At 42.1% G+C, this 121896-nt stretch overlaps 1 protein-coding gene across 3 annotated transcripts; it reads left to right on the top strand.

The window, feature by feature from the left end:
- Positions 1–1688: 1688 nt before the first annotated feature.
- Positions 1689–85360, top strand: TRPA1 (transient receptor potential cation channel subfamily A member 1). 3 transcript variants are annotated; one of them, XM_053249379.1, is made up of 28 exons: positions 1689–1750; positions 7259–7424; positions 22322–22484; positions 27651–27826; positions 29544–29651; positions 35933–36041; positions 36887–37032; positions 37931–38067; positions 38964–39012; positions 43044–43143; positions 43274–43374; positions 46122–46291; positions 46391–46555; positions 54917–55031; positions 56131–56297; positions 57594–57687; positions 59826–59885; positions 60910–61008; positions 67458–67528; positions 69881–70022; positions 73053–73142; positions 73285–73454; positions 74859–74988; positions 75669–75851; positions 78341–78409; positions 80647–80757; positions 80961–81058; positions 83005–85360. In XM_053249379.1, exons 2-28 carry the CDS (start codon positions 7308–7310, stop codon positions 83201–83203), a joined length of 3339 nt encoding a protein of 1112 aa, XP_053105354.1. In that variant the 5' UTR covers positions 1689–1750; positions 7259–7307; the 3' UTR covers positions 83204–85360. The 3 variants fall into 3 exon arrangements, with proteins under 3 accessions (XP_053105354.1, XP_053105353.1, XP_053105352.1); XM_053249378.1 differs by lacking the exon at positions 1689–1750 and adding an exon at positions 6815–6856; XM_053249377.1 differs by lacking the exon at positions 1689–1750 and adding an exon at positions 6830–7075.
- The last annotated feature ends 36536 nt before the right edge of the window (positions 85361–121896 follow it).

Raw genomic sequence — 121896 nt, 5'->3', positions numbered from 1 at the left:
CAAGTCTATCAGTGGCTACTAGTCTGGTGGCTAAAGGCCACCACCAGTCTCAGAGGCAAGATGCCTCTAAATACCAGTTGCAGGGGGGCAACAGCAAGAAAAAGGGCATGCCCTCAGCTCTTGCCTGTGGGCTTCTCAGAGGCATCTGAGGGCCATAGTGTGAAACAAGATGCAGGAATGGATAAGCCTTGGACCTGGACCAGTAGGGTTGTTCTTATGTTCTGACATCCTAAGTGAATAATTTGGGTCTTGACATTGTGAGTGAATAATTTGGGCTGGATTGTTCTTTTATTCATTGTACTTCTATCCTGCTATGCGTTGAAACATTCAGAACATGTTACATGGGGCTTCCAGTAATCTATCATGCCTTACATTCAAGCTCATGTTCATATTTGGGCAATTGCATTAATTTTGCAAATGCTGTTAGAATTTGATTTCACCAATGACATGGTTGAAATCAAGGCTAGGCTAGACTTCAGTCATGCTAAGCCTGCAAATGCCATTATTCACATTATACAAATGTGCATAATTCTCCTAATGAATGAAATGGGACCATTAACTTGACTGGATTGTGCCCTTACTGTATATGAAGTTTTGTTATTAAACAGTCATATTTTCAAGGAAGGTTTGCACTCTGGTTAACTTTAGTGAATCTTGCTTATCTTAATGGGGCCATTGTTTACCATTAGCAAGATCATATCTAGAATAAAGTGTACAAAAGTGTTTTCAATCCACTCAGGAGAAAATAATACAGTCTACATTTTGCCGACTTATTTGAATTAGTTTTTTATGTGAATACATTATGTGGAAATATGAAACTGTGGTCAGTAGGCTTATGATTCCATTTTATTCCCCCTAGGAATCAAGCTTTTTTCTGTATTCTTTCACATTCTCGGCATTTCCTCTGAAAACTACTTTAAGCTTCTAAACAGACACTGATTCAAAAAGAAAGAAATACAGTCATGCCAACAAGGAACTTTCAAATTCTGTAGTGATGTTCCTTTTCTTCACTGGGGGTGGGGCACTCGCTTTTATATCAGACAAGTGATCAGTTAACCTAAATTGGTAACAATATGTAAAACCTTGGAATTAATACCTATTAAATAACAGTAATCATCTTATGTTTACAAATACTACTAGTAAAGTACAACTGCTTCAACAGCATATGTTGTTGGACAATGCAAACTAAATTTCTTTGCAGCAATGTACATAATGTTTCCTTTAAACTTTCCCATTCTAATAGCTTGGAATAGGTAACAATGAGTTAAAACATGCTCAACAAACACTTCTAAACAATATATTACAAGTGATTATTTTACTTTATGCTAGTATTACTAGGAATTGAATCTTGCATTCTACAAGCAAGCTACCACTATAATACTAGTGAAATACAACTACTTGGCTGCTATGGCTTCCTTCAAGGCTTATTCGGGTGACTGAAGGAACTCCCATAGTCCAGTGAAAAGCTTATTATTAATATTGATCTTTTATGCCACCTTTCAGTGTGAATTTTCAAAAGAATCTATCACATCGAACATCATAAAATGTCATAAATAACAGATACAAACAAAACCAATAAATAAGCAGAGGAGGAAAAAGGCATGGTAATAAGACTGAACTAGAACACACAACAGATTATTAAGGTCTTATTCTACTTCTAGAAGGATTATAGAGAGAGTGACCCATGGGCATTCCAGATTTCCAAGGCTATAACAGGAAAGGTTTTGCATCTGGACATAAGACAGAAAAGGTCCTGTATCTACACATTTTGGATAGGGCCCTACTAGGCACTCTTAAATTTGTGGAGTAGGGGCATAGAAGGGGCATACAGGAAGAAACATTCCTTGAGACAATCAAGGTCCAGATCATTTCCGGCTTTATAGCTCAAACCAGCAACCTTTTATTGAGGAAACAAGAAACCACCTCAAAGTAGGTATAATACAAGTATGAGAAGTCAAAGAAGTTTGACTAGGTGCAGGAGACAGTTTAAAAGGGGTAAAGTCAACCACAGTCTCAACGTGTTCTCATCTTGTAATACAAGAATGCCAACCTCTATCTGTTGACAGTTGGTGGCAACATTTTGCACTAGCTGTAGTTTCTGGACTGTCTTCAGTTTCTGGACTGTCTACAATCTAATCTAGAAATCACCAAAGCATGAATGGCAGTGGCCAGGTCTCTGTCTTCCAGTAGTGGGCATAGCTAGCATATATAGCTGATTAACAAGTATGTAAGGCCGCAGATCTCACCTGGGATTCCAGGAGTTCTGTCAGGCCTATTAGTTCTCCCAAGCTACAACCTTGATCCTTTAGGGAGACTATGACCATGTCCAAAGCAGGTATTTCCCAGCCAACTGGTCAATTGGGTCCCATCACAAGCAGTACCTTATCTGGCTTGAGTTTAAGTTTACTGTATTTACCTGCACCCAATCCAACACTAATCCCAGACCCACATACAGAGATGGCACCATTTCATCTGCATCTGATGAAAAGGAGACAGAACTCTCTACCTCTGTCAATATAACTGTGACACTCATACCTCCAAATGAGATTACTTCTCTTCATGGATGACCTTTCCCCATTTTCACACAAATGTCCCATATGTAGTTTTAATTCCTCTGTGATAAGAATGTTACTTGTCCTCTTTTCTGAGGTAACTTCATGCCTTGAGTTTTTATGTTAGATGTAAAAATGTAATTAGGTATAAACAAAAGTCTCTAGGTATTTCAAGAAATCAGAATGCCTTTGAACAGTTTAAGTGTCAGTTTAAGTGTAGAAGTACCTTAAGCATTTGGAGTACTGGAGGACAGGCAGTACTTGGGGTACACTCTGAGGAAGAGGAGTGCAGGAATGCATATCAACGGTGTTGACCTTTCTGAGTGGTATGGGACTACTTTCAATATTTTGGAGTACATTTCTAATCCCTTATTTTGAAGGATAGGTGAACAAATTTCCTATTTGGGCTGTTAATCATGCCACAGATATTCTGGTAGCATCAAAATGTGTAAAGAAATACTAGTGATTTATCTTATACATCTCTTATCAAAACTAGAACCCCAGCTGCTTTAAAGTAAAAAGAAGTCAGGAGTCCCAGTCACAGATTGCCATACCTGTTCAGTTCCCACTCCCTTGACCTCAGATGTCTAGGAACCATCTGTGATTATGCAGCGGTGTCTTTTTTTAAAAAAAACCTAACAACTAGCATACAAAGAAATTGTAGATAACTACAAAGAACTGAAGTCCTTTGTGGGCAACACTAGAATATAGCTTTTAAAACAGTTTTTCGAGCATGCACAGACTCCACTTGTGGCAATGGGGTTGCTTTGGAAATTAGTTTTAAGATTACACTGTAAAAGTACTTGTAACAGAACTCTAAAATCGCATCCGACTATCTTCAGATTTTAGAATATGTGCTCTCCATACTATGAGTCTTGCGAGCAACACCAATTGGAGCACTAAATTTACAAAAAGCTCATATGCTAAAATCTGAAGATAGTCGGATGTGATTTCAGTGTTTTGTTGCATAAGTGCTTTTAGAGTGCAATCTTAAGACTACATTCCAAAGCAGCCCCATTGCCTCAAATGGGGTCTGTGTATGCTCGAAAAACTGGTTTAAAGAGTATATTCTAGTAGCCACCTAATGGCACAGCGGGGAAGTAATTTGCCTAGGGAGTAAGAGGTTGCTGGTTTGAATCCCCGCTGGTATGTTTCCCAGACTATGGGAAACACCTATCTCGGGCAGTAGCGATATAGGAAGATGCTGAAAGGCATCATCTCATACTATGTGGGAGATGGCAATGGTAAACCCCTCCTGTATTCTACCAAAGAAAACCACATGGCTCTGTGGTCGCCAGGAGTCAACACCGACTCAATGGCACAACTTTAAAAAAAAGTGTCAAAGCCTGCCTGGAATTTAATCAGCATCCATTGAAGAGGCAGGATAAAGTAGTTGCCTTTGACATGGGTGCAAAGGGAGGTGCAAGGGGCAGCAGGCACCAATTCCTCACTGCACAGGCACCACTCCACTTCTGTGCTGCTCAAGGCAATCACCCCTCCTCACTGCCTCTCCCCCCCCGGGGGCATGCATGGATATTCCTTCCCCGCCCCCTTGTTGCCATGCTACAGTATGCCTCTTCTTTGCCTCAGATAGGAACCTGCCTGGCTACTGCTACTGCCTGGCTTGGTGGCAAAGCCAGAGAGTGCCCGTGTGCCACAGCTGCCTTTCCAACAGGGTCTGAGAATGCAGAGCACCCACTCACAGATGGAGAGGTTGTCTTTAGGGTCTGGCTGTTGTAGATGGATCCTTCCCCTCAGTGGACCCTATTTCCCTTCACCACAGAGTTTCTGGCTACAGACCCTGGGTGATTTGTTTATAACTGGAAGGAGAATAAAAACCACACACACACACACCAAATCTGGGCAAGCAGAATTTTTTAAAAGAAAATTTAGAACTGCACAATGGTAAAGGTAAAGTGTGCCATCGAGTCGAATCGACTCCTGGCAACCACAGAGCCCTGTGTTTGTCTTTGGTAGAATACAGGAGGGATTTACCATTGCCAACTCCTGCGCAGTATGAGATGATGCCTTTTAGCATCTTCCTATATTGTTGCTGCCTGATATAGGTGTTTCCCACTGTCTGGGAAACATACCAGCGGGGATTCAGACTGGCAACCTCTGGCTTGCTAATCAAGTCATTTTCCCACTGCGCCATTATGTGGCTGTATGTGGGTGTAATTTTTGCACATGTTGCATGCACTGAGACAACACACACCTTTGAATTTTCCTTGTCTGTGCACACATACGTTGTTGCCAGGGTCTGCCCAGGCACTAGGCAGACCTAGGAAGTCACGTAGGTGCCAATTCTTAGGGGGCACCAGTGTAATGTAATTTTTACCTGTCCTGTCAGATTTAATTATCCAGTAACATTTTCCACTGGACAAGAATGTAATTTTCCTTTACTCTGTCAGATTTCAATACTGGAGTAAGCTTTTTCTGATGGGTAATGGTTTATGATGGACTCCACCATAATGTTTCATTACTCTGGCACACTTCAGTACTGAGGTAAGCCTTTCTGATGGATAATGCTTTATGATCCAACAGATTGAAATTTTTCAGTACCTGTTCACATTCCAATACCGGCATAAGTTTCTCTGATGTCTTCTTGTCTCCAACTCCTGCTCATTTCCTGAGGCTTTCTAAAGTCCCTCCATTCCTCAGAGTCCCTCAGACACCAGAGAGAGATTAATTGTCCTTGAACTGAGTAAAATTAATAGATAGGAACATAGGAAGACATCATATACTGAGTCATACCATAGGTCCATCTAGCCCAGTTGCAGGCAGGAATGCAGGGAGGATTCCTGCATTCCTTGGAGATGCCAGGGAGGGAACTTGGAACCTTCTGCGCTTCCCAGAGTGGCTCCATCCCAAGAGGAATATCTTCCAGTGCTTACACATCAAGTCTCCCATTCATATGCAAGCAGGGTGGACCCTGCTTAGCTAAGGGGATAAGTCATGCTTGCTACCACAGGACCAGCTCTTCTCTCCAGATGAGTGGATGTGTTTAAGAGAAACCTTGCTCCAGTGTGACACTTGCAATCCAGGAATGTTTCTTTAAATCGACCTCAAGCCATCTTCCGATCCTCCTCAGCCCCAATGACTTGAAACCCATGGCCTTAACCTGATGCAGTAGCATTCACTTTAATATAATAATCTTCCGAGGTCGGTAAAATGAGTACCCAGAATGTTGGGGGCAATATGCTAAATCATTGTAAACCGCTTAGAGAGCTTCGGCTATAGAGCGGTATATAAATGTAAGTGCTATTGCTAATATCTTGATCACGTATGTTTATTTGGGACTTTCTGGGCACTGTTCTGTATATTTAGGCTTGCAAGCCTGAAGATCAATCCTATGCATGTTTACTTGAAAAGAAGTCCCGCTAAATTCAATAAGACTTACTCCCAACTAAGCATGCAGCCTACATTGGGTCAGGACTTGAGGGCTGGGGAAGAGCAGGAGTTTCCGCCCCCCACTCTCGTGCAAGTGCATCGTTCCTGGCTGCCAGGAATACCCTGCATGTCTCAGCAGGGGTTGGGGTTCAAAGCATACTTTGCCTAGGATGCCAAAAAAAACATGAGAAAATCTTAGCTTGTTAATGAAATCTTACAGGGTGAGAATACATGGCCAGCATAGTGTGATTTTTTTCCCTTGTGGACAGGGACATATTTTTTCAGCACCCTTGAAAGATTTCAGTACCAAGATAAGATTTTAGGAACAGAGGATGCTGCCTTATACCGAGTCAGATCATTGGTCCAGCCAGCCCAATATTGTCTACAGAGACTGGTAGCGGCTTTTCCAAGGTTGCAGGCAGGAGTCTCTCAAGTTGGAGATGTTGCCAGGGAAGGCACTTGGAACCTTCTGCATGCAGATGCTCTTCCCAGAGCGGCTCATCCCCTAAAGGGAATAACTTGTGGTGCTCTCTCTCTCTCTCTCTCTCACACACACACACGTAGTCGCCCATTCAAATGCAAACCAGGGTGGACTCTGCTTTTCTCATTCATTTTCTCATGGGTGCTGTGTTCTCATGGACAAGCACATTATTTTTTTTATTATTTCGAAAGGTTTTGAGTTCCAGTGCTGCCTTTTCCCACTCCATCTGTAATGGGCAGGACAATATAATAATACAAAAAAAAGCAAACCTGCTGGATGGATAAGACAATGGGTTCTTCAGTGTACTCTCTTTACTTTGGGAAGCTCCCCCGCCCCTCCCGTCATGAAGAGTTAAGTCCTGTCCAGCTCCGATCCTGAATTGCAGCAAGGAGCACGCTACGTCCTGCGCAGTAGCAGAGTGGGCGCCTTCCAGGTGGGCCTCGGCAGCAAGCTCCTTCTCTGACACGCTGCCTGCCAGACACCCTTCCCAGGACAATATCCCGAAGCTCGCTGCTGCTGCTGCTGCTCTCCCTGACAAACCAGCGAGGCGGGAATGCTTTTTTTAAAGCACGCCGCTGCTGGCCCGCAGCCTCCCCTGGCCTCCTTCGTCTTTCGCAGACTGCTCGACGCCACAGAGGATTAGCAAAGCCAGGTCCTTCGTTCGCGCCTCCCCCAACCCCCCCCCCCTTTGTGGAGCGCCCCGCCCAGCACGCTCGAGGCAGGGGGTTTAACCCGCATAGTGGGAAGCCTCAAATCTTCTCCGCCCCCGCTGTTGCTTGGATCTTGCAGTCGCTGGGTGACTGACTTGTGGCTTCTTGTTACTACTCTCTCGCAGGAGGTTCCCAGAGGCGGAGAGAGATCCGGGAGCAAGGTGCTTCCCTACCATGAAGCGCTCCCTTGCAAAGTTGTTCCAGTCCGGGGAAAAGAAGCGGCGCACCGCCTACGAGGGGGTCGTTTGCGATGCCGACGCAGCCTCAGTTGCCTCGCAGGATGTTTTTAAGGTAAAGCCCCTTGATGGATATTGGGGAAAGGTATGAGCTCCTTTCAGAAATGGGCATGGCAAAAAAGACTAGGGGGCCAATTCATGCGTATGGAAGTTTGTGTGTATGGTGAGGGCGGTCTTTCTTTCTTTCTTTCTTTCTTTCTTTGTCTGTCTTCAGGACTGTCGTACTCTTAATAGCTGCATGCCAGCTAGGCAGAAAATGCAGCCCTGAGAAGATTTTAGGGTTATAAACTGCCCTGAGATCTTCTAAATGTACTAAATAATGAGCAAACCGGCAAAGTTTCCTCTTCACTGAACTTCTAAGTTGGGAGAATCTGCACTTTTTGGCACTCTGCAAAACAGAGGTTAGTTTAGTGCATAGGAGTCTTGCTAGGAAAGACAGTGACAATTCAAAGAAGAACTCTAAAGCCCTGTCCAGGCATTATGTTGTAGCAGCATTAAGATATCTGTACACTCATACAATTTTTGGGGGTGAATGACTGCATCTGCGTTCATTTAAAAAGCGAACCTAGGTACAGGTCCTTCATGTGCATAGGGCAGATAGGAAATGTTCTGCTTTATCTTTGATCGACATAACGAGAATAAATTTACCTGTGCATAGAAGCATAGGAAGCTACCTTATGCTGAGTCAGACCATTGGTTCATCAGGCTCAGGATTGTATGCACAGACTGGCAGCAGCTTCTCCAAGGTTGCAGGCAGGAGTCTCTCTCAGCCCTGTCTTGGAGATGCAAGGGAGGGAACTTAGAACCTCCTGCATGCAAGCATGCAGATGCTCTTCCCAGAGCTTCCCATCAGGGATATCTTACAGTGATCACAAGTAGCCTTCTATTCAAATGCAAACCAGGACAGATCATGCTTAGCAGTGGGGGCAATTCATGCTTGTTACCACAAGACCAGCTTGTATAGAAATGTATCTGTGCATAGATCTTTACCTATGTATGCTGTACTCAGGTTGTATGAGTGTTGAACATAATGTTCAAGGGCTCCTAAGCATTGGGTGTTGTTGTTTTTTTAAAAAAACTTTTTACAGTGTTTCTTATATACATACAGTAAGCCAAACAACAGATGGTGCAAAATTATTTATTTTAAAACAAGCCCTTCTGCGTTTTGAGAAATGATTAGGGTCTTGTTCTACAATAAATAGTTTTGCACCAGTTGTTCTTCAGCTTATTGTTCATGCTGGTTTGGTACTTTCCCTCTTTGTGGACCTGACATACATACATACAACATGTGTACCCTTTTCTTTAGAATGTCTTTTTATTTGCTAAAATGCTAATATTATAATGCCCTTAATACAAATCTATGGTGCGGTCTCACCATATTTTAAGAAGGATATTGTAGAACTGGAAAAGGTGCAGAAGAGAGCAACCAAAATGATCAGGGGCCTGGAGCACCTTGCTTATGAGGCTAGGCTACAGCATCTGGGGCTCTTTACCTTGGAAAAGAGGCAACTAAGGTGAGACATGATCGAAGTGTATAAAATTATGCATGGAGTGGAGAGACTAGACAGAGAGAAATTTTTCTCCCTCTCTCACAGTTTATCTGCAGGTAGAAAAATAAGCTAAATTTGCCTCTCTGAGCTTTTGAGTGACTGGAAATGACCCAGAAACTATAAACTCTCTGCATCAGAGAGCTATTTTATGGCTCTTAAAAAAGTTTTTTATTTTTGGGGGGGTGAATATTCAACTGTTTTGGGGGGTTTGAGGGCATTGCTGGAAAGCTGCAGAACTGAAGAATAGGGATGTGTGAGCAGGTTTAATGTAGAATTTGTTTGACTGTTTGGAGTTGAACTGAACCACTCCCTGTTCCGTTTGATCCGAGACCGAACACCCCCCCCCGGGGTTTTGCGAGTTCTTAAATTGTTTTTTTTTACTTGCCCCTTCCAGCGGAGTTGTCCACGGAGGTTCCCCCTCCCCCCACCGGCTTCGCTGCCATTCTTCTGCCTTTCCCCCTTGGCACAATGGCCATTTTGGAGGCTGCCACACCTGCACAATAGGCCTTTGTGTGGCCTGGGTCATACAAGGCTATGCAGAGGCCTAATGTGCAGGTGTGTGGGCCTCCAAAATGGCCACCGTGCCAATTTATGCTGAGTTATGACATAAGGGAGGCTGGTGGGGGGAGGGGGGACTTCCGCAGACACCCCTCCTGTCTCTTACAACTCCCCCGGAGCGGGTATTCTTTTAAAAAATTAAATTTGAAAAACAACAACTTGTGAAATCCCCTGAACTGAACCGGAGGGGGGTGGGTCAAGGGGATGCTGGACCCAACTTGCCCAGTCTGGTTTTGGTCCAGTTTGGACTCAAACTGAACCGGACCAGCCAGTTCCATGCACACCCCTACTGAAGGATAAGGTACAGTGACTTTCTTCTCTTATTTCTGCCTACCTTGCTTTTTTTGTTGGCCCTTTTTTGTGTGTTAGGAACCTAAACCCTAGATTCGCATAGTGGTAAGTTTTTGTTATTCGTGATTTCCATATTCATGCCTATAGGCAGAAATGGAACCTCTGTAAATAACGAGGGCCACTTGTATGGCAACCCTAGGATCAGATCATCCTTTCACCTGCATTGTGCGTGTCTGGTGTCTGATTTGAAAATTGCAGCAGTCTTGAAGCCTTAGGAGGATGAATTATGTTTTTCCCCACCCCATCAATCAAGTTCTGTAAAGACTGTTTTCAGTATTACCTTTTAAGGGAAAATGTTGCAGAGGAAAATTTTGAATGTTCTTTCTTTTCTCATCAAGGATGTATATTCTGCAAAATTCTGTAAGCCTTACTATAGAGTTTATATCTTTGCTGATAAACCGTTGTGTGTGACTTATTCTTTGTGATGCTGGCCTGCTGTGTGACCATTTTCAGTTTTCACAATTCCCACATCTAAAATTACGATGTAAAACCTACATTGGCTCAAATGTACACTTGATCTGAAATGGATATTCTGTTTTTTATCCCTCATTAACAACATTTGCACAATGCCTTCAGGATTAAAAAGCATTCTTAGTGCCACTTACAAAAACTCTGAACATCTTCGAAAAATGACATTTGAAGCAGTGTGTTCATCAAAATACAGAATAAATACTTAGATCAAAAAATTTATTTATTTATTTAACATATTTTAATACCACCCAAAACTTACATCCCTGGGCGGTTTACAACAAAATAAAAACAGAAAAAGTAAAACATTAGTTAAAGCAAAAACAAAAAGTTCAAAACATTACAACAATTTAAAAATTTTTAAACAATATTTTAAAACAACTTAAAAACTAGGGTTGTGCGTTTTGGTTTTTTTCCTGTTTTGGTTTTGGCCCGAATCCGAAACACTCCCATTTTGTTCTTTATTCGAAATCAGCCAATCCGAAACACTCAAATTTTATTCTTTGTTTGAAATTGCAAAATCCAAATCCGAAATGTTTTGGATTTTTAAAAATGGCCCCGGGGAAAAACTAGTGGGTGGGGGTGGTAGTGCCCAATGGGTGGAAACTACCACCCAAATTTCAGAGGAATTGGGCAAAGGGCTATTTTTTGGTGAATTTTCGAAGTATAGGATTCTTCCCATAGGGAAGAATGGAGGTTTCAGCAAAAGTATAGCTTCATGTTGGGGGGAAAGGAGTGGCCCAGAGCAGAGTAGGGTGGGTGGTAGTGCCCAGTGAGGCCAAGGAAGCTGCCAGAATTATTTCAAAGGAATTGGGCAGAGGGCTGATTTTTAAAGATGTAATGGAGTTTGCGTGTCTGTAAAGTTCTTCCCCATAGGGAATGATGGACCTCCATAATTCCTGTCCCATAACTGTACTTGGGGGGGCACCAGGGTGGCCCAGAGTGAGTGGTAGTGTAGAGTAGGGATGTGCACGGACCGGTCCGGAGGCCATGTTAGAGGCCTCCGGACTGGTCCGGATCCAGACTGGTCTGGCGGTCCGGCACCGAGGGGGGGGTCTCCCTTTAAGGGCGGGGGGGGGTAGAACTTTCCCCTCCCGCTGCTCTTCCCCCTCTGGCGCTGTCGTTTAGAATGAAGATTTTGGGGCGGCAGAGTTCTTCGCTGCCACCCTTGCCCCCGTCGTTGTTAGTAAAGCCTTCGTAAGAGATCTTAGAGCAGCACGCATGCGTGCGCGGTGGTGTGCGCGCCGCCTACGTCACACGCATGCTGCATGTGATGTAGGCGGCGCGTGCATTTGTACTGCTCTAAGATCTCTTACGAAGGCTTTACTAACAACGACGGGGGCAGGTGCGGCAGCGAAGAATGCTGCCGCCCCAAAAACTTCGTTCTAAATGACAGCGCCGGAGGGGGAAGAGCAGCGGGAGGGGTAAGTTCTACCCCCCGCCCTTAAAGGGAGACCCCCCTCGGTGCCGGTCTGGACCGGTCCGGACCATGCACATCCCCTAGTGTAGAGCACATAGGGTGCCAACCACCCCCATGGGTTGCTGACCCATGGGGTACTGGGTTCTGTTGTTTCTGAGATGTTTTGTGTGTAGATTCAGATTCTCTGGTAGCATATGAGAGTGGATTCATGGTTTGTCGTTGAAAATCTCATATGCTACCAGAGAATCTATACTCAGAACACCTCAGAAACAACAGAACCCAGCACCCCATGGGTTAGCAACCCATGGGGGTGGTTGGCACCCTATGTGCACTACACCACCACTCACTCCCGGCCACTCCAGTGCCCCCCAGGTGGACTTATGGGTTTGCTGAAACCTCCATTATTCCCTGGGGGGGGGAGACACCTTAAAGAAGCGTAAACTTCAACAATTCCTAAGAAATCAACCCTTTGCCCTATTCCTTTGGGATCTGGGTTGTGGCAGGCACCCCTTGGGACACTGCCACCCCACCCACTGTTTTGCCCCCCAGGCCCCCTTTCTGCCCCGAGTCTGCCCCAAAGACATGTCAACTTCAGAAATTCTTTAAAAATCAGCCCTTTCCCCAATTCCTTTGGAATCTGGGTGGCAGCAGGCACCCATTGGGGCACTACCACCTGAACCACTCTTCTGCCCCCAAAGCCCCCTTTCTGCCCCAAATAACATCAACATCACACATCAACAACAGCAGAGCTTTGGAAAAAATCAGGCAGATTTCCAAAGGTCATGCACATCCACATACCCCCCACCCGAAATGCAATTGATCTACACACAACAGTGTGAAACAACAACAATGAAATGCACACTGCCCCACTAGCCAGTGAGGGTAAAATTGACCCTTAAATTTGCTTAAAAGGAATAAGGAGGCAATTGCCAGCAGATAAGCCCATGCTTTCGCTGGCCAATCTGCGAGCTGGAAGGGCTGGAAATTCAAACAGATGTCAAAACTCAAAATGGAGACTGAAGGAGAAAGACTTTTTGAGATTGCAAAATGGAGTTCCAAAACAGCCAAAACAACAAAAGGTTTTGTATCCAAAACAGGGGCGTTTAGTTTTGGCTACAGAATTTTCTGTTTTGAGCATTGGGTGTTTTGTTTTGGCTACAAAACAGCCGAAATGGCCTGTTTTGTGCACAAAACGTTTTGTATCCGAAATGAAATGCACATCCCTATTAAAAACCATTAAATCAATATTAATTAAAAGCCTGGGGGAAAAAACCTTAAAGAAGCGTAAACTTCAACAATTCGTAAGAAATTGTAAGAAAGAACAGATGTGTCTTTAAAGACTTTTTTAAAGCTCTCAGAGATTGGGAGGCTCTTATTTCACTAGGGAGCACATTCCAAAGCCTCGGGGCAGCAGCGGAGAAGTCCCGTCCCTGAGTAGCCACTAGACGAGCTGGTGGCAACTGAAGACAGACCTCTCCTGATTATCTCAATGGGAAGTGGGGTTCATTATGAAGAAGACATTCTCTTAAATACCCAGGGCCCAAGCTGTTTAGGGCCTTATAGGTTATAACCAACACCTTGTATTTTGCCTGGAAATATATCGGCAGAGAATATCGCTCCTTCAATATGGGAGTAATATGGTCTCTCCCTAACCCTAACCCTAACCCAGAGACCAACCTGGTTGCTGCATTCTGGACCAACTATAGCTTCTGGACTACATATAAGGGCAGCCCAACATAGAGTGCATTGCAGTAATCCAGTCTGGCGGTTACCAGCAGATGTACCACTCTTTTGAGGTCATTCATCTCAAGAAATGGATGCAGCTGGCATATCAGGTGAAGCTGATAGAAGGCACTTCTGGCTGCTGCCTCAAACTGGGACACCAGGGAGAGGCTTGGATCCAGAAGCACTCCTAGACTGCATCAGGGTGGATTTGATTTAAATCAAACTGATTTAATTCACAATTTAAATCACGATTTAAATCACTAGTCAGTAAGGCTTGATTTAAATCATAGTTTTCTACATAAAGACTAATTCTTGCTGGTATAACTTTAATATGCAAGTAGATGAAGATTTTTAGAATAACAACTTTTCATATTAGTTTTTTTATCCCCAGTTTAATAGGTTAATCATTCATATTTGGACAACTTTTCTGTTGTACTTAGGAAGGAGAAAAATAATCATTACCTTAATAATAACAATTTAAATAGATTTATTCAACTGAAACAATAACATTACAGCATATGTTATTTGCTTAAACAAACATCCATGTTTGTTAACTAATTTAGCTAAACAAAATATATATATTTTAAGAAACTTAGACTGTCAGCCCAGCCTACACATGAAAAACTTAAATACTGTCCTCTGTAGCTCACTCGTCATCTTCATCTTCTTCTTTGTTCATAATCTAGAAAAGAAAAACAAGCTTTCCTGCTTTATCGGGTCCCAAACGATTTCTCAATTTAGAATGAATGAGTCCAAAGGAAGAGAATATTCTTTCAACGCCTGCAGAAGAAGCTACTGCTGTTAAAAGTGAAATCATTACTTGAACAGTCTCTAAATCCAAGTGTGCTTAAGTGACTTCCACCAGTTCACTGGTGTGACTTTCTTTAAAATATCTTCAGCCAACATATATTTCTTGAATGGTTCCCCCTTAGCTTTGAAGTTTATTATAGTTGGCATTATAGATGGATGATTGCTGGATACCCATGTTATAGCTAACTCCTCTTCCTCAGCACTTAAGTTTTGACCCTGGTACTGGATATTGACAATATTTGCCAAAAAATGAGCTGGAGACAGTACTTGTCCCATTCGTTTTTTTAATGCTTGTAATTTAATTCTGTCCATGTGTAGTTCTGTTTTTAAGTGTTCACTCAGTTCCTTCCAAATTTCAACAGCATCAGCAATAAACAGCTATTTTTCTGTATTTTGTTTAAAGATTCAGAGATGGGTTTCAGGATGCTCAGCATATGTCCAACATTTCTCTTAAGCCCAATGTTGAGGATTTTGGCCGTGACAGTGCCATCTATTTTATCTCGATTTTGTTCACAAACTGTCATCAGAATAGGCCAGTTCTTGATATACTGCTCAAAACAGTCCACCACAGAGTTCCATCTAACATCTTGTGGGAGCGTTAGCTTGGTTCCACCCATCCTTTTCAGAGCTGCTGCAGCAAAGTGATTGTTACGGAAGTATTTAGCAATTTCAACAATATTAGTCTTTATTTCTGGAACACTTAAGTCTTTGGCTAAGAGGTGCAGCAAATGAGCACTGCAACCATATGTTATTAGCTTTGTATTCCCTTCCTGCTCTTCTGAATTTCTTCTCATCTTGGATACATTTGCAGCATTGTCTGTGACCAAACTGCGTACTAGACATTTGAATTTTTGTTCACATGTTATTATAGCTTTTACTGCCACTTCTTGTAAGTATTCTGCTGTGTGTGCATTTCCTGACGTATCAATTGTTTGTGCAAGGAAGACTTTCTCTTCTTCTGTTGTTATACAAGCACATACAATAGGATCATTGTGGGCATTACTCCACCCATCAATACTTAGGTTAACAGTTCTACCCTCCAGAGCTGTTGCACATTGCTCCATTTCTCTGTCATACACTTTATCCAGCAGTTTCCCTGCAACATCTGCTCTGCTGGGTGGACTGTATCCTGGTCTCAGTGACTGAACCATATTAATGAAATGTGGGTTCTCAGTCAGACGGAAAGAAGAGTTCGTTGCATAAACAAACTGGGCAATTTTTTCATCAATTAACTCTTTTTCTAATCTGCTAGTTTTTATCACAAACTTATCTATGGTGGTTCCAGGAGGGAAGGATTTTTTCTTTCTTTTAGGTGATAGTGATATGTGGCTGTGGGTGTCTGATGCTGCTGCTAATGAAGCACTATCCTGGATGGATAACTCTGAAACTGTAGAACAGGAGGATGGTGATCTTGAAGGTGGATAGTTTCCAGAATCCATGAATTCCCCTAAACAAAAAAGTCAATGCTGTTATTTTATTGTTTATACAATTTCTGCTTATTGTACACAGCACTACCCCAAAAGGAATATTTGCTTTTCTTCATAACTGTACCAAATGACAGTAACATGCAGTAATAATAAGAAATATAATTTTGCTCAAACATGACAGTTCAAGGCAGTCTTTAGAAATATTATATGATTCAATAAAAATGTTTACCAACCTGAAGATCCTGCCTGTTCAAATGTGTTTCTTTGGTCATCTTCATCACAGCACTTCTCATGATGTTGCCTCATTCGGGCCACCAGGCCTTGCATTTCTTTGTTGCAGTGTTTACATTTTGCACGCATGCCTGCCTTACCGATAGGTAAAGGAACTTCATTAAAATATTGCCAAACTGGGTCTCTTTTACGGCCTGCTGCCATTATAGGTTTTTTCCTCCAAGGAAAGAATGTGATAAACCTCAGGTCATACACACAAAAAGATCCAAAGACTTGTCTGTCTGTGGCTATGCAGTATTGTGCTCAGAAAGTTTCACTTTTATTTTGTACTGCTTGTCTGCTTGCCCCTCCCTCCTCACACTTAGTTTCACTTTCTTCTTGTGCAGATCTATTCCACTCCAAACAATCAGAAAAATATTGTTTCTATTCTATTTCACTGAACTTCTTGAAACTTAGCACTGAAGGGGTTGATTCTGTATTCATAGGTTTGTAGAACAATAGGATTAAGGTCTTTTTCTCAACTCTGTTCATGTCATAATATTTTTGCTGTGAAGAAGAGGCATGTGATCTCTGCTGAGTCAAATTCAGTTTTGAGAACTGCAAAAGTAAACCAAGCATCTGTGATAATATCTTGTAGGCAGAGAAACTGCCCAATAATCTTACAAAAACCTCTGGAAGAGCATGACATTGTGAATGGATTAATGGAATTTATTTACAAAAAAAATTAAACATATATAGCCTTATTCTACATAATTAAAAAACTAATCTTTATTTCATGATGGAATAACCTTTGGATGGTAATATATTTTCCTCAAAAAGCATTTTATTAAAAAAAATCCGATTTAAATCAAAAAAATCTGATTTAAATTTTAAAAAAATCTGATTTTTTTGATTTTTTAAAAAAAATCATTGATTTTTATCCACCCTGGACTGCATACCTATTCCTTCTGGGGAAGTGTGACCCCATCCAGAACAGGCAGATCAAAATTGTCTTTCGAGTTTTGACCCCACACAGTGAGTACCTCCGTCTTATCTGGATTCAATCTCAGTTTGTTATCCCTCATCCAGCTCATCACCGATTCCAGGCAGGCATTTAGGAAGGTTATGCCCTCTCCTGATGATGCTGACATGGAGAAATAGATTCGAGTGTCATCAGGATACTGATAACACCCTGCACCAAATCTCCTGATGATCTCTCCCAGTGGTTTCATGTAGATGTTAAACAACATTGGAGGCAATATGGAGCTCTGAGGGACATCATACAAAAGTTCAGATTTTGAAGAACAACAGTCTCCAAGGGACACCATCTGAAACCTGCCTGAGAGGTAGGAGCAGAACCACTGCAAAGCAGTGCCTCCCACTCCCAACCCCCTCATACGCTCCAGAAGGATACTGTGGTTGATAGTATTGAAAGCCGCCAAGAGGTTCAAAAGGACCAACAGAGTCACACTTCCTCTGTTTATTCCCAGTTGGAGATCATCCATCAGGCTGACCAAGGGAGTCTCCACCCCATAGCCAGCCCGAAAGCCAGTTTCAAATGGGTCAATATAATCAGTTTCTTCCAAGACTGTCTGGAGCTGGGAGGTCACCACCCTCTCAATTACCTTGCCTAGCCACGGACGATTGGAGACAGGCCTGAAGTTGTTCAACTCTAAGGGATCCAAGGTAGGCTTCTTTAGAAGCGGTCTAATAATTGCCTTCTTAAGACAAAGAGGCATCCTACCTTCCCGCAGAGATGCATTTATAATCTCTACCAGGCCTTCTAAAACAACCCCCCTGCCAGATAGTATAAGCCATGTTGGGCAAGGTTCAAGAGAACAGGTGATAGGCTGCACCGTTGCAATCAGCTTGTCCACATCCTCAGGAGTCACTGGAACTGATCCAACCTAATCACATAAGAGGAGTTGCTGGACACCTCCACATCAGACACTGAAGTAACTGTGGTAAAAATTGAGATAAAACAATATAATGGTGATGAAATGCGCATGACAAAACTTAACAAAAAACTTCAAAATGATCTCTTTAATGTGCAAAAACAGGATGTTAAAATAAATTTCCAAACATGTAAGCAAAGCAAACATTTTGGTGTAAAACACCATCATCAGTGCTCTTTCCAGCATACCAAATGGTAACACTTAAGCCTTAAATATCGAGTAACCAAACCGAAAGCAGAAACAGCTGAGATGGGAAATGGGCAAACCTCTTGACCGTTCAGTGACCAATATATCGCATGACGTCTTTCATCTCATCCTTTACATTAATATTGTAATTACTCTATAAACATTGCTTCTTTCATCTCACGTCTCATTAAATTCCCTTCAGCTGTCAGTATTGACACTTTTGTTCGTGTTACTTCTGCTTGAAGTTTCTCTCTCACGTGCATTGCCCATGGTTTTGTTTGATTTTTATTATAACAAATGCTCTTTGTAACTTTCTGTTAGTGACCTTCCTGTTTCCCCAGGATCTTTGCACATTCCACATATTCTATCTTATATACTGTCCACTTCACATTACACCATCCCTCATCCTCCTCACAGATGGAACAATCTTTCCCCTCACATTTATTATCATATAGTTGGGATTTAACTAGATGTTGTTTTAATGTTTTGGTGCTGTGCATACAGCATTAGCCCTAACACCATATCTATTAAAAAAATGTCCTGTGCCTGCCATGTAAATGTTACAAATGGAATTTTTAAAACCAGCAACCCTTTCTCAAACATTATCTTCCTATTCCTACAGAATGGAAGTTTATAACTATTGATCTGAATAAACTTTTCAGGCTTTTCTGCAGACGTCTTAATATGCTCCCTATATGACATTCCTATAAACCTCTGAATTACATTCTTAACATTGTGCTCCTTTACTATCCAAGGGTGTGATGAATTTCTGTTCATTAAGATCTCCTTTTTCATGGGCTTTCTATACCACCTGGTTTCTACTGAGTCCCCCACTAATCTGGATTTCTGTTCATACGGAATCACCCCTGTTCATTCAGTTGTTCCATCATTAATCTTATACTCCCCATTCTGTTAAGTTCCTCAAACTTCATCAGCTTGATCTTTAGTCCTCGTAATAATCAGGATATCATCAATATGCCTCCTGTACAGTACTATATCCTGATCAATACACCCCCTCTCTATAAAGTTCATATAAGAAATCACAAGCAAAGGTGCAAGCCAAGTTCCCATAGCCAAACCCTGCTTCCGTGAAAAGAACTTTCCATTAAATCTGAATACATTACACCAGGGATTCTCAAACTTGGGTCCTCAGGTGTTATTGGACTTCAACTCCCATAATCCCCAGCCTCAGTGGCCTTTGGTTGGGGATTATGGGAGTTGAAGTCCAATAACATCTGAGGACCCAAGTTTGAGATCACTGCATTACACTATAAACAAACTGCAGTCAAACCATCAATATCCTTGATTGATAAACCATAGCAATGGTTTGATCCATTGCTTGTTTTCCTGTAATAATTGTATTACACTTTTCCTAGCTCCTTCATTATCCACATTAGTATATAACACCTCCACATCATCAATACTTTCCAAATACACTTCCCCTTATTATCAATATTTTGTATAGCAACACCTGTTTGGTATTTTGTAAGTGTCTTGGGACATAATTCAATAAAGGTGACAATATTTTAGTCAGCAACCAGCTTAAATGATCTGCCAGGCCATCACACCCCGAAATAAAAGGTCTTACTTAAATTGTTGTTTACATTTCCACATCCATTTCCATCCATTTTATATGTTTTAACTAATAAATACATCATAGGACTACAGAGATGATTATTATCCAGACATTCCTGTAATCTAATGCTAATGTTCTGTCTCTTACAAATACTTTGCCAAGCAATCTTAATAGCAATACAATTAGCCTGGAATTCTGATCTAAGCGACTCCTTATATGTATTACCTTCCGATAAATGCAACTGAGCAATCTTCTGATCCATTTGTTGACTCATGACAACAAAATCTCCCCCTTCACCAATCACAGAAACCCTCAATATTCCCTCTTCCCATTTCCTCTTCTTCCTATTTGCAAGTGTTTCAATGCCTTGGTCAGGATAATGGAAAGTCAGGTCTTTAAAATGACACCTATATCATGTGTGAAATTTTATGCTGAATAATTAGTGTGTCTGACTATGTGTTAAAACTTGGATTTGCTGTATAAATGTCATAATTTCTAAATTTTGAATGTAATACAACAATAATTAGCCTTGTTGGAACGTCCAGTGGTTCCTAATGTCTCCCAAACCTCAGCAGATTAAGCCTACTGGATCTTGTAAAAGTATGATTTCCTAATATTTTCATTATCTCCATTGGTCTTCTTTCTGCCTGATGTTTGCATCTGTGCTCTCAAACTGGCTGTCTATGACTTTCTCTAAAACTTACTTTGGTGTAAGAGGTTAGCGTAGATAATGTTTTGATTCTTTCCAGGTTTATGATCCCAAACAATCTAAAATAGAAAATAAATGTATACCCAAATGTCTACAAATATTTAAAGCAGAAAAAAGTGTTTACTCTGAGAATGGCATGTATTCATAGAAAATTAGAGCACATCATATGTTATTTAAAATCCAGTTACTGGTTTACATGCAGAGCAAGGATGCGCCAGTTTAGCAAGAGAGCAGTCTAAAAGAACTTCCCAGTTAACTGCACCAGTGCAGCAGGGAAGTGGCAGTTTTGGACACCCTCCTCTTTCCTAGGAAGTCCTCTGTGCCACCCAAAGATATTTATTTATTCATTCATTCGTTCATTCATTCGATTTCTATACTGCCCTTCCAAAAATGGCTCAGAGCAGTTTACACAGAGAAATAATAAGTAAATAAGATGACTCCCTGTCCCCAAAGTGCTCACAATCTAAAAAGAAACAGAAGGTAGACACCAGCAACAGTCACGGGAGGTACTGTGCTGGGGGTGGATAGGTCCCCTGCTAAATAAAAGAGAATCACCATGTTAAAAGGTGTCTCTTTGCCAAGTTAGCAGGGCTTATTCAATGCTTGTGCATCCCTCAGGGAACTTATTTTCAAGTGTCACAGAGGGCTTCCTGGGGAAACGGAAGACACAAAACATTCTCACTTTCCACTGTACTGGTGTATTTAATTGGGAAGTTCTGTTAGGCTGCTTTCTCTACATGGGTACATCCTTGCTCTGTGTGTCAGCCGCTTGTTTCTGATTTGGTTTGAGTTTCCTTTACTAATGATATCAGATGTAGCTTATCAGAATAACTTTAGTAATTTCCTATGAGTCACTGAGAGCAGATAAACAGTAATCAGAAACAGAGTATGGCCTCTTTATTAAAGGTCTAAGGCATTTCTGGAGGATTAAAAAAGGAAAAAAAACAAACCCAGATTTGTTTGGTGCACTTTGCATAATAATCAGTACCCGTGTAATAAATTGGTTTAGCCTTGCCACAGAGATAATGGCTTGGATTCTAACTTCTGTAAATGGAAATTCCATTCCAAGCATGGAGTTCCTGCCTTTCTCTTACTGCAGTCCCTTTATCCCTAAAACCCTTTCCTGATATTGAGGGGCAGAATGGCATGAGCATGCAGGGGCTGGAAAGAGCTGGTGAAAATAGCACTTTCCTCTGTGCAGGAAGTGCTGTCTATTAATTCAAAAACAGCTTAGGATCCAAAGTAATAGCTCTATTTCTCTGTGCTGCATTTAAAACAAAACAATCTGTTATGAAGTAGAACAGAGATGCATTGCACTGTGCTGCTTTCTTTCTTCTTTTTTTGCTTGCCCACTTATGAATTTCCAAGTCTTTTGGTAGTAGCTTGCCATTGTTTTTTGTGGTAGTGTTACGGCCTTTTTATTTATTTAATGTTGTGCCTCTGTGGGGAGTGGCAGCTTCAGCAGCACTCAAATTGCTAATAATGTTTCTGGTGGCCAGCTCTTGCTAATCACTGTTTTTTCCTCTAGAATGCATCAGAAAGTTCCCCTTCATCACACTATAGTGTCACTTCCTAGTACATTTTAGAGGGAGGAAATGGCGATTGGAAGAAGCCAGCCACCAGGAATGTGGAGCAACGCAGTGGGTGGGGCTATAGTTCAGTGGTAGAGTATCTGCTCTGCACACAGAAGTCTCTGACATCTCCAGGTAGGGCTGGAAGGGACTCCTGCCTGACACCTTGGAGAGCTGCTGCCAGTCAGTGTAGACAGTAGTGAGCTAGATGGACCAATGGTCTGACTTGATAGAAGGCAAATTCCTAAGTTCCTATTGGCATGTTATTAAAAATGCCACTGAAGCTGCCACTGCCCACTAAGATGTGAAATGTGAAAGAAGAAAGAAAGAAAGAAAGACCCAAGCCCTGATGGCCTTGGCTGACCAGATTTAAAGAAAAGACTTTCTGTCCTTTGTTACGTTTGAAAATAAAGAATGTGTTAAAAAAAATAATTAGGTGATCTCAGATGGAAGTGCTTGCAGACTTCGGAGCTTCATTAAGAAGAATCGTGATGGACTTAGCAAACTGGATGATCTAAATGCCACTCCATTGCATCATGCTGCAGAAGGAGGTCAACTTGAATTAATGCAAATGATTATAGATGATTCTTCAGCTGAAGGTAAACAATGACATAAGATTTATATATCAGTAAATTAGAGCATGTATCTACACACACATACACTTTCATTAGAGAAACTTTGGGCTGGATGAATGCTGTTTATTTTCCTGGTACTTTCATTTGTTTGCTGTGTCCACAAAGACTGAGCTTTCAAAATACTTACATGGGATAAAGACATAGGGCTGTTTCATGTATAATAGCAAATGTGGTTTTACGCTCATTGTGTTCACACACCTTACCCTCCCTCCTTCCCTTGCATGCTTTAATCCTCTCCCTGACTGATTATGACAAACACTGAGCCCTTTCTCATGATTGCATGAGAGGGCTTGAGAGTGGGCAGCAGTGAAGGCAGCAGAAACTTGCCTTCCCTGCAGATGATCCAGCTGCTGGGTCTGGGTGGGATAGGATAGGATGTGCGGATTGTGCATCCAGACGGTCTGCTGCTACCCCAGGCGGCGTGGGGGTTGGGACGCATAACCCCAACACCCAGAAAGCCCACAGTGCACCACACGAGTGTGTGGTGCATTGTGGGGATCCCCCCGGCTGGGAGTCTGCTCCTGTGCCAGCACCAGCTAGGAGCAGCCAGCAGTTGAACAAGAGCAGATAGCCCGAGTTAAGTGCACACTTGCACCCTTAACCTTGGCTAACTGGCAGGCTCCATAGGCAGGTATAGCGAGTTACAGCCTTTGTCTCAGAGCTAGTTCATGTGGGGGACAAGAAGTGCCAAGTCATCCCCGGTGAACTGCCTGGCTGGGCTTCTCCTAAAACCTTTCTATATTTCCGGTAGATTTAAAATGCTGCCACCAAGCACCCCAAAGCTTGCAGAAAACCAGACCAGTGGATTGGGTTCTTTTTAATCCAAGGTCCCTCTGTAACTAGGTATTGGGCAAATACAAAAAAACCTTCCACGTGTAAGCTTACACGGGATGAGAAAAACTGTTAGCTGCTGAGCGCTTGAGGACGCTTTTGCACCAGAGAAATCCCCCTTCTGCCCCCCTTTCCCCTGAGTTAAAAACCAACTCTGAGAGGCTTGTAAAAAGAAAAGAACAAAACAACAACAACACCCCAACCCAGTTTTATTCATTTACTACAGACTGCTTCCATCTGAGGCTTTCAGGTTTAAACATACTCACAAATACTTAGTAGGTTACAAAAATAGGTTGTCCTTAAGTTTCAGTTCAGGTTGCGTTTATTTAGGCACACTTAAAAGTTTACAGAGTCTTTTGTAACACCTGAGTTGCGTTGAGCGTAGGCTATTGTATCTTATTTCAACTATGTTGCAGGTAAACAATAATAGAACAGTATCAGAAATATGCAAAGCACACGCACAAAGAAATATAAGTTTCTAACACAAAATCTGACTAACAAACTGTTCCCTATGCTGAATCCCCTTTTCCTTGAAAACTCACCCAACACCTGATGGGAATCAAGTTTCCTGCAATCCTGTCTCTCAAGGATCTGCAGTTATTCCATGACCTCCATGCTGGCTTTGACCATGAGGGAGCAATATGTCCCTCAATAAGCCTTTCTGCACACACTTCTCTCCAACAAAGACCGCCATTCCTGTTCCCAGAATTCCCAGCAACTACTCTCTAGGTCCCACTCACCAGTTGTACAGATTGGCTGCCCTGGAGTTTACCAGCCTGTCAGTCAAGGCAAGGGTTCACTCCCTGTTAACTCTTTAGAGGGAGGGGAGCCTGCTCTCTAGAGCAGGTTTGCTGCTGTGGCAGCGGCAGGAGCCACTTGACTCCCGCTGGTTCTAAGCCAAGCCTGGGCTTAGCTGCCTTAGCCCAGTCTTGGCTGCTCGTGAGGATGTCTTCATAGTTTGCTGTCAGATGTGAAGTGGGCAAACCATAGCTTGCCTGCAAACCAGAACTGGAAGTGCACGTCAAACTGTGATTTCTAATTTTGCTTTTCAGACGAACTGTAGTTTGCCCAAATAATAGTTTGGCTTGGATTAAGAAACATACTTGCTTGCCATGAGCTAGGAAGTCAGTTCTCAATGTACAAGAGCAAGAAAAAGCACACAAACCTGGGAATGGTCAAACCACAGTTTGGGAATTTGTTCCATTTATGCGGGCACAGGAGCCAGTGGATTTGGACGTATGGGCTGGCAAGCAAGCAAGCAAGCAAGCAAGCAAGGAAGGGAGGGAACTACCTGGGAAGGGAAGGAAGACAAATACTGGATCCAGGCTGTAAGATCTGTTTGCTGAACTTGTAAGGAAACAGCTGCAATGCAGCTCTAGCAGAGAGCTGAGCCATACAGCTGTTGTGCCAGTCAGTCAGGCACAGAGGATTCTAATAACAGTCCTTGCAAACCTAGCCTTCTTTATATCTAAGTAAAAGTCAAGTTCCTTCAAGCACTCTGAAGGATCTCATCTTCAGGAGCAGAGCTTGTGAAAGGGAGGCCCTGAGCTATGAGGAGAGGACTGAGCTTTCTAGTGTAGGCTTCTGTCCTTGTTCCTGGAGCAGATCACGAGTCATGACTCCAGATCCTGGCCTCTTCCCACAATTGGGACATAAGGTGGAAGTTCAGGATATGAAGAACAACCTAAGATCCAGACTCAGGGTAACCTCTTGCTATCTACTGAGACCTGCCCCCCACCCAATACCTGAAGAACATCAGGTTCAGTCCAAGACCTATCTAGTCCAGCATCCTGTTTCACACAGTGGCCCACCAGATGCCTGTGAGAAGCCCACAGGCAAAGGTGAGGGCATGTCCTTTCTCCTGCTGTTGTTCCCCTGCAACTGGTATTTACCTCTGTGGCTGGAGGTGGCCCACAGCCACCAGACTAGTAGCCATTGATAGACCTGTTCTCCATGAATTTGTCTAAGCCACTTTTAAAGCCATCCAAGCTAGTGGCCATCGTTGTGTCCCATGGCAGAGAATTCATAAGAATATAAGAACCAGGGGTATCCAAGCCTACACCTCCAACAGAGGACACAGCCCTGCCTTTGCCTTTTGACTTGGAGGATTCTCCTGAGTACCTATTAATTTTAGCGGAGGCCTTCCAGTATTATCAGAACCAGTTCTCAAGAAATTGGAAAAGGCCGCTGTAGGAAACAGGCCCTTTTGAAGAGAGAAGGGGTGGGCTATATCATCCTGCCTGGGTAGTAGCTATAAAAACAAGCACTGCTATAAGAAATTGCTGAATTAACATTCTATTCTGTGCTGCAGTACCCAAATTGTGAGCTGCGGAAGCTCAGCGCTGACTGGGGGCATAACTCTTGCCCTCAGAGCCCTGCCTTAGTGTAGAGCCCACAACAGGATGTTGTACATATATAGCCACCATGACGTACTTTATGTGGTGTATATCTGATCCTTTGCATTCTGCAGTCTCCAAGTTGTGCTCCTTAGCTGCTGTTCTAGGGTCCTACTAAGTGCACTGGGATCTGTGCTCTCTCTCAGCTTCCAAGGAGATCCTATTTGAGCAACTTTGGGAAACAGCAGGTCCTGACAGAACTGTGCCACAGAATGCCATAAAAATGCTAGTTCCATTCAATAGGGATTGCAAGATTTATTACAATTCGTGAGACTGTACAGCAGCTGTTTGTTTATTGTACTTATATGATACAATATTTCTGCATGAAGACACTCTTAGACATGGCTTTTTGAACACTGGCCAGGATCTAAGAACTATACAAACTGTTGTTTTATAGGATTGAGGTTTTGTATTTCTTAAATAGTAGTCACCATGCTACATGGAAAATATAAATATTATATTTAATTTAAATGTTATATATACTTTTAATAAAATTAAATAAATAACATTTTTGGGACTTTTTGGTTTGGAAAAATGGTGTCTAAGGGGACATGATAGAGCTATAAGATTATGCATGGTGTAGAGACAGGGATATAGAGAAGTTCCTCTCCCATAATACTGGAACCCAGGGTCATCCTATGAAAATGATTAGCTGGAGATTCAAAATAGAAAAAGGTAGCACTTCTTTAAACAGTGCATAATTATTTTATGCCACAATTATTTCACTGCCACAAGATATGGTGATGGTCACTAGCCTAGAAGTCTTTAGAAGAGATATAGACACATAAATGTCTATCAGTGCCTACAAGTCATTGTAGTCAGTGTGGTCTAGTGATTAGAGTATTGAACCAGGACCAGGGAGATCCACGTTCAAATCCCTGTTCAGCCAGGAAACATACTGGGTGACTCGGGACCAGTCACTTCTCTCTCAGCCTAGCTGATCTCATAGGGCTGTTGTGAGAATAAATATAACCATGAACACCTCTCCGGGCTTCTTGAAGGAAGAATGGAAATGTAGTAAATAAATAAAATAATGATTGCACCTGGTGCAGAGGCGGCATGTCTCTGAATACCAGGTGCAGGTGAGCAACAATGGCAGAGGTCTATTTTCCTACTTTACTGCCTTCTGAGAACTTCATATGGCTCAGAAAGATATCTGTGGAGATTAATACCTGGGACTTGAGAATGCATGACCACTTCACAGTCAAACACAGCCCACATGCCTTCAACCATTCTGCATGTTTCCCAAATTATGTGACTTGGCCATTGGAGTGATGCCATTTTCCTTTCTGCTTAACTTATCTCTCCTCTTTTTCATTTCTGTACTTATTCGGCAAAGCTTCCATCTTAGAGTCTAGGCTTTTAGATTTAGAACTGTATTTATCTTGGAAAAGATAGCATTTAGGAAATGACTTACAGAGGCGGAAATTGTCTATGGAGAAGTCAGCGCCTGTGTGTTAGTTCTCTGTTTGTAAATGTACTCTTCTTCCTGTTGGTAGCCATCCAGGGGAGGTGCTCTCTTTTTCATTCACCAGGAGGCAGGGTCTTAGAAAAAAGAAAGTTTTGGTTACTAAACATTTCAAATGGTTCTGGCACACATTTGCAGCATAAAAATGAATCAAAGATGACATTTTACAGGTCTGCCGTTAGAGTTCATCCACAGGTACAGATAATCATGCCTCAAAGTCCCATGTATCACACCTGCAGGTATGCTTGATGTACAGTTCAAATTATACACAATAAAATCTCTGTAGAAAAGATGCCATTTGATTATTTAGTACCCTCTGCATTTTCAGTGTTCTTACAGTTATTATTTTTATAACGATATCATCAGCATCTGTAATCGTATGCGAAGCGCAAGAGTGTTATAACATCTGCTCTGTTTCCCTACCCTTTGACCTAGTACTAAATGTGACTGACTCCTCTGGAAATACACCACTTCACTGGGCCACGAAAAAAAAGCAGGCTGAGAGTGTTAAATTGCTTCTCAGCAGAGGAGCTAACCCAAATGTTTTTAACTCCAGTATGATGGCTCCACTTCATTTGGCTGTGCAGTGCCTTCACAATGAAATAGTTAAGGTAAAGTTGAATTCAGAGCTTATATGTTTGGAAATGAATCAAGTCAGCAAAAGCAATCTCGTGATGGTTATTTACCAAATAGTAATTGGACACTTGTGAAAGCTTTTTACTGGCATATTAGTGGTTGAAATAATTTCATCTAGATAATACAAGATGCAGTACTACATCATGGACACAGGATGCTACATCGTGTTGACTGGATTCCCAGCATATTTAGTAGAGAGTAAATTGCCAAGTGTTTCACCAGGCCCTGAGTTGTGTCAAATAGGAGCTTGATGTTAGTAGCAGAAGCCTTTTGGCGATAAACCTAGTTGCTTGTTAATGCTTGCAAATCATGCTGCTTTTAAAAGACTCAGCACAGAAACAGCTCAAAACATAGGTGGTATATTGGATTGAATTTATAGATGAGCTCCAGTATGGTATTTGGGATATGGAAGTGGGTGACCCAGGATTCAGAGCGGTAAAGATCCAGGTTGGATAGCCAATTAACACTTGGCAACGGTTACCTATGCCTTTGTCACCTCTAGGATCAACTAATGCAATGTACTGCACATGGCAAACTCCAGCTCTTGAAATATGCAGTGGCCTGCTTGTGAATAGGGTAAAGTAAAAGTAAAGTTGTGCCATCGACAGTATGGATTAAGCCTTTTGCTGCCCGTAGGCGGCCAAGGATTTTCCTCCCTCACTGCAGCGAGGAGGGTAGGGGTGGCGAGGATAAAGCCCCCTTTTGTACTTCTAAATGCCTGCTTTGGGGCATGCCACTCATTTGAGAGAGACGGCAGGGGGAGGGGGAGCTGGAAGAAGCTCTCCCTCGCTCCAATGTCTACATGCTGCAGAAGTTGCCTTCCTTAAGGTAAAATGGGGAAACTTCCTCCCCCCACCACCACAACCCTCCCAGTTGCCCCATTCTAAGCAGGGGCATTTTAATATGAAGTGGGGGACTTGCCTCTCATTCCCCAGCGCTCCCCGCAGCCGCCGCTGTGCAGCCTTCATTGGTGGCATTTAGAAGTAAAAAGGTGGGGTTCATCCTCGCCACCCCTACCCTCCTCGCTGTGGTGGCAAGAGGCTTAATCTCTTGCCGCCGCCACCACCACCAGTTTTAAAAGTAAAAATAAAATAAAAGTTTAAATCAAAAGAAAAAACTTCTCCCTCTTCCCAAGATCTGCCGCTCCTCCAGGATTCGCTGCCATAGGCAATTGCCTCCATAGCCTCTGCAGTAATCTGCCATAGGGCGACATGTTGGTGTCGATTCCTGGCAACCACAGAGCCCTGTGGTTTTCTTTGGTAGAATACAGGAGGGGTTTACCATTGCCATCTCCCATGCAGTATGAGATGATGCCTTTCAGCATCTTCCTATATAGCTGCTGCCCAATATAGGAGTATCCCATAGTCTGGGTAGAGAGAGCAAATCTTGGCAATCTTTTTTGACAACGGAATTTGTTGCAAATTGAATTGAAAGCCTGGGTCAAGAACCAGGGTCAATATGTTGTCTCATAGTTACCCATAAAAACTGTATTTACTCTTTGTATTACTATCATAACATAAAGGGTACCATTTACTCTTTATCTTTCCTCTTTATGTTATGCCATCGTTGCCCATAATTTTGCCAAAATTATAACGTGGATGTTCAGGAGCAGATGTACCCTATTGTTCTGAGACTAGTACAGCAATTATGTGGCAGAAAGGTCCAACTTTTTAAATTTATTTTAATACGCAGATTTTTGTTGAGAACAGCTCCACAGATGTAAACTTGGAAGGAGAAAGTGGGAATACACCTATCTTAGTAGCATGTTATAAAGATAATCATGAAGCACTAAAACTTCTGGTATGTACAGCACTGCTATTTATCTGCTCAACCGTTAATTAATATTTGTATCTGCCTTTTCATATTTACACATAGTAAGAATGCAAAAAAATGCATAAGGCTGATGTAAGAAAAAGATGTGTAAGATGACAATCTGTTGCACAACCTATCAGAATTAACAGCTTTGTTGATATAGGTTTTTAAAATGTTTTTAAAGAGGGTTAATACTTGTTTTGATAAGCATGTGACAAAATAGGTGAAAGAATCCAAAATTTGCCTGAAATTTTAAATTGAAATCAATTGAAATCAAGGGCCGTATGAATGAAGTCTTTTAGGATTATATATCTGCTAGGAAATGCACATTAGTGCTAAACCCAAGTTTGATTGTGTTGCTTTTGATAAAGAGAAGAAAACATTGTACATTTTAATCCTGCCCAGTGTGCAAAAGCAGATGAGGGTAGCTAAGGCATAGTACTATCCTTGGCCTGTTCAATACTTGGTACAAAAAGCTAACACAACTTTAAATATAGGAACATAGAACGCTGCGTTAGACCAAGTCAGACCATTGGTCCATCTAGCTCAGTATTGTCTACTCAGAGCCTGTTCACACAACTGGAGGCTAGGTGGGTAGGCGGGCAGAGGATAAGGCTGAACTGAACTTATCTCCCCCCCAGACAATCTCTGTGCCCTTTCCGCCGCCTCCTTGCCATGTGGCTTGGCCACACACACAAGCAGTGCTTCTGGGAGCCACACAGCTTTCTGGAGGCCATCCTGGTCACTTGGAATCCCAAAATGCACCATGCAATGAGTGTGGTGCATTGGGAGATTCCCCCATCACATGGATGCTCTAGGCTCCGGTCTCTATGTCTCAGGCTGCATGCAGCCTGAGGAGACACATGATCCATGCAGCCAACTTAAGGGCGTGCTTGCGCCCTTAACTTAGCTAAGAGCTGAGCTTCAGAGTAGGGTTAGGCTGGGCAGCCGTGCCAGGATCTGTGCAGATCCCGGTGCTCCACATGAGCAGTTTAACCCAGGCTGGTTTGCCCTAGCCTAGGTTAGGCTGCTTGGGAGAACAGCCTTGTGGTCTCCGATTCAAATGCAAACCAGGGTGGACGCTGCTTTGCAAAGGGGACAATTCATGCCTACTACCACAAGACCAGCTCCCGTTGCTCATTATGATATGCAAGGACAAAGCTAATTTGACCCCCTGCTAACTTGGCAAAGAGTCACCTTTTACCCTGGTGATTCTCTTTATTTAGCAGGGGGAGAGTAACTGGCCCTATCGACCCCCAGCACAGTACTTCCAGTGACTGTTGCTGGTGTCTATCTTATGTTTTTTTTAGATTGTGAGCCCTTTGGGGACAGGGATCCATCTTATTTATTTATTATTTCTCTATGTAAACTGCCCGGAGCCATTTTTGGAAGGGTGGTATAGAAATCAAATTATTATTTCTTGTTTACACAGTCAGACAGGTGTTATTGACTGGTTTGTTTTATCCAGATATCGAGTCCTTCCCAAGGACCTGGGATGCCAGAATTTTATCATCAATACTGTTGGTTATTATAGATATCGTCGCAAAATATAGGCTGTTCCCAGTAAAGCTGCTTTTTGTAATTGGCTGATGGTGATTTCTGTGGCCCCTATGGTGTTGAGGTGCTCTTCAAGGTCTTTTGGGACTGCACCCAGGGCACCAATTACCACTGGGATTATTAGGGTCTTTTTATGCCACAGCCTTTCAATTTCAATTTGTAGATATTTGTATTTGGTGATTTTTTTCTATTTCTTTTTCTTCTATTCCGCTATCCCCTGGTATTGCTATGTCGATTATTTTCACTTGTTTTTCTTTCTTCTTGACTACAGTTATATCTGGTGTATTGTGTGGCAGATGTTTGTCTGTTTGTAGTCGGAAGTCCCATAATATTTTTATATCTTCATTTTCGACAACTTTTTCAATTTTATGGTCCCACCAATGTTTGGCTACAGGTAGCTTGTATTTTTTGCAGATGTTCCAGTGTATCATCCCTGCTACCTTGTCATGCCTTTGTTTGTAGTCAGTCTGTGCGATCTTCTTACAACAGCTGATCAGGTGGTCCACTGTTTCATCTGCTTCTTTACAAAGGCGACACTTGCTGTGTGTTGTGGATTTTTCTACTTTTGCTCTTATTGCATTTGTTCTTAGTGCCTGTTGTTGTGCAGCCAGTATTAAACCCTCTGTTTCTTTCTTCAAGTTGCCATTCTTAAGCCATTGGCAGGTCTTGGTGATGTCTGATTTTCCACTTATATTGTGCAAATATTGACCATGCAGGGGCTTATTTCTCCATTTTTCTGCTCGGTTCTTGACTGGTTCTTTCTTGTAGGCCTGCTTTGTTTCATTGGTGTTGAATAGTTTCTCGTGCTTGACCATTTTAAGTGCATCTTCTTCACTGTCCTTGATATATTCTTCAAGGCCTCTTTTCTCCTCCTCTACTGTTTGATGGACTTGCAGCATTCCTCTTCCACCTGAGCTGTGAGGGAGGTATAGCCTATCTACTTCACTGCAGGGGTGCAGAGCATGATTGATGGTCATGATTTTCCTGGTCTTACGATCTAGCGTCTCTAGCTCTGCCTGGGTCCAGTCTATTATTCCTGCAGTGTATCTGATAACAGGTATAGCCCAGGTGTTTATGGCTTGTATGGTGTTCCTGCCATTGAGTTTGGACTTGAGGATTTTTCTAACTCTCCTGATGTATTCACTTCCAATTTTTCTTTTAACTTCAGTGTGTGACATGTTATCAGCCTGGAGAATGCCCAAGTATTTGTAACATTCTTTCTCTTCCAGGTTCTTGATCTTGCTTCCATTGGGCAGTTCTATTCCTTCTGTTTTTTTTATTTTTCCTCTTTTCATTATTAATGCAGCACACTTGTCTAGTCCAAACTCCATTGCTAAATCACTACTGAATATACGGACAGTGTTTAGCAGTGATTCGATTTCTGTCTGGGACTTTCCATACAACTTCAGATCGTCCATGTACAGCAGATTGTTGATTTTACTTGATGTTTTAGATGTTTGGTATCCGAGGCCTGTTTTGTTGAGTATTTGTGAAAGTGGGGTCATGGCGATTACAAACAACAGAGGGGATAGTGAGTCCCCTTGGAAAATGCCTCTTCTAATGCTAACCTGTCCAAGTGCCTCGCCATTGATTTTTAACTGTGTACTCCACATGCTCATTGCTTTTTTAATAAATATCTGAATGTTTTTGCTGACACCAGTTGTTTCTAAACATTTTAGTATCCATGTGTGAGGCAATGAATCGAAGGCTTTCTTGTAGTCAATCCATGCAACACTTAGATTTGTTTTTCTTCTCTTGCAGTTTTCTAAAATCAATTTGTCAATCAGCAGCTGGTCTTTTGCGCCTCTGGTGTTTGGGCAACTTCCTTTCTGTTCAACTGGAAGCTGTTTGTTAGTTAATAAGTGTTGCATCACTTCATCTGCTATTATTCCAGTTAATAATTTGAACATGGTTGGCAGGCAGGTGATCGGTCTATAATTACTTGGAACTGCACCTTTTGCTGGGTCTTTCATGATGAGATGAGTTTTCCCAGTTGTTAGCCATTGTTCAATATCTCCTCCTTGCAAAATGTGATTGAACTGTTTTGATAGTTGTTTATGAAGGCTTGTTAGGTGTTTAAGCCAAAAGCCATGAAGTTCATCGTCGCCTGGCGCAGTCCAATTTTTAATTTTCTTTGCTCTTTCACTTATTAATTCTGGTGTTATTATTAGATCTAGCATTTGTTGGTTACATTTTTGACCGCTTTCATCCAGCCTGCTTTTTTATTATAATCTATTGGATTGTCCCATAATGTCCGCCAGAATTGCACTGTTTCTTCTTTATTTGGTGTTTCTAGGTTTCTTGCAGTTTCTCCTTCTGTGCTTTGGTAGAAACGTCTCTGATTCGACTGGAATTGGAGATCTGCTTGTGTTGTGTAATTCTGGCTTCATATCTGCTAATCTTCTTTGACACTGCTGTTATTTGCTGCTTTATTATTTCCAGGGCTTCTCTAATTTTCCTTGAATCTAGATGGTATTTTTGGATCAGATACTGTTGGGTGTTTTCATTCTTCAGCTTCTTGTCTTTCATATATTTCAGTTTACTAGCATCTGATCTAAGCCTGGAGATTTTATTTTCTAATCTAATCTTCCATTTAGGTGATGTACTGCTTTCTTTTTTTACAGGTCCACTGATCTTATATCCGAGCTCTTGTGTTGTTATTGTTGCTGCACTGTACATTAGTTGGCTTGTTTCTTGCAAATTATTGGTTGTTATTTCTGCAAGTGCAGCATTGACGTCTTTTAATGCCTGAGCAAGTTGTTTTTTGGCAACTGTTTTTAGAGCTGGAAGTCGAACCCTGGTGGTTGTTTGGTTCATGTGCTCAGTTATTTTTTGCTTTAGTTCTTGTTGCTTTTCTGTTAAATGGCATTCGGGTTTGTGAGGTGAAGGCAAAAGGGAGGTTGCCTGGTTTTGATTTTGAAACAGTTCAGCAACAGTGGCATCCTCGATTTCCAACACCTCCTCCACCTGTGCCTGAGCAACTTCTTCAATTGGTGATAATTCTTCTTCCATATCTTGAGCCTGTGTTGCTCTTTGCAGTTCTTCCAGCTCAACTCCTGTGAATACTTTATTTCTTATTATGAATCTTCTCTGGTCTGCTAGCCTTTGTTCTGTTATTTCTGTGTCTGGATGCTTCTCCTTCCAAATTTGGTACATTCTTTTTAAATAACCTCTTCTAGTTGGACTAGACTTGTAATAGCAGATCATTATTTCCTTGTTGGCATTTTTCGTATATTTTTTCCGGTTAAGCGACGTTTCTTCCAGTAACTTTGCTGTCTTCAGCCCTGGTTGCTCAACTGAAGATCCTGAGTCCTGTTGCCCACTTGCCACCAGATATCCAGGGACTATAGCATCTGGCGCGGTCCTTGTTGACCCGGGCAATGACCGATCCGGTATAGATTTATTAAAGTTATGTCTCACCATATTGTTGATGGGAGAGGCACTCTTTGTCTGGCTCCTCTGGTGAGACCTGTCCAGTATGGTTGGACCTCTGGCATAGCTCTCACCTTCATCAGAGCACACAAGCCCCACAACCACGCCAAGGTAGTGCCTCACTGGGGGCACATTATTATTATTATTATTATTATTATTATTATTATTATTATTATTAACTATGCTCCATCAAAACAGTTTAAGATATGAGCTGAAATGGATGAAGTATTTTCTGGTCAAATACCTCACATGTAAATTATGGCAGTTGGTTTTAAAAACATAAGAACAGCCCTGCTCGGTCAGGCCCAAAGCCTATTTAGTCTAGCATCCTGTTTCTCACAGTGGCCCACCAGCTGCCTCGGAGACGGCCACATCCAAGAGGTTAGGGCATGTCCTCCCTCTTGCTGTTTCTCCCCTGCAACTGGTATTCAGAGGCATATTTTGAGGCTGGAGGTGGCCTATAGCCACCAAACAATAATCTTCAGTAAGGTTATGACCAGTTGATATTGTAAACACGTAGGACCCAATTCAGAACAGACTTAGATTCCTGTTTCAGGCAGTCTTGTGGAAGAGACACTTTTACTCCCCCATTCATACTGTTGTGGTAGTGGTTGATGACAGTGGTTGCTCCTGTCTTTTCTTTGTGAAGAAACTTGGTTGGCTGCTGGCAGGCTACAAAGCTCAGACTACTGTAGTAGCCTGGCACCCCTGCCAGTGAAGAATTGGGGGTTGTCCCTGCAATCTGGTGCCATTTTTCGTTTCCCTCTGATGCAGTTTCTTATTTCCCAGTGAGAGATGCACCATGGATGCAGAGGAAGCAGAGCACAACTCTTTCATTCTCCTTGTGGTCCTTCCAGCACTGGCCTTCTTGTCAGTGCTGACAGGACCAAAAGGGTGTGAAAAAATCACACTCTGGGGCCAACTGGCTAGCAGGGTTGGCGCACCCTCTCCTTGCCATGTTCATATGGCAAGTCTGTGGGACATAGCATCTGCCCAACCATGCCAACTGCTGATGGTAGATTTGAGCCAGACAAACCTATTATGGATTATAATGTGGATTTAATTATGGATGTCTAAGACCCATTTGAACTAAGTTACATGCAAGCATTTAACTATGCACTTGTTTCAGTCAGATTTAGATGTGTTTGATATTTTTTGAACTGCATCCATTGACCAGAATCCAGAGATGTGCTGCAGTGGGAATGTGTCCAGTGGGTTCTATATTTTTGATAAAGTGTTAGAAATGTGTCATCTAATTATGTCTGATCACTGTCTTTCAGTTAGAAAATGGTGGTAAAGTTTGTAAAGGAAACAATTTGGGCTGCATGCCAATCCATGCAGCTGCATTTTCTGGTTCAAAATTATGCATGGAGATGATTATTAAAAAAGGTAAATATATTTCAAAAATCTTCTATTAATATTTATTATGACCAAACCAGCACTCATTCAGACCTTAAAAATATAGGCTGTATTCAGCTAACACTTTTTTGGTGCAACTCATATGATACAATTTATACAATACAATTCATGTTGTATCGTATTCTCACTTGCCTCTGATTAACAAGGCATGGTAACATCTTAAGAGCATCTTCCATAGCCAACTAATAGCAGTTGGCTATGGAAGATCCTCTTCAGATGTTACCATGCCTTGTTAATCAGAGGCAAGTGGGAATACGATACAACATAAATGTATTACTCATTATTCAAACTGTTTATTTTAGTCTATATCAGGCCTGTTCAACTTAGGCCCTCCAGCTGTTTTTGGACTACAACTCCCATAATCCACAGTCACCGTGGCCAATAGACAGGGATTATGGGAGTTGTAGGCCAACATCTGCTGGAGGGCTGAAGTTGAGCAGCCCTGGTCTATATGCAAGAATAACCTTGCTTTGAAGCTCAGTCCTGAATTTCTTTTAATAATTGTAATTAGAAACACCTGTGATTTGATCACCTTTCTGAGTTGAATGAAATTTGGTCATGTAAAGAAAGTTCTTCATGTATTTGAATGTCCTAGATATTACATCATTTTATTGATAATAATTGTTACTTTATTCATTCTTAAATGCATTTGCACAAATCATTTAGTATTAACGATTTGATACTGAACCATTTTTGGAACGGCAGTAGTCCAAAAGTTGGGAATACTTTTAAAAATATAATATAGTATTACAAAATATCTGTATAGTATTATATTATGTACTTGTGAACTAGTTTGTATCTTTTTTATTCTTAAGGTGAAGAGCTAGGCTATTCTGCTAAAAATCATATTAATTTTCTTAATCATGGAAGGTGTAGTCCTCTCCACCTGGCAGTTCAAAGTGGAGACTTGGAAATGATTAAAATGTGCATTGAATATGGAGCACAAATTGATCTAAAACAGGTAACAGCTAACTTAAAAAACTTAAATATATTTTGACCAAAGTTAAGCTTTTATTTCAGTGTGCTTAAATTTTCGGTGTATCTTCTCATTCATTCCCCTACTCCCATTGTGTTCCATGCATTTCAGAACTAATATATAATGACTAAAATGATAATGGAAAGAGCAACTTCATTTAGGAGGGGATACATTTTAGAGAATGAAGAATCAAAATCCTAGAAATGGCTATAACAGTGGAGAAAGAGTAAATATATTAGTGTGGTAATGTGGTAGAGCAGGGCTACACAACTTTGGCCCTCCAGCTGTTTTATGGACTACAGTTCCCATCATCCCCAGTCATAGTGGCCAATAGTCAGGGATGATGGGAGTTGTCATCCAACATCTGCAGAAGAGCCAAAGTTGTGCAGCCCTGTGGAAGAGAAACTACTGTATTAGGGAAGAGAGACTGTAGAAGCTGAGAGTTATGTGGGGGACAAAACGGTAAAAGATACAGGAGCCTCATTAAGGTTAAATTTTTGTGCAGGGTTATGGACATTATTCTATCAGTGATCATTGTCATGACAGCAATCATAGGTGCTGCATCACAGTCAATCTCTGCCTGAAGGTTGGATGCTACTGCATGCAATGTATTTATTACATGGACATATTATATGGTATATAGTTTCTCTCTCATCATCAGGAACAATATTCTGCTTATGTGGCTGTAGCAGGAAATGTTAATGTATGAATTAACCTTAAGCAAGAAAAAAATCATGTAATATTTAGAATCTCTGATTTGGATTTTAAGTCTTAATTTCAAGTCTATAGAATTTAGGTCCCAGCTAAGTATGGATGCACAAAACATTTTGGTCTAGGAATAGAAATGATTATTTTTCTTGTGCTTTAAATTTCCTGGTTACAGAGTGACAAATGTACAGCTCTTCATTTTGCTGCTACCCAAGGAGCAACTGAAATTCTTAAATTAATGATGTCATCTTATTCCGGTGATGAACCTATTGTTGATGCATTAGATGGAAATAAGGAAACATTGCTTCACAGGTGAGATCTTTGCGTAGCCCCACATAATTTGATTTGTTACTATCTTTCTCTTTTAGTTCTAAGACTATTTCAAGTCACTTTTAAACAGGGAGGGAAAACTCTTGGGATGCATTCTCATATCTGTTCATGTGCACTAATTTGACCATTAGGCACACAGATGTTGGTGGCTTTAAAGTATCACTAACTGACATCCAGTTCAGCATTAGGAGGGCGGAGTTGGAGCTGCATCCTCACAGAGAGGCTGCTTTGGCATTCAGCCAGCATGTTGCTGAGCAGTGGAACACATGTACAGGGAAAAGAGGAGTAAGTTTTGCTGCTCTTCCCTCTCTCCAAAAGTACTTATTGGCTTCCTGGCATATGACCTGAGAGCTGCACAATCCTCAGGGACATAGCCCTTGAAGCTAAAAAGGACTTTTGGAAGGAGACAGCAGAAATTGGCCCCTCTTCCCCTGCATGGGCTCTGCTGCTCAGCAATACGTTGCCTGAGCTGCGAAGCAGCTCCTCTGCCAGGGTGCAGCTCCTGCTCTGCCTTCCTAATTCTGCACTGGATGTCAGCCACTATTTGGATACTTAGAAGTAAACCACATATTAATTACAGTCATGATCCAAAACCATGTGCATGCAGGGTGTTTTCATTTTCCTGAAGAAAAAGATATTGAATGGGGATTCCCTTGTCATAAAGTAGAACAGGAAACATCATCATAATTGGAAGTTCATGTGTACTCAGGAGGCCCTGGATTGTGACCAAAGTCTGCATATAACATAATGATCTTCTCAGGGCATTAAACTAACATCTCAAATATAAATAAAAGTATAATGTTTTCTTCCAAACACAATTGTATCCTAAATGTCATTGTGTTTTCTTACATTTTGTTTGTTTTTCATTTTTCCCATAGGACTGCATTGTTTGATCACTATGAGCTAGCAGAGTATCTGATATCAATGGTAAATATTTAATTTAATTTCTAATAGCAATAAAGGTTGTGGTAATTGCTCCTTCAGGTTTCATGGTAACATACTCAAAGACACACTGGGGAAAAAAATTAATTTCCTGTTTAGCAAGTACAGGAAACTGGCACAGAAACATGTGAGTAGTACAGGTAAGTCTGGTGATGCTAAATAATACACCCTTGCAAATTACAGTGTTGATACTGGCCGGAATACAAAGAAGGTCATATAAGTGGAGGAAGGAAGGGTGAGAAGAATAAAGAAAGCATCTAGCATGAGCATGCGGCTCCTTCTTTCACAGTGATGTCTCCTGTCTTGTGACTGTAGATCATCACACCACATTTTCTGAAGTGACCAACCAGGACTGACCGAGAAAATACTGGTTGACATCCAGAGTAATAACACTGCACATACTACAGAAAAATGGCGATTTTTTCTGACCTCTTCTTTCCTCTGAAGTCCACTGCGCTTCCTAAAAATATATTCCTGAGTGTATTCCACGTGCTAAACTGCTCTTTCTCCCACACATCTTATAGAACACTAGTCAGATCTTACGCTTGCAAGTGAAATTTCCCCTTCAGGAAATATTGACAGCTGTTAAAGAAACATTACGGTTCTTTTGTCAAATCCTTGGCTCCAGTGAGGCAATGCTTTAGGAAGAACAGTAGCGATAGGCCAGCTCACAACAATCAAACAGCCAGAATCCAACCAAATGGCAGTCATTTCAGAACTTTAGTTGAATCAGAGAGTTTCAGGTTGTAGCAAACATCTATCTAGCTGGCTTCTTGATTTCTTGAAAAGAGAGCCAGCGTGGTGTAGTGGTTAGAGTGCTGGACTAGGACCGGGGAGAGCCAAGTTCAAATCCCCATTCAGCCATGTTACTAGCTGGGTGACTCTGGGCCAGTCACTTCTCTCTCAGCCTAACCTACTTCACAGGGTTGTTGTGAGGAGAAACCTTAGTACACCGCTCTGGGCTCCTTGGAGGAAGAGAGGAATATAAAATGTAAAATAATAATAATTATAAATATAATTATAATAATAATTATTATTTTACACAGTCAGACAGGTGTTATTGACTGGTTTGTTTTATCCAGACATCGAGTCCTTCCCAAGGACCTGGGATGCCAGAATTTTATTGTCAATGTTGTTGCTGCTGTTATAGATATCGTCGCAGAATATAGGCTGTTCCCAGTAAAGCTGCTTTTTGTAATTGGCTGATGGTGATTTCTGTGGCCCCTATGGTGTTGAGGTGCTCCTCAAGGTCTTTTGGAACTGCACCCAGGGCGCCAATTACCACTGGGATTCTTTTGGTCTTTTTCTGCCACAGCCTTTCAATTTCAATTTGTAGATCTTTGTATTTGGTGATTTTTTCTATTTCTTTTTCTTCTATTCTGCTCTCCCCTGGTATTGCTATGTCAATTATTTTGACTTGTTTTTCTTTCTTCTCGACTACAGTTATATCTGGTGTATTGTGTGGCAGATGTTTGTCTGTTTGTAGTCGGAAGTCCCATAATATTTTTACATCTTCATTTTCTACCACTTTTTCAATTTTATGGTCCCACCAATTTTTGGCTACAGGTAGCTTGTATTTTTTGCAGATGTTCCAGTGTATCATCCCTGCTACTTTGTCATGCCTTTGTTTGTAGTCAGTCTGTGCAATCTTTTTACAACAGCTGATTAGGTGGTCCACTGTTTCATCTGCTTCTTTACAATGGTGGCACTTGCTGTTTGTTGTGGATTTTTTGACTTTGTCTCTTATTGCATTTGTTCTTAGTGCCTGTTCTTGTGCAGCCAGTATTAAACCCTCTGTTTCTTTCTTCAAGTTGCCATTCTTAAGCCATTGCCATCTTGGTAATGTCTGATATTCCACTTATATTGTGCAAATATTGACCATGCAGGGGCTTATTTCTCCATTTTTCTGCTCGGTTCTTGACTGGTTCTTTCTTGTAGGCCTGCTTTGTTTCATTGGTGTTGAATAGTTTCTCGTGCTTGACCATTTTAAGTGCATCTTCACTGTCCTTGATATATTCTTCAAGGCCTCTTTTCTCCTCCTCTGCTGTTTGATGGACTTGCAGCATTCCTCTTCCACCTGAGCTGCGAGGGAGGTATAGCCTATCGACATCACTGCGGGTGTGTAGAGCATGTTTGATGGTCATGATTTTCCTGGTCTTACGATCTAGCGTCTCTAGCTCTGCCTGGGTCCAGTCTATTATTCCTGCAGTGTATCTGATAACAGGTATAGCCCAGGTGTTTATGGCTTGTATGGTGTCCCCGCCATTGAGTTTGGACTTGAGGATTTTTCTAACTCTCCTGATGTATTCACTTCCAATTTTTCTTTTAACTTCAGTGTGTGCAGTGTTATCAGCCTGGAGAATGCCCAAGTATTTGTAATGTTCTTTCTCTTCTAGGTTCTTGATCTTGCTTCCATTGGGCAGTTCTATTCCTTCTGTTTTTGTTATTTTCCCTCTGTTCATTATTAATGCAGCACACTTGTCTAGTCCAAACTCCATTGCTATATCGCTACTGAATATACGGACAGTGCTTAGCAGTGATTCGATTTCTGTCTGGGACTTTCCATACAACTTCAGATCGTCCATGTACAGCAGATGGTTTATTTTACTTGATGTTTTAGATGTTTGGTATCCGAGGCCTGTTTTGTTGAGTATTTTTGAAAGTGGGCTCATGGCGATTACAAACAACAGAGGGGATAGTGAGTCCCCTTGGAAAATGCCTCTTCTAATGCTAACCTGTCCAAGTGTCTCGCCATTGATTGTTAACTGTGTACTCCACATGCTCATTGCTTTTTTTTATAAATATCTGAATGTTTTTGCTGATACCAGTTGTTTCTAAACATTTTAGTATCCATGTGTGAGGCAATGAATCAAAGGCTTTCCTGTAGTCAATCCATGCAACACTTAGATTGGTTTTTCTTCTCTTGCATTTTGTCAATCAGCAGCTGGTCTTTTGTGCCTCTGGTGTTCGGGCAATTTCCTTTCTGTTCAACTGGAAGCTGTTTGTTAGTTAATAAGTGTTGCATCACTTCATCTGCTATTATTCCAGTTAATAATTTGAACATGGTTGGCAGACAGTTTATCGGTCGATAATTACTTGGAACTGCACCTTTTGCTGGGTCTTTCATTATGAGATGAATTTTCCCAGTTGTTAGCCATTGTTGTTGTTGTTGTTGTTATTATTATTTCATTTCTTTAAAAATTGCATCACATTATAGTCTTCCCACGTCCTGAGAAAATTAACTGAGATTATTCTACACATATTTACTTGAAAGCAAGTTCCATTGATTTAGTGGTACATCACGTCTCAATAGGTGACTACTGCATTAATGGCTGCAGTGTGTGAGCATGAACTTGGAAAGTGTTCTTTTAAGCAGATGCCCATTGTTTTCTTTCTTTGTTTGTTTATTACATTTTATCCTGCCTGAGATCCCCCATTGAGCTACATGGCTGAGTGGAATTTGAACTTGGGTTTCCACGTCCTAGTTCGACATTTTAATCACTAGGCCACTTTATTTTTCTGCTATTGTTATTAACTTAAATGCAAATATTAATGTTTAACATTAAAAAGCTTGCATTCTGCTACCTATCCAGTTTTGATGTTGAAAGCCTTCCCATCATGTCTGCTCATCTGCCTTTCTTTCCAGAATACTTTGACTTTTTATATTGATGAAAACTGGCGCCTGGTGGTAGGGGGCTGTGGTATCACCAGTGTATCAGTGCCAAATCACTGTGTTCTACTGGCCCAGCATCCTGAGTTAGTTGCCTCTGCTGATGTGTTACATTGTGCTGGTAAAGTGTTTCCTGCGTATGTACCTATGTATACCATTGTTAGTGTAGCTCCTTGTACAGCTGAGCCAGAAATGTGATCTTAAAGGCCCAGTTAAATTAAGAGGAAAATGGTTTGTGACATCTGAAAACTAAACAGGTGTTTTTTTTTAATTAAACTTATATAATAGATTTTATTTCCCACATTCTCATTACATTGTTCATAATTTCTGATGGATTTAATTACAGGGAGCAAAGCTTGATAGTGTTGACATTGAGAGTCGAACTCCATTACTTCTTGCTACTTCTTGTGCATCATGGAAAATTGTGAATTTGTTACTTTCAAAAGGTACAACATGAGAAAAATAATATAATCAATTTTTATGTTAGTGAATAGAACAATATCATGATTTGGGTCGCCTTTGTTATTTCTCATGTCTCCTTTGAAATATTTGTTACTTCTCTCTGTGTTTATTTAGGAGCCAATGTGGATTTAAAAGATCACCTTGGGCGTAATTTTCTACATCTAACAGTATTGCATCCTGGAGGGTTACAACATCTGAATAATAAATTTTTTGAGGTACAAAGAACATCTGTTTTTGAATGTTAATAATTGGTGTATAGGTTCATTTTGAAAATGATTAGTGGCTAATATCTGGACTAAGAAGCACTTGCATAACGAACAAAGTTGCACAAACCCAAGAACGTTGCATAATTGCACTAAAAATGGGACAAATGGGAATTTGTCTAATTGTGCACTTGCACTATTATGGTATGGTACTCTTGTGCAAAGGTCCCCATTAAAACAAATGAGGTGTGCTGCAGTGTTGCAACTGAGCAACATGAGCGTGAAACACAAACTCCAGACATAGCATATCTGGTTAGCACAACAGTTTTAGTGCAACATTCTTTTGCAACTGCTTTGTTAGGATGTCAGCCATTGTCATTTTCTCTAGCATATGCTTATGGAAGTCTGTTTATATTGTAATGAGATCATGGTACTCAGTGCGGCCATTTAAGAGATATATACTATAAAATATTACATTTTAAAATGAATTTTATCAGTCAATTTCTCGTTCACCTTTCATCCAAAAGATCCTAAGGGGCTAACAACATAAGATAAAAACAATGCAATAACAGTTTTTTTTTTTAAAAACCACCAATAGGTTCACTATAAAACAGCACCAAAGATAGTAAAACTAAAAAGTCATAAATTGTCAGACAGCACTCAGCATACCAGCAGGATAACCTCTTCACCAAGGGCCTAGTAGACCAAATGAGTCTGCACATCTGCTAATGTCACTGGCTGACATGCAGATTAAATGACAGCTGAGTGGTCCTGTTGAAATTAAGGAATCCTTTAACAGTAATAGTATTGAGTAACATAGTCTGGATGTGAGCTACTGTTACCAGGAAAGAGGGTAATAAAGAGGATGGTAATTAATCAACACAAACACAGTTCATACTTCTAGACAAGAGTGTTTACAAATATACCACATTCAACGTAGCATGTGTTAAAGCGGTAGCATGTGACTATGGAGTCATGGTAGGGCTAAATTCAATGAGATGGTTTTGAAAGTTACATGCTATAAGCTATAAATTGCTTCAGTTCTAAAATCTGTTCAAAAAAAGGAGTAAATAATAAATAAACAGAAATTATAAAAACAGTATGGCTGAATGATTCTAAACTCTAAACTCAGCACCTCAGAAACTAAACTCAACACCTCAGAAACAACAAAGCTCAGTACCCCAATGGGTTAGCAATCCATGGGGGTGGTTGGCACCTTCTGTGCACTACACCACCACTTGCTTCGGGCATCTCAGTGCCCCCCAGGTGGAGTTACAGAGCTGCTGACACCTTCATTATTTCCTATGGGGAAAATCTTTAAGACGCATAGACCTAAAAAATTCCTAAGAAATCAGCCCTATTTGGAATCTGGGTGCACCACCCTTGGGGCACTGCCACCCAACCCACTGTTTTGCCCCTGAAGCCCCACATAAACAAGTTGAAAGAGTGAAAAGAATGATGAACAACAATGACACTTAATTTTTTGGGTGGGAGCCTGTCCCTGTGGCACTAGCACAGCAGCACAACCCATTTGTGGATTCAAGCAATCTTTCAATAAAAATACTCCCTCCCCATGGAACAGTGACCACAGGTCATTTGAGATAGCAAGATAGACCAATGAACTGCCTTGGTATTATGGAAGAGCTTCAAGTGTTCATTTAACTGAAGTGGAGTGAGCTGTAGCCCAAACAAATCAGCCTACTGTTCAGAAATGTTGAGATTTATCATCACTGCATTTAAGAAAGTGCAAAACCATGGATCATGGTTACAAGAAAGAGAGAAGCAACTAAGATTCCTGGGGATGTCACTAGATTGACAGGGGTATTCCACACACCCCTCCTTCTGTAGTCCCATGTGGGTGACCTGTCCCTGCAATGGCAAAAGTTGTGAACCACTGGCTTAGACATCATGTCCCACCAAATTACATTGTGGCCTAAATTACATTAGACTGCTCAACTTGGGCAACAAAATTTAGACACCACTATAACTCATAAAAATCAGAAGAAAAACAAAATAGCTTTTCAAAAGACCCCTGAACAAGTCAAGAGATTCTTTCTAAACCTTTAGAAAGAAAAACCTGTGTAATTTCAGAACTACACAGTCTCTCTGTTCCAGGGTTATTTCTGAGCTGGAGTTCTTAGATAGCTAAGGAGATGCCTGATGTAATGCACTGTCACTTGTAGCAGACTCTTGAGGTGTGGGTGAGGGAGGGTTCTCTGTGCCCAGGGCAGTAAATTTGTTCTTGGTAGGAAGTGTGGAGGCTCCATTTGTCGGATGTTAGGAGTCACTCATCATCTGCTTCCTTGCCTTGGCTGATAGGTTGTTAGGGCCGTTCCTCTCTCCCCCCCCCCCATCGTCTTGCTTTTATTTGTCATGGCTGAGGTTTGTGTAGTTTTGCTAGAGAATTTCAGCTCCAATGAAGAGAAGTCCAATTTTAAGGAAGGAACTCATGAACAGTGCTGCCATCTTGGCCCCTTCACCATTCAAAGCTTATAGAAAATTACTGTATTTATGGAGCACTGAAAGCTTAGCTCTTTAAAGATGCTTTCATTGCCTTCTCAGGGAGAACACTAATAACCTATTGGTATGTTGGTCTACTCTGAAACATCCAACAAATTCTATAAAATGTTTTTCTAATCATATTTAACTATAAGAGTCACTCTTCAGTTAGAATTCAATAAGAACTTAAATATCACATTGTTTTTGTAAAAAGACAATTTACAAATCATGGTTTTTAATTTAATTTCTGTATATTACAGATGAAGCATATTAAAGATCTTATAACTGATGAAGATAATGAAGGGTGCACCCCAATGCATTATGCATGCAGGCAAGGGGTTCCTCTTTCAGTGAACATCCTCCTTGGCTTGAATGTTTCCATCTGTTCTAAAAGCAGAGACAAGAAGTCTCCATTGCATTTTGCAGCCAGGTAAGCCTGTGTACTGCCTCATCGACCACTTCACCTTCCAGACAGGGTCATTAGTAATTTAGGGTCATTGGTAAATTTGCACCTAAATCTTTTATATAGCTATGGGCGTATCAACACCTGTCAACGCCTTCTACAAGATATGGAAGACACCAGACTCTTGAACGAAGGAGACAAGAAGGGGATGACTCCTCTACATTTGGCTGCTCAAAATGGTCATGAAAAGGTTGTGCAGTTTCTCCTGAAGAAAGGTTCCCTCTTCCTCAGGTAGATGCATCATCATCTTCTTCTTCATTGGTTTGTACTCAAAAAGTGGTTACAGAAAATGAATAAAACTGCCCAAATTACTATATAAAATTACAGAACATTAACTAAAGAATGTTAAAGTTGCATCAGTAAAATGATATAAAAGCAAGTCATTTTCTAAGAGATAGACAATTTATTTTTTCATTCTTTGAGGCTATTCTCATGATGGGAGAAAAATGGGGTAAAGGAGCCCAGCCTGGTTTTCTCCCATCATAAGAACCACCGGGCTTGTGGGCAAGCCTGGTGGTTCTCTGGTGGCTAGCCCGCCAAAGAAGCCCTCCCTTCCACTAACCCCATTTTCCCGATCGTGAGTTGCGACTCGTGAGGAGACCCTGGCTGGGAGGCTAAAACGAGCCTCCTGGGCTCGGGGGTCTCCCCAGGATGCCCTGCACACTCTCACGGGGCATCCTGGGACTTCCGGGGGCCAGGCAGCCCCCTATCCCTGCAGCCCCTACCGGCTCAGTGATGGAGCCAGTAGTCATGTGGGTGGCCAATCCAGCTGCCCAACAACGAGTGGCTGCTTGCTCTCCCCGCAGAACCCTCCCAGCCTCTACACACAGATCTTGCGTAGAGCCTCTTTGAGATAAGGAAAGAAATTTACAGTAATTGCACCATTTTATACATATCATCTTTAATATGATATAAAATGCTTTTAAGGTGCAACTTTATATTACATTTGATACTAAATATATGATTCTTCTTAAGCAAAGTATTTTCTTTGATAAATTATTTCCAAGAAAAATTCCTTGCTGAAAGGAGTATATATGTGATGTAATATTGCACTTTAAAACTCCTGTTTATCTTATTGGCAATGATGCAGGTGCAGAGATAGTTGTGTAAGTTAAAAAAGTAAGCAGTGGCCACAGATAGGAATGTGCAGTCCCATCTACATTACAAAATAGATAGGAAGTTGCATGGCCATCCACACTGCCACTCAGTTTTCACTTGAACAAGAGTGATGGGCAAGGAAGCCCACACAAACACACATATCACACTAGCAGGTAGGGATGTGCATGAATCGATGATTCACAAGTTGTGGTGATGAACCTTTAAGAGCGAGGAGAGCAGGTCTGTACCTGCTCCTCCACCACTTGCTGCAGCAGGAAACTGCAGCGTTGTGCTTCCCAGCAACCCATGTGCACTCCCCAGCACCCCTCGCACGGTGGCGGCATGCACATGGCTGCCATGCATGCATGGAGGCCATGTGCGTTCAACCGCTGTACTGCTACTGCTGCACGAGGAGTGCTGGGGAGCACGATGCCACAGCTTCCTGCTGCAGCGAGTGACAGAAGAGCGGGTACAACTGCTCTCCTCATTCTTAAAGGTTCCCTACCGCACCTTTCGAATCATTGATTTGTGCACATCCCTACTAACAGGATGAGAATGATCTGATATAGGTATTCAGAAATTTCAGTGGTCTCAATTTAAATGTTTTAAATAGAAAAAGGAATTGTGTTTTGCCTTAAAGGTTTCAGAAATTTTAAATCCCCATGTCTGAGATATCATTATTTCTCTATGTTTGTCCTGATGTACCATTAAGTGATTTTGTAAAAATAGTTTTAAAAAAAATAAGTTTATTAATTATTAAAAATATACATTAATGTTACAACAAGATGGTACAGCAGAATAAAGAAACATTTGCAATATATACAGTACAGTTGGTATAGATCTTATTAGACTGGTATATCGGTCATACTCATATATTCAATCCATCGTCGTCTTAACCGTTTCAACCGAGATCTTACTCGGATTATAATAAACCCTGTTTGTCTCCAGTGTATCTATAACTGGTTTCCATACTTGCTTAAAGTCATATCTATTTAGCTTTTGTTGCATATTATTACATTGAGCTAAAATAAGTTCTTCAAGCATATATTCCCATATTATTTTATACCAGTTACTAATATTAAGATTTTCAGCAGTTTTCCAATTATGAGCAATTAATGCTTGAGCTCCTAATATAAGAAACCTTAACAAAACATTGTTATCCAATTTCATATTATTTCTAGTAAACAAAAGCTGTAGTCCCAATTCTACAAGAAATTCTTTAAGAAATCCAGCTGGAAATTACACTGGTACAAAAAGATTAATTGTATTGGGAAAGTACAGTGCTACACATTCAGAAACTACTTATGTCATCATTTTTAGATTTTGTCTTTTTAAAAATCAATGGCTGATATCCTAACTCACTCAGCAGTGGCAATTGTGCAGAGGGGGCAAATTTCAGTGACCCCACCTTCTGCTTGTGAGTAGCACTGTTACCCAAATATATGTCCCTGAGGATTGAGCATATTTTCCCCGTCTGGAGACGATCAGTATGGGGATCAGGCACTGAGCATGCTCAAGACAAGACCGGATATTGAAGTTGTAGATCCTCCCACCATCTGGAGGCTTCCCCAGTTCTGGTCTTGTCTGCTCAAGGCTTGGTCGCATACAAATTGCTCTGCATAGGAATCTTCTTTTGCTGTATTTTCCACTCTGTGCAAGGTGGGAAGGAGACTGCTTAGTGTTTTTCTTACTTTACCAAATTTCCAAAGCTGTTTTTTCTTTTGATAATCTGGCTAATTGGTACTTTCGTTTTCCTTTGCTGTTTATTTGTTTGGCGGTTCCTTCCCTCTCTAATGGAGGTAGCTCACGCAGAAGAGCTTTTGCAGGGCTCTTTATCTGAGGGCCAGTCACGAACCCTCTGCCCGACTTGGGCAACTCCGCTACCTCGGGGACGGCCTACCCCGCTCTGGCGGTGGCCCCTCCCCCACTCCAACGGCTTTCTCCAAAGAAAGCCAAGAAGAAGACCGACAAGGAGAACAGGGAGAAAGCAAAAAAGGCTAAAAAGTTATCGGGGTCGGTCAGACTTAGCGAACGCCTTCTGCTTCAGGCGGTCTGCAAACGCTCCCGACGCCAGCGGGACCCAAAAACCAAAAAGAACAAGGGAGACGCCGCTCCTCTGGGTGAGTCCTTTCCCCCCAGCACCTCACCAGTTCTCCCCTCCGGCAGCGGCGTGCCCATTCCGCCGCTTCTCCCAGCAGCGCCAACTCAAACCACGCCAGATATCCCTCTGCCCGCTCCCGCCAAGGGCAATTCGGAGCCGCTGCCTGCTCTCCCTGCTCCGGTCCCGGGCTCTACAGCTGCCATCTCTGGAGCCACCGTGCCTCAACTACCCCCCGATGTGGCTAGCTGGCTGAAAGAGTTTTTTGTGAAGGAGTGCCTCCCGCTTCTACCGGGCCAGCCGGCTTCCATTCAGGGTGTTTCGCTGCCTGCCCTCGCCGCGCCGATATCGGCCATTCCGGCGCCCAGTTTCCACCACCCCAGAACCTGGGGACGCCTCTCGTCTTCCTCCCCTGCCTCCAGTCCCCGCAGGGACGCTATCCCCCTTTTTGAGCGGGGCCGTTTCGCCCCTATTGGGCTACATAAACGCAAAAGACGCAGGCTTTCTTCTTCTTCCTCTACCTCTGATCCTGACCGCCCCCTGCCCAAACTCCCTAGGAGAGGCGGGAATCGTCATCCCCCAGCCCCAACTGGAACCCCCCTGCTTCCTGACGGTCCCCCCCCCTCTGAACCCAACCCTATCTTCCCCTCTCTCCCAGTGTTACCAGCTCAGCCCCCATCTGAAGGGGAAGTTCCTATCACTCCTGATGTAAACCCTGATAAGGAGGAGGGGGAATTGTCTGAAGAGGAGGCAGCACCTGCTCCTTCAGTCTCTCCGCGCCTGTTTTCCTCACTAGATTTTGAGGTGATTTTGTCTAAGGCTAAAAGGGCTATTAAAGATGTTTCCTCAGCTGATGTGGTTCCCCCCTCAGAATTTGATCAGGAGGTCTTCCCTTCCACCTCAGGGCCCCCGGCATCAGTCCCTTTTCCTACTCTTTTTAAACAGGTTATGCTGGCAGAATGGCAAAATCCGGCTTCATGCAGACCTATAGGCACTCTCCCTAAGAAACGCTATAATCTTTCTAATGAGGTGTCAGCTCTCTTGGCTACCCCAAAAGTGGATTCCCCGGTCGTTCAAATGGTCTCGGGATCCCTTTTGAATATGGAGGGCCAAGAACAGCTTAAATCCACAGAGGACAAAAAGAACGATTCTATCCTAAAGAAGTCTCATGAGGCAACAGCCACGGTTATTAAAATGGCTACCACTAATTCGATTTTTGCACGGGCCTCCATTTTGTGGATCAAACAGCTTATGACCCTGGTCCCTCCTGGTCATACTCAACTCCGCCAGGGCTTAAATAAGCTAGCTAAAGCTTCCGCCCTTATGGCGGACTCTAGTCTGGATTGTGTACAGTACGTGTCACGGGCACTAGCTTCTGGGGTTGCCCTCCGTAGGTCCCTGTGGCTTAAGGGGTGGCAAGTAGATTCAAAATCAAAAATGGCCTTACAGACCACACCTTACTCTGGCAATAATCTCTTCGGACCCCCACTGGAGTCAGTACTAGTAGATTCTAAAGACAAAAAGAAAGTTATGCCCTCTGGTAGACGGGATTTCCGCAAGGGCCCGCGAGGTCAGAACTATTCCTTTCGGAGTTACAGGCAATCTCAGTATTGTTCCTCCTCCAGATCAGATAACCGACAGCCCCCAGGCAGAGGCTTTTTCAGGTCACAGTGGAGATCCAGGAGCAGAGGTACCTTCAGATACCAAGGCTCTAAGCCCTCTACCCCTCCGCAATTCGGCAAGCGCCAATGACTATCTTCCCATAGGGGGCAGACTTCAACTGTTCGCCCTTACATGGCAATCCACCTCTCAAGACTCATGGGTCCTAGACACCGTTACTCAAGGCTACGTCATAAACTTTACACACGCCCCGCCAGACTTTTTCCTAGCCACCCCCCTATCCCGGAGATCGGAGAAGCGTCATCTGATGCGAGCGGCAATACAGCATCTTCTCGACATTCAGGCGATCGAGATGGTTCCCTCCACTGAAGAATGTTCAGGTGTCTACTCGCTGCTCTTCTTGGTCCCAAAGAAGGATGGATCCAGTCAGGCGGTCCTGAACCTCAGGCATCTCAATCGCTTTGTACAGAAGCAGAAATTCCTCATGGAATCAGTTCGATCCATCAAACAATCTAGCCTTCCAAACGAATTCCTCGCATCCATAGATCTCATGGAAGCATACCAACATGTGCCTATTCATCTGTCTCACAGGAGATATCTCAGGTTCTTTTACGACAACCAACACTTCCAATATCGTGCCCTCCTGTTTGGCCTCTCAATGGCCCCTCGGGTGTTCACGAAGCTCATGGCGGCGATGTCTGCTCACCTGCGCCTTCAGGGCATTCGGATCCATCCGTACCTCGACGATTTACTCGTGAGAGCACCTTCGTTCGAGACGGCCTCTCAACACCTGCAGTCCACCTTGATATGTCTCAGGGACCATGGCTTCGTGGTAAATCAAGAAAAGAGCCACCTCATTCCCTCACAATCCCTTCAACATTTGGGGGTTGTGTTTCATACCATCCCAGCCCTGGTGACTTTCCCAGAAGACAGACGGGCCAAATTGGTAGACATCCTCCACCCCCTCCTACATTCCATCAAAGCGGATGTCATGCTGTTGGCCCAAATCCTCGGGATGATGACGGCGGCCATGGAATGTGTCCCTTGGGCCAGGTGGCACTCCTGACCGCTTCAGTGGCTCCTTCTGCATCACCAGGACCTGATTTCATCGGGCTCCCACGCAGAGGTGCCCCTTCCCCCCAAGGTGCGCCAGTCCTTTGCATGGTGGATTTCCCTGGCTCTGCAGACGGGTCTCCACTTCACGGAACCAGACAGGATCCAGATCACCTCGGATGCCAGCCGATCCGGCTGGGGGGCCGTGTATCTGAACTATCCGGTGCAGGGCCTCTGGAGCTCAGAGGAGACAGCCTGGAGCATCAGTCGTCTGGAACTTCGTGCCGCGAGACTGGCCCTATTAGGCTTCCAGGATCTCATTCAGGGATCCCATGTTTTACTCAGGACCGACAATACCACCACCAAGGCGCACATCAACCGACCGGGAGGCACCCGCTCCAAGGCTCTGATGTCAGAAACAAACCTCCTCTTCAAATGGGCAGAGAATCACATCCTCTCAATCAGGGCGGAACACCTCAGCGGGGTAAACAACACAGTAGCGGACTGGCTAAGCAGACGCTCGGTCGATCCATCCGAATGGAGCCTCCATCCCCGTGTCTTTCTTCAGATTACCCAACGGTTCGGCAATCCCGCCATCGACCTGTTCGCATCCCACCTCAACACCCAACTGCCCAACTTCTTCTCAAGGTTCCTCACTCCCTCAGCCATGGGGACAGACGCCCTCGCCCTCCCATGGCCAAAAGCCCTTCTGTATGCCTTTCCTCCCATCCCGATTCTCAATCAAGTGGTCAGGAAAGTCTGGTCGGAAGAGGCGGAAGTAATCCTGATTGCCCCGTACTGGCCTCGTCGGACATGGTTCGCGGAACTAGTCAGCATCAGCACGGCTCCTCCGTGGCGTCTTCCTCCATGCCGAGACCTTCTGCGCCAGGGACCGATCCTTCATCCGGATCCTGCCTGGCTTCAGCTATGCGCGTGGAAATTGAACGAACCTCCTAGAGTCCCAGGGCTACTCTCCTCAGGTTCTGCACACTATCTTGGCGTCCAAACGCCCTTCCACCCAGCGCATTTACCAGACTACGTGGACAGCTTTTTCCGGTTGGGCACGCAAAAAGCGCCTAGACCCCCTATCGGCAGGCGTTCCAGAAGTCCTAGAGTTCTTACAAGCCGGTTTGACGCTGCAGCTCAAACCCTCCACCTTATGGAGACAAGTTTCCACCTTAGCTTCAGTCCTAAGAATTTCTGACCTGGGTACTCATTCCCTCCACCCTCACATATCTCGCTTCCTCAAGGAGGCTTCCAACCTACCCCCCCCCTGCCGATACCCCGTTTTCCATCCTGGAATCTCAACAAGGTGCTGAACGCTCTGACTGCTCCCCCCTTTGAACCAGTGAGCTCCATTCCGCTGAAGCTGCTCTCTTATAAGACTCTGTTTCTCATAGCTATTCTTCAGCTAGAAGAGTTTCAGAATTGGGAGCTCTTTCCTCTAGAAAGGAATTTTGTGTTTTTCTCCAGGACGAAGTATGCCTCACTTTGGACTCTACCTTTCTACCCAAAGTCAATTCAATCTTCCACCGAGCCCAGGAGGTCATCCTTCCTTCCTTTTGTCCCAATCCTTCGCACCCCTCGGAACAGCGTTGGCACAAACTGGATGTAAGACGTGCCCTGCGATTTTACGTTAGACGTACCAGGGACATTAGGAAGTCAGACGCACTGTTCATGTCCTTTTCTCCACACAACCTCGGCCAACGGTCCTCCAAAGCATCCCTAGCAGCCTGGATTAAGGCTTGTATCAAGCTAGCGTATGAGAGCCTCGGCCTCTCTCCTCTTTTGGGCATTACAGCTCACTCTACCCATAGTGCGGCAGTGCAGCCTTCTCAGCCAATACCCCTCTCGCGGATATCTGCAAGGCAGCAACCTGGAGTTCGGTCTCCCCCTTTATTCATCATTATAAGATTCCGTCTTTCTTGGAATCTCAGGCGGCCCTTGGCCGTAGAGTCTTACAGCAGGTGGTATGACATCCTTCCCTCCCAGGGACATTGTCTATTCCGGCTTGGGTATGTCCCATACTGATGGTCTCCAGACAGGGGGGAAAGGAACATTGGGTCCTACCTTGTGAAGGGTCCTTTTTCCCTCGTCTGGAGACCATCAGGCCCTCCCGGATGTATCTCAAGTCTGGGGGTGTTTTGTTTTTGGGTGGAGGCAGTTCTCCAGGGATCTAGTTGGTCTGTTCTCTCCGCCTTTTCTCTATTTTCTATGTGTGTTCTTTGCTGTTTTGGCTTTAACGACATGTTTGTAGTCTGTTCTGGTGTACATCCTCACTTACTTAATGCAGAGCATTTTAGGTCCTCTTCACCTTTCGCTACAATCCCGGAACTGGGGAAGCCTCCAGATGGTGGGAACACCTACAACTTCAATATCCGGTCTTGTCTTGAGCATGCTCAGTGCCTGATCCCCATACTGATGGTCTCCAGACGAGGGAAAAAGGACCCTTCACAAGGTAGGACCCAATGTTCCTTTTTGGGTGACCCAGAGTGCTTCCCCCACCACAAGAAATTTCCCTTCCCAGCACAAGTACTGGTGCCACATTAGTCAGGAACTCATATGCAGCACTGGCACATACATAAAGCATCAGTGCTTCGTTAGGAAGTCAGCTCATGTTGCTTACAATCTCAGTGTGGATGACATAAAATTTATGATCAGTGGGTCATGGTGATATATAGTAATAAAATGACAGTACCTTGTTCTGATTTGTTTTTCCAAAGTGATTATAAAGGCTGGACAGCTTTGCATCATGCTGGCTTTGGAGGATATACTCGTACAATGCGGATGATTTTGGATACTAACGTAAAGTGCACAGATAAAGTGGATGAAGAAGGGGTGAGTCTGTTACTTCAGCAATAACATTGCAAAAGTACAGTGGAGCAGCTACACTGTAGTATACCATGGATTCAGTTTCTGATCTACTGGTGAGCTGGGTTCCTGTTCCTATGAGCAATTTTCAGAGGGAAATAGCATCATGAAGTGAAGAATTCCTGTAGTTCCAATTTTACAAAAAAGAAAAATATCTGGCATGGTAGAAGAAAGAAACAGCTGCTTAACTTACAAAGCCATGATGCTTATAAGTTTTGTATTATCTTACTCAGACGATAAGTTGGTCTAAAAAGCATCTGAGTCAGTCAGAGAAACATTGTGCATCTGGTGTTCACTGCTGAGGATAATAGGATTGCATTAATATCCATCTTGGAGACTCAATAGTGCTTAGTCATGATTAGCTTGCTTTAGATATACAACCCATTGTGTTTAGTAGGGCTTACATTCAATTAAGTGTGCACTGGATTGCAGCTGTGTTTACTTTGGCTGGATCATGTCCAAAGATTTTGAGAAGAATTTCGAGATTACATTTTAAAACAAAATAAATTTCTGTGGGTAAACTGGACTCTCTACCAAGAGTTTGTCATATCCTATGTTAACGTCCCAATCATGAACAGAATATTCCAGGCTGGAAATAAATGTGCAGACCTAACTGAATTTTCTATTTCTAATATGTTGCTTATTTCTTTCAGCATTACAAGGCAGTGCTTTGATAATGTTGTGCTTGGGGATGTTTTATTTTGTGCCATTTACATATTGATTCTGTAGATTAATATTTCCATACATTTAAATACTGTGCCTTGGCATGGTAAGCAACTGGCATATAATAAGGTAATATAGTTTCCCCGTTATATAGGCTCCCCCCCACCCCCGCTTCTATATTTATTTCTGAAATTTGAGGAAAGACCAAAGAAAACAAGCAGCAGTACAAGGGTTGCATCTGATCCGCCACTAAAATTATGCATGACTACCACCACCAATCTGATCGAACGCTGAAACTCGCAATGTTGTTGAAATCTAATGGAAAGGTTAATAGATCTTTTCTCTGTGTGATAAACATCTAATTATAATGTCTAATATTTGATGCATTTTCCTTGGGGCACAGAACACAGCTCTTCATCTTGCTGCCAGAGAAGGCCATGCAAATGCAGTTAAACAGCTTCTTGATGACAGTGCCAAAATACTCCTGAACAAAGCAGATGCTTCTTTTCTTCATGAAGCCATACACAATGGGCGGAAAGAAGTTGTAAATGCTGTCATCTTGCATAAAAGGTAGTAAATATATAATACGTAGTGATATATAGTGGCAGGACCATTCTTATCTTCCTCCACATGACTGTCCGTCAATTCCCCTCTCGCTACAGCAAGCAGCACAGCGAGAGAGAGGCTGGGGGATGGCCACCTGGCCACCAAGAATACCACAATGCACTGCACTATTGATGCAGTTGTGGCCATTTTAGAGGCCTCTATGGTTGGACGGGCTGCCAGCAGCTTGAACGGGTAAACACAAAAAGGGAGTGGTACTCACAATAAAGCTGAGAAAAAGGAAGAAAAATTTCATATAGTCATGAAATCTATAATAAATATAACAATCATGAGAATACTAATATACAACTTTCATGAAAAAATGAATTATATAATATTGAATAAGAACCATACAATTTTCATGAAAAATGAATTATATAATTTTAAATAAGAACAATTGAATGTGTAGTGCTAAAGAACATTTTTTGAATTCTTCATCAGTATGGTTGGTATTAAATAGAGAAAAATTCAAAGTGAACAAGTCTCAAGAGAAATCTTAAGAAGAGCAATCACCTTCATTTACAACAGTAAATGTAGTTTATAGAGAAAGAAACCGATCTTGCATAAAGGTGGCTCTAATAATTCCTGAAAAATTTAGTGAAAACGAAACATAGCCCTCAATCCTTGATGTAACATATTCGCTTGCCTCTTACAAACTGAAGGTTTTATCTTCAGTTTCTCATTGTCCTGAACATCTGCAAAATTCTAGAGGCCGCAGCTACAAGACACATTTTCTGTTAGAGTCAAGGGAAGGCTCATTTTTGCTGCAGATAGTAACAAGGCTATGCTCCAGTTGAAGCTTGTAACATGATATCATAGTTTATGAGGTTGTGGCACAGTTCTTAACATGGCCTAGCCTAATCATTCATTTGCTGGTGTGTCAAGTCTCACCACTCAGTTATATATATTTTTTTAAAGTTGTAAAAAAGCACTTGAAAACCCACCTCTTCACCCAAGCTTTTTCAGCTTTTTAAATGTTTAAGTTTTAATCTGTTTTTAATTTTCAGACTGCCTAAATTGTTTTAAGATTTTTGTGTATGTTTTAACTTGTTTTATGTTGTTATTAGCCGCCCAGAGATGAAAGTTTGTACAGATCTGATTGATAAATAAATAAATAAATATAAAATAAAATAAGTAATTCAAGTGCTCCTGAGCATTTTTATACAGACCTTTTGTAATTCTTAAGATGTGTTATACAGTATATGCTTATTTATTATGAGCACAGTAGCTGTTTTGAACCCTTTCAACTTTCCCCCCCACCAGATGGGAAGAATCTGTAGCAGCCTTTTCACACAGTTCATCTACCAATAAATGTCCTATACTGGAGATGGTTGAATATCTTCCTGAAAGTTTGAAAGTAAGACTGAACATATAATGAACAGTGTAAATCATTTTTTAAAGTTTGAATTTAAAAGTGTCCTTCTGCATGTACAAGGTCCCTTCTGATCACAGAAGGGCTGTTTTATCAAGCATTGCTCAAACATTACATGAGGGGGGGAAATCAAAATATTTTCTTCTGCTTGCATAATTTCTTGCACAAATGGAAACACTCTGGAGTCTTCCTATTTTAGCACTATGTGATAGGGGTGTGCATGGAACCAAAATGGGTGTTTCGATTAGAGTTTAACCAAACTTGAACCGAGTTGCCTGGTCTGCGGGCCAGTTCATTAGAACAGGCTGTGGTTTGTTTTGAGCTGTCGAATCAGGTTGAACTGGTTCGATGGCCCTGCTTGTAAAGGGTAATCTGGTAAGGATTCCCCTTTACAAGCAAAGGGGACCAAAAGGGTTCCCTGTCTAAAAATGGGTTGGGGAACGGGCAAGAGGGCATCTTGCTGGCTCTCTTGGTGCCGGCTCCCTGCTGGTTCTCCCTGCTGGTTCTCTGCAGGCCATCAGGTGGCTTGGTTGGTAGACCGGGCCTCTGGCGTCGGGGAGACGTGAAGCTTGCGCGCGATGTGCACGTGCGCAAAAGGCTTGCCGGAGCCTTTTGCATTGCAGAGGGGCAAGGGGCAGCAGGGAGGTATCCTGCCACCCCAATTTCTACAGTAAATACGAGCGCTGGAGGGGGCAAAGCGGCGGGAAGGGTAAGTAAACCCTCCCCGCCCTTAAAGGAACCCCCTCCACCCGGACCGGACCGGCCAGGTCCGAACCAGTCCGGACGGTCCGGAGGCCTTTATAATGGCCTCCGGACCGGTCCGGACCCATCCCTGCTGAGGGGCCGCTGGGGAGCTACTGCTGCCACGAGCTGGTAAGGTGCCCTCTTACCTGCCCCCAACCTATTTTTAGATAGAGAATTGACCCCAGCCCCCTTTGCTTGTAAAGGAGAATCCTTTACAAGCAGGGCCATCAAGCCAGTTCTGTGGCGAACCAGTTCAATCTGAACCAGGCCTGGTTTGAACCCGGTCCCACCCACTCATTTTGCTGGTTCGATTTGAACTCCAGCTGGTCAAACCGGGCCGGTTTGAATCGAACAGGTTTGGTTTGCACACCTTTACCATGTGAGCTTTCTGTCGAACAATGCTAGCAGCTATTTCCTTTACACTCATGGTTGTTTGGATCCATCCCTTATACACTTCTTTCAGTTACTAGATGGTATTTGTTATAACACCACTTCAACAATTCAAATAATATTCAGTATACATCTAATATATATCTTGAATATATTCACTCATACAGATGGCTGTTTTCTCTTCAAGGTACGTCATTGCATTTAGGAAGCTTAGAGTCAACTGTATAAAATATACTTTTGCCTTTGGCATAATATAGCCAGCTGCCACTGTGCCGTAAAACCCTTAATCTTCCTACCTGCCTATCATCGTTTTTGCTGTTATTGTTACCATCATCATGCATTGAAATGTAATCCATTACGTACATTAATACAAAACCACTGTATGAGATCAAAATATGATCTCATACATAGAGCATACATTACAAGTACTGTAATCTTTTTTTTAAAAAAGGATTAAGTGTAACATTTATGTAGTATTTTTGGCGCAGTTAAATAAATGGTCAGTTGATCTGTGTTGGGTTTCCAACCTTGACACCTCAGATGTTTTTGGTCTACAAATCCCATGACCATCGGCCAGGCTTGTTTTTAATTTTTGTGTGAACCGCCTTGGGATTGTTTTAATGATAGGCAGTATATAAATTTAACGATAAATAAAAATAAAAATAAATTGTGGTTGGAGGTGATAGGATTTGTAGTCCAACAACATCTGGGGACCCAAGGTTTGGATTCCCTCATCTCTGCAAATTGTCTTGTGACATTTTGGAAAAGAATATTTTTATATTTCTGAAGATAACATACATCTGAAGAAGAAACTTCCAAATGAACACAGTCCACATTACAACAACTGAGTGACGAATAGCTTCATTTGGAGTCATTGTCCTGTTCTGTTCCTAAGTGAGGAAACAGATCTTTACATTCCATAACACTGTTATTAACTGTGCTCAACTATTCTCTTATAATACTGAAATGCATCTCTTTGTCTCTACAAGTTAGTTTTAGACAACTGCATTATTGAATCTTCGGATGAAAGATCATGCAGAGATTTCAGTGTAAGTTAAAAGAAAAGCTTGATATAATGAGATATATTAAGTTGCTAAAGCAGTTGATAGGATACATCAGAATAAGGCATGATAGCTGGTTTTGTATCACTAGGTGACTTCATTAAATTTTGTCTGTGATAAATGTATTGTTTTTTATTTGTGAACACATCTCCTTCATATTAACTCAAACCCCTAAGTCAAATCTGATCATACCATTAGACAATAGTATTTAAACTATTGAACTGGAATTAAGAGGATATTTAAGAGAGCATCTTCTTCATGAACCTCACCACGTATTAAAATCATTAGGGAAGGTCTGGTGGTGGTTGCCAAGGCTTGTTTTGTTGTGACCCAAAGGTTGCAACCTCAGGTTGCCCTGAGGTTCTTGAACACACTCCCAAATGAAATCAGAATCTCCTCGTCTCTGATTGTTTTAAACAATTTTTGAAAATACACCTGCTTTATCAGGCTTTTAGTTTATTATGTTTTAAAGCTTTCTTGACAGTAATTTTAATCTGTTTATATGATTTTTAGGTTTTGGTTGTTGTTTGATTGGATTGTAAACTGCCCAGAGATTTTATATAGGGTGGTATATAAATGCAATCAATCAATCAATAACCAGAGTTATTGACAAATAGAGTTAGACAAATATATCTAAAAACTACTTAAACTGGTCATCCTAAAGTCAGGGTTTGGAAGAAGTTGAATAGTTTTGACTAAATATGAAATGGTAGGTGGAAAGAGATAATGGAGAGGAATGTGAGAGTTAGAAACAAAAAAAGAAGCTGTAGGCAACATTGGATGTTGATATGGAAGCATGAAGACTGTCAGAAGTCCTATTACCTGATCACTGGGAAACAGATATATGCACCTTTTTGTTTCTAATATTTTAATAGACAGGCGCTTTCTCAGAGTTTGCTGTAGAGTCATAAGGATCATGCTGTTGTTAGGTGTCTAAAAAAAAAACGATGCTAAGATTTTCTTGGTGTGTGTGTGTGTGTGTGTGTGTGTGTGTGTGTGTGTGTGTGTATAGGTTGAATATAACTTTAGGTATCTTCAGTGTCCATTGAAGCTTACCAAGAAATTAAAGGAGGATCAAGAAACAATATATGAACCACTTATCACTCTAAATGTAAGTTATGTTGAATGTGATTTTAAACCTGTCCTTTGCATGTTATTTTGAGCTTGTGTTATATCTTACTGACATGGTTGCTGCCAGTCACTCAAACAAGATGTGTGCCTCTCAGTGCAGCTAGCTCTGGTGGTTTGAGGCAATATTATCCATGCCAGAAAAACTCCTAATTTTGGTTTTGGTTTTCCTGGTATGGTTAAAAAAAAAAGTGACATAGGTGCACCTTAAAAACGGCCTTCAATATGATCAGAAAGGTGCTACTTTTCTAAATATCTATATATCTATATGTACAGGCATACCTGTTACCTGCGGATCCAGCATCTGCGGTTTTGCATATCCATGGTCAGGGAACTGACACCCAACCTTGGCACATGTGGGTGGAAAGGGTTAAATTTGTGTATCCGTGGGTTGGGAGGTGGCCAGAAATGACCTCAGAGGTAATTTCCAGCCACCATTTTGAGCGTGGAAGCCATTTGGTGAAAAAACCCTTCCCTCCATAAATAATTTTGAGTGTGGAAGCCATTTCGTGGGGAAAAACCCTTTCCCCCATAATGAAGCGTGTAATAATGGCAAAATGCAGACTCCTGGGGGACATTGCTGGACTGTATGTTAGGGCATTTTACTTTATTTGCCCATTTCTCCCCATTTTTGGAAGATTTTCAGGCCTCCAGGAACCTAACCCCTGTGATCTCATAGACCTTAATGCCTCAGCATCTGCAGTTTCCATCTGTGGTATTATTGTTGAATGGAACCACCATGGATACTGATGTTCTTTGACGTGGTCTCTGTACTTTACACAAATGGGCTTTGCACCTGCACAGAGACCACATCGGAGCTTCCAAGCTAGAGTTCTAACTTTTGGTGGTAACCCCGCCCCCTCGGTATATAGGTGGCTGCGTGGGCTTCCCTCTCCAGTCTTTCTTCGTCTGCGATCGAAGACACATTGCTGAGCTGCTCCTTGCTAGTCCTTTTTGCAAGTACTGTATTTCTCCTTCCCTTTTCCTCCTTATTTTAGTTCAGTACTTCCCTTCCTTAGAGTTTTTATTTTGTCCCCGGTCACCCCCTTGGATATCTCCTTAGTTTCATTTTCCACCCCGTCATGACCTTTGGGCCCGGCGTGCTGCAGATCCTTCGCCTCCGCTTTCTCCGATACCTTCTTCGGCCTATGGCAAAGACTACAAAATTTAAGCAGTGTGGTCGCTGCAAATCCAAGATCCCTTCGACCGACGGCCACAAGCTCTGCCTTTTTTGCCTGGGTGAGTCCCATAAAGTTGGTTCTTGTCTGCACTGTGCGGCCTTTACCAAACAGGCGTGCAAAAATCGGGCCTCTCGACTTTGTTCTTGGCTTTGGGAACAGGCGTTCCAGACTACGGGCTCGGACAAATTGTCCACCATGTAGGCTTCGTCCAATACCTCTCCTGCAGCCCAGGGCTTACAGCCTGTTTCATCCCCTCCGGGAGTCTCGGTGACTACTCCTGAGGTGAATATACCCGTCGATCCCGTGGCTCAGGCTTCACCGTCGATACCGAGGAGTTCAATAGCAGTGTCGATTTCGACGGCAGCATTGATTGAACCACGTTCTGTCCAACCAGCCAAAAAGAAAAAGAGAAAGAAGGACCGCCGCCCTCCTTCTGAACCACCAACAAAGAAGCAGAAGTCGACACATGATACCGAACGTTGATCCCGAACTCTTCATACTGAAACTGTCCTTGATACCGAGGTCGCCTATGGCTCTAGCCCACACGATCCTGTGTACGAGTCCGAGCACAACTTTGAACCTGAGGAGCTCCCTCCAGAGCAACCATGCTGCTGGGCCAACCGAGACTTGGAAGCTGCTCTGGATGAGTTCTACGCCAGACAAGTTGACGAAGAAGCGGACTATTTCTACACACATCAAGAGGTTCGCCAACGCCATTGGGCCTCCACTGCCGTGGAGGCACCCCTTCGATGTTTGGCCTCTCCTCACCCTTCTATACCGCTTTACCCAGCCTCGACCTCGATTCCAAACCTGCCTTCGGTACCGGCAATGTTGCCTCCTCCTCCACCCCGGACTACATCTCTTCTACCTCCACGGGTTCCACCCAGAAACTCGCCTGTACAGGAACTATGGGTACTGTTGCCCCCGACTCCAGACAGCTCTGGATTCGACTGCTTCGACCCTCGTTGAATTCGTCCTCGGATGAAGAAGGCCCAGAATCCTCCCTATCCGATAGGATATCTTTGTGCTCTTTGCCTCCCTCTTTATTGCTGGATCCTAGGTCCAGCTCCCCATCGAATGATTTCCGTATTTATACAGACTTTGTCTCGCGTATGGCAGCTTCGTTGGGAGTCCAGCTTTCTCAAGGGGACAAATCTGAGCCTGACTCCCTTTTTCAATTAATCGAGGAAGATGCCCGTTCATCGGTATCGCTACCATTAAACCCATTGATTCTCAAAGTGGCCAAGACCTCTTAGATCAAACCTTCCTCTCTTCCACAGACATCTAAATGAGGAGAGCTGGTCTTGTGGTAGCAAGCATGACTTGTCCCCATAGCTAAGCAGGGTCTGCCCTGGTTGCATATGAATGGGAGACTTGATGTGTGAGCACTGCAAGATATTCCCCTCAGGGGATGAAGCCGCTCTGGGAAGAGCTGAAGGTTTCAAGTTCCCTCCTTGGCTTCTCCAAGATAGGGCTGAGACAGATTCCTGCCTGCAACCTTGGAGAAGCTGCTGCCAGTCTGTGAAGACAATACTGAGCTAGATAGACCAATGGTCTGACTCAGTATATGGCAGCTTCCTATGTTCCTATGTTGACTTGACTCCTTTTACAAGGTTCATGCCTCCACCGATCAGGATGATTCCTTTCTGAAGCAACATCTATCTATGGATTCGATTGTGGTTGAATCTTCCTTCTCTAAATTCAGGGGATATTCCTCCTCAACCCCACCCGACAAAGAGTGAAAGAAACTGGACGCATTTGGAAGGCGTTTATACTCCATTGCTTCTTTATTGACAAGAATTACAAACTACTAGGCATACTATGCCAAATACCAGTCCTTTCTTTGGGACCATATTGCCCCATTCTTGGACCACTTCCTTGAAGAACAGCAGGGCCCGGCCAAGGTCTTCCTCCGGGAGGCCATGCAGGTCTCTAAGCAGGAACTACATGCAATTCGCCACTCCACAGAGGGAGCCACTAAATTAATGGCAACTTCCGTCGCCCTCCGTCGCCATGCCTGGCTCAGGTCTTCCGGTCTCACGCCCGATGTTAGATCCAGAGTGGAGGATCTTCCCTTCAATGGCTCCTCTCTATTCGGAGAGAAAACAGATGACACTCTTCAAAAAGTGCAGAAACTATATAACACAGCCCGCTCCATGGGTCTTCAACACTCCACAACCCACCATTACAAACCACAAAAATGGCAACGCCAACCGTATTCTTCTAAACAGCAATACTATCAATCCCAGGACAAGTCCTTTCGCTCCAACAGATACTAGCCTTACAGAAAGTGCTCCAACTTCACCGGATCCAAGATGCAGCACTGATCCAAGGGATCTCAGCCTCCAGCCAAAGGACAATGACTTACACCCTCCTTCCCGCTGGGGCACCAGGCTGTCCCCTTTCATCTCCATTTGGGAGAATATCACCACGGACTTCTGGGCCCTGACCATAGTGAGGATCGGTTATGCTATAGAGTTTGCATCCACCCATCCATACAACCCTCCATTATCCACTCCACCCACCCCGGCTCTCCTGGAGGAGGTTGACTCCCTACTCTCCAAATTCGCAATAGAATTGGTTCACAATCCACAATCCCCAGATTTCCACTCCCGATACTTCACTGTTCCCAAGCCAGACGGCTCCCTTCGCCTCATCCTAGATCTCTGGGAACTCAACTCCTACATCAACTACCACAGGTTTCGTATGGTCACGATTCCTACCATCATCTCCTTCCTACAAAAGAACCAGTGGTTTGTCTCCATCGACCTCAAGGATGCGTATTATCACATCACCATCAGACCCTAGCACCATCGTTTCCTCTGCTTTCAAATAGCAAACAACACTTACTAATTCCGTGCCCTCCCCTTTGGACTGGCATCCACACCCCAGGTGTTCACCAAATGCATGGCCCCGGTGGTGGCAGCCCTACAACAACAAAATATCCAGATTTTTCCGTACCTTGACGATTGGCTCGTGGTGGCCCACAACCCCTTCTCAGAGACCTCCACACGGTCATCACCCTTCTCTCCATCCTGGGCCTTCAGGTGAACTACCAAAAATCAAAGCTCACCCCTTCCAGAACGATAGAATTTCTGGGAATCCTCTTTGACTCAGTTCAATCCAAAATCTTCCTGCCTCAGCGCAGAACTCAGGCCATCCTGTATTTGTCAGCCCACCTACTCTACCACCCTATCCAGTCAGCACGAACAGTTCAGTGCCTGTTAGGACATATGGCTTCCACCACCCACGTCCTCCCTCTTGCCATTCTATAGGCCAGGACGCTCCAGCACCGGTTCCTTTCAGTGTTCTCTCCACACAAGGACTCCCTCGCTACCACCCTAATGCTTCCGCCTCGGGTTATGCACTCCCTCCTGTGGTGGACAGACCCAATCAACCTTACCATCAGCTCCCCCTTCCACCCTCTTCGTCCCGCCCTTCTACTCACCACAGATGCACTCATGGATGGTTGGGGTGCTCACGCCAACAATCACAACATCCACGGCATCTGGACCTCAACCGAAGCTGCCCACCACATCAATTTTCTCAAACTATTAGCCATATTCAAAGCCTTGAGAGCCTGCCTTCCCCTGATACAAGGCTCCCACGTCCTCATTCAGACAGACAATACTACCAACAAAGCTTACCTGGACACACAGGGCGGCACCACTTCCAGCTCCCTCCTGTTCCTGTCCATGGAACTATGGCTCTGGTGCATTCACCACAGCATCACGGCCCTGGCGGTCCATATACAGGGACAAGCCAACGTCACAGCGGACAGGCTAAGCAGGACTCTAACAACATCACACAAATGGCAACTACATCCCCCCACACTCCGCTCCCTCTTCCACCGCTGGTTCCTCCCAGAAATAGACCTCTTCGCGTCAGAGGCAAATGCGCAATGCAACCAGTATTGCTCCAGGTCCGGGATCAGACCCAATTCTCTGGTGGATGCATTTTCCCTACCTTGGATGGAACGCCTAGTCTACACCTTCCCTCCAATTCCTCTACTTCCTCGAGTCCTTCAGAAGATCTCCCAGGACTGCCCGCAATGCATCCTCATTGCCCCATGGTGGCCCAGGAGGCCCTGGTTTCCTCAACTCCTTTGTCTATCCAACCATTGCTATCACCGCTTCCTGCACATCCCTCACCTCCTCTCCCTGCAGAACGGTCGCCTTCTCCACCCAGGCCTACAGCGTCTCCACCTCACAGCCTGGCACATAATCCCAACCTCCCAGCAGAGTCTTTTCGTCTCAAATGGGCTTTTCTTTTAGTCAACTGTTGAGAAATATAAAACTTGTTTCTGCATTTTTTTTCTTTTCATGAAGAATATACTTTTTCTTTTAATGTCAATACATGTGCTTTCTGATTGTGTTTCATATTTTTAAACATGTTGAGAATGTAAAAGGTTGGAATATATCACAGTGTAATATACTCAGATGTTTTCTTTTACTCAGGGTGGCTTGGGGGTGGGTGCTCATGAGACCAGGTGAGGGGACAGCCTCGGGCAGCTAGGGTGCCAGTGTCCCACAGTCCACCACAGGTGTCAGCTCACCTGCCTGCTGCCACTGATTCAATTCTGCTTCTACCAACCCATTTCTGGACTTCCCCCATCTAGATATCTTCCTGTCTCTCTGGCCCCACCCCACAGGCTTTTTTGCTGTTCTGTCTCTCACCTTGCTGGACCATACTCTTCTGGGGCACCGTGCTGACTTTGCATGGCACGAGGTAGCATGGAGCATGCCTCCAGCAGTATTATCGGGCTTCTTATTGCCACTGTGCTAGTTCTCTCCCTCTCTCTCCCTCGTCTCCTCCCTGTGGCAGCAGATGTGTCCAGAAATGTGGACAGGTTTGGTGCTGGAGGGAAGAGACAGTGGGGGAGGGGGAGGGAGAGAACAAAGTTGGCACAGCAGTGAGTAGAGGCCAACTGGCACTGCAAGAGATAGACTCCACACTCTCTTGCGCCATGCAAATAGCCAGCCCCAGTGACACACCCCAGCAGTGACACACCCCAGACACTTGGCAAATGGCCAAGTGGTAAGAGGGCTGGTGCTTGAGCTGGTTGTGGTAGTGGGACAGGACGGGTGGCCGGGCAGGTTGGTTTGTTGCCAATCACCTCAAGTGGTGTACGACAATGAGCCAGTACTGCTTTTATTCATTTGACATATAGTTAACAAATAGCCCTGAGCTGTAGTGTAAATTTGCAAAAGATTTTCTATGTAAATTGACATATCCTGATCTTGTTTTCTAGTCCATGGTACGTCATAATCGTGTTGAACTACTCAGTCATCCTGTCTGCAGAGAATATTTATATATGAAATGGTAGGTAGTTTTAATTAATTATGTCTCCAAAATTCCCAATTTTTAAAAATTATTTTCTAATTAGGATGGATTTACAGTTTATAGAAAGGGTACACAATGTGTTTACAGGAAGTCTGTAGCTGCTATATCAAATTGCAAGCAGAATCTTAAACATTAATTATTTTAAAATTGCATGAATTTCAGTGACACCCGTTTCCATGTAACTCCATTTAAGGTCCACATAGCTTTAAAATAAGTCTTATTTAGATCAATGGAACACTCTTCTAGTTAAATTTGTTTGATAGTGGGGATCTTGGTTGTAATTATTAGCACACTTACGACTCTCAACCTACATACACTGTTATATATGAATATTTTGCATATGATGTAAAACACCAAGAGGTTTATTTAATAAATATGTGCTATAGAAATATAATAGATAGATAAATCAAAAATATATTTTGTTGTACGTATATGTGCTGGGAATCTGTAACTGCCAGTGCTTCAGCACCAGGCATAGAAAAATGTTTGCTGTCTCTCTCACAAGAGAGGGAGAGAAAGGGAGAGTAGATGCTTTCAGGCAGCAAGTGCTGCCTGAAATGACAGGGAAGGGCTCGCTCGGAGCTCGAGGCCATGCCCCCTTTGCACGTGATGTCACACGCAAAGGGGGCGTGACCTCGAACTCCGAAGAGCCCAAGTGAGCCATTCCCTATCATTTCAGGCAGCACTTGCTGCCTGAAAGCATTTATTCTCCATTTCTCTCCTCGAGGGAGAGAAAGGGGAATAGATGCTTTCAGGCAGCAAACGCTGCTTGAAAAGGATGGGCAAACAATTGCTCCTGGGCAGGGAGGGGATTTCTCTCAGCGCACGTCCCGTGCACGTGACATCACGCACAAGAGACGTTGTCAGAGGGGCCGCCGCGTGGGACTAGACCCAGGCTGCTGCTTGGCTGGCTCCGCACCTGCTTTCAGATAAGCAATAACTGGGCAGCATCCAGACTAAGTCGCATTGAAATCAACATCATCATCATCATCATCATCATCAACAACAACAACAAATATTTATATACCGCTTTTAAACTAAAGTTTCCAAAGAAGTTTACACAGAGAAATAATAAATGAATAAGATGGATCCCTGTCCCCAAAGGGCTCACAATCTAAAAAGAAACATAAGATAAACACCAGCAACAGTTACTGGAGGTACTGTGCTGGGGTGAATAGGGGCAGTTACTCTCCCCCTGCTAAATAAAGAGAATCACCACATTTAAAAGGTGCCTCTTTTCAGTGGGACTAAAGTAGTTCATGATTAACTTGTCTCACTGATGCTTAGTCATAATAATAGTCTAGATGCTGACCACTTTATGTATGCCCTTTCTGAGAGCCAGATTATCAGGTAAGTGGAAAAATTGAAATAACAATCATCATCATCTCATTTTATTATTATTATTTATTTACACAGTCAGACAGGTGTTATTGACTGGTTTGTTTTATACAGACATCGAGTCCTTCCCAAGGACCTGGGATGGCTGAATTTTATTGTCAATGTTGTTGCTGTTATAGATATCGTCGCAGAATATAGGCTGTTCCCATTTACTGGGAACAGCTGTTACTGGGAACAGCTGCTTTTTGTAATTGGCTGATGGTGATTTCTGTGGCCCCTATGGTGTTGAGGTGCTCTTCAAGGTCTTTTGGAACTGCACACAGGGCGCTAATTACCACTGGGATTATTTTGGCCTTTATTATTATTATTATTATTATTATTATTATTATTATTATTATTATTTTGTTTACATAGTCAGACAGGTGTTATTGACTGGTTTGTTTTATCCAGACATTGAGTCCTTCGCAAGGACCTGGGATGGCTGAATTTTATTATTAATAACAACAATATTGATAATAAAATTCAGCCCTTGGGAAGGACTCGATGTCTGGATAAAACAAACCAGTCAATAACACCTGTCTCTTTGTAAACAAGATAATAATAGTAATGATGATGATGAAGAAGAAGCGGAAATGAAAACTTTGTTAGCCGCCCCATAACAAAATTTGTTCTCTGAGCGGCTCACAACAGAGGATTAAAACATACAATAAAAATACTGTAATAATGTTGTCTGTCATTAAATCATAACAGACAAAAAAGAAGAAAATAAAATACAAAATACAATACAAAGCAGCTTAAAAACTCATTTTAAAATGCTGAACACATATTACTAATATATATATATTTTTTAAGGGTTGTAGCTGTTAAATTTTATCTGGGGGGAAACCCTATAAATGGTGAAAACAGAAAACCCTATAAATCCATGTGAAAACAGAAAATGGAATTGTTGTATAGTATTGTGAAAGTGCTACTTAATGACATATTGCTTTGTAGGATGGCCTATGGGTTCCGAGCACATCTTCTGAATCTAGCTGTGTATTCTCTTGGCCTAATACCTCTAACCCTGCTGATCACCCGCTTAGGGCCAGAAGGGTCTTTCAATGGAACTCATCTATTAGGACCTTTTGAGAAAAAGGTATTTCTTTTTAAATTACATTGGGTTGAAATGAAGAATGAATCTACCAGTGTGTCTTAGCCATCGAAGTTACAGTTGTAAACCTCTGAATACCAGATGCTGGAGCATATAGTGCAGGAGAGCATGGTCTGCTTTTGGACTTCAGGATGAAGTAATACTGGATGACCACTGTTGGAAACAGAATTTTGGATTAGATCAAAAAGCCAGCAAAGTGGTTCTTATGGGGCTAGCAAAGATTTCTACAAAATTGGCACATACAATAATCTGACGTTATTTGCAAGTGTGTAATTCTTTTTATCTTAAAGTGATGATGATGATGATGATACATTTTTATGTTCTTTTTTCTTTATCATCCTTATATTTTTACTACCTGCCTAGAGAGCAGGAGGCTGTTGGTTCAAATCCCTGCTGGTGTGTTTCACAGGATATGGGAAACTCCTATATTGGGCAGCAGCAATATAGAAAGGTGCTGAAAGGCATCACCTCATACTGCATTGGAGACGGCAATGGTAAACCACTCCTGAATTCTACCAAGGAAACCACATGGCTCTGTGGTTGCCAGGTGTCGAAACTGACTCGATGGCACAATCTTTAATCATGGGCATGACCCATTAGATTTGGTGCATTGATGCAGAAGGCTACACGACATTATGGTGTCTTAATAACCATAATCATAATCAACTTTATTTGTTAGCCACCACATAACAAATTGTTCTCTGGGTGGCTCACAACATAGCATTAAAACATCAAGTAAAAACACATAACACAAGAAATCACAACACAAGAAAAAAACCAATACAAAACAATTAACTTTTAAAAAATCAGTTTTAAAAAATCAATTTTAAAAATCAAAATTTAAAAGGCCTGAGTAAACAAAAAGGTCTTTAGCTGGCATCTAAAAAAAACAACAAAGTGATGAAGCCAGGCAAACCTCACTGGGGAGGCTATTCCATAAAAGGGATACAACCACCAAAGTGTCTTAAATGTCACCACGCGGAAGTGGTAGAGCTGATGTATATTATTTATTCCTGTATGTAAGATAACATTTCTACCTCTGTTCCTTTGAGGCTATTTGTATACATAAAAGTGGTATACAAATACACTTGATGGCTTTAGGGTCAGTATCTTCACATGCTGTGGAGAGAATTCAGGGTAAATCTGTTACACAGATTCATTGGCTGACAATGAGAAAAATTACTGAAAGTAGTCCTATTGAAATTAAAAGTACAAGTTACATAGTGCTCTAACTTGTGTTCACAACAATGGTGCCCCTTCTACATTGAGTTCTTTATGCAAGTCATGTGCCATATAGCAAAGTGAAGTGCTCTGTGTAATTACCCCAACCTACATTTATAAACAGGCCTCTTAGGCATGAAAACATTCTTGTGTTATGTGATTCATATGAATGGTTTACTTCAAAGCAGGAGCCTTTTCACAAGAAAATGTTAAGCTGTTGCCATTTCTGTACGAGCTGTCAGGAGTCCCCAGAGGGTGTCGGGGCAAGCAAGCAAGCCTCTGAGCCAAGATGGGTAGCTGGAGTGCTTGGTTGCTAATGAAAACATAGAGATAGTGGGCATAATGGAAATCTGGTGGAACGGTGAGAACCATTGGGTACAAACTATACAGAAAGGACAGGGAGGGGAGGATTGGGGGTGGAGTAGCACTGTATATTAAAGAAGGGATAGAATCCAACCAGCTAGAAAATCTTGGCAGGCCAGAGTCCTCCACAGAATCATTATGGATGACAATATGAGGACTGAAAGGAAATGTGTTACTAGGGATGTGCTTTCACCCTCTGGATCAAAATGCTGAGAGTGACTTGGAGTTGGAGAAGAAAATCAGAGAGGCATCAAAAAGAGCTGTAATAATGGGTAACTTCAATTACCCTCACATAGACTGGGCAAATTCACATGCGGGTATTGACAGAGAAGCTAAATTGTTAGACATGCTAAATGACTGTGCCTCAGAACAGTTGGTCGTGGAACCAATCAGAGAGAAGGAGACCTTGGATTTAATCCTGAGCGGTGCCCAGGACCTGGTGCGAGATATTAGAGTTGTAAAACCATTGGGAAATAGTGACCATAGGGTGATCCAATTCAGCTTATATGTGAGAGGAGTACTGCCAAGAAAGTCCTACACAGATGTGTTGGACAGATGTGTTGGACTTCAGAAGAAGAAACTTCTCAGAAATGAGGAGACAGGTAAAAAGGAAGTTGAAAGGAAAAGTCAGGAGCGTCAAATCATTCCAGAAAGCATAGAACTGATTCAAAACCACAATAATAGAAGCTCAGTTGGAATGTATACCAAGAAGGTATAAATTTTATTGTATTTTGTCAGCCTCACTGACTCCCAGTCCATTTCTGGGTCCAATTTTTAACCTGTGCTGGTTTTAACCTTTAAAGCTCTAAATTGCTTTGGACTGGGTTACCTGAGAGAGCACCTTGCCCCATATGTACTGACTTGGACCTTAAGATCTTCTTTGGAGGCCCTGCTCCAAGTGTCCCGGCCAAACAAGGTGAGGTGGGTGGCTACAGGGAGCGGGCCTTTTCGGTGGTTGCACCCCATTTCTGGATCAACCTCTCCAGTGAGGTTTGCCTGGCACCATCACTTTGTTGGAACCAGGTGGAACCAGGTTCTTTATGAAACAAAAAGTCATGGTAAGTGCAACAAGTACATGGCAAAACGAAACCGTATCTCCTTTCAGGCTGGAGACTTTAGGGAGATTCTCAGCCTCCTACTGCCTTTCTGTTCTAGGGTGACAACGGTTTTTAGGAGCACAGTGAGGAGGGAGATATTGGACTGAAGCATCCCAAGTGTAGGCACCACTTGATCTCATTGAGCACTCCTTGACACTCACAGCACTTGGTAGGGAGAAAATGAGATAATGTTCCGCTTTGGTGAGTGGGGCTTGGAGTACTAGAGTTCCCCACCTTATATAGAATTGTGCAGAGTTCATACTATTAAATAGTATTAAATAATATTTTGTCACATTTACCTATTTATAATATTCTTCTTTTTTTTTAATTTCAGGATTCATACTTCATAAAAGTGTGTATGTGCTTGGTTTTTATCATGAGCTTATTTGGAATCTGCAAAGAAATGATACAGCTTTTCCAGCAGGTTTGTGTGTGTATGTTGTGATCTTGTTTTCATATTTCTTGAAGATGTTTTCAATGTGTTATTTCTACATCACAATATTTATATGACACAGTCATGTTTTTTGTTTTAGTCAGTATTAATAGTTATTTTTCTTATACTCTAGAAACTTAGGTATTTGTTGGATTACTCCAATCTCCTTGACTGGACAATATATACTACAAGCATCATATTTGTATCATCTTTAGTTAGTACTATTCCAGCTCGCTTACAATGGGAGTGTGGTGCAATTGCTATATTCTTGTCTTGGATGAACTTCTTGCTGTATCTTCAAAGGTAAAAATGCATACTAATCCTGGAAGAATGAATTAAAAATTTTTTTTGAATTCGCATTAGATCCATATTATGTAATAGGACAGAATTATTAAATTTGTTGGACACCATCCAGATTCAGTCATGACTAATTATGTAAATAGGGGTGTCTGTAATGGACTCTAAATCAGTGTGTCCTGTATTCACAGAACAATAGCTCTCTGCAGCCTTAGGAGGGTGGAACAAAACCCCGCCCTAGCAAGGAGCAGCTGCGCAGCCCTCAGGGATGTATTTCAATGAATGAACAAGACTTTTTCAGGGAGAGAAGAAAAGCGAAAATCATGACACCATTCATTTGCTGTCCTGCTAGACAGGGCTGCAGTATATCTAGTTTACCCATCCCTTGCAGAAGTGGAGCTGATCAATGTCAGCCAATGTTCATAATGGAATTCTACCAAAATGTCAGGGTTTAAACACACACACAGTGTCTGATCACTATAAATAACTAAACAATAATCAAAGAAATAAGACGACCAAGAGCCACTATTAAATCAGTTGTCTTTTAAGTTATATGAAATATAGAAGACCCTTGAATCACTAATAGAAGACCCTTGAAACACTAATAAGAATTAGTGAATCACATATTGTTAACAGATTTGAAATATCTAAATGAAAAACTAATGTTTTATCCACTGAGGATTAATTTAGAAAAGGATAGAGTACTCATTTAATTGGGTTTAGAGAAGAAGGAGAAACCAGACACCTATTTATTGATAACTGGAACTTATTTTTAACTTTTTGGAACCAGTAATTTGAATAATATGTAACCATTAAGATTACTATATTGACCTTTGTTGAGATCTCATATATAGATTCAGATACAGTGCAGATATAGATAGGTCCCTTTTCTTGAGGGATGATAAACTATTTTTCCCTTATTTGCTCCCTTATTTTATCACAAAGGGAAATTGTAAAAGACCTTGAATGTTTCTGAAAGGCATCAAAGTGAGGGGTAGCCATACATGGTTTGTGGGAAGATACAGTATTTTTTCCACTGACAAGGGGTCTGTTCATTCATTCATTCATTCATTCATTCTTCAAGGACTATCATAGTTGCCCAAGAGGTCATGCTCTTTCAGGAACTCAAGATTCAAAAGGGTAGAAGGTACAGTCAGATGGACTCAAGAGAGCTTGCTGCTGCTGCTGGATGAAATGCTGTTTCCGATATGAAATGCCTAGCTTTCTATTACTGAGGCAATCATAAATAAGAGGGGGGAAATATATATCCATCACTTTTTAAAATGTAGAAGTTCTTCACAGAACTATAATGTTATTTCCACTAATGGAAGAACAATTGTACCTCTACCTGTTATTGTTTTCCTCATATGGAAAGATTGTTAGCCATGCTTTCTCCATATATTTTCCTAGGTTTGAAAATTGTGGAATCTATATTGTGATGTTTTGGGAAATCTTGAGAACTTTGATCCGGATCACGTTTGTCTTCTTCTTCTTGATGTTAGCTTTTGGGCTCAGCTTCCATGTTCTTCTTGGTACACAGGTTGGAAATGTCACCATTGTGTGATTTTAAAATAAATATAAATAAATAAATAAATATTAATAAAATAGAAACAAAACTATTTTTCAACAAACAACAAAATAAACCCAATACATCATTTTAATAAATCTTGTATGTGTTTAGTTTCTTATTCATAAATTTTGGGAGTAGGATTTAATTTTACTTCTATCATGGTACCTTTGCTTTCTTAAATTATCTTGGCTGCATTTTCACAATCATAGCAATCCTGGTTAAATAATTAAGTGGTTAAATGCAGTTTAACCACAGTGGCTGGACCAGGATTGCCCAGGAAGTCTGCATTCTCACAACCAGCTCTGTGAGGCTCAGCAGTCCTGGTTAAACAGTTAACTGTTTTACCAGGATCACCATGATTATGGGAATACAGCCCCTGTAACTCATGTACATAATTCCAACAACAGTCAATGGGATTGTCTCTTAATTCTGTTAAGAGTAGTTTAATAGCTATGGAAGACAAGTTTCTGTCTAGGAGGAAAAGGAAAAGGAATGACAATTCAGCTGGAAAATGGTGTTTTGTTTCTATTGATCTGAAGGAGGAGCAGAGGTTCCTATGAGAATGCCTGCAAACAGAAGTACAATATTGCCTCAAGGTGCTGTGATGGATGTCTTTCATCTTTCTCTTTTCATCTTTTGTTCCTTTCTAGCAAACATACAAGACTCCATACCTTTCTGTAATGCAAACATTTGCCATGATGTTAGGAGATATCAATTACCATGAAGGCTTCCTTGAACCATTACTCGCCAACACACTGCCTTATCCATTCCTGAGTTTTTTTATTCTCATTATCTTCACTCTACTAATTCCAGTTCTTCTTATGAACCTGTTGGTAAGAATTAAATACATTAAATATAGAGCCTGGTGACATGACCACATATTGCTTGTATAGATTTTAATTTTCTTTTATAATTTAATGTAATGGAGAAACAGTTACTGAGCCCTTTCTCATGAGCAGTGAGAAAAGGCTATCCAGTTTGTGGGGAGGAAGCCTGAAAGTACTTACCTTCCCACAGATGATCATTATGCCATCCCTGGGTGGGCAAATTGGCTGCTGCCGGTAGCTCTGAGGGTCAACGTGACAGGACGGGCTGCCCCGCATCGCTCCGCCCCCGGATCTCTAATAATGCACCATGCAAGTGTCCGGTGGATTATGGGGACCCCCCTCCCTGAGTCTGACAGCCGCAACTGCCTGCAGCCACTGCTGACACACGATTAAAAAAAACCAGGGTTAGGAAAGTGCTCACTCTTCTAACCACGTTTTGAAGGGTGGCTCCAAAGGCGCGTTTGCTACTGTGATGCCGCTGGGATTGGACCCAATCCCGGAAGTTCACACGTGTGCAAAACCGACCTGGGCTCCTGTGCAAAACTGGGCTAGGCTCCCTTAGCCCAGTTTTGTACGTGCATATCAATAGCCTCACTGTGTTTATGGATGGAGCAGATTACTGTGTATATTTAGTCAAAGACAACATTTTCCTTTTAGTTTGGTGTAGACAGACAAATCGGCAATCTTACATTTCTTCTTGTATTTATTGTTCTTACGAACCGCTGCAATGTTGCATCAAAAACAGTACAAGACATTGCAACTGCAATGCAATCCTAACTATTTTGAAATCAAGGGGGGTGATATTCAAGAAGATGGTTACAATCGTGAATGTGCATCCACCACAATTGGCTCCTGCCGCCCCTAGCTTTCTGCATAGCAGCAGTCAACACTGAGCTACTAGGCTACTTTTATAGAGCCAAACTGCACATGAAGCTGGGAGGTGTGTGGCTGATTTCCAGTGGTTTCCCCCCCTCTCTTTAAAAGGGAATTGCAGGCTTGGAGGGGCAGGGGCTTGGAATGTGATTGCAGCAGCCGTGCTCAGGGAGGAGGTACTTAACCTTTTCTCTGTGGGCTATTTTTGCAGTCAAAATCACTGTCACAATTGCCTTTCCACATACAAGCAGGAAAACATAAAATAAGAGTCGGCTTATGCGAAATAGTGACAGTCACCTGGGCATATTTTTAATACGCTGGCCTAAGTTATAGCCGCTATTTCCGTGAATTGCCCCTGAAAGGCAACAAGAGTACAATCCGCACCATGGCCAGGCCCTTTTAGGTTGGCTTGCTTTTCAGATTATCAAGAGTTATGAAAACTAAACCTGTATTAGAAAACTTTGTGATATCTTATAGTTTACAGGCTTATAGATGATAAAAATGTACGGGAGATTTTATGTTACATTTGCTTAGAGCTCAGGTTAATCAACCTTAAAAAACCCCAAAAGCGGTATTTTGGTCTTGGTCCAAAATCTGCTGGCTGACACGATGAGGGAAATTAGTCAAAATAGTCCCACTGAAATTAACAGAACATGTTAGGCAATGCCTTTGACTATTTTTTCTGAAAGGGAGACTAGAAGTGTGAGCACTGTAAGATGTTCCCCTTAGGGAATGGAGCCGCTCTGGGAAGAGCAGAAGGTTCCAAGATCCCTCTCTGGCTTCTTCAAGATAGGGCTGAGAGAGATTCCTGCCTGCAACCTTCGAGAAGCCGCTGCCAGTCTCTGAAGACAATACTGAGCTGGATAGACCAATGGTCTGACTCAGTATGTGGCAGCTTCCTATGCTCCAATGTCAGCTACTTATTTTTTAAATCAAGTTAGTCCATTCAAAACCACAGAAATAAGATACTGTTAATGACATTTTATTTCATTTATTTCCAGTCCTCTTTAAAGGAGCCAGCATACATAATTGCTGACAGAATGAGGAATATTATTATTATAGTAATAAAGTAGTATAATAAAGTAAGCATTGCCTAACTTGTTCTTTGATTTCATTGGGACTACTTTGAGTAATTTTACTTCTGTCAGCCAGTGTCCCTCCTTTCTTCCTCACAATCACTCTGTGAGTAAATCAGCCTGGAAAAAGTGATTGGTCTGAGGTCATCCAGTGACATTCACGCAGGGACTGGAACAGGTTTCCTGGTCTGATTCTAACCATTATTACAGTAACCACACTGCACCAGCTCTTACTAAAAGATGGTTCCTACAACTGTAAGAATACATAACTAAACTAATTAATTGACATGCTATGAGCATAATTAGATAATATAGATATGGTATTGTTTTAAATACTTCGTTGATTTATGTGTGAACAAATCCTTTACTTTAGTAGACATAAGTGTGTGTAGAGGTGTGCAGTATGGTGGCTTTTCAGTTTAATGATCCAGTACTTATATTTAGGAATAATTAATCTAATTGATAAGCAATATTTATAAGAAATAGAACTGAAATGTTTAAAATGCATGAAAATTGACCTGGTTATTCTGCTTTGCCTTTTTATAGATTGGTTTGGCTGTTGGGGACATTGCAGAGGTACAAAAATTTGCTGCACTGAAAAGAATAGCAATGCAGGTGAGTGGCACATGTTTGTTTATTTATAATTCAATTTCTATACTACCTTTCATAACTCTCCCAAGGTGACTTACTAACATTAAAATACAATAAACAATAAAAATCACATCAAAACATTAAAATCAGTTAAAAACTATATAAACCATTGTTTGATAGACTTGATCGCCATTAAGAGTAATGATGTGGCACCCCCATCCCCAGTTAATTCAATTCATCCCCCACCCCCATCCCCAGTTAATTCAAACTGATATGGAACAAGCTATTTCTCCCTCAAATCAAGAAATAGTTTGATTTACTCCATACAAATACGAGATACATTGAGGCTGAAGTTATAGTTTCAAAGCTTTATTCAAAGTAAAATAAGATATCTAGAGAAGGCAAAGGGAGTTTGGGTTAGGAACTTCAATAAATTGGCTAGCATTTTACAGAAAGTAATGGAGAGCTTAGTTAAGGGTCTTTACCAAAAGTGCCTGGAAAGAGGAGCAAGGAGAGGGGCAGAAAGGCCAGGGAGCCCAGAAGATAGATGGCTGAAGTGGAAGTGAAGTGAAGATAGATGGTCTATCATTCCTAGCGTATTTGGTGCATGATGTCCGGCCCAGCGCCTCCTCAAGAGCAGGGTGCAGGACAAGGCAAGAAATGGGGAAGAGGCAAGGGGCAGCAACCACAGCTTGCCTTGTGAGAGTCTCTAGTAGAGCGGATTCTGATTCCATGTGGCTTGTTCAAGGTAGCTGTACTCGCAGACATGCAATGAGGCAGTTTTTGAGTCAATCAAGCAGTTTTTCCACGCTGGAGGGTGAGTTAAGTGGAGCATAACAAAAGTGTCCATTGTTAAAGTGGACTAGATCAGTCCAGGTGTGTCCTTTGGGCAAAAACAAGTTCAGGCTAGGCATATGTTTGTTATGAAAATGGCTTTATGTTTGTCTATCATCTCAAAACTAGTGTCCCAGGTGCAAGGAATGCAAATCTGTTGTTTGCTGATGAGCATTTCTCCCTTATCTTTACCATTCACTTGATCGGGCTAATGGGGTGGCTTGGGGAATGGCAGTGTTTGTACGTCTTTACTGAGCACTTATACTTTATCACTTGGACAGGAGTGTCGCGCCCAAGACAGCTTTTTCTTTTGATGGGTCTACCAGCCAGTTTGACTCCAGAGGGAGCGGTCAGCAACACTCTCATTCAGCCTTTTTGATTCTTTGGCCTGGAGGCATATTGCCAAACTCTGCCTGTGCTAATTACCTGCTCGTGCCAACAGTCTGGACCCTGTATAGCATTTGTGCATTGAGTGAAAGATATTTAGTGAAACATCTTTGGACAACTTCCAGAGTATATTTTTGAGACAACTAGATGAGACAAATGAACCATTTCATTTTTCTTTATTTATATCTATGTAAACTGCTTTGGAACTTTTTGCTGAAAAGTGGTATATAAATATTTGCCTCATATTCATCATAAATGTTTGCTGAAATGTTTGCTTGTTAGCTTGGTGTGTCTGCTATATCATACAGAGGGGTGCTTTTTGCGTGACACACACTCCAACTCCTCCAGTACTGATTCTGGCAGCACTGTAGCAGTGGCAAGTAGGGATGTGCCCGAAACGTTTCGGAGGCCATTGTAAAGACCTCCGAAACGTTTTGGTGCTGGGGCGGGATTCGGTGCTTCGGCACCAGCGGGGCTAGCACTTTAAGGGCGGGGGAAGAGTGTACTCATCCCCCCCCCGCCGCGTTTCCCCCACTGGTGCTCTTCAATGTCCAAGCCCCTCGGGGCGGCAGCATTCCTCCCTGCCACCCCGTTCCCCCCGTCGGCCGGAAGTGGCCGAAAGTTGCGAGCACCCGGGCGTGCGCATGACAGGCGCACATGCGCTCGCCACTTCCGGCTGACGAGGGGAACGGGGCGGCAGGGAGGAACGCTGCCGCCCCGAGGGGCATGGACTTTGAAGAGCGCCGGCTGGGGAAACGCGGCGCGGGGGGGGTGAGTACTCTCTCCCCCACCCTTAAAGTGCTACCCCCGCTGGTGCCAAAGAGTCTTTGGGCACATCCCTAGTGGCAAGCACCAGTGAGAAGCAGAAGAGAGAGAACAACCTTCCTCTTTCCCGAAGCAGAAATATTTTTATGTGGAACATTATGCACTATGTCAGAGAGTTAGTACAGTGCCCTGTTGTGATAGAAACTGCATAATCACAGTTCTTTAATTTTGTAAAATTAGCAATTTGTATTAAGAGAAGTATTTATTATGTTTAGGTCAATCTTCACACAAACCTGGAGAAAAAAATACCATATTGGTTTCTTACTCGGGTTGACCAGGAATCAATCACAATTTATCCTAATAGGCCAAGATATTGTGGATTTATGGTAAGCTGTATACAGATGTCCTGTGTTCTGGGTCCAATGATCTGCCAATCACATCTCCTGTCCCCCAAGAAATGATTGGTGGCATTTGTTTTCTTGGGTGAAGTATTTCCCTATTCAGTTCAATGGAATAAATTGAATTTATTCTGCTTCCTTCTAAGAAAAAGCTTAAGCTCTTAATTCTCATTTTGTTGCTTCTTTTTCAGAGTGTGTTCCAGTATTGCTTTGGATGTGATGATACAGCAACAGATAATCAAAATGCTGACAAATCTTTGGAACTAGAAGTACTGAAACAGAAGTACAGGTATTGTGTTTGCTATTGTTTGGTAGCAAAGATAATGATGTTTTTGTTAATGAGAGAGTTATTGTGATGTTCTGGTATATTGTTCTGGTATATTGTGAGTTATTGTGATGTTCTGGCAAAGTATTGTGGTGTTCTGGTATACTTGATGCCTAAGCACCTTGCCTTTGCTTTCAAGGGAGCTGTCTGAAACATGCAGCAGACAATATTCACCACTGCGTGAAAGAATGAATAATTGAATTTATTATTACAGTCAGTGATCAGCAATCAAAAAATAAAATAGAAAATAAAATTAAAGTAAAATAAAATAAAAAACAGGACTGGGTAATAGAGTATCAAAACATATACACACAGAGGTCTCAATTACAATTAATCAACTGCTCCTGTCTCAGTTTGCATGCCGCAGCACAGAATCTTGCTACCCCAGTTGTAATTACTGTATGCTCGTCTGCCAGAAGAAAGGAAGTATCTTTCAAAGAAAGGTCTGATTGATCTGGCATGTTTTTTAAATAAGTGGTTCAATCCAGGCAATGTGAATGTTCCTATAATATGAACAGTATAAAAGCACATGTGAGATGGACTTGATACTGCCCAAACTGCATGGACATAGCCTGTTCCTGAGCAGTATTCTCTTAAATCTGCCCTCCAAAATGGCAGAAGGCAGGGCATTAAACCGTGTCAGCGAGAACGCTCTCCTCTGGTCTAGAGTGGTCAGATTTGTAAGGTATGCTGCTGGCTGAAGGTAGTATGAGAAACCATCTGGAATGCTACTAAGGTTAACAAGACTTAAATTAGATTGCTTTTTCATATCCACAACATATTGTTTAATAATTTCTTTGATGGCGTTATGTCCCAGTGAAAGTAGATATTGTAGAGAGAGGCCATATCTGCCCAATTTATCATGAATGCTCTTACACCAATTAGAATGGAACTCATCTTTCAATACCAGGGGGGCCAGGCCCTGATGGCAAAAATATAATTTGAGCCAGTAATTAAATGTGTGAAGCCACCCCTGGGCCTCGACTGTGGTTAAACCCACCTCAAATGTGTAGGATGGCATTTGGAACACATCTAGGCACCTGGAATAAGGCATGAAGGAATCTACACTTAACAACTTCCATGGGTTTGAAGTTGCAGGTGGAACAGATCTGGACCCCATATAGCATTTGTGCATTGAGTGAAAGATATTTAGTGAAACATCTTTGGACAATTGCCATAGTATATTTCTGCGACAACTGGATGAGACAAATGACCTTATATAACGACTTCTGCAGAATAAACTATATACTGTTAGCTTGACCTGAGTCAGGGGAATGTATTTCATCAGGCCGCTGCAGAGTTTCTCATATGTTACCCTTTCCAAAATCATGAAAAGCGGCAGTTCAAGGTTAACGTTGACAAAGCAATGAGGTTAAGGAAAGGTCTTCGAAACAGAGGAATTCTTTGGTTGTACTCTCTTGGCCTCTGCCAAGAGAGCACAACCAAAGAGTTCCTCTGTTTCGAAGATATACAGCATACAGATGGCACCACTTCTACTTTATGATCTAGACAAGACAACCAAAAATGCCTGAGGGGAAGGTAGAGGAATAGGAAGGACCATGCCTCAACACTGTTTTAGAATCCTGGATTATAAAATCTAGAATTCAAGAGGTATAGTAGTTGCTGCTGTTTATTAAAAGGGTTATTTCAAGAATAAAAAGGCAAAGCAGACAATTGAAGAGAATCTTTTTGTTATGAAAGATGGTAAAATACTTATAATAAAGAGGAGCAAGCTCAAAATGCATCATGTACGCTTCAAAAAAATACATCTATTACAACACCACTAGTTGCTTTCCCCCAGATCTCCCCCTTGCCCTGGATTGGTACAGCTATTCTTTCAAAATGAAAAATAAACAGTATCTAACTCTTATAACCTTATTAATAATTTTATTGTATGTTATGTGTTTAAGGCTTAAAGATATTGCAGTACTCATGGAGAAACAGCATGACCTTCTTAAACTGGTCCTACAAAAAATGGAGATTATATCTGAGGCTGAGGATGAAGATACAAATGATTTATTCCAGCACAAATTTCGGAAGGAGCAGTTGGAGCATAAGAATAGCAAATGGGATACAGTGCTGAAAGCAGTAAAATGCAAATCTGCCTAAGCCTTTTGGAGCTATATCCAACCATAAAGAGGAAGATGGTTTGGTAGAAGGTATGTCCAGCTGCCACTCTGGGGTTATTAAGACATGAGTGGAAAACTTGCCCTTACTTCTAACAGCAGGGAGGTGGTGGTGGAGGCAGGAGTCGCCGCAGCCAGCACCATTGAAACTGAGATACTCCCTGACTCTACAACCATCTTCTGATGGCTACTAATAAAGGCTGGTTTTCTTCCCCCTTGATCATTCCATGATAGAGGCAGGTGATTCCTATCAGAAAGCCACCCCACTAACTGCTGCCAGTTGTACTGATAACTGTCCAAACATGGAGGTCACAGGTCATAACATCTATTCATCTACTGTTCTGAAGTTTCAGCAACTAACTTATCCAGCCATAAATGTTCAGATCATTATACAAAGATGTTCCTAACCATGTAAAATATAACAGCATAGCTTCTTAACTGTGTATTTATACATATGCAGTGCAATTATGAATGATAGCAGTATTGCCTTCTTTGCTCATCGGTTCAGATCAAACTAGCCCACAAAATAAACTGATTGCTTTGGAATGAAGAAGAAAAGCAGTTGCTTAGTATGACAAAAGTAAGACTCTTTGAATGTTCATTCAGCACAAACCTCCTTCACAAGGCAGTAGGGGCTGGTGCAGCAAAAGGTACCTTTAAGTGTAAATTAATAGGTGCTTACCTCTGCTACTGCCACACCTGAATGCACTCACATGGCTACTGGCGGGGGATTGGCTCCCTCAACTCACATGGCTGCCATGCAGCAGGGAGTGCTGAACAGCACATTCAGGTGCGCTGGTGGCAGAGGTAAGCAATTATTAATTTACACTTAAAGGTGTCTCTCACTTCCCGCACCAGCTGCTACTGTCACAAGGACTTTTCTGAAAATATAGTCCATAAGGAAGTATGCTAAGTAGAGAATGTAGGATGAGGTCTTGGAGTTCAAGAAGTGATGTGAAATTGTTACTGGGTTGTGAATAGAGAGTAGATGTTTAAATGAAATTTGCTTCAGTTGTCTGACTGTCAAGAAGACAAACCTCCCAAGAGCAAAGGGCAGAAGAGCAGTCTAGTGTAAATGGCAAACAACTGAATTCTTAATTTTCCTTTGAGACACGATCCTCTAGGAGGTACTCCTGTGCAAGTGCCATTGAAATGAGTGGGAGCTGATTTATCTTTGTCACTAAATGCCAAAGTACCGGTGACATTAATAATCAAATGAAGCCTTTGATTAGCCTACCTTATAGCTTTCTCTAGTGGTCTGATCCAAAGGCCAAATTAGATCATTAATTGTTTTGTGTGTTTTTTAAATCAAGACAGAGTTTTGTAATTCTGAAATGCAATGTCCTGATTATTATTTTTTTAAGTTTCTGAAGCAATATTTAGGTTTTCATTGCTTTGGTATTATGTTGTTTTGAACACCATATTCTGAGTATGATCCAAGCAATGCCAAGTATCTTTTAAGGTCCGTGGGAAAAGGTCAAAGATGTGTTTAATATCCATGAAATCAATGAGACTTAAATTGCATTTCTTTGGCTGGATTGTGCCGTGTGTGTGTGTGTAGCTGCAAAAGGCACATATTTTGGTGGAAACGCAAAATATAACTGTTCTTAATAATGATAAATTGCCACCTTGTCAAATAATGTGGGATAACAATTTGACATATGCCAAGTCATTATCCCACATTATGTGCTGGTACCAAGTTATCATTATTAAGAATATTTATACATTGCTTTTGTACCAAAAAATTCACAAAGTAGATTACATAGCAAAAGGAATGAGAAGATTTTCCAAAGTGGCTTATGAATTTTATTATGAATGGAGTCACCTGATAACACAGTATAACATAATATATAAATACTGAAATACCAAGGAAAAAAGAATGAAACTGGATATGTATTCATTTGACCAATATTCTAATCCAGCTTGTTGGTTTGAAACGGCCAATTTGCGCCAAGACTCCTTCATAACTCTCTTTAATTTACTATAAGGACTGGCTTTGCTCAATAAAAATTACAGGGTATAAAATATTATGTATTGGATATTGTAATATTTCAGTCTATATAAACATTAACCACTGTTGAAATTGTATGGTATGCTCTTTCATGAATAACCTTAATAAAATACCTATGTCTGTGCCTAACAGCATTATTCAATAACTTCTTTTTAATCAGATAAGCTATCTGTTTTAACGGTATCGTACATTGTGTTATTCTTTACCTGTGTGATAGTTATAAATGGCAACTTAAATAGCATAGTCTTGATCATCCAATGAGCACCTAATACTGTTCCACCTCCAAAATTCACATGAGGAAAAGTAGAATTTTCATTTGAAAGTTCCCACAAGTCAATTTGCCTGTACAAAGCATAGCAACTTTAGATAGCAGAATTCTAGCCTTGTCTTCTTTGTGATATACTACCTTTTTGCTTGCTGTGTAGCTTGACTAGTGTTTCCTCATGTGCCAGATTCACCCCCCATTTGATTTGCCATGTAATACATCCTAGCTCTAGCAAATTCCTGTTGCCCCCAGTATCTTACTCCGATTGACACAGGGCAATGAAGCTTATGAAATCGGTGCATTGCTTTAATCCACCATGTTTATGCTTTCCTGGCCTGCGGTGTCAATATTTATGCCAGCACATGGAGCAGAATTCCCAGTGTCCAGTGTCAACGCTGATACAGAGCTGAGGATCCAGCAGCAACAGAATGAGATGTGCTGAGCTGTGTTGAAGTTAGTTTGTGCAAGTGGAAATTATTTGCATTATTGATAGTCCATCTTGTAACACTAGAGGGCAGTGAGTTCTTATTCTCTGGCCATTATAACACTTGTTTAGGTGGGGAAAGGACTGGCTGCAGTAACTTCAGTGGTGAAATAAGCTACAGTTTACAGTTTTACAGGCCAGTATTCCAAAGTAAAATATTCAGTGACATTTGACACTTTGAGGGAAAGTGTGTAGGAGTGAATCCTTGACCATATCCTAACTGCTTGGTGGTTTAGCAGCACTGTAATTTGAAATGGTTTGTTTTTGTTCTGCTTTTGTCTCTTTCACTCCTGAAGCAGCTGTCATGATGGCTGGGAATATGCATAGCCATCTGTAGTCCACCCCACCCCCATGCAAATATCTCAAGTTAATCTCAGAGCTACCACTTGGATTTGGCTGGCACAGGGAACACCATTTGATTTGGTGTTAGCAACTTCCCAAATCTCCAAGTGCTTTTATTTTATTTTATTTTTCATTTCATTTCATTTCATTTGCTGTGACCTAGACACAGAAAGTTCACTGCAAAGGAAAATTTACAGCAACTGTTCTTCCACAGCTGTGTTCTGACCACACAGCTTGGCAGGCCAGCACAATCTAAGATCCTACTACTGACTGGCTCCCGAACATTAGCATGGCTAAGCGAGCAGACACATAAAACACATCACACTCTTTGTGGAATAGTTTTTAAAAGCACTAGCTATGTTTTAAGTGATGACATTTTATAAATATTATAAATACAAGAATATATATGAATGAAATGCACACCACATTAATGTAATATTTATGAATGGTCAATACAGAGGATTCATCAAGCAAAAACAGGAATAAAAATGGGTCATTAAATCATGGCCCGTTAATAAATGTGAATCATAGTGCCGTTTAAGAGATATTGAGGCTGTTTTCATGAGCAGCCAAGACTGGACTAGGGCAGCTAAGCCCAGGCTTGGCTGCCAGTGAGAACTTGTGGGAGCTGCATGGCTCCCAGAGCTGGCGCAGTGGCAAACCTGCCTAGGGAGCCCACTGGTTAGCTGAGGTTAAGGGCGCAAGTTGCCCTTAACTTGGGCTAGCTGCTCATGTGCAAGCGCCGGCTGCTCTCAGCCTGCGATGGCACGAGAGTAGGCTCCTGGCCATTGCCAGGAGGATCCCCACAACGCACCACAAACTCATGTGGTGCATTGTGGGAATTCCAGGGACCAGGATGACGCGTCCTGACTCCCGCACCTCCGCACTGCCTGGGGCAGCATCTGGGCATGTGATGCGTACACACTGATTTGCCCAGACCCAGCAGCTGGATCGTCTGTGGGGAAGGCAAGCTTTTGATACCTTCCCTGCCGCCCGCCCTCAAGTCCTCTCATGCAATCGTGAGAAAGAGCTCATTGTTATTGAGACCTTTAAGGATGGTGGGGTTATACTGTAAATTAAACAGGACTAGAAAGATATTTCACATAAAGGAAAGATTAAAGCCAACTATTTCCTGCATTGAATTACAGAAATCTTTTGAACAGGCAAATAAACCGGGTAAATATCTGCCCTGGAAATTAAGAGTTGAACAGCAGAAGAATTATATAACAAGTCTGAGTACGTCCAGTGGTATTATTAATCAGCAGTCAGTAATTAAAAGAGAATTTTATAAATAGTATAAGGAGTTTTATCAAAAAAAGAAAGGTTGATATAGATAAAGTAGAACAATTTTTACAATTAAGGAATTTACCAAAATTAAACCCTAAACAACAGGAAATATTGAATCTTCCAATTTCCAGCGAAGAAGTTAAGGATGCTATTAAGCGAGCAAAGGGGGGTGGGGGGAATCGCCAGGACCAGATGGGCTCTCTACTATATACCAAAAAGGTTTTAGTTAAGTATTGTCTCAACCATTACAATGGACAATGAATGAAATTATGATGAAGGGTTGGTTCCCTGATTCATGGAGGCAAGCGACTATTACATTAATACTAAAAACTGGCCAAAATAAAACTGGTTAAAAATTATAGACCAATCTCCTTACTTAATAATGATTATAAATTATTTGCTTCTATACTTGCTAAAAGAATGGAGGGGGTCTTGGTAGAGTTAATTCATGAAGATCAGGCTGGATTTCTACCAAAAAGGCAAATAAAGGACAATGTGCAAACTGTTTTAAATGCATTAGAATATTACAAAAAGCATAATGATAAACAACTGGCTATGTTATTTTTGGATGCAGAGAAAGCTTTCGATAACATCTACGGCAATTTATGTTGAAAACCCTGGAAATTGTAGAGTTTGGAGTTAATTATATAAGGGTGATTGTGTCTATATATTCTGAACAAAAAGCAAACATTAAGGTTAATTTAGAACTTACAGATTATTTTAGTATTCAAAAAGGTACTAGACAAGGTTGCCCCCTGTCTCCATTATTATTTATATTGGTCTTGGAAATTATGTGCAGGATTATAAGGGAAGAGACCAAAATACAAGGATTGTCAATAGGGACACAAAGATACAAACTAAGGACCTTTGCAGACGATATAGTGTTGTTTTTACAAGATCCTTTAGAGTTAATTGATACATTATTGGAAATATTAGAATCATATGGGAATCTGGCAGGGTTCTATATAAATAAGGATAAGACAAAGGTATTAATTAAAAATATGAACAAAGAAGATATTGAAAAAATTTGTCTTGAGATCTACTTTCAATGTGGAAAAAAAGGTAAAATACCTAGGAGTTATGCTTACAACAAATAATGCCTTATTGTTTTAAAATAATTATATTAAAATCTGGAAGGAAATAAAGATAGACTTATGTAGATGGAATAGACTGAATCTATCGTTAAGTGGAAGAATTTCTGATATCAAAATGAATGTTCTTCCTAAAATGCTATATTTCTTCCAGACAATACCAATAATAAATACAATGTCAATTTTTGATCAATGGCATAAAGACGTAAAGAACTTTATTTGGCAGGGCAAAAAACCAAGAATAAATTTTAAAAACCTAACCGACGACAGGAAGAGAGGAAGGTTTGTGTTACCGAATTTTAAGTTATATTTTGAACCAATATGCCATTTTTGAACCAATACTGGATGAAACAATGGATTACATTTAAAAATCCAACTGTTAGATTTGGAAGGATTCGATATAAGATATGGTTGGCATGCATATCTATTTTATTTTATAGATATAGGTAAAAGTAAATAAAGATTTCTTAAATCACTATGTTAGAAAAAACTTATATATGGTATGGATGAAAAACAAACTTGTGTTAGAACCAAAAATTCCACTTTTGGTATCTCCACTGGAAGTTACATCTAGACAACAGAAAAATATGCAACAGACATGGCCTACGTATCGACAACTGCTTGCTCCCCAAGGTGCAAAATACGAACTTAAAAAACTAGTTCTTATGCAGGATTGGAATATTTCTTGGTTTCAGTATGACCAGATTAGCATCTTATTCAAGCAAGGTTGTAAAAAGGGGCTTAATCAATCAAAGTCCGAATTTGAACAACAGTTGTGTGACAAGGAAGACAAACTAGTTTCTAGGATGTATGATCTGCTATTATTGGAAGGTACAAAAATGGAAGTAGTGAAAACTTCAGTGATTAAATGGGCTCAGGATTTTGGTTACAATATAGACTTGGCGAAATGGGGGAAACTATGGATAGAAGACATGAAATACACTGCCTGTTCTAATTTAAAGGAAAATAATCTTAAGATGATGTACAGATGGCATCTAACTCCTAAGAAGTTGGCTTTAATGTACAAAAATATGTCAAACCAATGTTGGAAGTATAAAAAAGAGGAGGGTTCCTATATACCTATGGTGGACTTGTAAAAAGTCTAAAGGCTATTGGGATTTAATATACAATGAGCTTAAGAAAGTGTTTAAAATGACTTTCCCTAAGAGCCCAGAAACAATACTATTAGGCATTGATAATAGCTCATTGCCTAGGAAATACTGGATCCTCTTTATGTATCTAACAGCAGCAGCAAGATTGACATTTGCATACAAATGGAAAGACATCCTATGCCCAAGTAAAGACGATTGGATACTTAAAGTGTTGGCAGAAATGGCAAAGCTAACAGCATTATTAAGAAATAAATTTGAAGCCTTTAAAAGGGAGTGGGACCCTCTTCTTATTTACCTAAAAACATATTATAAAATGGATTTCTATCAGGCTTTTGAGTGGTAACAAAAATGTTCTAAAAATGCCCTAGAGCTGACTTTCGTACGATTTAACGGTGGGGAGAACGATTAAATTACAGGCAAGACTTGGGTATTGTAACTGATACTTGTTCTAATGATGAGATGGAAGTCCTCTTGTCTTTTTGTGTGTGTTTTTCTTTCTTTTCTTTTTTCTTTGTGTGTGTGTGTGTATCTTATGTTGTGAAAAATTGAATAAAAAGTTATTTAGAGAATTACAGATATAGTTAGCGTTTTTATATAGCGCTGTTTCAGCAATTCTAATGTGTGCCAGCCAAAATAAAAATAAAGGAATTCTACCAAACCTCAGCAGAATAATACAAAATATATGAAAAATGAGTGTGGAAAAATGAGGAAGTACATAATTTACAACATCATTGAAGCTACTATAACATCCACTGAAGAAGGTGAACTCTGAATATTCCTTAAATATTGGGGCTGATGAATTTACAGATTAATAGAACTGAATACAAAATTGAACCGATACTCCCAAAGCAAGCAGCTTAGAAAAATGTATATATGACCTATGGCCATACAAAAGAAACATGAAAACAGAAGCCTTGTGAATATAGACAAGAAAAGAGCCATGATTTCACTTCTTATGAAAGGTATACCAATAAGTGCAGATGAAATAACAAGGTGGGGCCTGTACTCAGGTTCACTTTTAATTAAAGCGAACACATGTACAGTCATGCACACAAAAATATGTATATGTATAAAGTCACCTACATACACATACAACATTGAGGCTGCCTGTGAGAACCTGCGGGAGCCGACTGGCTCCCGGTGCTGCTTCGGCAGCAAGAGCACCTAGGGAGCCCGCCTCTTAGATGGGTTAAGGGAGTGAGCACTCAGCCACATTTACTTGCTTTCAGCCAGTGCTGACACACTGACTGGCTACTGGGAGGATTTCCATAATGCACCGTACACTTGTGCAGTGTATTGTGGGATTTCTGGGGCCCCTCGGAGGCCCCTGTACCTCCGTGCTCCCTGATGTCCATGACATCCCTGGGTGATGCATGCACCCAGATAGTCCCAGCGATCATCTGCTGGGAAGGTGGGCTGCTCACCCACTGTCCCGTCACCCACTAGGTTGTGAGAATGACCTCATTGTGTCTGAATATTTTATTAGGAATTGATTCATTCATTTAAAATATATTGATACAAAACCCAGTTGATTTTCGTACAGGACTAAAGCAGAATGTTACCAAGAAAGGGCCCCTTTAGATCTGCATTTACCAAATTGTAATTTACCAAAATGGCTGACACAATGCGGAAAATTATTCAAGTCGTCCCATTGAAATTAAAAGGCAAATTAGGCATTGCCTAACTTAATTTCAATGGGATTACTCTGAGTACTCTTCCTCATCATGTCAGTCAATGTAATTTACCAACTCTTTATCCTGATATAAGAAAAATCTCACTATACCTCTGCATCTAATCAGAAGTCTGGGGAAGCAGGATAGAATTTTGTTCAATACTTAACAAGATAATAAAGATGACCAGCTTACCAAATTGCATGCTTATTGTGGTAAATTATCATGACATATAGTGTCTCCATTCACACATATTGTATGCTTATCGCTTCAAAGCACAGTTAATGATAGGGGCAATGTTTGCAAAATAGGCAGTTATAAAGAGCCAAATATCTGTGGCCAAACAATACATTGTATGCTGCATAGAATGAGCCAAATCTTCATCTTCATTTCTAGCCCAGGAAACTTGTAGTGGGATTAGGGATGGGTGAACTTTCCCTAACAAGGCATCAGATTTTGCAAGGTTTCCTTCTCATAAAAGCTTGAGTTCTTTTGCAAGTACTCAACAAGTTCTAGTAAGAACTAATCTGCCTACTTTCCTGTTACTATCCCTACTACTGGACTAAATTTGGTCCAAATTGGTTAGGCAGTTCACAAGTTAACCCACTTGCTTCTCAAATGTTCATGTGTTCACCATCTTGAATTGGGGTGGATGACATCATCACAAACTATGTGTTTGAGGTGTCCCTGTGTGTCCCTACAACTGTACCAAATTTGGTCCAAATTGGTTTCCACTTACACCTCAAACATTCACGTGTCTGCCAGCTTGAATGAGGGTGGATGACATCATTACAAACCACACCCTTGACCCATAACTACAGTATGTTTCTCTACAGCTGTAGCAAACTTGGTTCAAATCTCATTTGCTATCATTGAAGGAGAATTCACACCTCAGAAAATAAGGGAATAACATCCCTTCAGAAAAACTTCTGAGGTGTGAATTCTCATTCAATGATAGCAAATGAGATTTTTTTCAATTAAAGAACTCTCATGACCCCACTTTCACTTTTTCACACTCTCATTTACTATGAATATCAATCTAGCACACTGCACCTTATGAAGAAAAACCTCAGAAATTCACCAAAATCCAGCCCTCTGCCCAATCACTCTGAAATTGGGGACGGGTGGTAGCCTCCACCCATTAGGCACTATCTACCAGCCCACCCCACTCTTTTGGGGCAGATCCACTTTCTGCCCCCAATCTGCCCCAAAGACACCAAAACTTCAAAAATTCCCCAAAAATCAGCCCTCTGCCCAATCCCCCTGAAATTGGGGTGGTAGCCTCCACCCATTAGGCACTACCACCCCACCCCACTTTCTGCCCCAATCTGCCCCAAAGACATGAAAACTTCAGAAATTTCCCAAAAATCAGCCCTTTGCCCTATCCCCCTGAAATTGGGGTGGTAGCCTGCACCCATTAGGCATTACCACCCCACCCCACTCTTTTTGCCCAGATCCCATGCTATGCCCCCAAACTGCCCCAAAGTCACTAAAACTTCAAAAAATCCCCCAAAATCGGTCATGAGCCGAATCACCTGAATTTTTTGGCCCTGAAATTTGGGTGATTCGACTTGGCCCCCAAAAATATCGGAGGACATCAAGGGTGATTCGGTTCGGTGAATCACCCGAAATTGCTCATTTCGGGCACAGATCAATCTGTGCCCGAAATTTTTTGCACATCCCTACTATTTGGTTCATATTGGTCCAGGCATTATGAAATTGATAGGGACACACACACACACACACACACACACACACAGTGCATGCCGGATGATCTCATAAGCCTGTTGGAAAGTAGGCTAAAAATAATACTAGCAAAAAAAGTTCTATCCTCTTGTAAAAGGAAGGCAGGATTGAATTTTTGTTAGTGCTCTTTTTAGAATTTGGAGCATGGCTTGGAATTAAATAATGGGAGGGAGGGAGGACAAACCCTGACCTTTGCTTCTGAAGCTGAAGGAATCTATCTTACTAACTGAGCAGTCTGCTGAGGTTGAAATGATATGCTCAGAAATGTCATTTCTTAACTGGGATCACGGGAAATGAAATTATCTGGATTCTTTGAATCTGACATGTGCTACATTTGCCAAAACGATGAGCCGCTACTGGACTAAAGCTTTTTCATTGTTGTCCAAGAGCAAAATGTTGTCGAAGGGCGAAATAAGGCATTGCTTGGGAAATCCAAATATGGGTGTGTGAGGAACTGTTTTTCATAAGTTTGTGAACTAGGCCCCTCTCACCCACTATGACCCCTACAACCAGCATCATCACCCCTCCCTCTGGGCACACTGCTCATAGCTGTGCCTTGCACCCTCCTGGAGGACATCTTTTGGGTTTAAAATTAAAGGCCTAGCTCTTTGGAGGGGGGGGGGGGAATGCCTTTAGGGGATATGGGGCCGGGGCTTGGTGGTCTATTTATGTTGTGCCACACACACAGTGCTATCTATAGCACTGCAGTATGTGCACACGAGACAAGCTAGGGGAAAACCCAAATAAATAAGCAGGCTTTATTTGCGGGGGGTGGGTGAGTCTGTGCTTTTTGATGGGAGTAAGCAACAATGGGGTAACTATGTCTAAGGAAAGCAAGAGAGAAGGGATTACTGTGGCCTAAGCTAACCCTCCCCAGTCCCCTCCTAACTTAGTCCTAGAATCCAACCTGAATCCCTCCCAGGTCCTTTCACCAAACTAGATCCTATTTAAAAGAGGAATCTAACCTAAGCAAGGCAAGGAGGTTTGGGGCGGGGGCGAGGGACTCACCAATCTAACATCTTCTTACAGTGTCTTCAGCTGTAATCTGATGAGGAGCTCCAGGCAATCAGGCTGAACACACACTGACATTCAACAGTGGGGAAAGGGAAGATGGGGGCAAGGAGATGGGCCACCCAGCCACCCACCCACCTTAAAAAAAAAAAAAAGAACAGAAAGAAAAAACACTTAGGAAAACAAAAAAAAATTAGTATTGCAAAAGCAGAGATAAATAAAAAGACTGATAAGCGTCTGTCTCTTAGGCCCAGCAAAAAGGCAGGCTCAAGGCAGGTCCAGCAAAGGAGGCAGCAGTAGCAGCAGCAGGTCCAGAAAGGCAGGCCAGGCACACAGCCAGCATTTTCTTCAGACACACTCCCTCCTTTTTGCTTTCCCCTCTCTCTTCTCTACTCCACAACCTATTGGGGCAGAGTTGCCCTGACAACACTCTGATATGCATGACAACAAGCCAACCAGGAGAAAGGAAATCACTAGCCTGTCGGAAGACAGTGGCAGAAAACCAATAGCAAGGGCAGGATTTATGTCAACAGAAGCAGAAAATGGTGGCCGCCATGCGGCTTGAACTTTCGAACCGGTTTGAACCAGCTCGATTGGAACCGGGTTCTTTTTGTGGCTGGTCCAGTTTCCTACATCTTGTTATTTGGTTAAAAGCAGCTAGGGAATCCATTTAGATTGGGGCTGAGGTGCTGGAGATGGGATTGTTAACCCTTTTCTCTTTTTTGTCATTTCCGTGCTTTAAATTCCCCAAATTAATAAGTCATAAATTGTGCAGACAGGTACAATAGGGGTACCTGATCCCCCCCTTCGCTTTGTGGCAAATAACAGCCCTGTGTGGAAGATGGAATTATTTAAGCTGAGGAGATGGTGCTGGGAAAGAATTAGCCTCTTCCCTCTGCAAACTGTTTTTAACCAGTGGTTTGATAATTGATTTCTCATGTCACTTATAGTTGGCCATAGCTTCCTGTTCAGACACACGTGCAATTTGTGGACTATATCCTGGGTGCTTGCTGGCTTCAGAAAACAAACATATGGCTAAAAACTAGGAGGGGGCACTGAAATAAAGAGGTCTAGCCATTTGACTATTGTTCTCAGCCCATAGAGAAACTATGATTCATAGAATCACGTCCTTGTGTGGTTCATACTCTTAAGTGCTTTCCTGAATCCGGGCCATAGCTAATGAAGTCAGCCTTTGGAAGTAAAAATGAAGGCGGAGGAGATGATGAGGTGCAGGTGAATAATCCGTTGGTGCCTGAGCTGGAGACGAGCAATGAGGCTGCTTCTTCTGCCCTTCGAAAAAGAAGATGAGCAAAAATGTTCCTTAATCGTTCTCAGCAGAGTAAGGAAGAGAGAGGCACATGCAGGGAGAGTTCAGAATGGGGTCAATAAAACAAGAACACGAACAATGAGTCACAATTTCATTCTGCTTGATCTCTCACAGAGTTGTAAAATCATCGTCCAGCTCTAGGAATAAGCTCCTCGGTAACCTAATGAATCCTGAGATACTCATAAAGCATGTTGTACCCCAAATAAAACCAAGATTTAAAATGTCACTACCTGGGGAGCACTGGCTTTTGTTTTTCTATCCCCCCGCGCCTGCTACTGTGGCATTATATTTGCCACTATGGACACTAGTACAGTACATCATCATCATCATCGTCGTCGTCGTCGTCGTCGTAAAAATATTATGGGACTTCCAACTACAAACAGACAAACATCTGCCACACAATACACCAGATATAACTGTAGTTGAGAAGAAAGAAAAGCAAGTTAAAATAATCGACACAGCAATACCAGGGGATAGCAGAAGAGAAGAAAAAGAAATAGAAAAAATACAAATACAAATACAAAGATCTACAAATTGAAATTGAAAGGCTGTGGCAGAAAAAGACCAAAAGAATCCCAGTGGTAACTGGCGCCCTGGGTGTAGTTCCAAAAGACCTTGAAGAGCACCTCTACACCATAGGGGCCACAGAAATCACCACCAGCCAATTACAAAAAGCAACTTTACTGGGAACAGCCTATATTCTGCGACGATATCTATAACAACAGCAACAACATTGACAATAAAATTCAGCCATCCCAGGTCCTTGGGAAGGACTCGATGTCTGGATAAAACAAACCAATCAATAACACCTGTCTGACTGTGTGAATAAATAATAATAAATAGACTATTCTTATGGATTTATCCTGAGCATATTCACATGTAAATTATGTCCATTGTAAGTCTCTGTTAGGTGATCACTGCACTGCTGTTTTTGTCACTTGAGTAACTCCAGAGTAGTTCATAAACGGTGCCATTACTGACACTGGCCCACATGATGCACAGCGTTGTGAGTCCAGAATGCTGGGTCCTGGGGCTACTGTGGACTTGGAACACAGTCCTGATGCTGCTTGGAATGGGTGGTTAAGCTAGCAGTGTTGTTGTTGTTGTTGTTGTTGTTACATTTATATCCCACTCTTCCTCCAAGGAGCCCAGAGAAGTGTACTACATACTTGAGTTTCTCTTTCACAACAACCCTGTGAAGTAGGTTAGGCTGAGAGAGAGTGACTGGCCCAGAGTCACCCAGCTAGTATCATGGCTGAATGGGGATTTGAGCTTGGGGCTCCCCGGTCCTAGTCCAGCACTCTAACCACTACACCACGCTGGCTCTCCCTGGCATCTCCCTGATAGAGAGATTCCTGCCTGCAAATTTGGAGAAGCTGCCAGTCTGTGAAGACAATACTGAGCTAGATAGACCAATGGTCTCACTCAGTATATGGCAGCTTCCTATGTTCCTAGAAACCAGCTCATCTGTCATTACAGGCCCTTCAAATGCATGGTACAGATAGGAAGTGTGCTGCTGTGCCTGTGTTCAGCAGAACATGTGAATGATGGTACCTGTGTACAGATCTGTGCCAGTGTACACCCTGAGCTCATTGTACGAGTGCTGAACATAACACAGGAATAGGCCTATTATGTTTCACAAAATGGCAGTCTGCATGCACCATTAGTCACCAGAATGGTAGACCCATTGTCAAACATCTACAGCGATTCACTGTGTGGTGATGGATGCAAACAATCTGTATATGTTACTCCCACTAAATGTATTAGTATTTGTAATATTTCCACAAAATATTAAAATTTACAGTCTTCTGTGAGCATATAGAATATGTCGCAGTAAAATTATCAAGCAGCCCAGAGGCATACAGCATCAGCTTATTGAGAACCTTTTAATGTAGCAGAACAGTAACTGGCAAGAAATGATGACAGGTGGTGCAGCTACTGGAGTGTGTGTGGTCTTTCAGGAATCCTTTCCAAACAATTTCAAAGTCACACAGACACTTGTGGCTTTCTCGATGTTAATATTTCACACTGACACTTCAAAATGGCCCCAGCACACTTCTTCAGCAGTGAGAGAGGTATAAACCTCCTGGTCAAATTTTACATTTGTATTAATTAGTACGCATGAACTAGGCTGCGCTATTACAAGGATTGTGCAAAAGCATTTCTGTTTCAGCATTTATTCACCATGTGCTCTTTAAGTCAGTGTCTGTTATCCTCATATTTACTTCTTTCTTCTCTACCCCATAGCACTCTCTGTTCTCTTTCTGCACCACAACAGAGTTGTGTCCTTCCACTGTATGCTGATAAAGACTTCTTTGGAACCTGGAATACTGCCTCTCTTTAGTGGCCTAAATAGGCATGATGGCTTCAAGCCTGTTTGATGTGAAACCTCGCATGGGACAGGGGTGATCCCAACAGTGACTTAGATAATACTGCGTAGCAAGCTACATTCCCAAGCAGGAAGTGAGTTTGGAACTTCCACGGCACTTAGCAGTCTGTTGCCACTCCTAGAGCAGGCTGGGGCGGGGGCGGGGGCGGGGGCGGGCTCTCTTCTAACAACACTGTGCACAAGAGCAGCTACACCCAACTCCCACTGGGAATGCTGGAAGTCATGTGCAGCTGCTTCGATGCACAGTCTTGTTAGCATGGAGCCTCCCCCACCTGCACTAGGTGGACAATGGACTGGTAAGTGATGCAGAAGCAGCAAGTCCACATCCTACTTGGGTATGCAGCTTGCTGCGCAGTATCTAAGCCACAGTTCTCTCTCATTTTTTTGCCCTGGAGTTTGTCCTCATCTACCCAAGCCAAGCCAGAGGTTGCCGGTTCGAATCCCCACTGATATGTGTCCCAGACTATGGGAAACACCTCTATCGGGCAGTAGCAATATAGGACGATGCTGAAAGGCATCATCTCAGACTGCACGGGAGATGGCAATGGTAAACCCCTCCTATATTCTACCAAAGACAACCACAGGGCTCTGTGGTCACCCAGGAGTTGATACCGACTCGGCGGCACACTTTACCTTTACCCCCATTTGTAGTCTTTATTCACAGTTGTGCATTTAGGATTGGTGTTGTTATTTTCCTTCCAACCAAATGCAACAGATATCTGACAACAGGCCTTTGGACCTTGGAAATCCTTTATGTATGTATGTATGCAAATATGTATGTATGTATTTCATTTTTAAACTGCCAAGTTATAAAATCTCACGGCAGTTTACAACAAAAGACAAAATAACAAAACAATTAAAACAAAATTAAACATTGAAAAACAATGAAAAACAGCTAAAACTTCAACCAAAACCCTGGTTAAACAGGTGTGTTTAACCTGTTCCTAAAATGGGTTCCTAAAAGCCACTAGAGATGTTAGATCTTTTACCCCATCAGAGAACATGTTTCAAAGTTTGGGGGCAGCTATAGAGAGAAGGCCCAATCCTGAGTTGCCACCAAACAAGCCAATGGAACATGCAGGTGGATCTCCCCAGATTATATTAATAAGCAATGGGGGTTATTTAGAACAAGGTGTTCCCTTAAATCCTGTTAGGGTTCACCTAGACATCAATCTCAAAGGGACCACATCAGAGGAGGAGCCCACCACTGCCTGGACATCTGATCCTAAGGACCGATTCCCAGCTCCCTCTGGTCTAGAACTGGACGCTGCCCCAGAAGAGTCCAGGGACCAGAAGAGCTACAGACCTGGCACCCCACAGTGGGGCTTTTGCCCAATCTTCAGAGCCCTCCCCCCACCAGTTTGCCCCCTGGTCTCTGGCAGTGGAGGTGCTGATGCACCAGGCCAGAACAACAACTCCAACAGCATGCTCACTTAGTAGCATGGGGCCTCCCTCATGATGAGACTACTTAGAAGTAGGAGAGACTGGCCCTACTGCCTCCTCATGAACATAATTGAACTAAGGAACCAGGAGTATATGAGTCTTTAGTTCACAGCAGCCCTCTGCTGGTTCAACAGCTTGACCAAACCTAGGTTTGGACAAATACACTGGACCTAAGCTGTGTAAAGTTTTACAGGTGATTATCAGCACTTGGTATCTTACCTGGAAACACACCAGCAGCCAGTGTACTGCTTTTAATGTAGCATCTAGCTGCTGAATTATGGTCTAGCTGAAGTTTCTGGACCACATACAAAGGTAGCTCTACATAGGGTGCATTACAGTACACAAGCCTAGAGGTTACCTGCATGTATGCCACTGATTTGAGGCCATTAACGTCCAGAAATGATTGCAGCTGAAGTTATCAGCCAAAGCTGATAGGAAGTACTCCTGGCCACTGCCTCTATCTGAGGTATCAGAGAGAGGCTTGGACTAGATCCAGGAGTTCCCGGATCTATATACCTGTTCCTTCTCTGAGAGTGTAAGCCCCTCCAGAACATGAAAATCTATCTCATCTTTTGAGTTATGACCCCCCACAATGAACACAATTATCTTGTTTGGATTCAATTTATTATTGCTCATCCAGCCCATTTCCACTTTGGGGAAGGCATTTAGGGAATTTATGCGTTTCCTGATAAAGTTGTCATGGAGAAATAGATTTGGATGTCATCAACATTCTGGTAACACCCTGCACCAAATCTCTTGATGATTTCCCCCAGCCGTTTCATGTAGATGTTAAAAATGTGAATTAACATTTATTTCATATTACTGCAGAGAATACAACTTCTGACATTATGACAGTGTTCTTTTCTATAGTAAACAGCATTCATTTGGAGGCCTAGTCTGGATCGGGAGGCTGGTCCAGTTTGACTCTGAATCTGTTGAGCCAAGCCGGCTCTAAATAAAGCCCATCTTGGACCGAGCTGACTTGCACACTCCTAATAGAGGGGATCACAGATTATTTATTTGATTTGATTTGATTTGATTTGATTTGATTTATATACCGCCCTTCCAAAATGGCTCAGGGCAGTTCACAGCATGATAAAAACAATTAATACAAATTAACAATTAAAATCAAACTATTAAAAGACAATCAAACCAATAAAACAGCTAAAAGCCCTGAAAATCAGGGCAACAATTTAAAACAATTTAAAACAGTTTTAAAGGAGCAAAAGGTTTTGAGGAGCAACTGTCACCAAGCTCCACCATCTGGAATCTACCCGAGAGATAGGAGAGGAACCACTGCAAAGCAGTGCCCCCTATATTCAACTCCCCCAGGTGATCCAGAAGGATACCATGGTCGATGATATCGAACGCCGCCAAGAGATCCAGAAGAACCAGCAGAGTCACACTCCCTCTGTCGATTCCCCGGTAAAGGTCATCCATCAGGCCAACCAAGGCTGTTTCAACCCCACAGCCAGCCCTAAAGCCAGTTTGAAATGGATCTAGATAATCAGTTTCCTCCAAGACTGCCTGGAGCTGCTCGGCCACCACCCTCTCAATCATCTTGCCCAACAAAGGGAGATTGGAGATTGGCCTGTAACTGTCCATCACTAAGGGATCCAGAGAAGGCTTCTTTAGGAGTGGTCTAATCAATGCCTCCTTCAAACAAGGGGGCACCCTAGCCTCCCTCAGTCATGCATTTATGATATTAACTAGGCCATCTCCAACAATCTCCCTGCTAGACAGAAGCAGACACGTCGGGCAAGGATCCAGAGAACAGGTGGTAGGCCTCACCGCCCCAAGCAGCTTGTCCACATCCTCAGCAGTCACAGATTGAAACTGATCCAATCTAATACTGCAAGAAGGATTGCTGGACACCTCCTCCATAGTTCCTGCAAAAACAGGATCTTAATCATTAAAGCATTCATAGACTTGATCTCAGAGTGTGTCCTAAGTGTCTACATCATCTAGGCTTTAAAAAACATCTTTTCTTTTCCCACCAGATCTATTAATTGTGCCATCCATATGTCTATGGGTGAAATATTCTTCCATGTGGAAGAAGTCTTGGCCATTAGTCTTGGCCATTTCAATATAATCATACTACACTTTCTTTATAGTTTCTTGTCTGTCTTCTAAAGATTGATGAGATGAAATCTTAAAATTTATGAAAAATTAAAATTATGCCATTCTTGCCTTTTTGACCAGCTTGGAAAGTAAACAGAATCAGCTGAAACCCAGTAGAAAAATATGGGCATCACATGACTATAGCAACTGGGAGACCAGTTTGTCCATATCAGTGGCTTTAAAACTGTGTTTCTAGGATTCCTAAAGTTTCTAGGAAGCTTATCAGGGGTTACAGAGGAACACAGGAATATAGGAAGCTGCCTTCTACCGCATCAGACCAGTGGTCCATGTAGCTCAGTACTGTCTACTCATACTGGCAGTAGCTTTACAAGGTTGCAGGTAGGAGTCTCTCTCAGCCCTATCTTGGAGATGCCAGGGAGGGAACTTGGAACCTTCAGCATGCAACCATACAGATGCTCTTCCCAGAGTGGCTCCATTCCCCTAAGCGAAATATCTGTGACATCAAGCATTCCTGAATGAGCAGCTACAATGAACATGTTGGGCATGTTCTTAAAAAAAAGGCCCAACAGGTCTATTTGGCATCCCACAGAACTGAGTCTGTGAGTTAGGTCACAGCTCTAAATCCTTTGTAATGTGTAAGCCTTCAGTTGCAGATACATAGATATTCATCAGGTAGGAGGTTTGAAAACGATGGCTCTATACAGTTGCTTACACTGAAAGAGTTATCTTAAAAAAAAAAAAAAGCCTGAAGGAACAGTGTTATTATGTTTAATGGCTGTAAGAGTGAGTCTACCTTTGAGTTAGCAACAAAAGTAAATAGTTTTCTATGTGTATATTTGTTGACTGTAAGTTACTAGGTATGTTCACAGATCAGAATACTTCTACTCTTTGGGGATTAGCTAGGATTGTGATAACAACATTCGAGAAACTTGTGTCAGAGCAAGTGTGAACAAGCCCGAGGAAGCCCTTAAGTCCAAAAGATGCCCCCCCCATGTTTTTTGGGTTGAGACCCAAAACTTAAAATTATTAATTGATTTATAACAATTGGGCTTGGATTTATAGCTAATGGACCCATAGGCCACAATCCAGAGAGCTACTTTAGATTCTATACTGTATCCACATTCAATTAAGATTTGTACATTCAAGCTTGTGTGAGCCCAAAGGAATTCTTTCCCCTCAGCAGCAGACCTCCACAGAATATTACAAGTTGCTTTTGAAACCCTCGTGAGTTTCAAACACAGTTTGCAACATGTATTGAGGAGCTGCTGCTGGAAAAACACTAGTCTGAACTCCAGCTTGCTATGCAGAATTAGACACAGAGTGTCCTAGAATGCAGACATAAATGAAACAATCTATTTAGGGCACAAACCAGCCAAACTTAAGTATATGTAAGGTTGTAGGTAAGTGTTGTTAAGTATAATAAGTGAGTATAATATTACAAGTAAATATTATAAGTATTAAGTTTGTAGGTAAATAAATATTTAAGTAATGTAGGTATACCTAACATACACACGTGGAGAAATGTGTTGGTACCCCTCCACGAAAAAAGAAGAACCCACAATTGTCTCTGAAATAACTTGAAACTGTCAAAAGCAATTGGCACCCCTCATTGTTTATTCCGCATTTAACAAAAATCAGACTTTGCTTTAGAGTTTTGATGCAACAGAATATTTCAAGTAATAATACAAATGAAAATGGCATGGACAAAAACGATGGAACCCTTACCCTAATATTTTGTTGCACAACCTTTAGAGGCAATCACTGCAAACAAGCGATTCCTGTAGCTCTCAGTGAGACTTCTGCACCTGTCAACAGGTAGTTTGGCCCACTCTTCCTGAGCAAACTGCTCCAGCTGTGTCAGGTTTGAAGGGTGCCTTCTCCAGACTGCATGTTTCAGTTCTTTCCATAGATGTTCGATAGGATTCAAATCAGGGCTCATAGAAGGCCACTTCAGAATAGCCCCATGTTTTGTTCTTAGCCATTCTTGGCTGCTTTTAGCTTTGTGTTTTGGGTCATTATCCTGTTGGAGGATCCATGACCTGTGACTGAGACAGAGGGCAGTACATTTCTGACACTGGGCAGTGCATTTCTCTCCAGAATGTCTTGATAGTCTTGAGATTTCATTGTTCCCTGCACAGACTCAAGGCACCCTGTGCCAGATGCAGCAAAGCAGCCCCAAAACATAACTGAGCCTGCTCCATGTTTCACAGTAGGCATGGTGTTCTTTTCTTTTATAGCTTCATTTTTTTGTCTGTGGACATAGAGCTGATGTGACTTTCCAAAAACCTCCAGTTTTGTCTCATCTGTCCAAAGGACATTCTCCCAGAAGCATTGCGGCTTGTCAATATGCATTTTAGCAAATTCCAGTATGGCTTTTTAATGTTTTTCTTTCAGTAGTGGAGTCCTCCTGGGTCTTCTTCCATTGAGCCCACTGTCACTCAAAAAGCGACTGATGGTACAATCAGACACTGATGGACCTTAACCTTGGAATTCAGCTTGTATCTCTTTGAAAGTTGTCCTTGGCTTTTTGTCTACCATTTTCACTATCCTTCTGCCCATTCTGGGGTCAATTTTCCTCTTGCGGCCACGTCCAGGGCAGTTGGCTACAGTCCCATGGACCTTGAACTTCTTAATAATATTTGCAACTATTGTCACAGGAACATCAAACTGCTTGGAGATGGTCTTATAGCCTTTGCCTTTAACGTGCTTATCTATAATTTTCTTTCTGATCTCTTCAGACAATTCTCTTCTTTCCTTTATCTGGTCCATGTTCGTTGTGGGACACATGATGATACCAAACAGCAGAGTGACTACTTTTCTCCATTTCAATAGGCTGAATGACTGATTGCACAATTGGAGACATGTGTAATACTAATTAAAGAAAACAGCTAATTTGGAAAATCACTCTAATCCAATTATTCATGATCTTTTCTAGGGGTATCAACAAATGTGTCCAGGCCACTTTAGAATATCTTTGTAGAATAAGCAATACTTTATCTCTTTTCACACTTGCTTTGCTTTACTCGATGACATTATTTATTTATTTATTTATACATACATACATACATACATACATACATTTTATATAGCAATAGCACTTACATTTATATACCGCTCTATAGCCGGAGCTCTCTAAGCGGTTTACAATGATTTAGCATATTGCCCCCCAACATTCTGGGTACTCATTTTACCGACCTCGGAAGGATGGAAGGCTGAGTCAACCTTGAGCCCCTGGTCAGGATCGAACTTGTAACCTTCTGGTTACAGGGCGGCAGTTTTACCACTGCGCCACCAGGGGCTCTTTCTCGCTCTTCCTCCAAGGAGCCCAGAATGGTGTACTACATACTTAGGTTTCTTCTCACAACAGCCCTGTGAAGTACATATCAAAGGCATGCAGGTATACCTGGGACAATTGCTTTTCATTTAATCACTTTTCAGTAGGCATAAAACACTTTTTCAATGAGCTGTAAGGGTACCAACAAATTTATTCACATGTATTCAAGTAGTTATATTCAAGTAGTTATCACGTGTATTCAAGTAGTTATAAATGGACAGTTCTCTAAATGAGGGAAGTAAGAAATGGTGTCCTCCAGGGATCTGTACTGGGACCAGTGCTTTTTAATTTATTCATACATGATCTAGAAGTTGGGGTAAGCAGAGAGGTGCTCAAATTTGCAGATGACCCCAAACTATTTAGGGTAGTGAAATCCATGACAGATTGTGAGGAGCTCCTAAAGGATATCTCCAAATTGGGTGAATGGGTGATAAAATGGTAGATGCAGTTCAAAGCAAGCATGTGTAAAGTGATGCATATTGGGGCAAAAAAACCCAACAACAACCCAACAACAAAACCCAACTTCACATATATGCTGATGGGATCTGAACTGTCAGTGACTGACCAGGAGAGAGATCTTGGGGTCGTGGTGGACAGCTCATTGAAATTGTTGATTCGGTGAGTGGCAGCTGTTGATTCCAAGCATGGAAAAGGCAAATTCCATGCTAGAGATCATTAGCAAGGGGCTTGTAAATAACACTGCTAATATCATAATGGCTACTGTGTGAAACAGGATGCTGGACTACATAGGCCTTGGGCCTGATCCAGCAGAGCTGTTCTTATGTTCTTGTGTTCTTATTTAAACCCCACTGATTTCAAGAAGAGTTAGAAACATGATCAGTTATTTGGTGGATCTTAGTGCAGTTTTTAATGGTCAAACCTTGGTTGGATCATATCCCAAAATCTTATTAAACTGAATTAATTGAAATTCCCTACTAGATGGAGCTAGTTTTAGGGGTGGATGTGTTTGTTTGTTTGTTTGTTTGTTTGTTTGTTTGTTTGTTTGTTTGTTTTGAACTCCTAGTTTAACTCTGATGACACAGGGAAATGTATTCTTCTCTTTCCATGGCACAGTGCAAACACATCAAGGAACTTTCACAACCTGTTTTCATGAAAGAATATCATACTCTCCAATATTTCATAGATAAATATGATATTTATAATATTATTAGAAATATTTATAATAAATATACATAACAACAACAACAACTCTTCTGTGCATAAGTGGGTGGCGCTATGAACAGAACCCATTCACCCAACAATCAGACCATGATAATGAGGATGTCAAAGCAAAGGTGAAATAGACATCCTATTTCTCCCCAAATAAAAATACTGATTTTGAAATCAAAGGGAACATTCAGATAAATTTTATGCACATGTTGGTGCATCCTGTGAATTCAACCACATTCACTGTAGTACGCATGCTTTATATGGAGAAATCTCCAGTAGAATTCCTAGCAATTCTCCAGTTACAAGGATCTGAGGAATTAGTAGTGGGAAAGACCTCTGCCTTGGAGAGTTGTGACCAGTCAATGTAGACAGGTTGGATAGACCAGTAGCCTGACTCAATATTGGGCAGCTTCATATGTTTGTATTTATTAGCCTTTTTGGTTATATTGCATCTTCTCCCATTTCAGATCGTTGACCAACAATATGGAGCAGAACTGTAGGCTATTGTTGCTTTGCTCCTTCTCAGAGACTTTCATATTTTGGGTGCTATAGTTTTGGCTTTGTTACTGTTTTGTGTTTGCTGGAATTTGATCCTTTGAAAAGAAGTTATCACAGAAGGGCATCCTTTTCTCCGCTGCTCTTTTTAATTGCACATTAAAAAAGCAACAGCCTTGTGATGAGTGACTCACTGATAAACGCTTTAGGGGGGAAACCTCCCTCTATTTCCGAAGAAGATCCGAGCTTTCAGTATCTTGCTTTTAATCTCCTTCGTCTTCTTTTTTAAAATGTTGTACACTGACTGAAGCACTAAACCTTAAATGCAGGGGAATGGGCAATTATCTGTGAAGCCTTCAATAATTCCTAGATGATCTCCCACCCTTCTTTTCAACTGCTTTTTTGCCTGCATCAGAAGCACTCTGAGTGATGCTTATTAGCAGCTGCAGGCCTGCCAGCACCTTTAGCAATATCAGGCAGACTTCATGGGTGCTCTGCGTTCCTGATCACCTCCTCCAGCTTTGCTCTCACACACAGGAGGAGGCAGTCAGCATGAGTGAAGTATGACATGCTACCTCTACCCTTCCTTCTTATTCAGACAGATCTATTAAAAGACTCTTATAAATCACGGTTATTAGCCTACTGGCTCATCTCGGAGCACTGAAGAAGACTCTCTGATCTCCAACATTTTCTGAGTCTAGACAACATCAGAGTGTTGATGAATCTTTATGGAACCCCTTATCTTGTATTTTCAACAGCAGAACTCAAGCTCTGTTTTAACAAGGTTGTTTATGTATCTAATCAAAGTAGGCCAGGAAATGTGGAAGACAGCACAGGGCTGCCTGAGAAACATAATATTTGTCATAGAGCATTAGCTCAGGCTCTCTTTCTTTCAAGGAGTGATAGATGAACTGTGGCCTGAAACTCTGTTTAAATTATGTGAAATAATGCACTGGTGGTTACATTCATCCTAAGCAAATCATTTTCACTCACTTGAGCTTTGCTACAAAAATTTTCTGTAACACTTCAGGATGTGTAAACCAAAACCAAAAAAAGAGGAGCCTTCACATGATTCCTGTGGAGATGTTTCTGTCTGAATGAGTTTATAGAAAGATACTTTCCTAACTCCAAGAGTGTGGTAGGCCTCAAGCTATACTGAAATATAGCAGAGCTTATAGGACTGTTCACACATTTGTTGTACGCATGTACAATAGACCCAAGATGGCTGATCCATATGTAGATGCAATTAAGCATAGTATATTTGACAAATGTGCAGCAGTAAGCACAATCTGTACCCTACATTTGAGGGGTCCAGTCTCCAGCTTCATGTTTAAAATAATTGCATGTACTGTTGTACACAGAAAAATATACACATGTACAACATATGGTGCAAATAGCTTAAATGTATGGGCTATAGTATTTTTTGAACTGTGTTCCAGAGAATCCTGGAGTTCTTCTGAAGTTTATGAGGGTTACTTGATGAGCAAATCAGCAGTGGTAGACAAGGTTCCCAGCTAATCTATTATCAATTAAATGTTCCCTACTAAATAGAAAAAAGGAAATTGGATGTCAGAACAGATGGTGGAAATTGTCAAGATGAGGAGAGAAGGCAAAGTCAAGAAAGATAAAGACCTCATGGAGGAACTTAATAGGGAATTTCAGAAAACTGTTAGAAGAGACGAGCAGTACTACAACAACATCTGTAAAGACCTAGAGGATGAAAAATGACATGGAAAAACAAGGAAAATTTTCCAAAAGATCTCTGAACTCAGAAGGAGGTTCCAACCTAGAATTGATATGTTAAGTTTTGCCAAATGACAGATAGTAACTGATTCAGAGAAGATCAAACAGAGATGGAAGGAGCATACTGAAAATCTGTGCAGCAGGGATGTCAACATCCAAGATACTCTAGAAGAGGTTCTCTACTTGCAAAAACCTCTAGTACAGGAAGATGAAGTTAGATCAGCACTCCGGTCATTACCAAGTTGGAAGGCTACAGGAATTGATGGAATAGCTATAGAAATATGGCAGGCAACAGAAGAAGAATTAATCAATGCTTTAACTAAACGATGCCAGCAAATCTGGAGAATGACACAGTGTCCAACAGATTGGAAGCGGTCAGTCTACATACCCATACCAAAGAAAGGAGACTTAACAGACTACGCAAACCATCACGCAATATCCTTAATTTCACATGCTAGCAAAATAATGCTCAGGATCATCCAACACAGATTAGAGCCCTATGTGGAAAGGGAAATGCCGGATGTTCAAGCTGGTTTCAGAAAAGGCCAAGGAACAAGAGACATCATTGCTGATGCACACAGAATAATTGAGAAAGCCAAAGAATACAAAAAAGAAGTCAATATGTGCTTTATTGACTACAGAAAAGCCTTTGATTGTGTTGACCATGTCAAGTTGTGGAAAACGGGCATCCCAGAACATCTCATTGTTCTCATGAGAAACTTATGCACAGGACAGGAAGCCACAGTCCAGATGGAATGTGGTGAAACAGACTGGTTCCAGAACAGCAAAGGAGTAAGACAAGGCTGTATACTTTCTCTTTATTTATTCAATTTATATGCTGAACATATACTGAGGGAAGCTGGACTGGAAGAAGATGAGCGCGGTTTTAAAGTTGGAGGAAGAAACACCAATAACCTGTTCTACTCTGATAACACTACTCAGATAGATAAGAATGCAGATGATCTGCAAGCTCTAGTAGTGAAAGTCAAGGAGCACAGTGAAAAATGGGACTATGACTAAATGTAAAGAAGACTAAACTAATGACAACGGGTACAGCAACCAGCCTCAGAATTGAGAACGAAGACACTGAGGTGGCGGATAGCTTCTGCCTTTTAGGATCGACCATCAACTGTAAAGGATCCAGCAGTCAAGAAATACTTTGCAGAAAGGCCAAGTTGAAGACAGATCATCCTGGAGAGAATCTATCTATGTGGTTGCTAAGGGTCAACACCAACTTGACGGCACTTAGTCAATCAATCAATCAATCAATCAATCAAATTAATCAGTTAGGTAGTCTGTTACTCCCTAACTTCCTTGCACTGTGCAGGCTGCAGAAGTGTTTTAGGTTACACTTCCAGTTTGAATGGGGCCACTATGATGCGTCCAACTCACATTTTATGTGTGTTGGACACACAATGGTCCAACAAACCTGGGTACTACATCCCCTGCAGGAGTGCAGGTGCAGGTAAATCATGATCTTGAATTCTATGCTACCTGCTGTTGGGCTGTGGCATTGCATTTTATTTATTATATTATTTATTATTATTTAACATATTTTAAAACCACCCCAAATGCAAGTTCTCTGGGTCATTTACAAGACAATAAAAACAACCAATAAAAAGATTAACACATTTCAATAATTAAAATTTTAACAGTTAATTATTAAAACACAATTAAACAGTATCTAATTAAAAGCCTGGGTGAACAAATGCATCTTGACTGCCCTTTAAATAGTTGTAAGAGATGGGGAGGCTCTTATTTTGGAAGGAAATATGTTCCAAAGCCTCGGGGCAGCAATGGAGTAGCCACCAGATGAGCCGGTGGCAACTGCAGATGAACAGTTAATTATTAAAACACAATTAAACAGTATCTAATTAAAAGCCTGGGTGAACAAATGCATCTTGACTGCCCTTTAAATAGTTGTAAGAGATGGGGAGGCTCTTATTTCGGAAGGAAATGTGTTCCAAAGCCTCAGGGCAGCAATGGAGTAGCCACCAGATGAGCCGGTGGCAACTGCAGACGAACCTCTCCAGGTGATCTCAATGGGCAGTGTGGTTCATAGCAAAGAAGACATTCTCTTAAATACCCAGGGCCCAAGCTGTTTAGGGCTTTATAGGTTATAACCAAAACCTTGTACTTTGCCCAGAAACTTATTGGCAGCCAATGTAGATCTTTTAAGATTGGAGAGATATGGTCTCTCTGAGATGACCCAGAGACCAACCTGGCTGCCGCATTCTGAACTAACTGTAGTTTCCAGACCTCGTACGAGGCAGCCCCATATAGAGCGCATTGCAGTAGTCAAGTCTGGAGGAGACCAGCAGATGTACTACTGTTCTGAGGTCATTTATCTCAAGAAATGGATGCAGCTGGCGTATCAGCCAAAGCTGATAAAAGGCACCTCTGGCCACTGCCTCAACTTGGGACACCAGAGAAAGTTTTGTGTCCATCATCACCCCCCGACTGCGTACCTGTTCCTTCTGGGGAAGTGTGACCCCATCCAGAACACACAGATCAAAATCATCTCCCAAGTTCTGACCCTGCACAATAAGTACCTCCTTCTTATCTGGATTCAGCCTCAGCTTGTTACCTCTCATCCAGCCCATCACTGCCTCCAGGCAGACATTTAGGGAGGTTATGCCTTCTCCTGATGGTGTTGACATGGAGAAATAGATTTGGGTGTCATCAGCATACTGATAACACCCTGCACCAAATCTCCTGATGATCTCTCCCAGCGGTTTCATGTAGATGTTAAGCAACATTGGACACAATACGGAGCCCTGAGCATTTGTGTTGGCTGTAAGCCTGAAGATACAACTTGAATCCTGGCTGGGGGGCAAGACCTGCCAGGGAAACTGAAGGGAAGGCAGAAGAAATACAAGGGGCTCTAGGACCTGCTAGTACTGCTGGCAAGCATATCTTTCTCATACATTACAGCTCAGAAGGGTAAGCTCCATCATGAAGAGTGGGCGATAAGGGAGCGGGCAGGCAAGAGAGAGTATTTAGAGCAAGAAGTCAGAAAGCTGAGGGGAAGAGTGGTCCAGACTTGAGAAGGCTGGGGCAGTAGACCTGGGATTACAAGTCCATCTATATTGCTTAGCTGGGAGAGGCAGAATGCTTCCTGCTGGCACAGTATGGGGACCTGGGAAGAGTGCTGTAGTGTACCTAGAGCTGCTCGTGCCTGGTGCTTGTGTCTGGCAGATGCAAGTGTATCCAACAGCACTGCCATTAAGAGGAGAGAACTGCTGTTACTGTGTATGTGTACTAAGTAGATTTGCAAAAGTATATTTCTGATACATTTAATAGAATGGGTCGAAAAATTCTCAGAAATGTTCTCTCCTATGCTAAAAAATGCAGAAGAATATTCTTTTCCAAAACTAGTACTAAATCTTGGAGCACTAAAGGCTTGTTAACAAGGAGAAATCCCAGTGCACTCTTTTCCTCCTGTACCTATACATAACAAGGTACAGAGCTGCAGCCAAACCTTATTTGATTACCTGAGAAAGTTTTATAAATGTCACCTTTAGAATCTCTTGGACACACTTAAGTTCATGCGTAACTTTCTGAGGAATGCATTTTGCATTGCACTGCCTTTGTTCCTCAAAGGACACATTACCAGAATGCTGACAGTTTTGTTAATAATATATCATTAACAACTTTTAACTAACACGTTTTGAATAATAAAGGAGAATCACTTAAGCTGACTGTCTTGTATGAAACATGAATGGGAAGAAAACTCATCTGTTGCCTTCCAAGGTTCTTTTCTAAGGAAAGAAAGTTTGGGAGCACACACAAGAGTGATATGCGACCTTTGGCAAGATTTAGTGAGTCTTGAAGGATTCAGTCAGTTAGGGAGGTAACTTTTTATGCTACCTCACTCAAGACCAATTTAATTCATGTTGGTTCTGAACCTGCAGCCACAATATAAGCTGTGAGTTCATAATTTGGTCCTCTGTGTAACTGACCAACTGTAACTAGTGTCCTGCTAGGCAGCAGCCAAGATTAAGCTGGTTTCCTATTCATCTACCTGTATTATGAGCTTCAGATTGTCCACTAGAGCCATCCTTGGTCTTTTGAATGAAATGTATCTTAATGGTGGCTGACATGATGCACAGCCTTCCATTGCTGGAAGGAGGGTTTCAGGGGGCTGTGGGTTCAGTGTCCCTGCTCTGAAGACTGCTTTGTAAAGCAATCCTGGGCACAAGGGGGAGGTAAGAGTGATTTTTGTGTCTCTCCCCTCCTTCCCAAGGCCCTTTCCAGTTGTAGAAATCTGTTCCTGAGGTCATGCGGCCCTCAGGACTTTGGAGGGGAGGAGAGATGCAAGAGAATCACACACCCTCTTCTGTGCTTGGACCACTTCACCCACCCACAGACTTCTGCAATCCTCCTCCCGGCAATGGAGGACTGCACATAATGCCAACTAATATAAACAATCTTGCACATTTTTTAGAAACCCAGAATCCTATTCAGAAAACACTAAAACATTTATCTTCTTCACTGTCAGTTCAATATGGGTGAAATTAATTTACAGAGATTGTTCTTATACTAGCTTAACCAGTGCAGAGCATCCCCTCACCCCCTGCCACAGCCTCCTCACCTCAGAGTTCTCTCCACCCTCATCTGCACTGCGCTCCTTCTCCTGCTCCTTTTCCTCCTCCTCCATCCTGCTTCCATCCCCCTCATCCCCTCATCTCTCTTGTTTGCTCCTCCATCCTGTTGCTCCACCCCCCCACCCCTCTTGGTCACGGCTGCAGCAATGCCAGAGCCAATTGGCCAAGCCGCAGCCCCCTAACCCCAGAGAGCTCCCCACCCTCACCAGAGCTCCACCCCTGCTCCTCCCCGCTGAAGTAGCAGCAGCAGTTTACTGAGCCCGTCCTCACTGCCAGCACTGCAATGACTTCGTTCCCCTCAGGATGCTGACAGGCTCAGGTCTGTCCCTTACCTGCCTGGCTCCCTCCACCAATGGCCTCTGTAGCTCTGAGCAGTAGCGACGGTTGACCAGGCCTTTCTTTGCTGCTGCCGCTGCTTCCATAATCACTTATTCCCCTCAGGCTGCTGACAAGCCCAGGCCCATATTTCACCCTTCCTTCCTTCCTTCCTTCCTTCCTTCTCTCTTCCCCTCCCTTCTTTCTCTCTCTCTTCCACTTGCTCTTTCCCTCCCTCCCTCTCTCTCTCTCCCTCCCTCCCTCCCTCCTTCCCTTCTGGAGTTAACAGATCTTGTGCATCTTATTTACTCATCTAATCCGCACAGTGGCAGCCTCCTTCTCCTGGAAGGGCTCTTTCCTCCCCCACAAACCCTCTCTTCGTAGTCCCCTGCCCACTATTCTTATATATAAATAGCTTTTTCTCTCCTCTACAATCTTCCACAAGTAACAGCTGCATTCCAATTGAATTTAACCATCACAGGCTCTTCTTCCCTATCTGCATATAGAATCCCCACTGCCCAATCACCATGGTGCTCCTGCTCTGTTACCTCCAATTGGTAAAGCACTGTGTGGACAGGGCTTGCCACGCACCATTTGCCATAGCCCACCTAAGCCTTTTAGGTTTAGATAGGGCATGATCATTCCCGACATGAAGAGGCAGTGCCAGCACATGGGAAAACCCATAGGCTTGTTTCTCCTCCTGCTCCTCGTCATTCCCTTACAGATGTATAAACATTGTATGGCAGGTTGTTGCAGGGAAAGGGAGACCAGTGAGTTCATCTTATACAGAGATGCACTCACTGGGACTGGGCCTTCTCTGTGGCTGCTCTGGGGCTTTGGAATATGCTCCCTGTTGAAATAAGAGCATCTTCTTCTATATTTGCCTTTAAGAAGACCCTCAAGATGCACCTGTTTTTTCGAGCTTTTAACTGAAATTGATTTTAAATTTTTTAATTGTTTTTATCCTATGAGATTGTTTTTGTTTTTGTTTTGTGAAATTTTGACTGTCTTTACTCTGTTTTATATTTGTTGTATTCTAAATTCTGTACATCGCCTTGAGATGCGCATATCAGGCAGTATAAAAATATGATGAACAAACAAACAAACATACACACATTCCTCATCAAATTCCGTAGCAGGAAAGGAGTTCTGGAAGGAGATATGGGAGGTGCCCAGGACTTTCCATTCCCTAGACTGCTCTGGTGTGCTACTTCCCCATGTGGCAAATATTCATTCATTCATTCATTCATTCATTCATTCATTACATTTATATACCGCCCCATCCAAACAGCTCTGGGCGGTGCACAACAATAAAAATAAAACGCACAAATCAGTCCTTTTTAAAAACAATCATTACCTAACAATTTAAAAACAGCATAAAACCTGTTTAAAAACTATCATTACAGAACAATTTAAAAACAGTATAAAACCATTAACAATTAAAACATTTAGAACAGTTTCAAAACCCTGGAAGGTCAAACCAAACAGATAGGTTTTAAGGGCTCTCCTGAAAGCCAACAATGAATTCAAACTATGGATTTTTGCTGGGAGTGCATTCCACAGCCAAGGAGCAGCTACAGAGAAGGCCTGCCTCTGAGATGTACAGTACCAGTGGTAACTGGAGACGGACCTCCTCAGATGACCTTAATGTGCAGTGGGGATCACGCAGAAGAAGGTGCTCTCTAAGGTAACCCGGACCTAAGCCACTCAAGTCTTTAAAGGTAGTAACCACCAGCACTTTGTGTTTTGCCAGGAAACCTATCGGCAGCCAGTGCAACTGTTTTAAAACAGGCATAATATGGTATCTCTACCACATTTTGAAGTTTCTGAACTACATACAAAGGCAGCCCCACATAGAGTGCATTGCTGTAGTCAAGCCTAGAGGTTAGGAAAGGAGGGGCTTTCTTGAGCCCTATAGGAATTTTCCCAGCATGTGGATGGTTTTTGTGGGCAAGGATTGTGCCTGTGCTGTATTGTGAAAGAAGGACATGTTTCCTACAATTGTTGCAGTTGCAGGAAGGGGAATTAATTATGTGCAATGCAGCTCAAATACCAACTTTTGAATTTCCTGGTGACACATAACTGATGTTTAACTAGTCAGCAAAACTTTGTGGGTCAGATTTCAATTCTATTTGGTGACAGCCAAAGGATATAGAGTTGCCCTGAAGGTTTCACAACCCTAACTGAAAATTGTTTCAAAGTCCCTTGAGGTTCTTCTGATGTTTTGCCTGAGCAGGAACCTCCGAATTCATTTTGAATGTCACTTTAGATGAAATGTCAGTGCTGTTCATGTTTCTACCACCACTTTTTGTGATATTATGGTCAGGAGGAAATGAATATTAACCAAAAGTCAGTGAGATTTGAAAAGGCTATGCTAGAGATGGTGGGCAACAGCACTGGTTGCTGAAAAGGTCACAGAAGAGCAAGATCAATCAACAGTACAAGGCAGGATCTCACCACAGAAGAAGGAACAGTTAGCTTGAGGATAAGAGAAGGTGCATAGGCAATAGCTATTATATGGTGTGATAGGGAGATATTTATTCATTTCTTGCACAATTTACATACCTCCTTTCATAAAACCTATCCCAAGGTGGTTTACAAAAGTTAATACAAAAAAATTCCATAAAATCACATTAAAATAAATAAATAAATAATAAAATAAATAAAACATTAAAATCAATTAAGACCATAAAAATAAATAAAAATGTTCCATACAGATGTATAAGCTATGTAATTACATTAATTTAAGCTATGGAAAGAATAAACATAGTATGTTGAAATAATACATCTACTTTTCTATTTACATTATCATTTCATGTATATGTAATTTTATTTATTTAATTAATTTAATAATCAGAGTTGTTTACCACCTCAAACTTGCATCTCTGGGCAATTTATAGCAACATAAAACAAGTTAATGCATCTATTCCCTAACTTGCTCAGTGAGATGAGGGCCCAGTATCCTGTTTTACATACAAAGAACCAAAGCGCTGAGAGTTAATCAAATAATTCTACTTTCCCAACCCATTCAACTCTTTTTATCATCTTCTGCATCCTTTCAAGACTCTGTATACATTTAAGCTTACAGTGGAGAAAGTTCATAACAGAGAACTGTGCAATAACCAGTTATGTTCATCAGAAATTTGGCCTTGGTTTCTTATGCCAGCTGGATTTTCAGGTATTGTTTGGGTTACAGAGAAATTACTTATCTACTGTAAGTAACTGCACAAGAAGAAAACTTTAACTGAGAAGCAAGAGTTTGATATTTATTACCAACTAAAAACATAGGCTAAGAAAACAATAAATAGATTAACAGTCTCTTATGCAGAGAGAGGGAGAACCTCTCAGTTTGAATTTAGGACAGCAAGTGGAGGAGCAAACACACAGAGACTCCACCCCCAAGTCAGTACATAGCTACATTCAAATATAGAAGCTGTTCTCACATGCAGCCTAACCCAGGCTAGGGAAGCCCAGCCTGGGTTAGGCTGTGTGTGAGAACCACTGGGATCGGGCCTGATCCCGAGGGGCAGCGTCCCCTAGCCCGGCTTTTCAGCCAGGCTGCTAGCTGAGGTTAAGGAAGCAAGCACTCCCTTACCCTGAGCTATCTCCTGGTGCGTGAGCATGGGTTGCTTCCAGCCCGGCCTCACACGGAGATGGGCACCTACAGTGCCGATCTCCTGTGGGAATCCACAAATGTATCATACATGTACTGCTTATCTGGGAGTGTGGTTCATGCTCCCAGCAATATCGCAGCAGCCATCTGGGGGGAATGTGAGTTTAAGCAGCCTCTCCCCTCTGTTCACCATCCCTCCTGCCCAGTTGTGTGAACAACCTCATAGACAAGCATGCCTCATACACAGAACCTGAGACAATGAAGCTCTTCTCACGATCAGTGAGAAGAGCTTCTTCTGGGTCTGCGGGGAGAGTGGGCTTAGCCCACTCTCCCTGCAGGTGATCTAAAGGCAGCCCTGGGCAACTGGATCGGCCACCCACACGACTGCTGGCTGTGTCACAGAGCCAGTGGGGGCTGTGGGGATCAGGGGCCACGCAGCCCCCATAAGTTCCAGGATGCCCCGTGCAAGCGCATGGGGCATCCTGGAGAGACCCCTGAGCCTGGGAGGTCTACTTGTGTGTCACCACTCACTGTGGCAACACACAAGCAAAAAGATGAGGTTAACGGCGTGCTTGCTCCATTAATCTCGTCTAAGGGGAAGGGTATTTATGGAGTCTAGCTGCTGGAAGCCACGCAGCTCCTGTTGCAGCACACGATTGCCCAAAAGCAGGCTAGGCTTCCTTAGCCCGCTTTTGGGCAATCGTGAGAATAGCCTCAATGTCTGTAGAAAATCCCAGTTTGTAACAGAGGACAGTTAAACCATGTATTGGCAGAACAATTGCAGCTTTTACTTAAGGTTTCTGTGATATTGCTAACTCTGTACGTATTCATGCATGTTTTTCTTTCCACTTGGGTATAAATACTGTTACATGTTTATTTCCTTATATGATTATATTACTAGCTTTAAAGGACTTTTCCAGGTATATAAGTAAAGCTTGAAAGTCAGCTTTTTAAAACAACTGAGTGCCATGAGCAATAGGAAACTAATTCAGTTGTACTTATTTGCCCTTCTGGGATTCAGTCCAAATTAATCTACCTGGGAACAAATAGAAAATCATTCTGAGATCTTAAGTGGATCTCCTCTTCATTGCAGACCATATCCCACTGTGCATTCAAGAACTCTGAGGTATTCCTGAATTAACCACATGTTGTATTTATTTCCAGCATTAACATTCCAAAATTATTAGTCCATATGAAAGGTGTGTGTAATCAGTTTTCAGGCAGCTCTTTCAGCACTTGGAAACACATCTCAGTCACTAAAGAATTAATTAAAAACAGCTGTTTGAACCAGATACCAGTTATCTTTCACAAGTCTTTCTAGAGCAGGGCTACTCAACTTTGGCTTTGCCTACAGCTCCCAGAATCCCTATTGGCCACAGTGGTTGCGGATTATGGGAGTTGACATCCAAAAAGAGCTGGAGGGCCAAAGTTGCACAGCTCTCTTCTAGAGCTTAAAGCAGCAGGTACCATCCAGTTTTCCTTAGCCTGAGACACAAATCCTTACTCCAGAGCAAGCACTCTTTTTCCAAACGAAGCACAACTATGCATGTTGCCTATTATCTGCATAATGCTGAGTGTGAGACCTCAACTATCCATTGAGTTGACATCTGATGTTGGGGTTTTGCCAGCTGTCAGAAAGCATCTGGACTCCAAGCCAGAGGAGACTCTCTTGGAGGAATTGAGCATGTCCTAGCCAAGACCCCCAGTGAATGTCTTTAGAATCTGAGCAGCCAGAGCTGGTTGTCCCCCACCTCAGAAGAGCCCCGAAGCTCTTGGGAACCATTGCTTAGCAATTCTCTAGAGTTCTGTCCCTAAAGCTCCTTCATATCCTGCAGGAACTCAGGAGCAGCGGAGATGCCATGCCCAGGCCAAACACCAACACTAGAGATGATGTGCTCACCTGACTGGTTGGAGCCTCCCTCCCATTGGGCCTATTTGTGAGGAGGCGGAGGCTAACTCAGACACCTGCTTTGGATCAGGTCAAACCTGAGATTCAGGAAGGGGCAGAGTTCCTGGCTCTGATATAATTCCCCCATTTTCACCATTCTGTTGCTGGTTCCACAGCAAATTCTTCAACCTCTTGCCTTACTAGATGCAAATAAGGACCCCAACTCAGAAGTATCTAACGTTATACCAGCATCACTGAAACTGATGAATATTGGCTATTAGAATCTAATAAAGTCAATACTTTTAGCAACAGTTTTAGAATAATGGCAAACATATTGTTTTGTTTTCCATCTGATAATTTGTACAACTAATCTAACTTCTGCAGATCTTTCTGGGAGCTGAGGCTGCCCACTTTCTTACTGGCTCTTAACTCATGATTGTTACAGGGGCCATGAATTCCTGAATCACTCCAATGTGGGCTGCAATGTGGAAGTTGAAAGCCTTCAGAACAATCTGTCTGGGGGAGTTCATCACTATCCTGAGACCACGTCAGTCGGTTCAGGCAGGAAGACTGTTGGGCAGCAGAGTGGACCACCAACAGGATCCCCATTCGGTCTCGAAGGATCACTTTCAAGTACAAAAACTCAAAATTCAGAACTTACTAGACAAAGCACCTAAGTAGCAGGATGGACTGATAATTGATCACTGATACAATGATGTTGGGGAAGGGGGGCAGTCCCTTCCTCTTTGGGGTGCCTGTGCAGTCCCTAGGCTTACTCATGAGAAAGGCTGGGCAGCACGATCAACATTGTACCAGTGAAAGGAGCGATTCGTCATATGCGATTATGACGGATGCTGATCCTGAGTGGACCGCTCACTCATGAGAACGTAAGGCCATGGAGATTCTCCTTCAAAATTCATGAAAAAGAACTATCTGTGGGGACAGGAGTGCCAGGCAGAATCACTAATAATATGTGATGACAATCCTCCTTCTCCCATGGATTGTTCTCTTACATGAGTGTCAGGCCATGGCGGCCGGATGGCAGATGCCGCCCAGCCAGGTTGCTCTATATTAGAAAGCCACAGGGATGGGCACCACTCCAATAGCTTTTCCTGTCTTGGTGACAGCCACCATGAAGCTGTCAAATCATGCCCTCTGCCAGCTCGTCCACCCATTTGAACAAGTCCACCTTTGTTTGTGCCTGGAAAGGAGACCCCATTCTCCTGGGGTCACTGGAAATTGGGGCTCCCCTCTCCTCTGATTTCCCGCAGCAGCAGATATAAACACGGTACAATGCTCGTCCTGATCTGGGAATTTTGAATGAGAGTAATAATCCATTCCCACACCTGGTGTTTCCCCAATCTGCACACGTGGCAATGCCTGGACAGATGAAGCATCAAAATCTCCTTTGGGTGTGTAAAAGGCTTCCCTGGGGAGGAGGAGTTAGCTGTGCAAAAATTCTATCATAAACCAGAAAGAGCACAGACCCCGTGGTTGGGTTAGCTCAACTCATGAGTGCGCAGTCCAATGGAAGACTGAAGGTTTTCAAGCCAAAGTTCCTGCCAGGTAGACTGGCACTCTTGTGAGAGCACTAATCCACAGCAGCAAGCTGCCACCGGGGCAGGAGTGTGGTTTTCTGTCCCTGGACTGCTTTGCTGGGGTGAGCCCTCACAAGAACATCTTTGGTCAGAGTGGACCAAACCCCAGGATCCTTTGCCCTCCTTCATAGACATATCCCCTCCTAGGAAGTCATCATGTTCCCTTCCCTTTCCTAAGTAACACCCTGCTGAGGGTGGGTGGACCATTCTGAAAAGGCATAATCACGCTTGGCATGCCCCCTAAAAGATCATGACAAATGGCTGCCACTCTAGTGATGTGCTCTAGTGCCTTGCCCGCAGTCTAGTGACGCAAGCGCTATCGAGCTTACTGGGATGTGGCCTCAGTGGACCAGGAAGGAGGAGGGTCTCCCCTGCCATGAAATCAGAGGTTGCCGGACTATGGTTTGACAAACGTCTGCAATGCTATTCACGGTTAGTTAAATTGTGGGTCCGGCAGCAACCTCCGGTTTCATGTTACGTGTAAATGCGGCCAGCAAGTATCAAATATCAAATTCTTAGCTCTAAAATCCTCAGCTTAAGTATCGTTGTTCAAGCACTACATTTAAAACATTCCCTAAAGCAGTAGGTGCAGAACAGATGCAAGTGTCCATATAACCAGCATTTTTTTTTTTTGCATACCTCAGGTGATGTCATGCTCTATAAACTAGGAATAGCAGCCTTATTTCCCTTTGTGCGGCATCCACCTTGGCATCAGTTTACCTTGCATTAAATTGATTCATGAATTACATGAATGAGTGTATTTGTTCTTTCTCAGATACCAGATGTTTGACCAATGGCCAATCCCCATTGTTCATAGGCAAGCCACTTGCATAAAGAGCTTATTAGTTGACATTTTCTTTGTTATATTTTTCCATCCAGCATTTCATAATCTATTGGTACCTGTTCAATTATGGCCATGATATAATTCTACTTCAGTGATCAGAAAAACTCTATTGCTATGGCAAGTTTCTTTCCAGATGTAAGTCTCTAGGTTCTTCAAATATATCATGACCTTTCCAAATATATTGTGACTTGTTCACTGCATGCACATGTGTTCCTCAGATCCATTTTAGGAGATATGCTATACATGTGTTGCATCTCATAGATAAATGAGGAAGAGTGATAAAATACACACCTAGAAAGGTTGTGATAATCAAGGAGCACTAAGTAGGTAAAGAAACAAGAAGTCTAGCAGTTTTAAGGACTGAAGAGCTAATCCTAATCAATTACATGCAATGGAAATGTTAATATCTCCCAGGGCATGATCTGAAGGATTGCTGAAGCTAAGGAGCATAGGGTCTGGTCAATTTCTGGATGAGAGTTGACTTGAGCCCTATTCAGACATTGGCCACCTTGGCACATAATATTTGTTTGTTTGTTTATTTAACTTTACATATTTTTATACTGCCCAAAACCCATGTCTCTGGGCAGTTTACAAGAAGATAAAAACAAAAGTAAAACATTAGTTAAAAACAAAAACAAGAAATTTAAAACACAACAATTTAAAATTTTAAAATCAATATTCTAAAAACAACATTAAAAACAATCAAAACAGTATCAGTTAAAAGCCTGGGTGAACAGATGCATCTTTAAAGACTTTTAAAAAATTATCAGAGATGGGGAAGCTCTTATTTCACTAGGGAGAGCATTCCA

This window comes from Hemicordylus capensis, chromosome 4, assembly GCF_027244095.1.
Source record: "Hemicordylus capensis ecotype Gifberg chromosome 4, rHemCap1.1.pri, whole genome shotgun sequence".
Taxonomy (NCBI): Eukaryota; Metazoa; Chordata; class Lepidosauria; order Squamata; family Cordylidae; genus Hemicordylus; species Hemicordylus capensis.
The sequence above is the reverse complement of the archived record's forward strand: the minus strand, read 5'-3'. Positions and strand labels throughout refer to the sequence as shown.

Excerpts from the sequence above, each read along its gene's own strand:
- TRPA1 (XM_053249379.1), top strand. The coding sequence starts at position 7,308 with ATGAAGCGCTCCCTTGCAAAGTTGTTCCAGTCCGGGGAAAAGAAGCGG. Across the intron at positions 46,556-54,916 it reads AAAGGTTCCCTCTTCCTCAG|TGATTATAAAGGCTGGACAG; the intron begins GTAGATGCATCA and ends GTTTTTCCAAAG. Across the intron at positions 75,852-78,340 it reads TTCTTCTTATGAACCTGTTG|ATTGGTTTGGCTGTTGGGGA; the intron begins GTAAGAATTAAA and ends GCCTTTTTATAG.